Here is a 121896-nt window from a genome sequence, read left to right on the forward strand (position 1 = left end):
AACAATGCGAAACTTGCATCTCCTTGAAGAAACAATAACACTCGAGTGTGTGTTCGTGTGCCTTAGCTAGGCAGGTGTAAATTGGACCCATGAGCTCTCCGATTCAGTTTCCTCAGTTTGGTTAAGACTGTTGCACCCCCCCCCTGAATTCCCATCCGTCCCTTCATCCCTCCTCTTAATTAGATGCAAATGAGGTCTCAAGTGGCTTCCCAAGGGAGGGAACCTGAGAAAAGTGATGGGCCTGAGGAAACATTCATGTGAGCGTCGCTTGGGGAAGAAAGAAGAGGTGAGGCCGGCTTGTTGACCTTCCAAATGTTCTAGTGACAGCCTGGAAGAAAAGGTTTCATCCTGCTGACAGAAGGTGCAAAGTGAATGTGAGGATTTGAAAATCATGTTCAGGCGCAAAGTGGCTCATTTAACTGAGCGAGATTATATGACTTGACTTATGACTTGCTTAACCCATGTGATATGACTTGACTTACAGCCAGAAAGCCACAGCTAGTATTGTAAGTGGAAATGCCTAAGCTAGTCAACACTCTGAGAATGGTAAGTAGCCCTCGCGTTTGTCACATCACAAGTGCTAAAAACTACAGTTATGACAATCACGTCAAAAGCAAAATGCAATAGGCATAGGGCAACATGGCAACCGGGAGTACGTACTGTAGCTAGCTAGCCTTTTGCTAACCATAGATAGGAACTCGCCCTCACATTATTAGAACTTTGAGCTTTCAACCTGCAGCTGCTACAACAATCACTCAAAAGCAAAACGTAATTGGCCTTTACAAACACGGTAACCAGGAGCAAGCAGTGTGGCTAGCCTAATATTAGCATCGCTGGTTAAGCTTGCCAAAGTCTCAAGAGAGTAATTCACCTTCATGTTATTGGTATAATGTTAGCATTCAGAGTAAGCAGCTAGAAAAAAATAACAGCTTATACAATCAAGGTTCCAGCCAGGAACCAATTGCTAGCCTTGTTAACTGAACTGGCTAAGCTAGCGGGATCTATTTTTTAAATAGGTGAGTCCTTCAGAGATTAGCTGGGGAAACTGGGAAAAATGAAATTCAATTCGTAAATAGTATACTGTGTATGTGCGGGTTTCACTGTATACAATATATTCACTGTATACAACCTATTTCTGTGCTGTGATTGGCCAGTCTGTGTTTCAGGAGGTGGTAGAGTGGTTGTAAATTCAATCCTCAGCCCTTGTGACCATGTCAAAGTGTCGTTGAGCAAGACAGTGAACCCCCAGTTACTCCTGCTGCTTCGTCATCAGGAGATGAATGAGTAGGCAGTGTTAAAGTACTTTGAGTAACTCGAAGGTAGAAGAGCACTTTACGAGTGAAAGCCCATTTACCATTTAAAATGTCAATTCCAAGCTGTCTAGGCGAATATTTTCAATTTTGATTGACTCTCCCCCTCTGCAGGCAGCCGAGCTGGTCTCCCGTGGTTTTCAATATTCCACGGCAAGTTATCCAGGGGTTATTTTCACCACCAATGACTTTTATTCCCACTTCCCTCCCATTCTTAACCTGTGTCTTGTAGTTGTAACCACTACTGGGACTCTTTTTTTTCAATTTTTTTTTACATTTGTATTTTCCAAGTGCATACATATGGTTTGAACTAGCGATAAAAAAAAGAATAAAAATAGCGGTAGTTGTTGTTGTAGTAGTAGAAGAAGTAGCCTTCAAAAATTATTTTCCACAGGGGGGGTAAATGAGAGTTCCCTTCTCAAATGTACTACTGTATTACAATATTAGATTCGGAGTGCACACAACGTAACGATGTGAACTTCATTTCCACTTATAAGATGCCCAATTATTGGCTGTCTCTAATGGTAATCCTGACTGATTATCTGTGGTGTACAATGAGATACATTTTACATAATTTGCTGTAACGCAGTAAAGTGGTATTCATAATCGGTCCTAAATGGAGATTTTCTCTCTGCTATTAAAAGTTAACAAATTCGAGCATTGCATATCAGATGTCTTTAACGATTATCCTGACAAAAATAATCGTACATGTTAAACCTGTTGTCTCAACGGCCTTTGGTGGGGTACACGCATACCAACGTCAAAACAAATTCGAGCATTGCAACCAAAAGCCCACTAATCAGAAATCTCGAAGAGATTATCTTTCATGATTATCCTGTGGTGTGTTAAGATTTTTCTTAAAGATCCGCCGGGGAAATGGTAAGGACCAATCATGTGTTAAACGATTGCACAACTTTGTGTGACATCAACAAAAATATCCCCTTTGGCACCATCGTGCTTCTAACAGGTCAGACTTGGTACTACGATGGACATCTGGTTTTGGTCTTGAAATCCGAAGTTTTGCTCTAACGAAAGTCCCTGCTTCATAGAAAGTTGTACACAATCAAATGAGCCTTACGTAATCTGTTATTAAATCAATTAATCCCAGTTAAGATGTTCGAAATCTTTATGTGAATACGCAGCTCATGACTCACTGCGTTGAAAATGTCAACCAAAGTGTCTGGCGGATCAAGTTATTAAAATATGCATGAAATTAGAAACAAGTGTCGCTGGAAGCACATCGGGTGACAATGATCCAACGTCTCGCTGTTTTCCATTCACCATCGCAAATAAACAACTGCCGGGGGACCGAAACCACAACACATCTTGTATGTTTAAGCAGGATTTTGTGCCAGGACGTTAGCAAATGTGACAAACGTTGTCATCCGACGCTGTTTGCAGACGCGGTGGAATGAGAGGAGACCGCTTTGTTTCTTTCTTCCCACTGACTCAAGTTCATAACATCTAGTGGATGATACAGTTCAGTGAAAAGACCACTAAAATGCTTATCTAGTGGTTTGGGAGTAGGGAATGAGTGAATTATTCCAAATGCGGTAACTGCGATATTAGCCTTTTTTTTTTTTTTTTTTTCACATTAACACATTGCAGTATAAGACAAAAAAAAAGCCATATCCGTCCGGTCCCACATTAAATCGTGGAAAAAGATAAAGTTACTCAAGTAAAGAAAAGAAGAAAGAGGTTACTCAAGTAAAAAAATATATATCTTGCAAAAACGGTTTAACGCTTTACGTTCTATTTCATCACAGTTATACTGTACTGTATGTTCTTATGCAGCAAATATCTGCGGCTGCATACGGTGGCATTTTACATGAATTGGGTCTTCTATTGCAGTGTTTTTCTGTCTTTGAGTCAAGGCGCATTTCTTTCATTAAAAAAAATCCTGCGGCACACCACCAGCTGAAATAGTGAAAAAAAGCTTATTTTAACAATATCAGTGTTATATTTTTTATACAAACATTTTTTAACATCGAAGTATTCCGTTATATTATCTTATAACGTCTTGAATATGAATTAAATTAACACAAAAAAAATGTATTTTAATGTTTCATATTGATACCTACTCGGCCTGTTTGGATAAACATGAGTCACTAATTCGCTTGTCTCTAAACAAAGATCATTAGCTACCTGCTGCTGCTACCTGCTGGTATGTAAGAGTACTACAATGTAGTAAAGACATGATTACGCTGCCTGGCGCCGGGCCGCACAGGCACACAAATTACTGACAATTTGCCGCGGCACAGAGTTTGAAAAACACTGTTCTATTGGCACCACAAAATGTAAGTGAATTAGCACCCCTTGTGCCTTTTGTGAATCATTGTTAAAGTGTGATGTTATCGATGTCAAAGAAGGGTGGGGGCGCCGGAAAGTCAGTATCAAGTGGTGGAGGTGGGGGGTAAGGTTGGCCTCGCACAGGGCGCCATATAAAAAGGTAGGACTGCCACTAAATACAACACTATTGAGTGCTATTTTTCCTTTTCAAATACATCCTCCAAAAAATGTTGAGTGCTTTTGGGGGGCCTTGAACAGATTAATGACACTTTCATTCATTTCAGTGGTGAAAGATGATCCGAGTTACAAATTGTATTCATTGTTGAATAAGATGGCATCGAAGATCACCTTTTGTCGAAATAAATTTCCTCAACATTTTCTTGGCACCACGATGACAAAAATCTGCAAATAGGCAAATTTGTGAATGCTGAAAAGCGAAAATGCAGAGTTTCACTTCATAGGGGATAAACAAGATTCTCCAAACATTCAATCAGAACTACACCTCACCATATGGGGCGCAAATTAGTGGATAAGGATTTATTCCAAACAGCCTTGGACAACCACAAGTGTTAATGCATCATTTCAGAATATTCCTCCTCAAGGGGGTAGAACCCTCAAATTCCCCCTTCCATCACAGCCTGCTCTAATTATTTATTTTCAGAGTGTAAATGTCTTCGGGGAATTGCTGTGTAAAAGCCAACAGGTCTCGGAAGGTCACCACACAAAAAAAGACGAGGGCCCCCAGGCAGGCGGGGTTGCGAGTATTTTGTTACTGGCCACTTTATTAGGTACACCTGCATAATGTCATGGAATGAAGGTGTTTTACAAAAATCCTTCAAGGCTTATATTGCATTTATGAAAAACAATATATAAATGCCCTATTTGGTGACCACAACAGCACCAAAAAGGCATTTTGTTTTGTAAATGTGTGCATCATGATAAAAATGTATGTCTTTTAGGGGTCCTTATTACGACCCCCCAACATTTACTCAGTAGCACCCCCTGGAAAGTTAGAAGAAATCAGCCCCGGCCTGCATCTATCTCAACAGGGTGCACAAAAAAAGCCTCAAGGACCCACGCTCAAAATAGAAAAGGAAGTCAGCCATTTGGGCAAACGTCAAAACTCGATTTTTGACAATTCCTACAATGGAATTTATTCCATTGAGCCCCAATCGGAAGCAGACAGAGGAGCGATGCCAAATTGTGAAGCTTTTCTTGCCACATCACAGATTCACAAAAACCTCAATTGTGATGTTATTGATGGCTGTGCAAAAAAAAACACAGCACTTGATCTTTGTATTTTTTTTCTCAGCTCTTGTAATGCATGCCATTGGCTGTTCCTAGTAGAGTGTCCAGTGTTTGCTCAAGCATCACAGCATGCAAATCATATCAGTGCCCCACGTGAAACCTTTGCACTGATTGTGTTTGTTGTCTCTGGCTCGGCTGTGTTGTGGATCGCCCGCGGGGGCTTTTTTTTTGGGGGGTGGGAGCTCCACCATTAGCATGCATAATCACTTCCATATAGCTTTACAGCATAGGTGTGTGTGTGTGTGTGTTTGGTATGTGTGTGCATGTGAGTGTGGCATCATTGCACTGTGGTCAACAGGTTGGGAAGGCTTCCAACTTTTAACTCGTAAACCCAAATGTACTAAAATACAACCATGCAGGACAAGTATTTTAATACTTTTACCAACACAAACTATCAAAAGTTGTGTGCCTGAATGATAATGGCTAGAATAACTTAAGCAGGTTATTCTGATGATTGTGTAATGTTGTATGTTGCATTCAATTCAACTTCTTAATGGCAAATCTGTATTGCTAAGCTCCAGAAGTCTAAAAATTCTTCTGAGAAAATAGTCTGTTTCATTCACTTTCAAATGTCTAAACGATTGCCAAGAAAACTCCTCATCTCCTACGTTGCATTCTTTATTGTAGAAGAAGTTGGACAAAGTTTGATTTAACATTGAAGGGGCAAATCTTATTTTTAAGCAAAAAAACAAACAAACAAACAAACACAACTAGAACGTATTCATAAAAGCCAAGTCAGCACAGTTTCATTTACTCTGAATAATATTAATAGATACTTTGAGAACTTTTTTTCACTTAGTTTTGACAAGAAAATGTCTTATCTTCCAAATGTTAGCTTTAGGGGAACTGGAAAAAGTTGCATTTAGCTTAACTTGGCAAAGCTTTACTTTAGGCAAAAAAAGACAATAAAACATTTTTTTTTTAAATCTGGAAAATTAATATCAGGCCAGATTACTTAACTCTAAATTACGATTTTAAATCAATTAAAAAAATCTTTGATAAATGTTCAATATTTGGCGGTGGTGGGGAGGGGGCGGTGGTTCGAGCTGGTGAGGTGTCATTAACTCCAAATTTTGATAAAAGTTAGTTTGAGAACTATTGCACTCATGCCTATCTATTGCCCATCAGTCCATTTAAAACAATTTTGTGACAAGCATTACTATTATTATTTTCTATTTTAAACAAATCATATATTGAGGAAATTCTGCGAGAAGTTTATCACTTATAGTTTAGCCAAGAAAATCCAAGTATTAGGGTCTTTATTCTATAAGTAAAGTTTTTTGGGGGGGGGGGGCGTTTGCATGTTACTCAACTTTTAAGTGGCAAATCTTTTCAGCCCCCCAAAATCGCGTGCTGACTCAAATGTTGACTACAAGACTTCCTTGAGTTGCACAGCATTATAAAGTACATAACTGAACGTAATCTGCGCAAATACAAGGACGCGATATTTTTGGTGCACACTTACAAGCGCTCAGCCCCACGCGGGATCCCCTTCGGTACCGTCTTGAGCCCCAGACCTTGACAGTCCACATGGGATCCGGAGCAGCTGCACTTGTGCGGGCATGCCTGCACGCTGGACACGACGCACAGAACCAGGACCGGGGCCAAGGTGAGAGCCCAAAGCCAGTTCGGTCCGGCCCCCCGAGGCATGATATCCACTCAGACTGAATTAAAACAAGTCCGCGGCGGCTGTGATTGAAAGTTGAATCTCCAAGGGTTTGAAAAAAAAAGAGAAAAAGTTCCACCTAAAAAGATCGTAACGTGTGGAACAAACACTCCTTTTTGCACAGAGGAAGTTAAATCACATTAAAAATGAGCAAAAGGCAACAAAAACGTGCAGTAAAGAAGTTCACATTCATCCCTCAAGTCGATGCGTAAAGTCTCCAAAAGTGGTTCCCCCCCATTCAATCCGGTAAATCAGCACATCCAAAACTTTTCCTTCGGGGGAGGTGAAATGTTAAGTTGGGGAGGGGGGGAAATAACCAGTAGCATCCCATCCACGGCCGGGCGATAAAAGAAATGATGTCGTAAAAATAAGTTAAAAAAAAAAAAAAAAGAATGAGAAAGGAAAGAAGAAGTCACCGGGAGTGAAGTTGAGAGGTAAGTGGCGCAGCGCAGACTGGTGCGCACTACGGCTTTGGAGCGAGAAGACCCCCCCCCCCGTTCATTCCTCCCCAAAAAAATCATCTCCTCCCTCCTTCTCTCTTTCCTTCTCTCACTTTCTCTCTCTCGAATCAAACTTTTACTATGCCTCAAGCTACTCTAGGGGCATTTTGTGCCATTCACTTTTTGTTTTTCAAGCCATTTTGCCCACAGGTCAAAATTTAATTCGCCTAAAATGGCAAAGACAAAAAGTGATAGTTGTATTGAAACACAATGCACATGACAATTTGTATCCCAAAACGTCCTTTCCGTTTTTATTTAGATTTCTCCACTAGATGGTGCTCATTTACCCCCATTCAAAGCATGCAGCCAAATTTCAATTATGCCTTGCTATTGAAATGATAAGATGCTGGATAAAGCTGCATTTTAATATAGGCTAATGAAAAAAATGCTTTGCTAACATTCTAACTTGGAGTTCTTTTCGATTTGTAATACAGTGGAACTTTGGTTTACCCAAGATGTTTAAGAAAGTCTGACAAAAATTAAAATGAATGAAAACCAAGGCAAACATTCCCATAGCAAATAATGTAAATCCTGCTAATCTGTTCCAGACACCCAAAAGTATTAACAAAAATAAATACATTTGATAGAGATATAATTCCAGGAAATGAATGGCTAAGTCTCGCAGGCAGGTGTATGAGTTTGGTCCGCACCATTTTCACAACAACAAAACCAAAGTGTCGGTGAGAAACTGTGGAAAATTGAATCTTATGAAACCAACGTTCCACTGTATTTGGTTTGTCCACCATGGAGCACTATCATGCAGCAACATCTTACATTTTTCAAAACTATTTCTTGCCCCTGAAATGATATATGCTATTATGTTGGTTATTGCCGTATCATAATCTAATGATGAATAAACTCAAGAAAAACCTTCACATTCAAAGCATGCAGCCAAGTGTCCCATTATTTTCTGCACGGGTGCCTTGCAGCCAGGCACGGCTCCAGAATTTTTTTTTCTCACCTAGAGCTAAATAAAGGGTGCCTTGACCGATACATAAGGGGGTTGAGAAAATAATATGTACATACATTTTTGAATATCAGATAAAATGCCGCAGGGGCCTGCGGCTACATAGATGCCTGGCAACTGGTGTATTTTAAGCTAATATGATTCTTTTATGGTTCGAATCCAGCCCCGTCCTTCCTGTGTGTAGTTTGCATGTTCTCCTCGTGCTTGCGAGGGTTTTCTCCGGGTACTCCGGTTTCCTCCCACATTCCAAAAAACATGCATGGTAGGTTGACTGGACACTCTAAATTGCCCCTAGGTGTGATTGTGAGTGTGCATGTTTGTTTGTCTCTGTGTGCCCAGCGATTGGCTAGCAACTAATTCAGGGTGTCCCCCGCCTACTGCCCGAAGACAGCTGGGATAGGCTCCAGCAGGCCTGCGACCCTTGTGAGAATAAGAGGTATAGATAATGGATGGATGGATTGTTTTATGCTAAGCTTTCAAGTGAGGCTAGTACTTTCTTTTGAATTTTAAGTTTGTCCACCAGCTAGCGCTCATTCCCCCCTCAGTTCAAAGCATGCAGCAAAATTCCACAACACGGTGTTTGGATGTTGAACGATGTTATGTTTTACATGTCCAATTCCTTAAGTCTTTCCTCTTAGTGCCCCCACACACTGAACCGTGAACCGATTCAATAAGAATCACACGTATTATTGTTCAGTCCAAGGTGAAGTAGCTGTAAGAGTGTTGACTTTGCTTCAAGTGCATTTTTGTCGGTTTGTTTTTACAATATGCGACAAGCCTGAAGGGTAAACATTACAGAGATGCTCCAAAGTATACAACAACATAATTGCTACAACCTACTTGAAAACTTAACATATTTGGTCTTTGGATGAATTTTTGTTACTAAAAAACAAGTTTGGCATACAGACTGAAGGAAGACACTGTAAAACTGACATGTTCAGGACCAGCACGGAACAACATCACTGACAAACATTTTCCAATACACAACTTGGCTTTATTGATTTTTTTAAAGTATTTTAAATGATTATTCAACCTCGGTGCAGGTTGGTCCTCTCTGTTGTATATGTATGAACAAAACGTCTCATAATATTGGCTTTGGGCAGGTGAAACCTTTTATAGGACTTTGTAACAGACATGCTAATTATTGCACATTCAAATACTTGCATTTTACATAAAAAATATATACAACACTGTAATATAATCTTCCATTTTGATTTAAGCATAACTTTTTCAATTTCATCATAACCTTTCTTGATTGGCTAAGACTTTGGTTTTATAATGAAGCATAGTGTCTTTCTATAAATATGTTTTTTTTCTCTATTTAAAAGAATAAATAAAATTAAACATGGCCAATGACTCCAGAAAATCTATCCAATGTGTGAGACTATTGGTGCACACAGATTGCATTTATTACGGTTAAATGTGTAATTAGATGCTAGATGCCAAAATGGGAAAAATATGTCTTCAGTGTTGTATGACAAGTTGAAGGCTACTGAAACTTTAACAAGATGTCTTCTTGACAAATATAAGTGCTTAAAGTGTTAGCTTTCAATATGAAACAAGGTTCTAGTGTTAAACTATCATTATTTTCTATTAAATGTTCCCTAAAAACCAGCTCAGCAGCCACACACTCTATCAAAAGACTTGACGGTGACAAGTCTTCCACAGTCAGCTTGCTAAAAGTCTGCTGCCCCCTATTGGTCAATCCTCCTCATGCACGCTCCAAGCTGTTGAGCTTCAAATTCAAATCACTGTGATCATTTAAGTTGAGTTTATTTTATTTAATTTTTTTGGGGGGGGTGGGGGGGGATGTAAACCTGAGTTGTCTAATGAAGGCACATAAATACTGCAAAGCCCGCAAGCAACAAAGTAAGGCATTGGGTGCATCACGGCGGGAGCGAGGCTAATTAAAACATTAGTTTCTTTGTCGCGTGGACTACTGATGAAACCTGTGGCAGGCCCATTACGCAGCTGGTTAAATTGCTTCAATAATAGATTACACAACAAATAATTAATTTGGAACAACTTTCAATAAAGCAGTGAGTTTTGCGCATTGTTACTTGAGGGAGAGTCTAAAGCAGGATACACACATAGTGATGAAAATGTTTGTTTGTATGTAAGAGAGCACACATCCCCCCAGAAAACGGGCACATGCATGCTTACTGTTTTTACAGTGTGTGGTATACTTGATATGACCAACAAAGCACACAACACATAACTAGGCCCCGGCCGACATGGATTTTTTTTAGGTCGATTTGGCAGAATAAAATCCCTTCAACCAATTAATCATCTTTTTGGTTGTTGTTTTTTTTGGGCGGGGGTTGTTTTTTTTGCTCCTTAACACTTACAATAGGACATAAATTACAGAATGTATCAGTGTTTTTACAATACTTTGTCCTATATTTGTTTAACTTTACAACAGAGAGAAAAATCGGCAAATATTGGCCAATTTTTGGGCCGATTTCTTGGGGGGAAATGTTATGAATGTCATCTTTGTATTACGTTGTAATGTGTGAAATAAATAAATAAATTAATTAATTAATTAATTAAAAAACAGCCAATTTTAGACGATTTCAAAAGCGCTAATCTTGACTGATTAAATCGGTTGGGTCCTACAATATGTAACTCTATCCGTCTTAGTACCAAGACTGACCTGTGAAAATCAAAGTGCAACTGGATTAAACAGATCATAAAGATTAATCTGTTTTTTGCAATATTTTTCTGAGTTTGCGGGGAGGGGAGATAGCTCTTAACACACCCCATATCACAGGATAATCACTAATGATGATCTTTCCCCCAAATGCAACAATCGGGCCTTTGATCACAAAGGAGGAAAAGTGCTAAAAGTGTTCCTGATTATTGGTATGTGCAAACACATCATTTGCAGCCATGCAAAAAACAAAATTTCAAACCGCTACATTTCATGACGATTGTGATAAAAACAACCTATCCACATGAGTTCTCCTGTCCTGAGCCTTTCCCAGTTAACTTCGGGCAAAAGGCGGACAACACCGGGAACTGAAATCAGTCAGGCAAATGTCGCACCATACCATCAGTGGTTAAAACTAAAATAAAGAACACATTTACAAACGTGTACATGTGTACAAAAAGTAAAATCACTCACCCTTTGAAGAAATGTAACAGGGAAGAGAAACTTATTTGCGGAGTAGTACAATTACTTTGCAGTCACTGTGTTCCCCCTATGGTGACATCACAAAAGAAAAGTCAAAGATAAAGCTTGCTGATGAGATAGGCTGATGTCATGCACTATGATTGTTTCAACGCCAAATTTGTACCCAAACATGTGGTTGAATTTCAAATTTGACGACTTTCAGAGTATGTTCCAGTTTACAGTATTCTTGAACCGTGTCAGTCAAAACCAAGCGTTATTATTATTGTTATCAAAGGCTGCTTTCTTAATAGAAATCATACACTGAGCCTTTTACCCACAAAACCTGCCACTATTTTCTTATCCGCATGTCATCCCTCCACGGTTTTATTAAAATTTACCCTCTCGCGCAACAGCCACTTTTATTATTTCAGGCACATGTGAAAATTTAGTCGGAGCTCAACAGCAGCGGGACAGCAGAAGAGGTTCACTTGTATTCCCTCAACATCCGACCCGAGCTCTGGCATGATGGGAAATTAAAACCGGTCGGAGAAGACAGGCTCTGCCCCCGAGGTTGGCCCCGAGATAATCCCCCCAACCGAACCCCCCCACCCCCCCACCCCCTTGAGGCGCAGCCTGTCAAAGACTGCGAACCTCACAATTTAGCACCTGTAGCGAGGGCTGCTAATGTGCAGAATGACATGTTGATATCTGCAGGTTTGTCAAACAGATGATTTTTTTCACCCCACATAGTGGAAAAAAAAAACTCTATGCCTTGGTAATTTCAGTTATAGACCCTCTAAGGTGAGTTCAGACATTTGTTTCTAAATACATTTTACATATTTGAAGTTAATTGCTGAATACATGCAACAGATAAGTACGACTAACTTTTGGGGTTGTAGCATTCGACTTTTTTCCCTTTTTCATTTTTCATTTCAATTTTTTCATTTCAGCTTTCCTGATTTTTGGGGCGTGGCCAAAGCTTTCTTTTTGCTTCTTTTTTTTTTTTAAATGTCTAAATAGACAGCCAGTGTACTAACCAGGGCTTTCGCGCTGGTGTGGCCACTTCAGAATGCCTTTTTGTCAGCCATGAGTGTGCACCTCACAGAAAAAGGCGGAAGTGCGAAGGCGGGGATTTACTTTTTAAAGCCAACATATGGACATGGCTCTTATAGAGTGCCTCACGGTCGGCCCGTAGGTGGTCATGCAGGTCATGGTGAAAAGGCAGAAGAAAAAAAAAACGATCTCAGGTTTGACAGCCAGCGTGTGGCCAGGGACTTTGGGCAGGCATGGCCACATTAGAATGCCTTGTTGTTGGCTGTGAGTTTATGTAGAAGAGCTGTTAAGAGTAAGGTTGCTTTAGAGTGCCTCGTTGTCGCAGCATCTCCATAGGCTATAAGTGGATATGTATTTTCTTGGCTCAAACATATAATTATATTATATGTAGGCATTAGAACAACGCTAGACTAAGTACCATTCCATTTTTCCAGGGCATAGTTGTGGCATTTGATTGACAGTTAAGCAACATGTGGTTTCAACGCATTCAGCAGACACACTTACAGCATTTGAGAGCAGAAAGAGCGATATGAGTTTCCCGAATTCACATGCTTCACTTTTGGTGTGTGAAATTTAGAAGACATTTACTTTCACTTTACAGCAGGGGGCGGAGCCAGAACGTGGCTAATGGGTGGGCCTGGAAAAATCAGGGTGGGCTTGAATATTTCTCTCACTGAGCACTGTCCTGACACATTGCATATTCAAATAAAACCACAAACCGAATAATATGAAGTTCGGATATTCCTTAGACAACCGCAATTATGCCATTTTTAATATTCAATAAAATAAAAATAACACAACGAAACACTAATTCAATAATAATTTACTAACCATATAAAAGTTTTTTGTTTTTTTTTCATGAATCCCACTGGGTGGGCAGTCTGTCAAGGCATAACTAATCGATTCACACTCAATGCACACTGTGCGCACCCAGGCCCACCCATGGCTCCGCCCCTCCTTAACAGGGACAAACACTTAACTGTGGACAGACCGCCACGAGTGTATTTCAAGTGGCCTGTAAATGAGTTTGTGTGACAAAGAAAAATATCGATTTTTTTTTTTTTCCATGTTAACGTGTCGACAAAATGTAGGTATTCTGTGTTCAGGCATCACGTTATTTGAATAAATCTCAAAAGATATTTAGATCCAGGCAGAGGTGACAACAACAAACACCAAAATCAAAGCAACACTGCCTCTGGTAGTCTAAAACATGGCACCTCTGCAAAGGAAGTTCTACAGCATTAGTCAGCGCTATTACAAACAAACACATCAAGCTCATTCCCGGCAAACTAGCTGGAAGGGATGTAGCAGTGAGGAATTGTGTGGCTGATTGGTCTTAACATGACGTGAAAGTCAATTTACTTACCGGGCCTCCAAGGTGGTCTTGTGCAATCAAAGAGCCCTTGAAATTAGCCTCGCTAATGTTGTTAACTCCACTCGCTCCGCTCTTTGCTTTCGTTTAGCTGATTTACTTTGCAATTACTCCAATTAAGCCTGAGTGCTTCTTCTGTAAACAAAATGTGTTTTTCTTAGCCGGAGAAGGGGTGATGATTTGCATGCAGCACATTGGGAAGTCAACTCTGTCAAACTCAGAAAGCAGATTTGAAATGTTGAGAGAAGAACTGATTGGCTCTGGAAAGGAGGAGAGGCTAAAAGAGTCCAATCAGTCACAAGACCAAGGAAACCAACAAGACCAAGGAAACAATTCAAAGTCTGTGGTGAATATATAAAACAAAAAATACAAAAAGACATTAAAAAAGTAAAACAATACATAAAGAGAAATATATAAATATACATTAGGACTGTCATATATATATATATATATATATATATATATATATATATATATATATATATATATAGTTTTATATTTAGATTTAAATCACTAGATTAATGTATTTAAAATAAATACAAGATTTTAAAAGATACGTAAATTTGGTTCATATTCGTTTTAAATCACAATAATTACAAATTACTATCTTAAATTAGTTGAAATTAGTCAAAGAAAAAATACACACAATATTGCACATTTATTCTAATAAAACTCCAACTTTTACCCATAATATTGATTTTTTTTTTCATGGATTATTGTGGTGTCATTCTTTTTTTTCATATTGCAACATTATTCTTACTAAAAATACAGCACCTTTCTTTTCTTTTAATATTGCAATTTCATCCTTCATTGTATTCCTTTTAAGACTACTAAATACTACCACTACTACTAATAATAATAATAGTAATAATAATGAAATGATTTTAAATAGTTAAGTAAACTTAACTTAATATTTTGAAATAATGAAGAATCTCTAGAGCTCTATCTTAAAATTCATGCAAAATATATTTTTAAGAAAATAGCTAGATTAAATTAGTTATTGTTAGTTTAAAAACATAACCAAGAAATGCTCATGTGTGTGAGTAAAAAATATACAAATATTTTTAAAAATACTAGATGAAATTAAATATCTTACTTTATAACATTTGGCCTAAATAAAACCCTCCATTTGTGTGTATTAAATAATAAAAATTAAAAATAAATAAAATAAAATAAAGCATACAAATGTTAATATATTGAGCCGGGGGTGCTATGAATGCCCAGTCACCCCCGCCTTCTGCACCCTCCTGCAATCAGAAGATTAAACACCTCAGTTAGATAAATTTGTCAATGTACGTTTCAAGTCCTGCATACTTTTAAATGAAAAAAAAAAAGATTAGCTAAAATTTACGAAGAAATGTTACTTACTGTATATTTCCATTCACAAAGTCAAAGGTCATGCGAAATGAATGTGGTCTTGAAAAGCAAACAAGAAATGAATAGATAAAAACCAATGGTAACCGCCAGAAAAACAAGTGGACATGAACCATTCCTTCTTTATTCTGACACTAACCGCACCGCGCTGTTTTGCGCGCATGAAAACCGCTCGCTTGAACACACATGTGATTAACTTTTGAGGCTTTGTAAAATATTCACTCAAGACTTTTTTGATCCACGATCCCCCTCATGTGCACGTTGGCCCGCCAAAACCAAAAACATGTCGAGTTCTTGACCAAATGACACAAGCAATCATTTGTGACCCTGGGCTCTGCCATTTCTTTCTTCTTCTTACAAACTTGATTAGCATGATTAAAACATTAAATGAAAATACAATAAAAATACAATAAAATAATACCACAAGGATTTTGGATGGGGGAGCATTGCCTCAGACCTTGAGTTTTGGGTCAAAATACACAAAGGATCAAGAATTATAGCACACTTAAAAATCCACTCATTATTCATGGAGGAATTGGTCTGTTTTTTTGTTTTTTTTGGTGGGGCGATTCTGTCACATGCAAATGATCCAGAACTCACTCCGACGACCTGTACCAAATACAGAAGTACCTCGATTTATAACTGACCTGATTTACAGGTTTCTTGAGATACAAGCCATCACTCGGATGATTTTTTTTCATCTTGAGCCGAGAGCAAAACTTTGAGTTGCAAGCGCTAAATGGTGGCAGCGAGATGTTTATTATAAACGTAAATTGAACGTCTATTGAACCAAACCACATAACTTTGCCCGCTAGCTTAATGCTAACACGCAAAACGCCAAAGACGACCAACAAAAATATTGATAAGAGCACATCAAGCTTAAAGGGAAAGTCCCAAAAGATTCTGTGAATGCAGAAAAGGACAGCTTTTATTTCATATTTAATTTAAAATAATTTGTATGTCAAGTGCAATTCGGAAAATACTTTTTTTTTAATATAAGTAATTATGGTAGGTCACAAGGTTGTCTTTATTTAATTTTTAATGAAAACAAAGTTTCGTCTTAAATTTCACTGTTTAAAAAGATGGTTGTCATTTTTATGTTAAGCAGGGTTGCTGGTATCTACTGAATGTACTATTAATATAGCTAGTAATCTAACTTGGTTACTTTTAAAATCAAGTAATCAGTAAAGACACTAAGTTACTTTTTAAAGCAAGTAATGTGTAAAGTAAGTAAATTACTTTTCAAGGTAAGTGTGGCAACACCGCCACAAAAATGGCAAAAAAAATTGCTGATTTTTCTCTTCGTTGCAATGTCCTTTATTATTGTAAAATGTTCTTTATTGTTGTAAGTGCTAAGTGCCCGCCGCAAAAAAAAGCTATTTCATTCATTATACATTGTTTTAATTAATTGGTCGATTAATCAGTTATCAGAATTTTATTCTGCCAAATATCGGAGTTGGCATCGGCCTAAAAATTTCCATGTCGGTGGGCCCTAATTTAAAGGACAATTATTACAATTTGATGTTTTCTATTCTACCTTGCCGTGGAAAATCGAAATAGTGGGAACATGTGGAATTCTCAATTCCTTAAATCCAACGGCATCTTGATAATGTGCTACACTTCTGTGTGTGCGTTTCTGCATTTGTGTGTATCGACGGCGAGGTTCTTCCACTGCGTCCTTGTGTGTATCCATAAGGGAGACAGCTTTTTGGCACTAAAGTATAGCATTAGCATTAATTCGAAGTGGGCCATTACAACATGTCACTTTGCGCACGCACACACACACACATACACACGCATACACACACGCACACACATAATTATGCGTTAAGTGAATGTCCACTTGTGAGGCTTTTCTTCCAAATGGTCCAAATGGAGTCCCGTCCAGGACGTCAGTCCAATGTAAGCTCACGGCGGAGGACACACGTCTCAAGAAGGGTGGCGTTTCCATGGCGATGACATTCGGCCGGAGGGGTGCGGTGTATTTGCTGGGTTTGGCTTCAAAAGTCTGGAAGAGCAACGGATCTGTAATGGTCGCATTACTAAATGGGCCATTTTAGACTTTTGTTAGTCATAACAACACGCCAAAGTTGTCCTAAAAGTCTCGAAAATGTAAGTGTCCTTGAAGGGTCCACATCTTGGAGCTCTTTTGGATGTGTCAACCAGGACTAAAACGAAATAGTAACACCCGTTCATGTAGTTTTAATCAGAGCTGGGCATTTTACTAAAACTTTGCGGTCCGTTTATCGCCTTACGTCTACACCGTTGCACCATCTGTTTATCCGCCATTTTGTCCGGATGGAAAAAATAGTACTTGTCTTTGGGCCGGTCCACGTATGATTTTAAACGGGCTTCCGTTAGCGTTTCCAACTACAAACTGCAACCAACTACCGCTAATATTTTGATCCGACTATCCGTTTTAAAGCGGAAGTCAACGCAAACATATTTTTTTCAAGAATATGTTCTATGCAAGCCCACTAATGGAAACAAAGCATTCTGATGAATATTGCGTTTTTGGAATAAGTGTTAATCCACTCGTTTTTAGCCATCTCTGGGGGCGGCCATTTTGTCTTCTGTCGACTGAAAATGACATCACAACTTCTCACAACGACCAATCACAGCTCAGATTCAGAAAAGAGGTCAGCCGTGATTGGTCGTTGTGAGCAGTTGTGATGTCATTTTCAGTCGACAGAAGACAAAATGGCCGCCCCCGGAGATGGCTAAAAACGAGTGCATTTTGCTTCTTAACTTATATTCCACAAACGCAAAAATGAATCAGAATGCCGCGTTTCAACTAGTGGGCCTGCTGGGAACATATTCTTGAAAAAAATATGTTTGGGTTGACTTTAAGATTGCTTCTTTTTTATTATGTTATTGCAATTCTATCTCATAAAGAAATTAAAATTACTTATATTATATTGTTCAAAGAACTGATCATATTGTAGCATGTTGTACATTTCACAACATTCTGACCTGTCAACTTTGCAGAAGGACGCATGCACACGCACGCACACGCACACACACATGCTCACTTTAATGTCTAGAGGGCCAGTTAAATAATTCCAAATGCATCCGCGCTGCCTCTGTTTTATTAAAAGGATATTATTTTTCCCTTGGCCGCTTCCCCGTGTGCTGTTTGATTAATAGTCTCATTTACAAGAATATTATCCACTCGCCAAGTCGACATGCTGATTTTGCCCGCATCTACGAACGCGCTCGGCTAATAACATTACGCTTCCAGGCTATTTTTTTAAGTATTTCATCATCGAATACTGTATGAGTAAAAAAATGATGATTCTTTGAAAAGTTTCCGTATATACAAATTTTGATTATTTATTTACAGCAAATAATTTAACTTTGTTCGTGGGCATAGTTGATGATTTTTGCTTGTAAAACCGCTTGTGTTACTCTTGAACAATTTGTCGCCTCACTTCTTATGTGATAGCTGCTAGCTGACATATAGTGACAAGCAGAACAATTCAAACATGTTTCACTGAATGGAAGATGCTGCAAGATGCCTCCAAGGCCTCTGAATAGGAAAGTAGTAATTGGTGCGACGGAAGTATGTTGAAGTGATATATATCAACTGAGAAACTAAGATCTTTGAATTTTGCCGAGGATGCTAAGTTTAGTTGGGGTTGTTAGTGGAAGTTACAGAGAATTTTTACACATTTGCTTGCTATACAATTTTTTTAATTTTTTTTTTACAAATCAAATTATTTGAAAACCATCTTTTTTTTTAAGTGTTAAGTGAAATGATATTGACGTGCTTTGGAATCACAGTTTGCGGATTAAACTATACAGAGAATAGCGAGGGTGTATTATTGTGTGATGGAGAGACTAACAAATGAAATCCAGCAACAGCTTTCCTTCACAGTTGAAGGCCTGCAAGCACTTGAACGTCCCATGAAATATTTGTGTTATTTGTGCGTGTGTGTGTGTCCACGTTGACTAATGTCCGACAAGCCGTGTGTTTGTGTGATGTAATGCTCGGGAATTAGTGCTTATTAAACTCTAACCTCTCTGTGATTCAACTTGTGATTGAGCAACAGCACATCTGCACCGGCCCCCTCGACGTGTGCCGGTTAATAACATCAATACGTTTAATGCAACCCGTTATTGTTGTAACATGGATAACGAAAATAACGCAGAAATGTGAGAGAGGAACAGCCACTGTGTGACTTTTACAGCTCGTTGAGTGGTAGGTGTCCAAGAAAAATATTTCTGCTCACATTGGCAAGGTTCGCTTTCATGCGACAAGACACACACGAGCATACAGAACACGGTTTTGTACAAGGGCAATTATAATGTACTTATACAGAGAGACAGAAAATAAACAAGCGTTTGTGGCCTACAGTGACGGGAAAGACAAGCTAATATGCTGACTTGTTGAATACTAATGATGTGTGTCGTGTCTGCATGTGGAGTTGAATATGATCATGCTATAAAAGAAGCATTGATGGTGAGGCCGCCACCACTACAGCACAATATACCAAGAAAGCAACGTTTTTTTTCTTTATTCTTTATTTATTTTGAGTCAGGGTTTTTGATATTTCTACTTTTACATGTACACTATATAGCATGTATTTTATTTTCCGTGTCATTTCGAATGACACACAGGCACTCCATTTCTTTTCCAACGAGAATGGTCTAATCACCGTTTTGCCCGGCCACCTGTTTATAGGCAGAATTCGGAAACAATCATCACAACAACATACCGTAGAGAAAGGACAAGGACAGCCGGCAGGAACTAAGGCAAGACCCACACTTAAGGGGGTTGCTCCCCCCCCCAAAAAACAACAACATTGTAGAGTCCTATTAGACACATTAGCTAAACAAATAAAAATAAATCATGAGAAAAGAAAGATTTCTGCACTTTGATGAGGCACTGACCCTCTTGGCCCCAACATGGGCGTTTTTCCAAACCTACTATTAAGGATTAAGAAACAAACACTGTCTTAGAATGCATTCATCATCATTTTAATACATTTGGCCCAATTAACCTCCCCGCAGTTCAACCGAGAGACGCCTCATTTGTTTGAATGGGAGTTGAGCGCAGGTCACTTCAAGATAACGCTAATTACGGAGCTGTACATTATTACACAAGTGGAAAAAGGTTTCAGAATGTTAAAATTGCTTACAGTGCGAGCGTATGTTTGCGATTGCGTGAGTGGGTGTGTGTTAAGTGCAGGGGTTAACCTCCTCTCTTACCTCCCTAACAAGGGAAGGTTAAAGTTCACAGTACAAATGGAGAGAGGAGAGAAAAGGCGGATGAAGGCATAGCCGGTAAAAGGAGACCAATAAAAAAAGACTATAAATAATCAGCTGATGGATGAACTTTGTGTAAAACACATTCTTAACAACTAGACTTTATTCAAAAATATTGTAGGAATTCTCTTAAGAGCAAAGTTCTCAATGCCTCAAGTGGCAGAGGCAGAAATTCCCAAGTATCCTGTTTTGTATCACACACACACACAAGACATGGAATGCAAGATTTGGACACAAATAGTGGGATTTGATGGGAAATGTTCCCTTTGCAAAAACCTCCGCTGATGTCAGGAAGAACTAAACAGACATGAAGTCAAGCGCAGACATTATGGGGAGGAGGTTGTTGATTTTTTAAATGTTTAGACTACACGGGAGGGGAAATTATCAGGAAAGTCATAAAGGAAGGAAAAGTAGGAAAGGACATATTAACTAAACCATGTAACTTTGCCTTAACAACATCTGCTAGCTTAATGCTAACACGCAAGTTTTGAGTTGCAAGCCTAGTCACGGACTAAGTCAAACTCATAAGTCAAGGCGCCACTGTATTTGGAGTTTGTCAAGTGTCCGTTGTATGCACCAGATGCACAGATCTGCTTCACTAATCAGAAAATGTAAACTCAGCCGCTTGGTGACGAAGCGCCACCTGCACGAGTGAAAAATATAATCGATGCTTTTACTCTTTGTATGCGTGCTCATACTTTTTCCTTTCTACTGTCATTTTTCATTTTGATGTCGCCGACGTGTTAAGACACCTGTGAACTATTTTAATTAGCTGTGGTTGATTGGCGACCAGTCTGTGCTGTACACCACCTCCCTAAATCAGATGGGATTAGCTCCAGCTCACCCAAAGTACGCACTTTAGAAATATAGAGATGGACTGAACTGTTTTAAATTGTGAGAAAGTCTAAAATGGTGTCTTTATCTTGATCTATTTATCTGTAAATTAGTCTCTTTTAACCTCTCAATCTTTCAAATCCCACACTTCTCCATTCATCTTTGGCGTTCCCCAAAGTTCTATCCTGGGGCCCCTCTTTAGCGTCCATCTACTTCCGGCCGGTTGTATTTCTCACAAATTCCACACCAGCGTTCACTGTTAGGAAGGATTTGAGAAGCACAAATTTAAGTTAAAGCTGGACTGCAGCGACTTTTGATTTTCATGACTTGAGACATGTCAGATGTCAAATTTGAACCACTTTGTCACAGCAAAAACAAGTCAAGTCTCAAGTAGTCAAAAACTCCTCGAGCAATTTCGGTCCGACCGAATAGTTTTGAAAGCTAAATAATTGCATGTGTCGTTTAAACGACTTCCATCCGGCTACTGCGTTTCTAGCACATGACTTGCAATTGGTTAGAAAGGATTTGACACTGTTGAATACGATACCGCTCTCTGTGTGTAATTGGCAGTCAGTCTGTGAAGAAAAACTACAACATCTGCCGGTGGAGACACTTCAAGCTCCGTGACTGAAGTGTGTGTGGGGGGGCAGGGGGGACTTTAGAATCAAACCACATGAGTTGTTATCATATTCTGTTTTAAATAAGATGCACACAGATTGCATTAAACTTGAAATCTGTTGCATCAAGATTAGTATTGAAGGCTATTGAGTGGCTTTGTTATCCCACAACGTTGAAGCTTTGAAGAAAATCAGTTTCACAATTGCTCTAGCTCTGACCCCATTAAAAAACAATAGGCCCATTGAATTAAAGTAGAAATATTTTCAATTTTTTTTTTTTTTTGCTTGGTCATGGACATTCTGGTCCTTTGTTATTCTGTGCACTTTTGCTGACTAAAACTTTGTGAAGGGCGGCACGGTGGTCGACTGCTTAGCACGTCCGCCTCACAGTTCAGAGGTCGTGGGTTCGATCCCGGCCCCGGCCTCCCTGTGTGGAGTTTGCATGTTCTCCCCGTGCCTGCGTGGGTTTTCTCCGGGTATTCCGGTTTCCTCCCACATACCAAAAACATGCATGGTACAATAATTGGACACTCTAAATTGCCCTTAGGTGTGATTGTGAGTGCGGATGTTTGTTTGTCTCTGTGTGCCCTGCGATTGGCCGCCAACCAATTTTTGGTGTCCCCCGCCTACTGCCCGAAGACTGCTGGGATAGGCTCCAGCTCTCCCCGCGACCCCTGTGAGGATAAGCGGTATGGATAATGGATGGATGGAAAACTTTGTGAATACCTGACACTCGACTTGACACACTCGACTTGACACACTCGAGGCGGGAACACCGCCTACGGACGTGGCGAGCTTCTCGGGATCAGACTAGGAGATGAACGGGATTGAACACAATTTCAGGAAAAGACCCCGGGGTAGGATCGGAATCTTGGAGGAGGAAAGAGGGATCGGTGTGATCAGATAAAGCCAAGTCAAAGTACAAACTGTGAGCACGGTGAGCCTGAATAAGGAAGAGGGGATTTTAGGTGTCGGCAGGGAAGGGGTGAAGAGAATGAGGAGGAAGCAGTTGAGGGAAACTACCGCACACTGTCAAGACTTGAGGTTTAAAGGTGTCTTGGGAACATGTTGACAATGTTGGGTGAAGGGGTACAAAGGTGCTCAAAAGTAAAAAAGTTCCAACCCAAGTCATTACCTTTAAATGGGAGCATTCTTATTCTTCTTTCAAATCTTATACATGTTGATAATCATCATCGTGGTGTTGAAATATCACTATAAAGAAAAAACCTTTATTCAAGTGCACGATGCACCCTAACCCATCCGACGATTAATAGGCGCACGGCATCTATTAGCGTGGGGGCCATGTTAGAAAAATAAAGAAATTAAAAATAGACTTGACGTGCAGTGGGTTTTTTTTAATCAAGTGGAGGCCGTGACATACCCGATGATCTATTAGATTGGAGGGCACTATTTGAAGAAATGCATTGGGCCTATACATTGTGTCTTCATGCATCAAGGTAATCTGTTTCAGGTGAGGCATTTTCTGACTCACATTTTAGGTGCTGTGTTTCTTTAAGTAGAGAACTTTTTTTTTTTTTTTTTTTTAAATATGGAGCTTATGTATCCATATTGTCGAAGGTGCAGTGGTTCTTTATTCAAGTGAAGATGCACCCGATGATTTATGGTGCTCGGCGTCTATTAAAGCAGGGGCACTATTTCTTCCTAATACTTCCAGTATATCACCCAAACACGTATTTACAAAGCATGAAAATGTGGAAAATAAATCTAAATTAGCTCGGTATTTAGCTATAAACATTAAGACATCCATAAGTCATGTCAAGACACCCTAAAGTGCTTTAGCGTGTCAAAAGTGCCCTTGTTTAGGGAAAAAGCAGTGCGGCGGGGAAAAAGATGAGGATTAATATTATATGGAACCCTCCACTGCGTTCCCGGAATTAAAATTGTCCCCCCCACGCACACGCACACATAAGTGGTCTTATTAGGCAACTACATCTGTGTAACAGGAGAGTTTGTCCTTGGCAGAGCCAAAAGGAGATGACTGATAGCGTCGCACATCAATGCGAGTCCATGAGTCAGCGCCTTCCAAAAGCTTTCCTCTTTCGGCTTGTTGCTCTGCTGGATTTTTAGAGTGAAAAGTGGCAGATGGTAAGGGAAAAGCTCCAAATTGTTGCTAAATTATAAGCATTTCAATAGAGTAGCTGAAAGGTGTTTTTGTAAGTGGGCTGTGTGTTTTGATACTTGGACCTTCAGTGCGGACCCACCCGACCTCTTAATACAGTGAACCCTTCCAAATTTGCAGTTTGGCATTCGGGATTTGTTGGGGGGAACAGACAGTGCCCGCCATTTTCATTGTTTTGTGCTCTGGCCAAAGCCATGTCTAATATAAAAATATTTCTTTGGCACCATCTGGAAGCATCTTGGGGCTCATGAATTCTGTTAAAGGGGGGGGGAGAAGCTTGATACCCTTATCAAATTGAAAAGTAGTGCTTTGCTGCAATCTAAAGTCAATTACAAAGCTTTTTGGGTGGGTACAACAACTCGCAGCGGGGTTACTGCATGCATTCTCTGTACTACCACAATCATGCCACTTCAAAAATACAACAGAACTGCATGCAACTGTGCCAGGTATATCATCTGGAGCAGTTCAGAATGCCGCCGCTTGCCTCTTCACTGGAACACATAAGGGGGAACACATTCTTATTCCTTGGCGTTCAACACAGCACAATACTTGAGCCCTTCTTGTAGTGAATTACTTGTTTTTAGTGATTTAAAGTTTTTTAGAGTTTTATTGTTTGAATATTGTTGTATTCGATTCTCATGTTTTATGTTTGATTTTTTTGTATACAGAAAACTGCTGACGTCATCAATGCGAGGACAAATTTGAAATCTGATTGTGAAAATAAGTCTCATCAATCATTGGTAATATAATTTCAGTTACATGGGCCAGCATTGCTGATTCTGTAGGTCCTGGCAGATTAGACTGAAAAAGCAACACATCAAAGCTTGAAATTTGATTGGACAAAAAAAAAAAGACTAACAGCCACACATGTACAAGTAGCAGTGCAGCTAAGCAAAACATTATGAAATTAATAAATTAAACTTTTGGGAATAACTGCTTGCAATTTCTTGGAACACACAGAATTCAAATTGTAAATGCAGGTCAGCGCTTCTGATAGTGCTTCACTACCGCTGCTTATTACTTTTCACTGAATTTCTGCTTTTTAAGAAAACAAAAACTGCACCACTGGGGCAAAATGAGTGCAGCGCTGGAGGCTATTCGTTTAGCACACCAAACAAGCACAAACACAATGTAAACTCAATTCACGGCTGTAAAGTTACGCCATTCTCCAAGGCAACGAGTTTGCAGTGCTCAAGATTTTGAAACGACTCTTCTGTTGCGAGGTCACATGTACATTTCAAACTCCATATTTAAATCAAATTATCCAAACATGTTCGCAGAGGCGAAGGGGGCAAAAAAAGAGAAGTTTACAAAGGCCTTGTCGGCTTTTCCTCTCCCAGGATATTAATGAGGAAATGACGCACAAAAAGAAAAGAGGGAATGAGCGATGGAGTTTTCAGGGGGACGAGGGCCGGTGATTAATCCCGCAAAGAGTCGACTCCGCCGGGAATTCCATCAAAAGGAGGGGGGGGGGGGGTTAAGAGGGTTTTAATTGCCGATCCCCTCTAGTTCCACGTTTCCCAAATCGCTTACCTACTTTCATGCTCCCGCCTTCCTGGTTGTTGTTGTTGGTGGTGATGGTGGTGGGGGGCTCCGATGGAATCCAGCAGGCCTCACGTATACACACACACACACACACACACACACCAAAAATTACTTTCAGATGTGGAGTGAAGAGCAATGCTATAGGTGTCTATGCATGGTCTTAAAATTACCCTTAAATCTTATATGCATTGTACTTATTCCTGCCTTTTCACATATGGTATCTGTGGTGTTTAAGGGTAAGGTGTTTTTTCAGGTGGAGAATTGTTAGAATCATAATAAATAATATTTGTTTGTTCTCGCAATGACTTCTAATGCAGTACGTGGTTGATTCAGTCATAGTAATGGCAATTACCCCCTCTGTTATTTTATCCTGAAAGGGGGAAAAAGAGGTGTCTATTTGAGGCGAGGCATTTATTGATTCAAGTAGACCAGCTAATTCATAACGGACAGCTTCTATTAGAGGGATGGCCACAATGGTTGAAGAAATACGGCATGGATCATTGTCTATTTTAAGTGGGGTGTATATTTTTCAAGTGGGCGACACACCCAACGATTAATCATGACATGGCATCTATTAGAGCACAGACCACTGCTGGAGGAAATATGTTGTGCCTCACAATTGAGTATCCTACTTGCAGATTTTCTTTGTTCAAAAGCGGCTGACAATTAATTGGGGCATGGCGTCCATTATAGCGAAGAGTATTATTTGAGGAAATACAGTATTTGTGTAGGCATCAAAATCTGTTTTAGGTGCATTGTTTTTTTATTCAAGTGACAATGCAGCCAATGTTTTATCGTCTGCTAGACGGAAAAAAAGATTTCAATCAAATGCGAACATGGATTTAAAAGTGCCATCATACATCAACAAAACCTGCTTGCCTGTGAAAAAAAAATGACATAAAAAACAAAATAGGAGACTGCCTACAGTCAGACAATTGATGACGATTAATGGCAACTATACATTTTTATAATATTGGAGCACATCTTGCACAATATAAATAGAAACAAGTGACAATGATTAAGGAAATATGGTACTGTACATGCATGCATATCAAGATCTAAAAAGATGTTGTATGTAAAAGGTGTTCATTTATTCAAGTAGACAATGTACTCAAATAATTTGGGAATTGCATATATCAGTGTGGAGGCTAATATTTTAGTAAATATGTTGTCTATTTTACGTGCAGTGTTTATTTATTCAAGTGGATCAGGCACACGGTAGGCATTTATTTTTCCATGTAGACAATGCATTGATGCATCTTTTGATTAATTGGGTCACAACTTGATAGGCACTATTTGAGGATCTAGCATATGTGTATTCATCAAGAGTGTCTATTTTGTTGTGATGCATCTATTTATTCAAGTGGTCAATGCACCCAAAGATTAATTGAGGCACGGGGTAGGACTTTTATTTGAGGAAATACGGTATGCATGTTTGCCTAAAAGATCCCCACCTGTGTCCACTTAGCATTTAATCCAGGATCTCTCTGGACCAAAGCTCCGCCCGCCCCCCACTCGATGTGTTGATAACCTGACACAAGTCCTCAGGCCCGTTTACGGCACTCCGATTGGGCTTTTTATGGCTTCAACTGCCAGGGGAGAGTTATCTCGCCATGTCAGCTGGACATGTTTTATCCCTACGATGGAGCGAATGTCAAAAAGCAGCCAAGGGACCAATCAGGAGGTCGTCAAACTAAGCCCCCAACTAATAAAAGTGAAGTATAGTTTCAATTCAGCCAGCAGTTAACTTGATAAACTTGAAGCTCCACTGTAGGTTAGATCTGTTTAAGGAGATTGTCTAGTGTACAGTATAATTAGTGATAAGGTATTTTACATTGCTCCAGAGCTTGCTCTCAACAAGTAATCGGATTGGTAAACTACCAACTTAGATATCAGGTCTCCATTTGAGACATTAAGCCCTTTGTAACACAACGATTATGTGTAACAGCGAGACAAAAAATGGTGTCCAACCACAACATAATTCACAAACATGACATATGGGTGAAAAATTTAGCCCACAAAAATGCCACATTGAGACATCATTTCAGAGCATTCGGTATAAACAGAAAAACTATGAAAACATTTGTGAAAAGTGCTATCGAAGATGGATGGTTGGATGGATAGATGGATGGATAAACCATATACATTAGACTGGGTATGCCACAAGGCTCAATCCTCAAACCATTGTTTTTACAGACTAGAATTCAAGTACCAAGCCTGTTTCTTAAAGTCAGCTGGAATAGGATCCATCTTACAAGCAACATAGAAAATGGATGCATACATTTTCTCACACTTTTAGAGAAAAATCCTAGTTTTTTCATCGGCAGAGTCATGAGTATTTCTCAAAAAATCATATCATTTCATTGAACAAATATTAGAATTGGGTTGTAAATGTAGGCCAGTGCTTCTGTTAGTGTTTAGGCCAGCAGAGATGGCCTTGCTCAACCACTCCAGAAGCCGGCAATAACTTGTGACATCACTATCATCCAATAAATCTGTTTTTCAACAAGATAAACCTGAAGAAACATCAAGGTATACATCTAGACGGGCTATCAATAACCACGTGTCCTGTCTTCTTAGGTCAAAGGTGACATCGTGTTGCTTTCTTTTCAGATCAAACAAAAGGGGCAGGGGGTCTTCCATAGGGAGATAAGATGCGGGTGTTTGATTTCGCATTCTGGATGGATGACTTTCGCAAACCTACTTCAGACGACACAAGCAAGCGCACGGCGGAGGCGTACCCCCCACATACAGCGTCATATGGCCTTTGTTAGGACCATGTGATGTCTATAAAAAGCTGTGCGAGAGGCTGCTGTTGAAGAAGAAAAAAATTGTTGGAGTCAAAAAGGTATGGTACATCGTTCTCACATGATAAAGTACTGCAAACACTCACAGTCACTCGTCAACATTCTGCTTGATTTTTGTATTTCTTGGAGCGTCATAGCCGTAGGTTGTTATCTGAGCCTTTTGGGAGGGCGATATCATCTGCTATGGAACGTTGAAGATCGCATTCCAAACATAGATCAGAGGAGAAAGTGTTATGAGTGTAACATATTGCTTGATGTTAAGATAGGCCTTCCAGATAATGTTGTGGGATGGGTGCGGACTGACCGGGCTGAGCTTTTTTTTTCCTGATCGGCAGAAATGTGGAAATATGCTCCTGAGAGAATTTAGTAGGATAAAGCACAAAAGCCAGTACTTTACTGTATACAATTCTATTTTTCAGTACCATGTGCAAACTCTGCAAAAATGTAGTTCTGATGTTGAAGACTCTTTTGGCCTACGGTATAGATTTGGTCTCTACCGACCAATGGCGATAATGCTAGTTGATGACGTCATTAGTCTCTGGCTCTGTGCAAAAATGTATTCAAGCACTTATGGCCACAGAGGTGAAAGCATTGTCTTTTTGATTTAAGCTAATTAAGAATTTGTAACCCATTCTCACTACTTCCTTAGTTGCTTCGAAACTGCAGAGGGAATGCTAGGTGCTAAGCAAACTCTCTCAGGGTCCGCAAACGCGACAAGCTGTGGCGGGCTGAACACTGTCCTTTCATTGAGTGGAGCAAGTCCAATTCACTAATCGCTCTATGGTGAGCATCGTTATCACAAAAGAGAACAAGAAATAAGTTACAGAAGATGGTGAAGCCATGCTAACTTCTAAGATAACATGAAATGACAATTATTGCGTGTAAATCTGTGAGCATTTACCATCCATTGTCCCTCATATACTGTACATACAGGAAATTAGAAGAAAACACACAATATAGTGGACACAAATGACTCATTTTACAAACAAATGAGATTACACATAAAATTTTAACAGTCTAATTACATGGAAGCACAGTTGTACTTTTTCTTTTACGGTGTTGATAAAAATGTTACGCAATTTTTCGGCTAGCTCGATGGGTTAGTTTCACCATGGTGAAGTAAAACAGTACTGTGAGCGAAATAGCTAAGTTGTTGCACACTGATTGTAGCGAACACACAGTGTAATTATTTCACAATGAAGTGTGTTTTCACATATTCTTTATTCTATACATATTTCTAAATGTCATCGACACATCACCAACCACAAATGTACCCCACCTGTCATCGCCTCAACAACTTCACCGAACAACCACATATGTCACTCATCAGAAGCTAACACTGTTAGCTAACGCAAACCTGTGGGTTCCAAAAAAAAATCAATGCAGCTACGCTCACCTTTTAGTTTTGACACGATTGTGGTGTTTTTGCATGGTTGTGCCTCTGTGTGATAGTGTTTCAGACAGTAAAGTCACTTAAAAGTAGTTGTTATGCAAATTAACCTCAATATTGCACAGCTGTGGGACGAAAATGCCATATGCACTTTCACATTTTCAGAAATAAGGAGATAAAGATTTAATTGGTTGATTAATTTTACACTTGATGGGTGGGCAGGACCTCCAAATTCAACTACTTGTATACAAGACGTTAAAAAAATCTTAGTTGTCTTGGCTTACCTTAATTAATAAAAGTTTTCACAAGGTTGGTTCATCGTATCCACAGTCAACTGTTACCAGACTATGAAAAATGCATCACATCTCGCATTTGGTATGCTTCTCATTAGAGTGAAGTCATAATCAAGGCAACACCCGCTGGGCTTACCCAGAAGCCCCACATTTCACACGGGCTGCATTAGCGGCCTCTCTAATTGGCCTGGCTCCCTCGTGAGAGCTAAACGCTGCTGTGCTGTGATTGGTGGAGCAACACTATTAGCTAATCAGATGAGTTTTATAAGTGTAATGTTGCCAACTAAGTGTGTACACGTACCACACTTTCACTTGCCTTTGAGCGGCTCTCGGAAAGCAACGTTCAAAAGAGGTTGGAGCGCCTAGATTAGATTTACAAAGTGTGAGGGGCCAGCAGGGGACTTCAAGGAACATGTAGAAGCTTGAGAAAAAAAAAATCACCTTTTTTTGTGCTCCCCTAAATAGAAATTGGTGACAATGAAGTATGTTGTAATGATACATCTTAACCGAGACAAGCTTTGTTTGTTGGAATGAGCTAAATTTAGTCTTGACAGTTAAATTGAAGTTATGGAAATTCTTCACTGTACGTGCATATACGCACACATGGCGCCTGGTATTCCATAACATAGCGTGTTGTAAGATGGGGAATCATAAGCAGACTTCCAAAAAATTAAGTGTTTCTCTGTTTCTGTTTCACAAGTGCTTTAATAGACTTGTTGATGTCGCCTTGTTGGCATGTGACAGGTAAAATAAAGTTCTTGTTAGCACACAATCATTGCCTGTGAATTTATTAGACATCACGTTTTGGCACCGAAAACAGAGTTTCAAATCGCGCCGGTGCCCTCGTTCCTCATCACCAGTTCTGTGGTCGCGCAAGTATGAAGCTTTCAAGTCTAGCGGATAGCTAAAAGCTAACAAGCTAACCACTACCCTCAGCCATCACCAGCTTATTTTTGTAATCGTTAATACGATAAAGACTGTGTTGCCTTGTTGGCTGGACATTTTGTTGCTCCACAAAGCGCTATAGCTAGTCGGCTAGTCGAAATTCTCTGTAAATTGGCTGACTGGGCGATGCCAAAAACTCATGAATTAGCATTTATTCCACTTCATTAAACGGTGTGGTAAAGTCGGCTCAATGACTAGTCAACTACATGTTTTAACCACTCCCACTCTGTGAAAACTCGCTTTTAATAGGTTGTGGTTTTTCATGTTGGACTATATTACACCATATTTCAACCCAAATTTTAAGTCAAATTACAAGTTGTTCCACCACCAAAACGGTTCAAGGAACCTACATTTCACAACAAAAGTCAAAAAAAGACTCTTAGGTGCTCTCAAGAGAATAATTTACTTTCTTCTTGTTGTCGCTCCTGGATTCACAACACTTACAAGTTCAATTACTTTGACTCGACTCTACTCTACTCTACTCTGCATGCGTGTGTGTGTCCATATGTGCCTTGTGTGCACTTTTACAGTTTGTTGCAACAATCTGGGGCACCATTATGTTCTTTGGTAGTCGGCAGCGAGTGCAGGAATGGTTTGAGTTAGAGGGGGAGAAACGGCGTGAACCGAGAACTACAAGAGAACAAAAACTTTGCGTTAGTGTCTGTGACAGCAGAGGCCACAGTGCTCTTGTATAGGCCTCATTTCCACCCCCTTTCCCTCCCCCACCTATCCCGCTTACAAACTGCAGTTAATGCAATGTTTACAACATTTATTTTAACTACTTGACCTATGCTGTGCTATTCCAGAAGAAGCCCAGAAACCATTAATGACTCCAGTGAGAACTGTAGTTAGTATGTGCTGTAGCACATGTGCACAAAAACAGTGTGATAATAAAAACAATTATTTATTGGCCCCTTAACAATAAAGATATGAATTACAGACAGAATATTTGACTGTTTTACATTACTTTGTGATTTAGTATTGTTTCACTTTAAAACTGAGTTTTTTTATTTTTTTATTTTTTGGGAGGGGGTTTGAATATCATTAATTTTGTCTTATTTTTTACTGTGTTTTTGCATTTAAAATCAAAAATTAAAAACAGGCTAATATTTTTGTCCGGTATGTGCATCCATTCTTCATTCTGCCTTTTAACCTTAACATCCTGATGAACCAAACACCGTCTACAAATCATCAACACAATTCCGTTTACAAGAGCGAAAACACATTTCAACTCTCTCTATCAAATTTTATTGGCTTCACAGAAATGATGGTGGTTAAATGAGGCAAAAGCATAAAACTTAAAGACGCTTGGTAGGACTGTGATTTTTTTACTATTATTATTAAGGAATTTTATGCCAAAGCCACAGAAAATCTTGTTGTTTGTGTCCGGACATGCAGCATGAACAGCAACAATTCAATTTGAGTTTGTTTTTTATTTATCATACTTAGACTCTGGTATGTTGAGAGGGTGGGCGGAAGAGAAGGGGGGAGGGAGCAAATAATAGAAAGATGGAAAAACAGAGGCCGATTTAATGGTGAAAATCAAGATAAATGAGGAGAAACAGAAGGAGGAGGATGTGTCGTATTCTGGATAAAATTGTGAATCGACTCTTCCTGGGAGGGTTTCACAGTGCATACAAATGAATGTGGACGCACTTGTGACCACCTGGTTCCTCTAAATGCATTTCAATGTTGTGACCTCATAACTGGTTCCAGCCTTTTGCTTTTGTGTCGAATCGGTGTCATTGTTTATCACAGCTGGGTTGTATCACACACTTGAATGTATGTTACCTTCCAGGTCAAGAGGAGTGAACTCGGTTTGTTTTCGCCAGCCTATTCGTCTCTCTGGAAGTCCAACGTGTGGAATATTCGCCGGAAGGTAAAAATGAGGACTAGCCGGCTGGTGTAACACAGCAGTGGGGGCATGAAGAATGTGTGGAAGGACGCAAAAATGGTTCCTTCCCAACCCAAACCAAAACATTCCAGCTATGAAGGAGCAACTGTCTTGTGGGACCAAAATATTCCACAAAAGCACATTTTTTCATATATTTTCTGTACCGCCTTGCATATTTCAACAGAAACTGACTGATTTGTGAGTGTCTCCAATGGAGAATATTGACTTGCAATTGATGTTTTTTTGCCATAACTGTAAAAATAGCTTCAATTTAACTCTGTGGCATGTCAGTTTATCCATCCGTTTTCCATTTGTCCTCAGTATTGTTCAACTTTTTATAACAATAAATTATCAGTGGCTAGTGTTGGTCATGTCGTTTTATGTCTCTGAAATTATAACATGTATGGCATTTTAGAGCGTAAAGAAACCAATTGTTTGTCCTTTTCAATATGAAGTGTGAAGTCTGGATACTATATGAACCTAAATACACAACTACAAAATCAGATAAGTTTAAATTACTTTTATTTTGAAGAAATTGATAAGAAGCAAATACTGGCAGGAAGTGGGACCCAAGTGGAGGCTGGAGCTCCGAAGAGGACAGTACGAATGAGCTTGGTATGATGATGTCCAAAAGAGGTTTTCTCAAGATAAGAATTGGAAGAAGCTTAAAAGGTAAAAAAAAAAAAAAATACAAGATCCGAGTCAAATTTCCAAGCCGGGTCCAAAGCCAGCAAGTAGGTATCAAACAGGTCAGTCAGCAGACAGAGGCAGTAGTTGGGAAAACAGGAAGGGTCAAAGATCAGGCAGGTCCAAAAACCGGCTCAGGTTCTAAAACAAAGGCTGGTAAGTACTGCAAATGCAAGTGACAATCTGGCACTGAGGTAAAGGGCAGAGCTGGTACAACGCAGCAGGGAACAGGTGAGAACTTCTGAGGTATGTCAAGCTGAGGCACAAGAAATGGATCACAGGAATTGGGCCTTCAAAATAAAATGGTGAGCAGAAAATGAGCAGAACATGACAAAAAGTCAGATAATGGGAGTCCCTTAAAAAATATATACATCTAAATCGTCTAAATTGATCATCATACATTAAATTACACAGTTGGAAAATTAGAAAAAAAAACATGAAAATGCCCAGAATGCATATTCCAAAATTGAGGGTTGTAAATGAAAAATGTGATTGTACAAACAACATCCATGATAGTTTTGACGACATCCAAGTAAATAAAAACATTGGTCTGAAGATTGAGCCTTGTGGCACTCCCATTGTACTGTGTACGGTAGATCCATCCATCTATATTCTATCGCGCTTGTCATGGATGAAGTGGCGCCCGTAGCTGCTGGCTTTGGGCAAGAGACTGGGTGCACCCTGGACTGGTGGCCAGCCAATTGCAGAGCATATACTGTACAGTATATATTAAAAAAAAAAAAAAAAACATTCCCACTTTCTTGCACACCGGAGGGCAATTTAGAGTTTTCAATGAACCAAACATGCATGTCTTTGGAATGTGGGAGATTTGGTATTTTGAGAACATTTAAACTGCGCACACATTTGAACCCAGGACATCAAACAGTGAGGTCAACATGCTAACCACTAGGTCACTGGGCTGCCTGGTTTACACACTGTAAGTAAAACCAGTATTCAATATAATGTATAGTGTTTCTGTATGACTGACATGAGTGTAACTGAATGCATCAAACGTTTTTATACCACAATGTCCATCACACTCCGTCCTCAGTGTTGTATCTTGCCACATGTAATAGACAAGCAAAAAATGTTGGCAGAGTTTTTAAGGAGCTTCATCAACATTTCCAGCTGTCTGCCGTCTCGTCTTCCTTGGATTTTGCTGTCCTTCATCATACAAGTCTTCGAAAAACAACTATTGTTCAAATACAGGAGGGAAGGACTTGGCTGTCTCAGATGACGGTGCTTTAAATGTTTGAAGGAAACATCTTGACCGCATAATGACACCAAACAACACAGTCTTCCAGTGTGTGTGTGTTTTTAACTATAAATTGACTTTAAATATATCTGACATGTATTTAGAATTGGGGGACAAGGTCTTCCTTTAATGTGACGTTGCATTGATCTAGCTCTCTTTAAGTGGGTGTCCCGCCTCTCTCTTGGCAAGCAATAACACATTATTGGAAACACTGTTTTGCACAAAGCTATTTGTTTGTGTTTCTACGCGCCGTCCCGCTCCTTATGTGATTTATTTGACTGCATTGCAGGGCTCGGCTCCAGTTTCAGGCAGTTGAGCCAACATAAACCTTGTCACAACTCTGAATTCCTGCCTAGGCTACAGCTTCCAGGCAAAGCTACAGTGGATCAGCGCCGGATAAATACATGAGATAAGCTCTGCCAGTGCCCTACATAGCACACGAATTGGGCAAAGAGCGTCCAAACCATGACTTGGGTATGCAACTTGAAACGAGGCCCAGTGCCAGTCAGAGTTGGCGTTTGATAATAGTATGACAGTCAAAGTCTATTATTTCCACTGTCAGTTTTGATAAATATGATACATGAAAAACTAATTGCTGAGCTGGTGGGGTGTATTGATTGAGGTGTGAATGCAACAGGGTCTTCTGAGTGGGAATTAATGGCACCTAGTGGAAAACTCAAATGTGACACAATCTGAACTTTTTCATCATGATTTGTTTGTGATAAGTCATTTATGTTAAAGTTAAAGTTAGGGTCACTTCCAATCATCCAAGTTACAATGCATATTTGCCATCTATAGCCAAATGGGAGTGAATTTAATAAACATGATCTTGGATCTGTTCGGATTGCAAGCTTTAATGGCTAAACGTGTACTCTACTATTTCTGGGCGACTATGTACTGCAGTGGATTAAAAAGGAAAAGTGAGAAAATGATTCCGCCCCCCATTCCCAAAGAATGTTTATAATTATCTATATTAAAAGTTTAAACTGCACCCAAACGACAAACGAATGATTTAAAAAAAAAAAAAAAAAACTTAAATGTTTAAGATTCATCTTATGTTGTTACCCTTAAAAATAAAAGGCTTACAGATAATTTGATTTAGAATGAGGAGAAAACTCTCCAGAACTTCCATTTACAACCCAGGATAATCCTAGCTCCTCCCTAACATACACAACTATTATCTCAGTTGAGTTGCATAACATCAACATACAACATAGGCCATCTTGTAGCATCATCGAGTGTTACAGAAAGAGATAGAGAGGAAAAAAAAGCAAATTGAGTGAATAAGTCCAAAGAAAAAAATACACACGTTGGTAAATTCCAGACTCAAATATATTATTGCAAATGCTCTATATTCCTGTTAATTCACAAATAAATAATGAAGGTTTTCTTTAGATATACTATTGAATCAATCTGAAGGTGTGTAGTTTCATTCATCAATTTCTTTAGCGCTTCTCCTCATTTTCTGGAGGCTTTCTCAGATGAATTTGGGCAAGAGGTGGGGTACACCCTGAACTGATCGCCAGCCAATCACAGGGCACAATGAGACAAACATACATTCACTCTCACGTTCACAGATATGAACCAAGGAAATGACAATTTACATTTTTTTTTCCCGGAAAAAAGGAGGCTTCTATTGATGCAAGACACTTTGCCATTTTGAAGTGGATGACACGCTTAGATTAAAATGGCATCTATAACACCCACTATTTGAGGAAATAACATATTTCCTCTAGCTCGCTGCATCTTAAGAGCCTGTTTAGCTCTTTTTGTATCACCGCTCAATTCAAATACTTATACAATATACCACATTTTCTGGGGTATTAGCCGCACCGTTATATGAGCTGCACCCACTCTATTTTTAGAACATTTTGGAAAAAAACCTTAAATAATCTGCACCTTTATATTAGTCGCACCTATTTATGTTGAAAACTTTTATATTTACTGCATTTACAGAACGATTATGAACTGTAAATGTACATGTGTGTACCTGAGCAGATTCTTTCCTAACAGTGCCTTTTAACACTGCAGCAACGTTGCTGATTAAAACAGAAGAGAATCAAGAGAAAATAAACAGTACTAAACTTCATTTCACTGCCGACTTCCGCTCCAGTTTGTCAGCTAGTGTCCACCAGACTCCACCATCTACTTGTTCTACTACATTCTACATATGCACCTGTCTTGTTTTATGTTAATAAAGTCAGCCAATCTAACACACGACATGCTAAATCAACAATAGCATTTCACATCGAAACAACAGAACAGACGTAACATCAGCCAATCACATTCATGTGCACTTCAGGGACCTCTAGGAAAATCAAATCAAAGCATTACAGCACCTAATGCAATAACCTAGTCTATGGCGCCCTCGCCTGTTGACCTCCTCCACCTGCAGTCACATCCAGTTAATGGGAAATGTATTGTATTGAATTGTACTGTCATTCCGGTTAGAGCGCCCTGAGCGGTGGAAGAAAAATCCACAGAATAGCCACGCCGGACTATAAACCGCATGGCTCAAAATCTAGGGAAAAAGTCGCGGTTTATAGTCCGGAAAATACAGTATCTGCTTTGCAGAGATGGGGGACTTGAATCGTACGACTCGACGCGAGTGAGACTCGACTTTATTAGGAACATTTTTAGGACTTGCGACTTGCTTGCCAAAAACGTGGGAACGACCTGACTTGATTTGGGACTTGGTATCCAAGCAAATCGACTTGACTTAGACTTGTCAAGTCATGTAGTTCAAGACGTCTTGTTTATAGTTTGAAATCTGCATTTTAACACGGTTTGCCTTTTTCGGAAGGAAAGCAAGAAAGAAAGAAAAAAATGTTTTTTGTTCCATTCACGCCAACCTGGCAACCCAGTCAGCGTCATTTGCTGATGTGAAGTGGCGATATAAACACCAACAGCATGGGAGCAACTCAGACGATCATTAATTTCAATTAATGACTTATCTTGTTGATGATGTAATAGGATGGCAAAACGCATGGTTTGCACCTCACGGAATAAAGACACAACAATGTATAACTTCATTCGCCATTACAAAACACACAGACAGGTGACGGTAAGATAACGTGACGTCACAGTTTAGCTAGGGATACACACATTGGCTTGGGACAATTAAAAAATATTTGATTGTGAAAGTTTAAGTAAAGTCAAGTAATGTAAGTAGGGTTTGTGGTTTGGTTTGTGAAAACTGGCCAAACCGTTCGTTTCAACTGCTGCGTTTTGGTTTTCATAGTCATGTAAAAACTTTAGCGAGAATGTACTTTTTGTAGTATTTGTTTATTTAAGGATCCCCATTAGTCTCTACCAGTGCAGAGACTATTCTTCCTGGGGTCAATTCACAATTAATAAAAAAACTTTAAGTACATTTACAAATCACAGACAGTTAGGCACAAGTCAAGTTACAGTATGTCCAATTCCACAACTGTCAAGATACAAGTAGAAGCGTGAAACAAAAACTAAACATGTGAACTATGAAATGCTATTATCCTTCTATGATATGTTGTGACTGAACAAGATTTTATGAATCGACTTACGACTTGCTTAAACCAAGTAATGACTTGACTTATTTGAGACTTGAAGGTTACGACTTGAAACGTACATGTGACTTGCACGTGTGTGACTTTCTGCCACCTCGTCCGCTTTGTGAGTTTCAATTATGATGGTTTGTGATTTGTGTTCAGTTATTTTCTTCATTAGGCCATCATAGAGCCATTAGTGGAAGCAATGAAGTGTGCGAGGGAAGAAAACACCACGCGAATGATGGGATCTGATTTTGACAAAATTATGTTAGATGAGCCTGCCAAAGTGAGCGTGGGCGGCAGTTTAGCTTGCCACTGGCATAGAGAGTTCAATTGATTTTCAGATTTGTGCATGCTAATACACCATGTTATGTACAGTGTGACAGTTTCTCACTCAGTAAATCGTAACTAAATGCTGCAGGGTCTCTATTTTGTTCCCACAGACATCTGATCAATTTTTTTTAATGGCGCAATTGGGTCAGGACTCAGCACGGAAGAAAACCACTTTTTTTTTTTTTTTTAATTGTATTTTGGGTTTCTGTGGACTTCTAGGGGGATTTTTACAGAAAAAAAAGGGTACAATTCCCCAGTAAGTAGTTACATCTCCACCCTCTGGAAGTGGGAGCATTTATGCCAGACTGAATTTGAGAGGCGGCTCAAATGTTTGGCAGATGCCAAGAAGTTGAACGCAATGTCGCTCTGCATCAAAGCTCTCGTGTTTGCATCGTGCCGAACAGCAGACACAATGAAGCAGTCAGGGCGGAAGAAGATGCCAGCTGGACTGAGGAGTCACTTGCTTAACCATGCAAATTTGATCCAAAGCACTAATACTGATAAGCCTTCTTGGCTTACTGTGGTCATCGCATGCCGCGATCCCCTTGTGTAACTTAATCAATTTGTAACCAGTGCCCACTCTTGGCCTCAGTCCCTTTTAATTTGAAATTTCCACAAACTATGTCCATGTAATCCTCATCTTAAACCCATGTATAGCGCACCCCGAGAAACTTTCTGAATTTGTTCCCCGCCAAGATTAACCGCGTCCTTTTACTCGTTCAGCTAAGCTGTGGTGTAAAGTGACCTGGGTTACTTACACTGAGCAATTTTCGGATGCCGGCTTGCAGCGCGCGTAATCAAGGTTGTGGTCGCATTGTCATCAATCTAAAAGTGACGGCACCAGATGCGGCGTGGGTCCGGGGACGAGTTCGCGTCATCGGTGGATGTTGAACATTTCCCACAAGTCTGTTCTTAAAAATAAAGTCAGGCATATTCATTCATCATTGGTGATACATCAGTAAGTGGGATGTGTCAACTTGATCATACCCAGTGAAATACACGTTCGGCGGCTCCCATTTCTGGCCTATATTAAAAACTGTGATATGTCAAGAATCTTGCGGGTGGAGATGGAATGCCCACATTTTTCTATGCCTTGTGGGACTGATCTATACTTAATGTAAAGTATATATCTGGGATGGCATGAAATCTCCACAGCCCAAAAGTTTATGAAGGATTGTAGGGGCAGAACAGGACCACTGGAGCCTCAGGACTCCCCATGGCAAACTGTGACGATAGTTTTTTTTAACCGGTAATCTAAAGTAGACAACTCCATCCAAACCGTTGCCGTAGAAAAGGACCCTGTTTAGTGAATTCAGAGATTGGTTTCTCAATACATTATAAATATTTCAAGATAATCGCTGCAAACGTGAAAAAAACTGTGAATAATAGTACTGGTAGAGATATTTTTCCTGATTTGATGGGTGTGGCTAAAACAATGCTGATAAGTAGCTACCTTTTCCGCTATATAAGAACTTGAACATCTGCGTTCGCAACAGAGGTTATCTGGCACAGTTGTGACCAAGTAAACTAGCTAGCTGGTTGCTAATCAATCTCAGGGCACAGCCAGAACGGGACAACAATTCATAATCGCATTCTCACTGTCATTAAGTTGGAACGCATGCTGCCAGCACGAAAGTTACGCGAGTGAACCACGGCAGCGTCAGAGACTCAAAATAGAGATCTATTCACTACCATTTTTACATTCCCTGCAAGTGTTAAATCAAGATGGCAGCAGACACGCCTAGTGTTCAATTAGTGACATACCAGTTGGGATTGTCAGTTTGGAATGCAAGCCAGGGGGAGAAACTCTGATGAAGATGCTACAAGCTAAGCTAAGCCGCAAAAACACTTTTACTAAACAATATTGTACTGCTGAGACTGTGGTGAATGCATTTTTTCAACCAAGCAGAACAGTTGGATTCAGTGTACTGTTGTTTCCATCGTCAATAGGACCTAAAATATCGGAACAGAACCACGCCACTTTTCAGAAACCCCTTTAGTAGGCTACCGGTTGCCGTGGTACTAGTGCGGTTCAATTGTCAAGGCCCCGCCACACAATGATGGGGTTGAAATCCACTGAGCTGTTGCACAGTGTGCGGGATTTAGCAACTAGCGTTCATGATTAGCCAAACCTGGTTTTGCTATGAAAAGCATGGAGAGTCTGTAACCGAAAAGCATTGGTACAGTCAGTAAATAAGGTCCTCTCCAAATGTCCACACTTACTTATTGTCACCCATTTTCTGCTTCTTTCTTGACAATTTGGCCATGTTTTTGTGGTTCAATAAAAATCACAAATTATAATAATGCAGTACAGTATACTGCATGTGAAGCCTTATAATGTAATATAAGGTCATGTTTTTTCCATTGCAGATGTTCGGTACTCAGTTACTTGGTGTGTGGGTGTCGCCAACTGTATATCTATATATATATTTATCTGTGACGGTCCACTTTATTCACATGTGGTCGCATCACTCAGGTTGTGATGGGACTAGGGTGTCTGTGACGAATGTATTGTTTGTGTTGCTTCGGTTAGATCTAAATCATACCGTATTAAACCGCTTTCTAGAATCGTGTCTTAATAACGTTCAAGCAAGCCATTGATTCTGGGACAAGACTTGACCTTAGCATTCTCACATCACTTTCACATGAGACTGGATCATTTTAAGGTTGAGGTTTTTGTATAAGGGTGCTTTTGAGTCCATGATGGCCCACTTAAATCCAGACATTTGGGATTCGGCCAAGGAATACTTTCGTGACTCACCATTGAGTGACCAGACTGGAGACCAGACTGGGTTAACAGGGTTGAAAATGTGCATTTGGGTGGGTTCCTCTTGATATAAAACAGGGATGAACCCAATTATTTAAATAGCGAATGACAAATAGTCAGCCCAGATATAAAAATAGACAAGAAAATGTCCCAAGTAAGACACTTTCCACTGCACTTTGGTTTATCTATGCATTGTTCACTCATTCTTGAATACATGGCAAAATAAAATGGAACTCAAGTACAAATGTAAAACTTTATTTTCTCGATTACATACTTCCTAAAATTTATTATTTTTTGCCATTGCCTGAATCCAACTTCTGGTTCCAAACTTGAAGCAACAAGTGAGGCACAAATCGACCCGTAACAGTGCGGTTTGGTCATGTTGGGATAGCCTTTCCCAGAAAAAATATCATTGGTCCAGACGAGTCGGGTCCAAAGTAAGTGTTCCACGGTTTGGAAACAGGCCGCCTTCCAGCTTCTCTTTCCCCCCCGTTTGCTGTCACTCTCTCCAACGTGAGGCGAAGCCAGCGTTCGCCCATTAAGCCGAGCTGTCAAATTAGCAGCGACTGAGTGATTTTTCGCTGAGGTAAACATGTACGTCTTAATATCGTAACAATGCTAAGAGAAGTGAGAGCATTACTCATTCTTTCCCCGAGCCAGACGTCCATTGCGAGGATGGGGATTTTTCATCGGCACGCATCCAGGTACAAACCACATGGGTAGCGTTTACTGCGTCAGAACAATGCTTTTCGAGTCGGCCACACATACTGAGCCGTAGCGATGCTACGGTACTTGTAGCGTTTGGGTTTTTCAAAATTGAGACCATGTTTCCCCATAAAGCGGTTGCTTCCTGTGGCATGCGAATGTGTTTTTGAAAAATAATGACAGATCGCAAGAGCCAGCAGCGGGCCCCCGACAACAGCAGAAAGCCACACCAAGAGATTTTCATTTGGAGCCATGGCAGCGGTGGTGAGAGCATTTTCATGATCTACATCGGACACTTTTTGGGCGAGGGAGAGACTTCGCTGCGCCTCGATCCAGCTTCAATTGAGCTCAAAGGGAAAGTTAATAACGTTTGTAAAAGCTGACACGTTTCCCCAAGTGATAAACACTAAAAGATTTACACGATCTGACGTACAGTGCACAGGTGTCAAAATCAAGGCATGTGGGCCAGAGCCAATCCTCCGTGTCATTTAATGTGGCCTTTGAAAGATTTTTTTTACTTGACTTCCATTCAAAATTAGTCATAAAAAAATTATTTAAAAAAAATAAAAATAGGGCCGGATAAACTCAACTTCCAGGGGCCATTAAACTGCTTCCCCACTGTTTTATTTTTAGCATAATTTACACTGTTGCTGTTTGTGTCTCCTTCCTTCCTTCATTTCTGAAAAAGACGACAAAACTATATTGTACTTTTCTAAAAAGAAACAATTTAAGCTGTTGATGTCAGTTTCTGTTTTCGTCAGTAAAACTTTTCCTGTTTGTACAAAACGCAAGCCATTTGTTTTCTATTTCTCATTCGATTACTGTACCCGGTGTGACCCAAAGCATTAATTTAAAATCAAGTTATGGAACTGTGATTTTTTTTGTTTGTTTGTTTGTTTGTTTGCCATACCGTTACACCCACTATACATTTATGTGCTTTCACCATAACCTTCCCTCTGAGGGGAACCATAGCTAAGATGCAGCCCTCGATGAAAACAAGCTTGAATGGAACCTTGACATTAGGAATACTCAAAAGCTTGTAATATTCAATTCAAAAACCACCACAATGAGAAGTGGCAAAGATTATGTCAACGATTTGGTGTTTTATATTTCTGTTCATCATTCACAACCCCTTTATCTTGGAAATTATCCAGAAGGACTGGGCAAAAACAATATTTATCTTGTAAAAATATTGCAGGCTGTGAATAAAACGGCTATCACAAAACATCGGCGCCAGAGAAACTGCCCCCACAGTAGACATTTTTATCAACATTGTAAAATAAATCTGCATGGTCTGGAGTAAATGACTTACTCCATATGTTGACAAAAAGATTTAGCTGAACATTTTGGGAAGAAACGGCACACGTATTTAGCCAACAAGACAAGCTATTTATAAATATTTCATGTGTAGTTTTTAGTGTTGCATTAAGGCATTAGCTTTATCTTACTATGGATCATCCTTGGACCTTGTTTTTGTTCGTTTCGTGAGTGTTTGGTGTGTGTCTGTCTCACTCTGTATTTCATATAATATACATATATACTTAATATACATTTTTTTTAAATAATCACCAAAAAAAAAAATCATGTGAGGCGTGAGAGGAATTTTACATAAAGAGTAAAACCAGTTCACTAGTCACAGTTATAACCATCCATCCATTATCTGTACCGCTTCTCCTCACAAGGGTCGCGGGGCATGCTGGAGCCTATCCCAGCTGTCTTCGGGCAGTAGGCGGGGGACACCCTGAACCGGTTGCCAGCCAATCGCAGGGCACACAGAGACAAACATCCGCACTCACAATCACACCTAGGGGCAATTTAGAGTATCCAATCAACTTACCATGCATGTTTTTGGAATGTGGGAGGAAACCGGAGTGCCCGGAGAAAACCCACGCAAGCACGGGGAGAACATGCAAACTCCACACAGGGAGGCCGGAGCCGGGATCGAACCCACGACCTCTGAACTGTGAGGCGGACGTGCTAACCAGTCGACCACCGTGCCGCCACAGTTATAACCGAATAATGAAATTATATACAAAAGAATAAAACTTGACAACCATGGTGGGCATATAAACGTAAATGGACGGGGCAGCTTTTGGAGTAAATAAAAAAATATGTCAGTTTACTAGTAATTCCATTGGGGTTTTTTTGTTGTTTTTTAAACAAAATTCTCATGGGGCTCAACTCTTATATGTAATCTCATTTTTTTTTTTTTTTTTTTTCAGTCTGCTTCAGTGAGGTCATGTTGGAGTAAATCATAGGAATGCGAACGGTAATTTCCAATACACTGCATGCATGTGCACACCTCCTCATGTTTCCCGGCATTACCTGAGAGCATGCCTGCAGCCTGATTAAAGGACACCCGATACGACGACATCAGTGGTTGCCATAGCGGCTAACTGGTGCAAATTAACCAGAGTGTGGTGGTCATTTCCCCCGTTAAGTGCTCGGGGAGGTAACGGGGGCTAACATTACACCAATCACACGGAATGCTCGTCAAGTGTTCAGATTCCCAGGAGAGATGCTGCAGGGGAAGAATGGCTTTGTTTCCGCTTTTCTTCCCTTTCATAACTTATTCTTTGTATCTTTCTGCTTGTGTAAGCGTTTCTAATTGAGCTTCATCTTTGTGCAGCCAGCGTATGGCATCCGTTTATTCACTTCCATTCCCTTCCTAATTCCTCATCCCACTCCTCTCTTATTCCATTTCGTGATTTGGGTACCAGGAAGCACTGGGGGGGGGCAAGTGATTAAACACGTCCGCCTCACAGTTCTGAGATTCTGGGTTCCAAACTTGTCCATGGTCAGCTGTGACAAACAAATTTGTCTGTGAAAAGGGTCGTGGAAAATTGATGCATGGACATACAATATACAGTACAATGGGTATGCCACAAGGCTCTATCCTGAGACCACTGTTTTCTGTTCACGTACTACAATTCAGTCAATACTAGGTCACCATGAGGAACCCTTTGGAGGACAAGTGCTATCAAAAATTAAAGCATGGATTTGAGTAACCTGCTCAATCAGGTAATCAAAATATTCTAAAAAGTATGAGACAGTACAGTTCTGTATTCAAATAATAAAGACATTAACACATACTATAAGACAATCCAAAGTGAGCAGTGTTACTGTATGTCCACTATATACACCGCAAACACGGATCTGCACACTAACAGACAAGTGCAATATGTCAGCTTGATGAAAATACCTGTAATAAACTAAAAGAAAAAAAGAAAAAAATATTTATTTTTTAGTCATTTCTTATCAGCCGAAAAAATAGGTAGTTACTGAAATTACCTCAGTTCATAGACGCCACCTATACAAACGGGAATCTGAACTCTGCACCTAACCAAAACAGCAGCACCTTCCACGGCACATAAGCAGCCTCTCAGATTAATTAAAGTGTGGAGGAGCAAAGAGTGATCACTCCACAATGCTGTGTTGTGTTTACATTGAGAATATGCACAAATTGTTCCTGCCACAATTTTCTCCATAAAAGTCCTTTTTATTTCATTTTAGACCACACTTGAGATATTTTTCAATTTACCATTAATATTGTTTAGGATATATCAACATGCCCCGTCTATCTGAAGGTGTTCCTAATGTTGTGTCTGGGGAGTGCAAATGGATAAAGGGAGTAAAAGCAGGTATTTTTGGGAGGGAAAGCTGTTGGAGACATACTGTAAGTGGAGGGATGGCAGTAAAGGCTGCACCAAAAGACTTTCCCCCCCTCAAGAAAAAAATATTTAAGACTTTGTGGTCTAAAAACAAGCTGAAAAATGACATGGTTGTCAAAACATTTGTGGAGGAAAATGTTTTTAAGAGTGATGGCACTTCCACCCGCCTCTCCCAGGGAAAGATTTAATGTTCACTGATGTCTGGATGACTAATGGCCTTCCCATTGAAGCTGAAATTATTTTCCAAACTGCTTTTTCCCTTTTTTGTTGTTCCTTTATGTGTTTGGATTGCGATCAGCATAGTCTGTTAATGCAGAAAATGAAACAAACGCAGATGCAGGTACAGAGGACTCACTTGAAAGAGATTGGGATAAATTGAGTCAGCCCAAAAAATTATGAAATCTAACAAAACCTTGAACTCGACAGAAACGATCGCAGGGTGACCAAAGGGCTGGCCTAAAACCTAAAACCCCCGAACACCCGCCCCTCCCCAACACACACACACTCACACACAATAGTTAAAGTGACCTTGGATTCCCATTAAATTAACAACAGGTATTCCATCCCCAGGCTGTCAACGTGAAAAAAAGGTCATGGAGGCAACTGAGTCAGCACACAGATCAGGCGGGAATACAACAGGATGCCAACTCAAAATCAGGTGATTCTGTATGATCAACACTTGATCCCCCACCCCCGACCCACACTTGCCAATTAGTGTGTGGATCTATGTATATGGTGCATGCACAACTCAATCACACCACAAACCCAACTATTTGTTTACAGGAAATTCAAAAGTTAGCCATGAGAGGATTATTGGGGTTTATAATTTATAAATGGGTTTGTAATTGCCTTTAGATGCCACAAGATGGCGGCAAAAGGACTGCGTTTATCTTAACAAAGCTCTAACCTCAAGGAAAACTGTTTTTATGGCATCAGGATGCTTTTAATGACCTGAGCACAAAAACAGAAAATCTCTCCAGGTTAAAAAAATATATATATATCGGCAAATATGCAAATTTTCCAAATCTCATATATACTGGGGTTCACTCAAATATTTGATAAGAATGCCTTTATTGATCCCACAGTGGGGAAATTTTCAAGTGGGGAAATTTTCATGCCAGCTGTACATACATGTGTGGACCGAGTTGTGAGTATTTCATCATTGGTAGTGTTTGATTGAGTGTGTGTGTATGTGTGTGTATGGGTGGGTGGGGGGGTCCTCTCAGGTTACCCAGTTCTGGACTCTTTCATTAAACACTTCAAAATAACAGCTCTGTTATTTAGCACATTTCTCATTGGCCCCTGGTTCTGAGGTAATGCGGAGTAAAAAGACATTTTACAAGCACTTAACATTAATGTTACAGTCATGATCTCACCGCGTTTGACACAATAAGCTTACATGTCGCCCCTTTTCCCTCACTCCTCGTGCGCTACTCACAGTATATGGGTGTTTTTTTTGTTTTTTTTAATGGTAGCCCGAAGCAGCACAACCCCGTGGTAGATGATGCACTGCCAGTCTGCACTGTTGATTGCCTTAAACGTTTATACAATGGCCTTGGCGCGGCGCCATGTGCGCAACGGGGTCTAGAAGAATTTCAGCACATTGTATAGGACATAGTTGGAAATAATTCACACACACGTGAAAGTGTTTGAATGGGAGGTGAGGTCATGCACAAGCCCCACGTGGAGAGGGCCGTTAACTGCGATGCCCTTTACTACTGCAGCGGGTCCCTGAGCTACTATGCGTTGCGGGGTTCTGTTTTTTTTTTTTTTATATGACATACAGCTCTTTGTTTTTATATGTCAATTATGGAGCGTTTAGCTGCAGCATGTTAGAAAATTCTGCCTTAGGTAAGTCATGAAATGGTCTTGTTCGCTATTAACCGGATTTTTGACACCTTCAGTCAGTATAGGCATGTCTTTATGGATTATGTGAGCCTCTCTTACAAGACCCTAAATTATTCATATCAAGATAAATCATTTCAAAACGTTTTCCACCATAAATGTAACCTATAACCTCTACAACTCAACTGAAAAATAAAATCAAGAGGGGTGGTAGAAATAAATGTGTAGTGTGGATACCCGCTCATAACTGGGGATTTGGCTGTGTTCAGAAATGACCAACCGCATTCAAACTAATACGAAATGGCAGTCAACACATATGATTTGCCTTTGATTAACCCCAAATAAAATTCAGATGTTCTTGTAGGCTTTTCCTGATGTTTTCTTTTTTCAGCAGAACTGAACCTTGACTAAAGCCCCATGTCCAGATGAAGAAAAACAGTCCCAAAGTACGATGCTGTCTGCACCATGCTTCACGGTAGTTCTTTTGGAGATGGGTATTGTGGTGTTTAACATACCCTTTTGGAATCACGGCCAAGAAGTTTAAAAGTTTAACCTTGGTGTTATTGGACGATAAAAAAAAAAAAAAAAAACTTCCAAACAAAAAGTAGTAGAAGTAGCAGCAATACTGTGGCTTGAAATTGTTTCAAGTCACTGCTTAGATTGACCAGCAGAGGTCACTAAATGACTAATCGATCAAGGGTTTTTCATTTCAATGGAAATTACTGTATATGAAACTTCTTGATGACAAATTAAACACGTTACAAATAAATGTTTAAAAGCCATGTTAAAAAAACACATGTGCTGTGTATAAAAAGGAGTATAAATTGCATCTAGCTGTATTGGATTATTTATGGTATTTCCCCTCCATGATTTTGCATCATTATTTATTAGTATTACTTCAAAATTAAAAATAACACTGATTAATTTTCTGTGATTTTAGTAGCATACGTTGTCTTTGTGCTTGCCTTACAAAAAGTCCAGTTGTAATGAGAGTCATTGTGCGCAAGATGGCAGGATTGCAACATGGATCAAACATAATCGGACACAGTTGTCAAAAAGTAAACGAAATTGATGTCATAATCTGACGTTACTCCACACATAAATATGTTTTCTTACTTCATACAGATCCTTGATATTGTAAAGCTAACATGAAGCCATTGCCACAGCGTCGGTTATTATTAAAGTTTTTAATATCGCGCTTTCGCACTAGTAAACTGACTTTTACACGCTCGACAACCACACTCCCAGATACATATTTCGACCAATAGTACGCATCTGACTGCTTTGGCTAAATTTAAGTCAATAAAAGTGTTTGATTGTATATGCTTTACTTACAGTACTTTTAACAGGTGCCATCTTGGACATTAGCGTTGCGTTCACTTACCTCTTCCGAATCGTACTTCTGAAAGTATAGGCGTTACAGTAGTACCGATTTGTCAAAACCCCCAACAATATTAATCTGTATTACTTTAACTCACTTTTAACAGGTGAGGGTGATATCTTGGAAATAAACGTCCAGTCGGATTTGCACGTTTTAATTGCGTTCGAGTTGCTTGTTACCCAAAATAAGGTTTTAATTCCAATTGCCATGGAACGCACCGAAAGGACCAGCAGTAGACGCTGAAGGCTCGTCAACATCCTGCCTCCGGGACCTTCACTCAGCTCGGGCGCTGACCCAGCTCAAACGCGGGTCGCATCTTACCGTCTACGGCCTCTCCTCCAGTCGGACGTACTGTAGACGCAGCTTGGCGCCGGGTGACACTCATGTGATCTTTTTTTTTGACCCACCACTGTGACTGTGAGGACTGGAGGGCCGCCGGAGCGATGTCGGCGCCGGTGAACGGCTACTTCGGCTACGGTCAGAGCCCAACGCCGAACGGCGGAGCTGCTCCCCCGCGACCGAATGGTAAAGCAGGCCGAAAGATGCGATTAGCCGGCTCCCTTGGCTTTAGCATGCTAATGCTAATGGGATAGTTAAATACTCGACACTACCAACCTTCATGCAATCGTAAACTTACCTTAGAAATAAAAAAGAAATCGACCACAAAGAGTTGCATTCGTGATATGTTGTGATTTAAGATAAAATAAGATTTCGATCTGCACCAAGATGCTAACAAATTAAAGGAGGATGCTAACGTTAGCCTAGCGTTGATGGGGGACCAAGCTGGCAACTTTGCATCACATTAAGATGATTTATTTCACAAGTTGAAAATAATTCGTCCCAGTTGGGCACTGATATGATCACCATTGTATAGATAAGCGTTTAATGTCAGTGCCGTCATCGTTGCATTAGCGGTACACCGACCTGTTAAACCAACAGCTGCTGATGAAGCTTGTTGGCAGCTAAAGTCAACACAGATAATTAGCCACTGCTTTGATTTCTTATAGAAGTAATTATCAAAGCAGTTATGGTTTTGTATTGACCAAAGAAAACAAGAAATGAAAGGTTTTCATGGGGAGCAGGTGCAGGTGTTACAACCTTTATGCGTTCAAGATACCCTACATCAAGTTTTCCAAACATTTTTTGAGTTAAGGCACATATTTTATATGAAACAAATTTTAAGGCACACACTCACACCAAACAAATGTGTCATAAAATTACTCAGTGTGATACAGGGCCTGGGCAGTTGGAAATGAGCCACTTCCACTTAAATGATCCAACATTTATTTACTACTAATAATGCATATGTGTTCATATGACTTATAGTAATTCTGGTGGATTCCCTCTGGGCCCGGCTGCAATATTGTCTGCAATATTCGCTGTTTAGGCCGGCACTCTTGCCCTCACATTATATCCCTTCGGCCAACGGCTCCGTTTTGAAATCAGAAAATATAGTGCGTCTACAACACTTGAATCTGGCTGTCACTTGTCGTTCCAAAATATTGATGACGCTTAACGCAGGCCATTACATTATATATAGCACTGACTGCCAACCTTAGTTACTAATGGCGTCACCAATCACAATAGTTTTATAGCAACAGTATCAATGATTCAAGTGTAAAATGTGTTATCCCATGTTATGTATAGTTGCCTTTGGTCACTTTTTGCCCATTTTAACTATTTATGGTCTCATACGTGTTCAAATAGTCACTGATCGTGATCATGCAAGCACATTTAATTGTAAGTTTGATTTTTCATCAAATGCAATATAAATATTGTTGCAGTGAATGGTGAGCTGTTTTAGATTGATACACTAATAAGTGTAAAATTGTATATCTTCGTTAAAATGTTGTGAACTAAAGTGGGCCAGTCAGAGCCCTGAATCTCCAGGGCTTTAACCAGTTAATTAACCAGTGCATCTAGCTGTTGCCGTTTGTACAGCACAGTAAGTTGTAAATTAATGTGTGGATATCAAATTTGTGTTAAATTAACAGGAGCAGATTCATGTTGATTAAGCAAATGTGTGAGTAAACTGAGACAAGACCATAGTTGTTTCAGTATACAGTATATACTTTTTAAGAAATTGATGGTCTGCTGTGAGATATTTGTAATAAATAAAGGTTGGGAAACACTGCCCTGCTATCATTTGGTCTGTCTTTTAATGTGATTCCTACAAATAATGAAAACAAAAGCTCTGACGTTTTATCCCACCACATTTCATGTTGACAGAATTCTTCTTTTTACTTCCAGGTCCAGGTCAGACCTACACCGCCACATACCCCGCCATGGGTTACTATGGTGCCCCACCTCAGCAACAGAACTACCCCACCATCCCGTCACACTGCACTGGTGTGTCCGGCAAAGCCCCCGTCACGGACAGTGCCCACCATGTAAACAACTACTACCCCAATCAAAATCACGTAGCGCCCCCATGCTCGGCGCCCCCTCCCCAGCGACACGCTGCTGCCACACACTCCTCGGCGCCGCCGCCAAGTGGCCACTACGCCCACTTCCAGCAGCAGCATCAGCAGCAGCAGCAGCAGCATCTGCCCTATGCCACTCCAGGAGCTTATTATGGACAGACGTCACACCATATGCCCCCAGCTCAGTGTCAGCAGCAGCAGCCCACTTTGTTACCGGCGCCACCAAATGGTCCTGGAGCCCCTGTCTACCCAATTGTTTCCTACCCGTCTGCGCCGGGTACGAGCCAGTATGGCACTCTTGTCTCTAGCCAGGCTGCCACTGCGCCAGGAGTGATGCAGTACAGCAACCCCCAGCCGGGTTCTACTGCTACAACCGCTGCAGCGCATCCTGGGTCTAATGTGTCTCCTCCCACTCAGACACCAGCTGTCAATGGTCAAAGAAGCACAGGTATGAGCTTGGCTTCTTTTTAACGTTTGATTCTGCTTTGTAAAGTGACTCTTTTTAGAGTAGTTCAGTTAATCTCATTACAGGAAAGGCAAACTCAAATGTGGCTTGTATGTCCTTGTATGATCACATTTAAAAAGCACTTTGCCTTGCCAAAGTGTCAGCATTTTTTTGACCGAAGTGAGAGATTTCATACATTTACACCTATGGACAATGACTACGTTCTAGCTTGTAAAAGCAGTGGTCTCGGGATGGAGCCTTGTGGCACACTCATTGTACTGTATATGGCTATCCATCCATTTATTTTCTTTAGTGCTTTTCACAGATAAACTGGGAGTTTATCCAGCTTAAATGTGTTTAATCACATCCAGCAGCTTTGTTCTCTTGAGAATATGAGCATGTTAACATGCGAAAGTTGCAATGTTTCTCAGTTCAACATAATGCAACATCAATTTTTGGGGGGCAGCCCATTGAATGCATTTCTTCCCCTTCCTTCTAAACGTTCAACAAAGAACTTTCAACTAAAAAGGGCTTAAAATGCAACACTTCCGATTCATTTTCTCTTCTCCGTTTTCCCATTGCAGTCGCGAACACAGCTCACCAACACCATGAGCGTCTGGCTTCTCTAAACTATAACTCCTACGGCGGTGGTGGTGGCACGAACGGAGAGCGACCACCCTCAGGAACTCCCACAATGTCAGTGCAATCCTCACCAGCCCACCATCAAGGTAAATACATTATTGTCTCTCTATTGCTCGTTTTCAAATGTGCTGGTATGAGTGTTCACAAGGGTCTACTTTATTGCAGCTTGTGAGGTGTTTTACTGTAAGCCCCCCACTATTCACTAGGAATAGGAGCCAGAGCTGGAGCCCTGCCACGATTAGCGAAAATCTCATTGCAACACCAAGAAAAGGTTTACAACTGGTTGTAGATGCGGCAAAGCATTACTTTGAATTGAAACTCCTCAAGTTACTGCAATTTTTAACTTCCTGCAACAACCCAGACTCAACTCAGAAGCTCCCTGATATAAAGGTGCTTGACACCAAATACTATATCCCGATTATCCAGGGCTTTGGCAGCTACTTGTGGCATCTTACAAGCGTTACACAATGAGCACCAAACTGCAAAATAGTTGAATTTTTCAACAAATAGTTGAGGGGAAGTCCCTCCAGGATTTCACGGGCATTTTTTACGATGAAATTTCATCCCACGGGGTATAATTGAATGAGCTGTGTAACTAAGGAGGTAGCCGAGTTAAATATTTACATAAAGGCAAACGTTCCTGATCATGTCTGCTCGTTTTCTACCCGCTCCTCCCATTTCCAACAGGCACGCATTATGGATATGTTGCTAATAGCGGCGCTAGCTCGGCCTCGGGTCCAACTGCAGCCCCCTCGTCATCCAGCTCGGAGGATGATGAGGATGACGACGATGAGGAGGAAGAGGATGAGGAAGCAGGTGTGCTTTCCATTATAGCATTTTAACATTCATCATTCTGTCACTTTCCAGCCCACTGACCTCCATTGTTCACGTTCCTCAACCATCCAGGTGTCTTAAGCGTACCAACCAAAGCAGATAATCCACTAGTTTGTAAATCCGATTTAGTCGGCACTAATTGGATCCGTTGAGCTTCTCTTGCATGCCACTAGGGTTTGTCGTGGGACAAAATCATCTTCTCTTTCAAGCATTCATTCTTCTTTTTTATGTTAGATTTCAAAGGACACACATCTGTAACCCAAGACATTGAACTAACCAAGCATTTATTGTCTGTTATCCTGGTTTTGATAGGATAAGAAGCGCCAACATCCTTTCACACATTGTATTTCCATTTCCTCCCTTAATTTCATCTGTCTCACTGTGATGCTTTTTTAGGTGGTGACACGTCTTCATCCACCACCGGGAGTGCATCACCGGTGCCCAACAGCTATGATTCCCTGGAAGGAGGCAATTATCCAGGTATGGGGTCACAAACATGCTCTTTATTACCTCTAATAAAGTAGTGTGCAAATGTTTTGGACCACCAATTAGCTGGCAGTTGGCAGTTTTGCTCATAGAAATCACCTCGATGTTCATTCATTATTCAGTGGTACTTGGACACAAACTATGGCCCGCAGGCAAATAATAGTCCTCTCCATTTTTTTTTTTTTATTCAGGCCCGATAAGAATTTTACATTATCAGGATTCCTGTAATATTTGTTGTAAATGGTTAATGGATGGATAATTTATTAATTGTAAATAATACAATACAAATATTAGTACTATAAACAAATTTTACATGTAAATGTAGTAATTGGCATTGATTCAATAATTGAATCAATGAAATGAGAATGAAATGTAATTCCCTTATTAACTCATTCACTGCCATTGAAGAATGGACTTGTCTTTTCACAGTCCAGCCATTCAATCCCAGGAATTTATTTATATTTTTTCATATTTTTTCAAACGTTAGGGTAAAAGTGGGTCTGAAAATTACTGGCAGTGAATGAGTTAAAATGAAGTGCTTACATTTGCATGTAACATTTAGGAACTATAGTTACCAGTGTAGAACTGATATGTATATATTTTTTTCATTATACTATTTTGCATGCATGCGTTAGAACTTTTTTAAATTTTTTATTATTGTTTTTCTTTTATACTTTATTTACAATTGATGGAGCCCATCTTTCATTGTAAAAATAATGTGACTTTGGAGCACAAACGTTTGCCCACTCCAGCTATTTTTAGTTTTGATGACTTTTTCTTCCCGCTTGTTGGTTGGACTATATATTTATTTCATTAGATAATATAAATGTCATTTCTTTAGGTACATTAAATATCGCAATAATATCTATCGCCATAGCCAACATCCATATCGCGTGTTTTTCCAACATCGTGCAGCCCTACCGTACATACATCCTCTCAGTCCGTATCAAAAATGTTTACGGGACTCATTGATGGCAAAACTAACTCTGATGCAGATTCTATGACGCCTTCGACCAATCAAGCGCCGCCCTACAGCAGCTATGGTTACCCCACCATGCAGCCGGCTTACCAGCATGGACCAATCTCACTCACAGACTCGCCGGCTTCTCAGGACCTGCTTGGACCGACGGGCTACCAGCAGTACTCCCAGGTGCGCCCCCCAACTTTACTCAAATGGATTGTTACACCTGTATGTCGGTTATACGACAGAATAATTGCCATACTCACTTCCCGGTTTGCATTAAGCCTTTCCCCAGCCTCTCCCAGCTGTCTGCGGCCCTGGGGGGCCTGAGCGGGGTGCCGGAGCTGGAAGTGGAGGCTCTCAGGCCTCTCAACCTGCTGCAGGAAAGGAATTTGCTCCCGCCAAGAGCTCTGGAGGCACCTGAACCCAACCTGAGTTCGGAGCTGAAGAAGGTCAACTGCAGCCCACAGTATGTAAAGAGTTTGTAAAGAGAAAGTCTGTAGATGAAAAAAAAAAAATGATGCAAATAAACTTCCTGTTTCTCTCCCATTTAAGGACATTCCGGTGTACCTTGACCAGCATCCCTCAAACACAGGCTCTGCTCAACAAGGCCAGACTGCCACTCGGCCTCCTCCTTCACCCCTTCAGAGATCTGCAGGTGGGATCTGAGCTCTAAAGTAGGAAGGCTACATAAAAAAATAAAAAAAACATACTGTGGAACAGCCATTGTCCAGTGCCTCAAATGTTGCCAAATTTAGATATCACCAGCAGCAAATCTTGAGAGGTTAAGATCAATGAATATCTATAGGAGTAACTCAAGCATGATTGGTTTTTTAGTTGGCTTTTTGTATGATATTATATAGATGTTGTAATAGCCGAAATGCATTTCAGTAAAAAAAAAAAAAAAAAAATCCAGTTTCAAATAAGAACTCCACTACATTACTTCGTATACGCCTTATACTTTAACAAATTAATTCACTTAAAATTATTTTCGATGAAGAAAATAATAAGAACTTTTAAGTCAACCAGCGTCATAGGTTCTATTGTAAAAGACTCGCCTTAATTGAAGCTTATGAAATCTATTCTTTCAAAGAACTGTGACATTCTGCAAAAACAAAGCTCAACATGGAAGTCGAAGGTTTGGCTTCATTGACAAGATTGAGTGGCAGCCGCATAGAAAGCAGGACGATGTGAGGGAAGCGAGTTTATTTTTAGAGGTGCTACTTGATAAGAGGGTCACTGATAGAAGGAGACAAGGACATTTGTCCTCCAGCATGAATTTCTGTGGACTCCAAATATACATTTTAGGGTGCTTTTAGAGGAGACGGGTCTTTTTATTTCTTTTTTTTTTACAATTTAATAGTGAGAATGGTTAGTATGAAACTTAGCCATGTCGCTATGTAGCAGTGGGGCAGAAGCTCCAGAGACTCAGCTGTGCCATTAAAAAGTCAATTTATCGTAATGTGTCCCCTTTAAACATAATCTAATGTTTCGGCAAATAACAGGTGTTGTTAGGCAAGTGGATCACATCAGTTAGTTGTTTTAATAAATATCTCTTGGCAGCAATTGCCAGTCATCACGTCCAACACCATCGTCCGCTGTCGCTACTGCCGCACCTACATCAACCCTTTTGTTACCTTCCTGGACCAGCGCCGGTGGAAGTGTAACCTCTGCTATCGGGTCAATGACGGTACGAAAATGTTAACGCAACTTTTGCTTCATGTAGCTCTGTTGCTTTTAACCTCACATTAATTTCTGTCCTTCCCCCCCCCCCCCCCCCCCCCCCCGTTTCTTTTTCCAGTTCCGGATGAGTTCATGTACAACCCAGTAACGAGGTCGTACGGCGAACCCCACAAGAGACCAGAAGTCCAAAACGCCACTGTAGAATTTATTGCGTCCTCAGACTACATGGTGAGGACCGCTTCCTTGCTTTTGACCTCTGGCTTGCTTTGAGTGCGTCAGTCCACTAGATGGCTGTCTCGTTTCACTTCATACCATCCAATGACATGCAAAACAAGAGCTGCTAATGCTCAGTTTTGATACCCTGTCAGCAAGGTATTATTTAATGCAAAATTAAATAAAATCTAAAAGAAAATAGCGAGGGCTGCCAGTATTTATAAAAGATAGTGTGTCTATACAATATATGTATTTTACTGTGTTTTAATGAATTTGTTTAATGAGCTTTACATTTTGACTTGCACCTGTATTTGTGAGGAAAATATTAAGATAGTTATAAAATGTGTATAAAATAAACATCCTCTCTCATAAACACATTACATCTGATAAATATCTAGTTCTCTGAGTAATGAGAATGTTTTGTTTTTTTCAACCGCTCTTGTATTCAATTACTTAAGAGATTGTACCTAACGTCGTGGTTCTATACTAACTTCACGCCAAATCTAATAATAAACTTGTGTCGACAGCTGCGGCCCCCTCAGCCAGCAGTCTACCTGTTCGCGCTGGATGTCTCACACAGTGCAGTGGAAAGCGGGTACCTGAAATATTTTTGCGAGTCGCTCCTGGAGAACCTGGATAAGTGAGTGTCCGGATTATCCAGATAAAGCTGTTCACTTTTCTGCCTAAAAAAAGGATGGTAGGGGTTAAAAAAACAGGTGTGGTGTTCCTCAGGTTGCCTGGAGATTCGCGTACCAAGGTGGGATTCCTCACATTCGACAGCAGCGTCCACTTCTACAACCTTCAGGAGGGACTGTCCCAGCCGCAGATGCTGGTGGTGACCGATATTGACGGTACTCAGACTTTGACTTCTAGTAATCATCATTTCCTTTGCTTTGTGACATAAGAACTGTTTTGTTTTTTCACAATTTCGGCACAATGTGAATTTAAGAAAAAAATACTGTTGATTATGTAAAAAAAAAAATAAAAGAAAGCATTATTTTGAACCTTGTAGTACAATCTCACCCTCCCACATTATCCCCAACTAGCTAACACTAATTGTAGCCTTCAGGAAATGTCATTGCAGCTCTGCTTACCATTTAACTTGGGCATCGTGTTTCAGGCAATGTATTGCAAGCGTGGCTTGTAAAAGACTCATCTTTTTTTGAAAAGACTAATCTCTTCCTTCCCTGTTGACTTCCAATTCACAGGTGGAAAAAGTTGGTGCGAAGGTGGAATTATGTAAATGAGCTGTCGTGTGACATCACATTTTGGCATCATTTTTCGCAAATAGGCAGCTCACAAATAATTTGTTTGTTTAGTTTCACACTTGACAAGTGGGCAGGCAGTCCAGAGACCAAACTATTTGAATACAAGCAATTAAAGTCTAAATTTCCCTTAGCATGTCCCCTTTAAGAAAGTATTCCCAAAAGTGTAATTGTATTTAATTTTTTTTTTTTTTTTTTTAAACTGCAGATATATTCATACCATCTCATGACAGTCTAATGGTGAACTGGAAGGAGAGTAAAGAGGTAGACTCTCACTTACTAAAATCTTACATAACTTTCATGTAAATGTGTGTATGCCTTTCTGAGAGTGAATTCCTCTCCTTCGTGCAGCTAATCAAGGACCTGCTGACCTCCCTTCCCGGCACGTTCAGCCAGACCAGGGAGACGCACAGCGCGCTAGGCCCTGCCCTACAAGCCGCTTTCAAGCTCATGTCGCCCACCGGCGGGCGTGTCAGCGTGTTCCAGACGCTGCTGCCCACGCTGGGCGCCGGCTCGCTGCAGTCCAGGGAGGACCCCAGCCAGCGCGCCAGTGCCAAGGTTAGAGCACGGAAGCATGAGAAGGACGCTTCCTCTGGACTTTCCAGGTGCCCTGACCACTGGTTAAGCTTTTTTTCCACACGTTTGCAGGGAGTGCAGCATCTTGGCCCCGCCACTGACTTCTACAAAAAATTTGCTTTGGATTGCTCAGGACAACAAATTGGGGTTGATCTTTTTCTACTCAGCTCCCAATACGCTGACCTCGCCTCACTGGGTTAGGAGTCTCAGCTTTCCTCAATGGCCTGCAGCGTGACAAAGAAATGTTTTCATTGTTGTTTTCATTCCCTTTTGCTTTATAGCGTGCATTTCCAAGTACTCTGCCGGCAGCATCTTCTACTACCCCTCCTTTCATCACATCCACAACCCAGCCCAGTTAGAGAAGTTCCAGAAGGATCTTGAGCGCTACCTCAGCAGGAAGATGGGCTTCGAGGCAGTCATGAGAATACGATGCACTAAAGGTTGCCCTCCCCAAAATATATTGTCTGCTGTCCCGCTTGAAATAGCTGACGATTGTTTTTTTCCCCGCGCAGGTTTATCCATCCACACGTTCCACGGCAACTTTTTTGTGCGCTCTACCGACCTGCTGTCCCTCGCTAACGTCAACCCGGACTCGGCATTCGCTGTCCAAATGTCGATCGACGACTCGCTGGTTGACTCTTCTCTGGCATGTTTCCAGGCGGCTCTCCTCTACACGTCCAGCAAAGGTAAAAGCGCCTTTAACTCAAATTCACTGCCAGCCATTTTCAAAGCAGTGTTCACCATATTACCAGCCGAGTATTTCGGCTCAACGTTCAAGACCCGCAGAATACTATGACAGTATAGTAAATGACACCGAACCTATCAAACGAAAGTGTGGGCTCTCTTTTTTCACCAGGAAAAAAAAAAGCCCCCATGTTTTGTAGTAAACAGCAGTAGAACCTGGGGTGATTTCACCAAAAACAAGAAAAAAAAGTGCTTTTTGTTTACAAAAAAGTTTGACTTTTTGACATTTCTCCCCATCATAATTGTCATGACACGCCATGATTCTGCGTAGCCAATTTAAAACATGCGGAAAGACTCCACGCTTAAATGCATTAAGGTGTTTCCTAGTCTCTGTTGTGGACATACAAAGGTCGTTCTTGCATAAAGTCAGGTGGAATAGGCTACAGCTCACCACCAACTCTAATGAAGTTAAGCACTATAGAAAATGGATTGATTGAGTCAAGTCAAATTTATTTATATAGTCCTGAATCACAAGAAAGCCTCAAAGGGCTTCACATGCCCACAGTTGACAAATATTAATGATATCCCCTGATATTAATACAATACAAAATAATTGATATAGCGCATTTCATAACAGCTGGAGCTGTAATAAAGCACTTTATAAACAATAAATAGTAATAAAAAATAATTAAGCCCCAACTAAAAATATCTTGGGGAAAAATGAGAAGCCTTGAGAAGGAACCGCAGATGGGGGATTCCCCATACAATGACTGATGGATGTCAAATGGCTGCATTGTAGCCCCTAACTGTACATCCATGTATTATTGCAGGGAAGAGGCGTATCCGAGTCCACACTCTTTGTCTGCCTGTAGTCAACCAGCTTAGTGAGGTGTACGCCGGCGCCGACGTCCAGGCCGTTACTTGCCTGCTGGCAAACATGGGTGAGTCACCGATATTTGCCTTTTGGACTTCCGCGTTTAACTTTTTGTGGGCTAAATGTTTGGTGTTAATCTTTCATTTGTGTGTTTTTTTTTAAAAGCAATCGACCGCTCCGTATCATCCAGCCTGTCGGATGCTCGGGACGCCCTGATGAACGCAGCGGTGGACTTTGTGAGCGCCTACAAGAACAATGTGTCCAACCTGCAGCAGTCTGGTCTCGTGGTGCCCGCTGCCATGCGCCTTTTCCCGCTTTACATCCTCTCTCTGCTCAAACAGGTGTGGCTACCTTTTTATGCAAATGCCATCAGAGCGCTCCTCCGCTATATCGCGTCTCACCTGTCGCGGCCCCACTTTGATCCACGCCGGCGGGTGTGTTTCGCTTCTCAGAAAGCGTTTCGTACGGGAACGAGCACACGCCTGGACGAGCGCGTCTTCGCCATGTGCGAGTTCAAGACGCAGCCGCTGCAGCAGCTCATGCGGATGGTTCACCCCGACCTGTACCGCCTGGATAACATGTCAGACCAGGTGAAGAAGCCAACAAAGGGAAAAAAAAAAAAATCTTTAGCAAGTTGATTGCAATGGCTGTATTGAACCTGCAGGGGGCGCTCCACCTCAACGACACCCTGGTCCCTCAGCCTCCTCTCCTCCACCTGTCTGCCGAGAGGCTGAGCCGAGATGGCGCTTTCCTCATGGACTGCGGCAGCGTACGTATTCATCTTCCTACTCATCTGTAATGCATTCACAGATTTCTACTGTCATTGTTCATTTCAGCTCTCGTTTTGCTTTGAATAGCATCCCTCTGCTGAGGCAACTTTTGGAAGTAAACAACACCATCATTTGAATGTGTTCACTACTTTTGTTACTTTAACCAAAACAACGAAAGGATTACACCAAAACAACGAAAGGATTACAAAGTATGACAGTAAACTTGACTTAAACTCGACCTTTAATGAAACAATACAAGAACAAATTGTTAATTTCCTGATTTCCGTTGAACTATTGTACATATTCGTGGAATCAATCATCAATTTGGTTTAGGTATGCATTTTAATTCTATTTAAACTAAACACACAAGAAACTATATGAATAATGTTAAGAATCACTCGTGTCCCTATCATGATTGAAATCTGTTTCATCCAACGTTGTCAACAGTAAGTTAAAAGCCAACATGGTGCAAGTGGATTAAATGGAAATTGACTTTTTAATTTTTGTTGGTCCTGAAAAGTGGGCAAAGGAAAACTGATTATAGTGGATGCATTTTCTAAATGCATTTTCTAAATGCCCTATATTGCAAAAAGAGTACTTGTGGAGCAATTGTTTAAAATGTTACTCCCATCCCTGGTGATGCCATTTTCATCTTTTTATAAAGTGATTGTTTTTTTTCTCGCATCTGTGCAGGTGTTTTACCTTTGGGTTGGCAAATGCTGCAACGAGATGTTCATCCGAGACGTTCTGGACTACCCCAACTATGCTTCGATCCCCCCCAATATGGTCAGTGAGGAGACCTCTGAACACACTATATTGAAATTGAGGCCTGTTGTATTGGTGTCAGGAAATGAGCTCTCCATGCACGAGTGATGCCATACTAATAGTGAACAAGCTTTGCCGTAAATAGCGAAAGGGGAATAGCTGTGGGGTCAGTGTACATGAGTTTCACTGGAAGGTGCTCTGTGTTTGTGTGAGTGAACAAAACTAAAAGAGCAAGTCCAGCAAATCAGACCTGCTGTTGCTGCTTTTTCACCTCTAGAATGTTCCGGCCGACTGGGCGGACAGCAGCCGTCAGCGTGTTTATCTCCCTTTTTCACAAGGCGGGCTGATGCCTCCCAGAACCACCTACATGCCAAACATTCCAAACTGCCTTTTTTTTTTCCCCCTGCGCCGCATTGTGCGGCTGAATCCTATTTGTGGCCGTGAAAAGTGTTTTTCTTGTTGTTGATTTTTGTTACTGTTTGTGGTGATGCTGTTTCTGGCAGAGTTGCATTCCTGAGCTGCAGACGCTGCTGTCGGAGAGGGTGCGAGCGTTCCTCGACTGGCTGCAGGACAACAGAGCGTTCAGTTCCGTCGTGCACGTCATCAAGTAAGCGCTAAAACATGGTGTCGCGCTTGAAGCAGGTATTCTCCACCTTTTCTCCAACTGTGTCGCTGTTCTGCATAAACACGATGTGGGAGCCACATTAGAATGATGCGGCGGGCCAGATACTTTTGTCCCTACCTCCGTTGTGTCAGGCTTATGCGACATAAAAATTTTATGTAGAATTCCTTGCTGAACAAAAAAGAGGTCTGTAAAACAGACTGCATGTGTTGTCGTCATCGTTTTATCACAATTGCAGTGATTACTTGAAAGGAAGTTGTTCTCCATGACGGGGGCGACTGCTTCCTAAGGGATTCTATTGTTTGTGCCGCCTCCTCCTCCTCCTTCCTGAGCACCATCGGTGTCTTGCTCAGCAGTGTTGGAGTCCAACTGATAAACAAATACCATGCAAATTTACACTCTCTTGAACAAGTTCCATTATTTTCTTTAAATCTAAAGGTACAACATGTATCAACTAGTATGAATACGCTATACAAGTGAAAGCCCATTTGCCAAAGCCTTAATGAAATCACATTGTATTAGATTTGACAGAAATGTATTAGTTAATCAAAAGTTTTTCCCATTTGTGTTAAAACAGCAGACTAAATTGTTTAGTAGAGATGAAGATGATTTAGGTCACTTTTACAGTTCTTAAAAAAAAAAACTGTGTCCAGTTGAACCTCAGTTTTCATGATTGACCTGTTCCAGAAAGTCTAGCAATAGAATAGAATAGCAATAGAAAGTCAAGCAATATTTCCCTCAGTTCCAATCAGTCAAAAACACATTTTGTAAAGAAATAGTTTACATTCAGAAATAAATGACTAATCGACTCCAGAAAAAAAAAAACAGATTTCCGCCGAAATCACAGTTCAGAAACACCTCTTATTAAAGTAATAAATGATATAAGATTGAACACTGACGCAGGGAAGGTGTCGGTGCTTGAAAGTTTTTAATCCAATCGAATGGCCATGACATGTGGGATCCCTCAAGGGTCAGACCTTGGACCCATTTTTTTTCGGTCTGTATGTTACTTTTGGGTTAAATGCTTCACAATGCCAATGTTGGCTATCATGGCTAGGCAGATGACACACAGCTTTATTTATCATTGTCCCCAAATGACACCAGTTCAGTTAACTTGTGTCACTGTCCACAGCAAATTAACAAATGGACAAACCACATTTTCTTTAGCTAAATCAAAGCAAAATGGAGGTGTTTGTTTTTGGCAATAAGGTAACGATGATTGTTGTTGGTAAACAATTGGGAGTCACTGACTCCCAAGTCTGAAATCTTGGGCTGCTGATTGACCTGACTTTCAGCAGTCATATCAAATAAATCACTAAACAGCCTTAGCTGGAAAAATATAATGCAGGCTGAAAGGTTGCATGATCCAAGCAGACCAGGAGAAGCATACCCATGCTTTTATCTCCAGTAGACTTCAATATTTGAACGGTCTTCTGACTGGACTCCCTCAAATGAGCATCAGCTGAAGTAACAATCTGCTTGTGGTCTACAAATCACTGAATGAGTTGGGTCCTGAATACATTAAGGAAATGCGAATTGAATATAACCCCAAACATAACTTACCTTTCAATGAAGACCCTTGATAGCGTATGAACGATGGCGAGGAGGAGAGGCTGTTGGTTGGATGTTTTATCCACCATTTTCAGACTTTGCTCCAAGTTCTTCTTGAATTCTATGGTATTTCTTGACTTCTGTAGGAAAGGGCCAGCTGCCACGTGGTGACGTTTTGAAATGTCATACTGAGTAAATAAATACAAAAGCTTTCAAAATGATTCCAATGAACACGCCAGGCGTGGCTCACTCAAGAAGAAAACACTCAGTTGTGCATGCTCACGGGATGCTTTGTGTGGGGCTATATTCCAGAAATAAGGCAAGGCAACTTAATTTATATGGAGCAATTCAGACACAAGCTTACACAATGTGCTTCACATAATTTCAAGTAAAGCATTTAAAAGCATTTACAAACAAAAGAGGTAAAGACATTTAAAAGTAGAGAAATAAAAAGTAGCTTATGAACATGCAGTGCTATGGCCAAATTTTGGAGAAAAAAAATGTTAATGTTAGAAAAGCAGATTTGACCACCTTCACCTGTATGAAAATGGAGCAAATGTATGACAATGGGACAAAATTTAGGCAATGAAAATCACCAAAATCTGAATAGTACAAAACGTATTTCGTGATGGGATGTCTTAGATTTTAAGTGGCCTTGAAAGAGGTCTTAACAAGCTTTTAGTCGGACAAAACACGTACATAGACTGCACATGTTTATGTCTTAATGTAAAACTATTATAGAAACATAAATGGTTAAAATATTTTTCAATCAATCAATTGATGATTGATTGAAAATATTTTTCTTCTGTCAACATTATTCTGTTTAAATCGTTTAATTTTAACCTTGGCAATACATGGATTCAAATTAATGTGAAATTGCTTGGAAAGGACCGAAGGCATTTCACACACGCAAACACTTAAAACCCATCCAAATGAAAAGATTAACCACCTCTGTGAACCAAATTCCAGATGCCACTTCTATTCTCAGTATCTATTAAACCTTTTGTTTCTCAATTTTTAGGGACGATGCCTCGGCGAAAGCGACCTTCTTCCAGCACCTGGTGGAAGATCGCTCCGAGTCGGCGTCCTCCTACTGTGAGTTCCTGCAGTACATCCAGCAGCAGGTATCCTAGTCACAGGCACAGGATCGTGTGATTGGACCACGCAGGGGAAGGGGCCAGGGTGGTTGCAAGACACTAAACCATGAAGGAACCTCTACCGCTGCCTTGTAGCTTCTCCTGGAAATGGGACTAGAAGGGAAAATGGAGCCAAGAAGATGCCACTTTTGTCGTAGCACTGTAGTGTTGTCCTTTTTGTTTTCCATTTTAGAAGATTTTACTGAGTCTGTACTCAACTGAAAACACTGAAGATTGAGAAGATTTCACTGGGTTGCACTCTGGAAGATTATTTTCCTGTCAGAAGGAACTGATAGTGATGGGACGTTGGATACCCCTCACTGACCAATCATTGGAGAAAAAAAAAACAAAAGAACATCCCTGTCAACAAGTTGGTTTTTTTTCATCCCTGCGCGAAGTATATTGTCCTCTTTGTAACTACTGAAAAGAATCTTTTACGAGCGATAATTTATGAAGCATCTTATTAAATAAAAATGACAAACCCAACGCTGACGGACTTTTAATGACGGTCATTTTCGTCGACGAAAAGCTGCCATTACATCATGAACCATCGCCGTTTGCGTCATCTGCCACATCCGCCATGACCTCATCACTTCGGCAGCCATTTTCATACAATGTTTGACTTCATGACAAACAGCTCTGTTTGTGTAGTTGAAACCTCTTAACTCATTCACCACCAGACATTTTCAGACCCTCTTTTACCAAACCAGACATGCTAACAATAACTACAATGGAGGTGAATGAGGCTCTCCTGTATTTATGACTTTTATCCAAAACGAGACTCAGGGCAGCAAGACCAGCCTCTGCAGCCGAGTGGGGACTGGCAAATCACACTAACATCCTGAGCTCAGAAACTAGCAACAGGGTAATCAGACCCTAGCATGTGTTTTAAATTTGGTCACACTAGCCAATACATTGTCATTAAAAAAATATATTTTTTACTGATAGTTAATTCTCTTGTTTTTATTTCACATTTTTCATTTTAAAATGTTTTGTTAATTATACTTACTGTCATGGCTCAAGGGGAAGTTCTTTATCATTGTAACTAGTTTAATTAAGTTGAAAATATGAATATAGTTACAATTAGTAAAGAAATTATATTAGATTTTATGTAATTAAATTGAGAAAATATATTGATCACTTAAAGTTTTAACACCATTAAAATATGCTTCAAAAGTCCAACTAAATGTCATCACAGCAAATAGGTGAGATGGTACCAATGATTCAGGAAACAGGAAAAAAAAAAGGTGTGGCTATTAATTCATCAGATCTCAAAAACACATTTTTTCCCTTGCAGTGAATGCTATGTTAGCATGACTAACTAGTAGCATAATGATCAGGAAACCACATGTTGAGTGTGCTTGGATTTCTCTCCAGTAATACAAAAACAACGTCATTGTGGAATGTTATCAAGCTAATAGCGTACAAACACACAAATATGCTCCATTTGCTAACAAGTTTGGCTCCACCATGGCCTAACAGATGCTGTACTCAATGGAAAAATGTAGTTTTGGCTACAAATGTATATCATCTCATGCTTCTAACAACTTCCAACCATTTGGAAATGGTAAAAAAAAAAAAGATGGAAAACTGGAGAAGATGTGCAAATCCATTTAGGAATGTGTCATAAAATTTTGTGAATCTCAAACCTGGCCTCTACTTTACATGCTTTTAACCCCAAAATCGGATTTGTTCAGCTTCTCTCAGATTGTCTCATTGTTTCCAGCCTGCTGTGCTGTCAGCTATATTTAGCATCACCACTTACTGGTCCAACCCTCCACACGCCTCAAATCATCACACACACCCCAAAACCCCTCTGCTGCCCCATCGTCTCGTTCCTACAAAACCCTCTTTGACAAGTTCGAAATTACAGTCTTCATACATGGTACCTTTTTTTTTTTTCAAACTTGCTTTGAAAGTAATGGGAACTGACTGAGTAGAACCTGGTAACATAGTTTCCTGATGTGGTGGAAAATGCAAAAACTTGTGGTTAGGATTAAGAAACTGTAAGGAACAATCAGGTTTTTATATTTGCTACCCAAACAGGTGTGAAGTGAACTGACGTCAAAGCAACACAGTCGGAAAATTTTAACAGACATCTGTTCAGCCTGAAAAAAAACATGGTCCTGTTAATTTTTAATAGTCATACCTAAAATGATTGGCGACTACTTAAGCATCGTGCTAATACACCTACTTACAATGTCATGCCAACTCACCTCTAAATTGTAATGCTAGCACTGATGCTAACACAGCACAAGCCGTGTCCAGGTTTGTCCAGCAATATTATAGCGATACTTTTACTAAAGACATACCCAAAATAATGTAAGACTGTTTCAGCACTGCGCTAACAAACCCAATGGTAATTGTAATGGCAAAAATTCAGTTTTACCATTAGCGTCAATGTTGGCAGTCAAAGGTAGCTCTGACTCGTCCATAGTAGCACATCTTATCCATGATTTTAAATTTGATTCAATTACTCACACGGACTCAAAGCTCCTTTTTTGTCTTCTTGTATTGAAGGTTTTGTAATCCAACAAAGTGAGCAATATCATTCATTACAGCAGGAGGATAACATGTACTTAGACTATGATCACAGTCAAAAACTGTTTGCTTCCGTGACTACCAGCACACTGTATATTAAACACTGTCTGCTATGCTACTACTACTGCAACTGCATCAAATCTTTATGACAGAAATTGAGAGACTACTTTATGATGACAGAATTCAGATAATACTTCAAAGCTTTGGCTCTCGCAGTAATGTTAGCATTGATGCTAGCAAAATACTAACATGAGGTGTTTTGAACTGTTAATAGTTAATTGAACTGCTAGCATCCAGTTGTTTGCAATTCAATATAAATCGAGGACACTTATGCTAACATAACACAAAGTCTCCAGGGTAGTCCAACAATACGAGAGTGGTACCATTTACTACACACCCAAAATAATTTGATTTGAACATTTGCGAACACACCTGAGAAAAACGGAGTTATTTTACCACAATATTTTCAATCATCCTCAAATAGCTTTGACGGGTTACTTCGTGGCAGTCGACGTAGAAAAACAAATGAAAAATGTGCTTGAAGCAGAATGGTGTCAAGTTTAGCGCTCGCCAGTTGTTGCCTTAAGATTTAGCATGCGTAACAGTGCCTGTTGCTTCTACAAATTCTAAATCGGGACCAGCAGGAACTGATGTGCTAATCCCGTGTATTGTTCATCAGATTTGCACTCAAGACCGTCAGTCGCTGTTGTGTTCATGTGAAATCCACAAGAAATCAGAGGACGTTTGTGTTGAAATCCGGCAGTCAGGCAAGGGATGGTTTCATCAGAGACTTGTGTAAACGTTCCATTTAAAGATATGAGCTACTCACATCATCCTGTTGTTCTTTCTCTAAGGAATCCGGGCAGTATCTGTACTTCTACTTAAATGTGAATTATTTCGCCGCCTCCATCATAAGCTTTTTTTTTTGGTCTTCAATGCAAACAAGCAGCTCTCTAAATAGAGAAGAAACATTTTTTTTCCATAAAGATAAGCAGCTGTGGGCCTTGTTTTTATCCCTGAGGACCACCATTTGGCTTTTCTAAATGCGCCACAGTGTTTTTGTCTTGAGATTTCACCACAACATCATTGTCCCCCGTCCCGGTTTCATAATTACGCCCGTGTTTTCGTCACTCCTTACTTATCACTGCTGTTTGTTCAGCTTCCCCTGACCCCGCCCTGCCCCATCTCCCCCCCCCCCCCCCTCCCTCTTTGACTTGTCAAGGAGGAACCTTGGCTGGGGTTCATTTGGCTGAGCCTTCCTCCCAAAATCGACCACACGCGGGAACCACTTCACAGGGAGCAAATGCGAACGTGGCGCCGCTGGTCGAGACCTCAGAACCCCCAGCGGAGGTTTTCATTGCCGCTTTTCTCCTCTCATCTGCTTGGGCCTCCACCACGGAGCGTTCACCCCAACTAAATCACCAGTCGTCTCCTCAATTCAAAAGCGTGTCCAACTAAAAACAGGCTGTTGTGTGTTACTACAGAACAAGCTGGTTGACTTCCAAGTTGTTCTTATTTTAATATAAAATGGCCCAAAGGCAGTAATGTTTAGAGGAATTTGTTCTCTTTAAGCACTTTTAAACGTATTAAAACACTTTTTATACACACTAAATATACTTAATCACAAAAAAAAGAATGGAAAATGCAGTAGGCTACGTATAGCGTCTGTACATTTATGTACTTTAAGAGGTGGGCCTGGTAGAGTTGCATATGACATCATTGGCACACCCTGTAAATTGACTTGTAAAACGGTTGTCGGGGCCAATCATGATTTTTAGATGATCGGTATACACTGAAAGAGGTGGGATTTATTTATTTATTTATTTAAATTAAAGGAAAAAAAAATATTTGCTTACTTGATTCAAACCACTGCTGAACTATAGCAATATAAAAAGTTATATCGGGAAACCTTCAATTAAATTTAAAAAACATTTTAAGACAATTTGGATGCGCTCTTTTTTTTCTTTGTAAATGCATTGCCGAGGTATCGGATCAAGACTCAGTATTGGTAAGTACTCAAAAGAAGTGATTGAGACATCTCTAAAAATAAATATTCACATTTCCTTTCATTCCATGACTAATATGTAGCAACTCAAAAACGGACATTTCTGCCTTTTTTTTTTTTTTTTTTTTTTGCAACGGCCGTTTTGCCCACAAAACGAGTCACTCATTATCCGTATTTGTCTCCTCTGGCACACTAAGTTGATTGGGGGTAGACAGTAAGCACTGATACTCCCCTTGGTTTTTTGTTCAGATTTTAAAACATGTAGATTTGTGTGGTAAAGCCCGACTCTTTTCACACATTAGCCAATCAGTGGTTGGCAAAAGAATAACTGCTCAAGCACAGTTCAGTTGTATTTAATTAATGCACAGTACATTTGCATTTAGTTTTGAGGAACTGTTTTGCTTTAAAATGTTTGTTTAGCTACATGTTCTTATTGAAATTGTGCGCAATACATGTTAAATGAATCCATATTTAAATTCACTTTTTTCTATACTGCATTTTGTTCTGCTAAGTTTTTTTAAGGCGGTACATGGTGGAAAAGGTTTGAGAAGCACTGCTTAAGATGCTCACTAAGCTGAAGTATTACAATATTTGCTAACATGACTTGAGGCATATTTTTTTCCAGGAAATTTTAGTTCAATTTCAAATGGGATGACTTGGGGCTTTCAATTTTACAGCTTGTTTCCCCAAAAATAAGTGGAGGGAATGTCGTGGCACATGGGGGGTGATGAGATCAGTCCGATGGAGTAAAACAAAACAAACAAAAAAAAACATTAAAAATGAGTTCCAGCACTCCCACTGGAAGTCCTCTGAGAAAATGTAGTCATACATTTTCCAGCCACTCAGAACAAGCGTTGAAGCTTGGCTTACACAAGTTACCTTGCGAGGGGGCCTTCCCCCTCCACCCTTTTTTTTGTTTTGTTTTTTGATGTGGAACATTTTTAATCCGCCCAAGTTTTGGAGGGTCTGGTCTTTGTACAGTGACTTTGTGAAAGCTTCCTCTGTTATGTTTTGGAATCTGGACTATATGCTCAGGAAGCCTTTGCTTCCTTCTCGGGCTGGTCCATACATCTTTAGAGCTTCCTCAGAGGACAAGTGAACATCCTGTGGCCCAAGAACAAAAATATTCTTTGAAAAATTTGCAAACAGGAAGTCCAAAATCTTCACTTCACTACTGCTGAAATGCTTTGCCTTAAAGTAGATATATGGTGCATAAAATAAATTAATAAATAAATAAAAAGTTGTAAAACAGTTCCCACGTATGATAATACGTATGTGAAATGTTTTCACCAAATTATAAAAATAAGGAGAAAAAAATATTACAATAAACTTTCCACCGCATTTCTTGTCTTGCTGAAATTAGCCTGTTTCGATATGGGACAAACCCTGACTAGAGATTTGTGGTAGCAAGTCAGAGTACAGGGACTAAAGTGAGCGCCCATAAGGACAAACTAATTTTCACTCGTGGAGGCAGCACTTCATACACGACATCCTTATTTTATATAACCTTTGTTTAACCAGGAAAAAAAACTGATTAAAAATCTCACAAGAGTGTCCTGGTCGATTTAATTGAGACACGACAACACTGGCCAGCAAATCTTTACTAAATTGTTTAAACACAAATGCAAGTAAACTTTTCTAGATTTTTTTTTTTTTTGCGCTGGTTCTTAATCTGCCATTGTTTTTGCCCTAGCACATCATGTTTTCATAATAATAATAATATAATATGTAATAAGTATTTTTTATGAATTAAGGGTTAAGTTCAACAACAGGTGGAATTTATTTCTGAAATGTCATCGCTATAAATTACAACACAATACACATGGTAAAATCTGTATTGTGCAAGCTTTTAGAAGTCAAACTTAAAAACAAAAACATCTCAGACCTGACAAAAAATATAAAGATTTTTTTTTTTTTAAATCCGCATCAAAAATATTTAGGGACGCATTAAAATTAGCTGTTAACCCGTGGTATTTAAGATTTCCAAAGTCACGGCACCCTTGTATTGTATATCCAAATCCATTCAAGTTTGTTGCTACTTCTGAGCACACATAAGATTCATCTCTGGAATCTGCTTCTTCACTCCCAGATGTTTTTCTTGCGCGAGTGGGAGGGTGGGCGACCTGGAACCGAGAAAAGGGAGGACCAGGATTTGGGCGTCATGCAATGTCCATATGCTATACACTCCTTCGTGGAACATAATGAGTCACCGGGGTGAGGACCAAAGTGGGGGTCGGAGGGGGGCGGGGGGGGGGGGGGCGGGGGGGGGCGGGGGGGGGCCCGGCGGCTTCCCCCACTTCCCACGGCAACCACAGACAGTCGCGCTCACATCAGATACATACTTTATGAGAGTAAATCTTCAATGAGCACATCCACTGTTTGTCTTGGATCGAGTAGTCGTTTCCTTCTGCTCGACAGCTGGCTGTTTAACATCAGCGTGCGCTAGCGTGACAAATGCATTGCGAATAGCCTTCATCTACTGGCTTCTGTTTGCCAGGTCAACTGGTATGCAAATTAGCAGTGTGTGGTTTGCGTGTTCTCAAGCATGACCAAAAAAAGTAGCGGTGGGAAAATAGTAAGTGCGCCACTGTAATTAATCATATTTTGAATACAAATATTTAACTCAATTAAGTTTGCTTTTCAAATACATTTTGCTGGACTAGATATGTGAACTTGAACAATGGAATTGAATCAAAAATTCAAAAGCTTTCAAAGCCTGTAGTGTACCGACCTACTTCTACTATATAAATAAACAGACAAACAAACAAAAAACTCTCGCAGGAGCGTAATAAAGCGCTTACATCATGTCGCTTGCAATCGCTGTGAGGAAATTGACACTTGTCCCGCCTGTAATTATGTGTGAAAACAAGCCATGCCTGAGATGATGTCTTGCTGCAGCGACGCACGGCGGGAGCATTGTGACTCAGTCTGTTGCCATGACAACCGCCTCACGAGTTGTTTTATTTTCCTCATGGAAAACAAACCATAATCCGGAGGATGCAATTCCTCTACAAATTGCGAATGTTGTGGTGCTGACGCTAAACTGAAATGCTACGGAACTGAATTGTGGAAATTTAGAATGTGCCAGTTGAAGTTGGAATGTGTTGAATTGGTGGAGAGATACGGATTGAGGATGATAATATGTCTCCATTTGGGAATTTTATTGTGAAAAATGAAATATTGTTACAAACAGTTCCATCTGTGTCCTGAATTTCCAAATACCAACACGAAACAATTCCATCAATAATTATTCATAATGTTGGTGGCTTAAGTATTACTCTTCAATTCAGGAAATATTCAAACTGAATTTGAGAGTGTTTCTAAACGTTTGACTGGTACTATATGCCCTGACTGAACTGAACAGTTAAAAGAGCGAAGTGCAACGTTTGATTTACATGGTAAAGCATTGCCAATTCCACCGCTAAAATGTGTGAGTGAATCACAGCAGATAAGAGGAACATAGTGGGGTCAATACACGCATCGTTTCTTATCTGCTATCGCGCTAACGAGCCAGGATGCCGCAGCTGTAAAAAAAACACAAAAAAACAAACAAATACTTTGTCCTAATGGGGTGAGGGCCTCAAATGTCATTCTTGGTCTTATGTTATAATGTGTTAATGTGTAACCAAAAAAAAGGGCACAAAAAGATTCATCGAATTGAATATTTTATTATTGTAAATGGCATATTGCTTGACTTGTATTCAATTTTTTTTTTTTTTTTTAACATTACAACATTAGCATTATAATATTTGGTTTGTGATGACGTTTAATAACATTTGTTGATCCATATTATACTACTTATACTAATTTATAAAAAGATTTATGATCACCATAAAAATAATCAGATGCCAGGTTTTCAAACTTTGAACTTTGTTGGAGTGCCATGGTAATCGAAAATAATCAATTGCAGTTGCAGTGTAACAATTAATAAGATATTGAATGTTATTTATTGGCATTAACAGTACATAGTTGTTTTTTTCCGCAGTAGAAAATGAATTGGGATGTTGCTTTTCCCACATTCCTGAAGGGAATTGAAAAAATAACAAAAAAACAAAAAAACACCAGCAAATCTCCTGGGGTGGTGGTTGTTGTTCCCAAATGAAGTGAGTGTACATTGCAGGAAGTGAAAGGTCACGACCTGTGTTATTTTTACTCAAGCAGGCCCATCATGTGCACTCTCTGTTGTGGACTCTCGCACGGGTTCTTATCGTCACGTTTGGCTTGTTCCACTTTTGGGTTCGTCAGCAACACCGACTGGTCGCCGTCTGTCTTTTGTGTGTGTGTGTGTGTGTGTGTGTGTGTGTGTGTGTGCTCGGCGCAAAGGCTCAAATTAACAATTGGACTGGTTTATGATTTTGATATTAGAGCTCAAAACAATAATTGGACTGGTTTAAGATTTTGATATTATTCTATACTGATACATTAATAAATTTTTCTGAACTCAAAGTAGAAAATATACCATGGAACAAATGTATTCTGTTTAATCACTTTTAGTGTAATTTTATTGCATTTTCCACTTTTTTTGCTTTAATTTTTATATTTTTAGATATTTTCCTTCAATGCAATTTATTTGAATTGCTTTTATTCAGGTATTCACTTTTTGTATCATTCTCACCTATATTTTAATTATTTTAATCAATATTTTACTTGATTTTTCCTTTTTATTTCAGTATTTTTATTTAGTAATTTTTTTTAGTATTTTATTCTACATTGGATTTCACCCATTTGATCTAGTTTTAGTCATGTATTCACTTTTATCATCCATCCATCCATTATCTGTACCGCTTCTCCTCACAAGGGTCGCGGGGCGTGCTGGAGCCTATCCCAGCTGTCTTCGGGCAGGAGGCGGGGGACACCCTGAATTGGTTGCCAGCCAATCGCAGGGCACACAGAGACAAACATCCGCACTCACAATCACACCTAGGGGCAATTTAGAGTATCCAATCAACTTACCATGCATGTTTTTGGAATGTGGGAGGAAACCGGAGTACCCGGAGAAAACCCACGCAGGCACGGGGAGAACATGCAAACTCCACACAGGGAGGCCGGAGCCGGGATCGAACCCACGACCTCTGAACTGTGAGGCGGACGTGCTAACCAGTCGACCACCGTGCCGCCTCACTTTTATCATTTTCATTTTATTTTCCCTTTTATTTTTCTTCATTTATTTACGTGGATATATTTTTGTTAATTTTATCCCATTCATTTGTTTCCACTTGATTTGAATTATTTTCAGATTTTATTTAATGTTTCACCTGAGTTTCATTCATTAAAATTTTTTCAAAAATCACTAAAATAAGTAAAAACAACTACATATAAATATTTTTTTCATTATTTTTACATTTTAATTATTTTATGTATTCGCTTTTACTTTTAATATATTTCAGTGTATTTCACCATAATATTTTAGCATAATTTTCACATTATTAGTCAACTACTAATACAATTTATGTTCTAGAGCTGTAATTGGAAAATTGCATCGCTTCATTAATACTGTCTCAGTTGTGTAACTTTATTTCGATATTAGCTCAGTGGCTAAAGGATAATGCTAAAGACAACCACCCTGCATGTTACTCATTTTATGACAATTTAACATCACAAATGTTATCTAACATAAATTTACTGTTGAAGCGAAGCGCTTCATTTACTAAAAGCGTGAAGAGCAGATCGCCTTTCTTATCACCTCAGTAACACTTTCCAACCGTTTTCCTCAGTATTGTACAATGTTTGACTGTCATAACTGACAGCTTATCAGCACCTATATCCTGTGTCGCCATGGTGACCAATAGTATATGTATGATTGACTAGCACGTGTGCCACAATAAAATCATTTTGTGAGTGAAATCAGGAAGTTATGCATTTAGTTTTATAGTCAAACCCGAGTGACCAGATGTCCTCTTTTAAGGCCCTTTAAAAATCCTTATGTTCAGTCTGCATGTATTATTTCTCTAAATCATGATATTATTTCTTTTGTCGCTAAATGGCAAATCTCGATTGTCATAGGTCAAGCCATAGGTCAAGTCGTTACGAAGTAATTTGTCATTGGTTGGTCTACATGCAGAGCCCTTAAATGGCATACCTGTCAATTTATACGTTTTCCCCGTATTTTATATGTTTGTTTTTTTTATCATTTCAAATTGTGTACGCCGTATAACAATTTTTGTACGAAAAAAAAAAGTAAACATTTTTTTTAAAAATCGTTTTTTTCGTCTTGCCCATTTCGGCTCTAATCCGGATCGTCTCGGACACTGCGGTAGCAGACGACAACGTTATTTGGTAAATAAAATAAACTTGTTTATACAAATTATCTTTGTTCTTATTCTACATATAGTCTGTCTTGCTGTGAGTAAATAGATCCCGCATTGTGTTTGTAAGGTTTATTATCGCTTAATAAGGGGAATTGCAATCATTAATAAGAGGGGCAATTGGCTGAGGTTGAGAGGTAGGAAATGGTCACTTACATTACTTATTCTTCCTTGGTTAGTCTAAATGACAGTCCGTACATGTAGCACCGTTGACTGGTTGAATTCAATTCAAACGAGTTGATTGCAGTCACTTTAAAAATACTGTATAACTCTGAATCATTGCGCGTTTTTCATTTCCAGTCAAATGATTTCACTTGTGACATCACTGCATTGCAACCACAGGCTGTCCAAAGAAATTACATCACGAGCCGGGCTAATGGAGTTCGTGACGTCAGAGCTCCGCCTCCACCGGAGGAGCGCTGCGACCTCCGGGACTCTGGCTCGGCGGACGCCTGCGGGGTGCCCTCACACGCCGACGGCGAGTCGTCCGAGAACACGCAGCGAGCCCGCGCTCCGTACAGTCCGCAGCTTCCCGCCTTCCTCCAGTCCAGGCTGAACCGACGACATGGAGTGCATGAAGCTGTCCGACTACCAAGCCAAAGTTTTGGAGGAGAATTTTAAAACGTGCAAGTATCCCGACTCGACGACGCTCACGCTGGTTGCCGCCGAGTGCGGACTCACGGAGGAGGAGACGCAGGTGAGTCCTGCCCCGATCACTCGGATGCATGCATGTTCAATCATACATTACAATTCCACTATGTCGATTACTACATTTATAAAATATTTTGTTTTATGACAATCGTGTAATATTCACATTGTCAATATATTTCACAAGTGACTGGCAAATATCCCTGTCTAATCTTGACTAGCACTTGAATTTGAGTTATTAAAATTTGTTGATAAAGACGTTTGTTTTTTTAATCATAAGTTAATTTTACTGTATTTTACGTTTGATTTTATGAATTGTAGACCATATAATTGATAATGTTAGAAAGCATGGCAGCTTTAAAGCACATTTCATACACAAGGCAACGCAATGTTCTTCATACAAGCAACGACAACACCTAAAAACACTTACAGTTTACAATAGATATGATAATACATGTTTTTCTATACAACTATTATATTGTTTTATGTGAAATGTATTTTTATGTCATCATAAGATTAGATTACCCCACTATTTCACCATGACTAACATTGAATTTGATCTTAAAAATATGATACATTGGTACTTTATATAATTCTACACACTTGAATTAAATAATGAAAATAGAAAATATCCCTTTAACCATAAGCATTTATTCCATTTTGCAATTATGCATCCTATGCAGTATTTGTTTCAGATATCCAAATAAGAGGTGGCCACTCCCCTTCCTCTATTTATAAAAGTACACTGCATGATGAAATATTTTGGTTTATAGTGTGGCACTACAAACCTACACGCTATATATGAGATACAGTGTAGTGAAGTATGTACTGTATGTGCAGTATCAGGACATATTGAGCAACCATTTGGCTCCTGTGAGCGCTCTTGTGGTCAGTTTTGGAATTGAGTTTGGGTTCAAAAAGTTGCACTGGAATGAAATAATTCTAGTCAGCAAGTATGAAACAGAAAACCAACGAGGAGTATTGATAACATAGACAGCAGATTTGTTTGGATTTCAAAGCTATTTTCACACAGGAAAAAAAAAACAGTCAGAATCACAAAGCCTATAGGTGGGGTGAAACAACACACAAAAATGTTTTAAATAACATTTAACACCTCAGGAGGTGTAAACCCTCTTAACAGTGTCCTTCCTGCAAATGTACCAGAGTGTTGCGGGCACATCCACACTCGCCATCATCATTTTCCTCCCATGTAAATAATCAAGTTTACATATAAGCAAAGTTGTGCTGGATGGTCAATATCTGCTTTTTCACTTTCACGTTGTTTCTAAAAACACTTTCTACCTTCTGCAAAGTGTTCGTCTTTGCCAACAAACCAGTTAGTCCAGGTTTGACAGTATTTACCAGCATGAATCTGCAGCGTAAACAAACCTGATCAAACAGACCGACACTTCACACTATTAGCAGAAATTGTCATGACATGGGCATGAACTGAAAATCATCCAAGCTGCAAAACTCAAATGAGTTGAGGAATAAATGGTTTCAATTTATTTGGGGAGAATTTCCAAAGTACATCGGAACATGAATTCTGCTCTGTTCCGGCACATTTTTGTGGAGAATGACTTCTTAACGTCTTGTAGGTTATCCACCTCTCTCCACCAGCCATTACATTTCTGCATTTGAAAAGTAATATTAAAGGCCAACACATCAGCAGCACCTTTTGGACAATGCTAGCATGAACAGTCGATGTAGCAATTGCAGCTAGAAGTAGCTGGTCAAATTTAAGGTACCGTATTTTTCGGACCATTAGGCATTATTGGGTATTATTAGGCGCAATATCAATGAACGGGGCTATTTTAAAACATTTTCATACATACATAAGGCGCATCTGGTCTATCAATATCTTGGAGCACTGTGTCATTATTTTTGGCTAACGCTATCTTGGTTGACAATTCAACAGCTGTAAACAAGTCAACGCACTCAACATTATCCAACCTTTTTTGCTGGGTCCCGGCTGCTATTGGAATGTGGCTGTGTCATTCACCTCTTCGTGTTTGTTGAATTCACATTTTTCGTGTTTTTCATGTTTTTGCTAAACATTCTAATGTGACTTGGGCAACTACGCCTATTATAGGCCAGCGATATACAAAGCTTTCATGTCAAGTGTTGCCTTCAGGGACAAGTTTAAAACATGTTTCCACACACAACTGAGTGATGTCTAGCTACCTAGCTTATTCTCCCTTTGTGTGTGACTGCATGTTTTTGTCAACGTGCGTGACCTACTATTGTAAAAAGGCGCACATGGTGTGCGCACGCACACATCAGGTGTTTACAAGTGCCGCTACTCATTGTGTGCGAGAGGGCTCGGTGCGGTCTGGGCGGGGTGCAAGGTTCACATGTGGCACCTGATCAAAAGACTTGACTTCATTTCCTCTCGTTTTTTTTTGGATTTGTCAAAGCCCTTGGGGGAAGGTTCAACTCCACAAACACACACACAGTAACATATACACAGTAACACATAGCCTATACACAGTAAGAAACAAGGCTGTGCGCCACTCCCCGTTTCACATAAACAGCGTTTACAATGTGCCGCGGCCTATGTGCACCGCATGTTTGAGCCCCTTTTTGTTTGGAGTGGATGCTGTAAAAGCAGTCAACTTTGTCTCGGTTATGAAACAGCGAGAGGCTTGGAAACATAAAAAAAAATGACAAAAAAACTACCAGAGGAAAAAGATACTCTGAATAACTTTTGCTGAATTTGAATTTAATAATAATTTACTTCTACTTGTGGTATTTATATACGTACGTATAGACAATGGGTACGGAAAGTATTCAGACCCCTTGAAATTTTTCACTTTGTGTCATTGCAGACATTTGCCAAAATCAAAAAATCATTTTGTTTCTCATTAATGTACTCAGCACCCCATCTTGACAGACGTGTGTCATATGTAAGAAATGTAGAAACGCAAATTTATAAAAAAAAAAAAGAAAACTAAAATATCATATGGTCATAAGTATTCAAACCCTGTGTTCAGTATTGAGTAGAAGGACTCTTTTGCGCTAGTACAGCCATGAGTCTTCTTGGACATGATGCAACAAGTTTTTCACACCTGGATTTGGGGATCCCCTGCCATTTTTCCTTGCAGATCCTCTCCAGTTCTGTCAGGTCGGATGGTGAACGTTGGTGGACAGCCATTTTCAGGTCTCTCCAGAGATGCTTAATCGGGTCTAGGTCAGGGTTTTCTCCAGACATACCGCTTGGAATTAACGCCAAAAAGTTTACATTTTGGTCTCATCAGACCAGAGAATCTTATTTCTCATAGTCTGGGATAGTCCTTCATGTGTTTTTTTTGGCAACGTCTATGCGGTCTTTCATGTGTCTGAGGAGAGGCTTCCGTCGGACCACTCTGCCATAAAGCCCCCGACTTGTGGAGGGCTCCAGTGATGACAGTTGACTTTGGGGAACTTTCTCCCATCTCCTACTGCATCTCTGGAGCTCAGCCACAGTGATCTTTGGGTTCTTCTTTACCTCTCTCACCAAGGCACTTCTCCCACGATTGCTCAGTTTGGCTGGGCGGCCAATGAAAATATGAAGGTCGCTGCAAAGGGTCTGAATACTTATGACCATATTCAGTTTTTCTTTTTTCATAAATTTGCAAAAATGTCTACATTTCTGTTTTTTTTCTGTCAAGATGGGGTGCTGACTTTGGCAAATGGCTGTAATGACACAGAAAGTGAAAAATTTCAAAGGGTCTGAATATTTTCCGTACCCACTGTAGATGCTACTTTAGTCTTGGAACAAAACTCAAAACCCATTTAGCCATCAGCCAACTGGCTCAGAAGCTACGAAGAATGAGACCAACTGACTTGGCACTTTGTCCTTACATAAGCAATTAAGTTCAGTGAACAAAAAGGACTTAGGACCCACAGATGCAGTCCTTACTATGTGGTGCATGTTTACAAAAGCCGCTGTTTTGTTTAAAACCCTTTTTGAAGGAATCACAAGTGCACCTGTTCTCAGGACTATTCATGCTGGGTCTGTTACATCATCACTTCTCCTCTTTCAGGTTCTGCTGAGGCTTTTGTGGCCAAAAGGGGGAAAAAAAACAATTGTTTTAACACCTCCTTCCTTCTCCTGTGTTCCCTCCAGAAATGGTTCGAGCTGCGCATGTCTCAGTGGCGCCAGGCTGAGGGTCTCCCAGCTGAACTGGGCTCTGTGTTGGATTGAGACCCACCCCCAACCCATCATTCCAGCCCCCCCACCCCCAACTCCTTAATGGACCTTTCTCCTGGAACTTCCTCTTCCTCCTGCATTTTTATTTTATGTATGCAGCCGTTTGAACTTAGGGAATGTGAAAATGATTGTGTGCTGTTGACTATATAACCAATGCGTTTACAAGAAAAGACAGAATATTGTTAATAAATTAAATGTTAAAATGGCAAGCCTGGCCTTTGTGTCGTGTTTTGGTAGCTTTCCAACAGCAATGGGAATAAACAATGTACAAATACTTTGTTACTGCACTTTTCAGGTATTTGTACTTTATAGGCTCATTAATTTTTTTCAAGTTGTGGTAGGTACTTAAGAAGAAATAGCGGGCAACGGTGCTGTCGATTTTTCAGATATCGATACTTTAATTTATTTTCCTGACCACTTTTTACTTTTACTCCCTACATTTGAAAACAGATATCTGTGCTTTCTACTTCTGATTCTGTCAAAATAAGTGTGTTGCTTTTTTCCTGTAACTTAAATACAAATACTTTGTTAAGGTCCTTAAAAATGTTTACTTTTGTACTGTATATTTCAGAGTCTGAACTTTTTTACTTTTACTTAGGTAAAGAAGATGAATCAGTACTTTATCATCAACTTTCTTTTACACAAGCATTTGTACTTCTACTTAAGTACAGAGTTGTGAGTACTTTTTCCACCTCTGGCTTTTTAACAGTTCCTCTGACGTATTAATTGTCGCTTGGCGGGCCCTCAGTCTAGGGCCCACAAGACGGACAGAAATGTTTTACCATTCCATTGTCCGCCTGTCTGTACAAAGGATGTGAGCTCATAGTCGTGCGCTAGCTTTGGCCCACTCTCTCTCAGCGTACTGTTGATAAACAAAATGTACAACAATGAGCCCTCTTGAGCGTCTTTGGCAGCTGCTCTGCTGTTCTGAAGCCACTGGTAGGTTTTTAAAAACAATAATTCAGCCATCAATGAGACAAGGTGTATGGCAATTCAAATACTGAACAATGAACAAGTATGCACTTTACACCAGAGGTCATTAAAAATGCCTAAAGGGGGCAATAATGTCCGTAATTTTATCAGTCATATCCAGATCTCTAATTTGTACAAGGGATTGACATTGTACTGTACATATGTACTCATAAATATGGTATGATACTATGACACCGATACCACCTGACGTATGTACGTGAAAAAGAACTGTCCCTTCAAAACAGAGCAATTTCAATCAGAATTTTACAAGCTACAGAGGCACCTGGGAACTGTTTGAAAAATTGCATGCTTTATGTTGGAGTTTCTTAAGTGAGTGCAAAGGAAGGAGGGTGAGATGGAGGTTGAGGTTTCCTGCTGAGAGTGCATGCAGTGAGAAAGTGCCTGTACAACCTGCTTGGCTGAAACCACCCAACATGTACTTCTGGTATGCTGCTCATCAAGTGTGTGTTAAATTGCAGCATTGTGCTTATGTCACAAACATGCACCGAGTTGATTTCAAAATGAAGAAAACACGAGATCATAGCTACACAATAGAGAAACACACACAATGCCACATGAGTGTGTCACACCCTCAAAGTTAGCATATTTGGAATTGTTTTTTTTTTTTTTTTTTTCAAAACAGGATAAAAGCCCAATTTAAAACTGGTCAGTCTTGTCCTTCATTGTGTAAAGACTATCAAAGCATACAATTACTTTTTTTATTTTATTTTTTACTTGGAATGACACAGCGTAGAGTCTAAATGGTTTCAACATTGTGTCGTAGTAGTTGGTACAAAGTGTGTCGCAATTGTGAAAGAGATGACGCAAAATGGTGAATGCCATGTAAAAAAGCCACTGACGGTCAACTCGAGTCATGTGGGTGAGTTAACAGTGCATTTCTTAGTTGAGACTGTGGTTGATAATATTTTTAATTAAATAGCTTGAAATAAAATTATAATATTCTTGTATATAATTTTACTAAATGTGTGTGTTTTTTTTTAATGAAATAAAAATAATAAATAAATCTGGTAATGTATTACAGTAATTGTTCTTGAACATTTCAATTTGTGTCCTACAGGCTACAAGACTCAAACTACTGTAAGATAATTGTCAGTAAAGTATGTTATTGTTGAAAATATATTCAAAGAAGTTTCCCCACCTAAACAAATGAAACTTATATGGGAGCATTTTTTAAATGATACATTTTTGCCCATGTGACTAATTCCACCAAATAAGTAAAGCAAAATGACTTCTCACGAAATGCCCAGAGTGAGCATGTTGTGATGTTTCGCAGCACCAAATGCAAACAGAATGCAAATGGTGCCTTGTTTTTGTTTGTTGCTAAGCAGAGCGAATGGTGCTGTCAGGAATTTGTCACTTGGATGCTGTTTTTTTTTTTTTTTTTTTGTATCCTTGACTTCTACGGACTCTCTATCTTGTTTTTTAGGAGGACGCACTTTCTTGTTTACACGCACAAACAAAACCCAACTTGACCTAATTTGTTTACAGTCATATACAACATATACCAAAGCCTTATCACATCGGTATCAAAAAAGTACGATGAAGTGACATCTTGAATATTCTAAGATCTATGTGTTGGGGAGGAGCCAGATTTTGCCTGGGTAGTAAGCAGAGGTTACAATTAATCTTCAGAAATGTCTGCTGCAGCTGCTTTGGCTCATAATTTCACCAAACTAGGACTATACAAAACATCAAACTCAGTGGCGTCCGTTACAACGGCTCAGAAGAACATCACTAACCGTCCATTACCGCCAGTTCGACCGGCAGGCAAATGGCGACGTTCCACTGTGAGTGGATTATTTCCGTGCGTGATTGAAAGCCACATTGTCTTATCGTAGCGTAGCCGTCAACCATCATGCTAATAAATGACATTACGTCGTGTTTAATTACAGTGAGGAAGGATCGGTCCCAGGAGCCGTGCTGCCTGTGTGGGCTCCTGATCCAATTACCACGGCGAGCTAGTGTGCTTTTAATGTGACAGGCTGACAGGGGGGGAGCAAGCGATGGCCAAAATAAAAGCGCAGAAATGGAGTTCACGCCCAGTTGTTTGTGTAAAACTGTTAAATAATCTAAAAAAATATTAAGGAACATGTTTGTCCCCCGAAGGTGACTAGAAACGCCCCTGGGGCAGTAGTCTCTAAACAGAAAAATTGAAGAAAAAAAAAGGATTACATTTATCCTATTGGCCTTAAAAAAGAAAGGAGAAAAAAATGTTTAATTTTTGTCTTTAAATAGTTAAGATAGTCAGGAGGGTTATCGATAGGTATCTTTCTGTAGTTGCATACTGCATGTCACCTACCTTTTTTTTTTTTTTTGTTTGTTTTGTCTTCTGCTCATCTAATGGGGCCACTGGCACTAGTCCACCAACCTCCTGCTGCAGGCTGCACTTACTAACCTTCACTATGTCAATTTGGCACATTCAAAGCTTTGTCTGTGCACTTCTAAGTCAATTTAGCCTCTCCCCTTCATGTACGAGTCATATCCAGCAAAGACACAAACGCTAAAGGCACTGAACATTTACAGTATTGTTATGAAGTACAGTCAGCAGCAGAGAGGACCAGGAGTCCATTTATTATATAAAATTTAAGATTATTTGATCAGCAGCTTTAAGTAGAGTACACGCCTAGTGATTAATTGCGGCACAGCGTATTAGAGTGGAGGTCACTTGGTAAGAATATATATATATATATTGAACCTGTTTGATCCTTGCAATAAATCATAAGACAATGTAAATATTGCCGAACAAATATTTAAAGTTAAGCGCATGACACATCAAGTTCTCACTTTACCTCGTTTTTCCAAACACAAACGCGCAAGTGGAAGAAGTTGGGAAGGAGCCATGCTTATCTGCCTTTGTTGCCATGGCGACGCAAGCGCATAGCATCCACAGACGTGAAACTTGAGTCATGCTCTTCATGGCTCACCTGACTTAATTCTACAGAAGGACGTCAAATAAATAATAAAATACAATCAAAACCAGAAAATTAATTACACAACGGTCTTTAATTTTAAATGGTAAAAAAAAAAAAAAAAAGAAAAGAAGAAAATCTGTTTCAACAAATGTCATTTGACACACTTGTTTGTTTTTTGGGATATAAGAAAAGAGATGAAACAGTTGAGCTTTGTTTTCATCCCCAAAAAAACATACCAAAGTACTACAAAAGTAATATTAGAGTCACACAGAAAAGATAATAAGTTACAAGACGAAATTAAAGACATGCTTTTGGCTGGCAACCAATTCAGGGTGTACTCCGCCTACTAACCGAAGACAGCTGGAATAGGCTCCAACACACTCGCGAGGATAAGCGGTTTGGATAATGGATGGACGAAAATAAAGATGTAATTTTTTTTGACATGCTGAATAATCTAAAAAATATAATTTTTTTTTTTTTTAAATATTACCTTTTTTTTTTTAAAGATGACTTATATATGCCACATTTTTTTTGTCCTGTAACTCTATAACATTGAACTGGAATAATTACGTTATTCTCGGAAATAAAATCTACAATTTTCTGTCTTGAAAATCTAAGTTGAAAGTTCAAGTTGAAAATGAAAAGGCTACATAGACTTTAAGAAATTTTAAGTAAAGAATATTGACATTTATTTGTGTAACTTAATGTCAATAATTTATCAAGTAGCAATTCACACACAGTATTGTCTCCCTCATTTAAGAACAGAAAAAAAACATTCAATAGTTTGTGTGACCATTTCCTGAAAATCTTTCATTGAATTTTGGCGACGCCTAGTGGTTGAAAGGTGTCATGCTGCAAGTTGAAATGGAACGTGAGGAGTATCAGAGCCACACTCATTAGGTAAAAAAATTGTAATACATGAGTACAAAAGTAACAACGTTTACAGAATGATATTATGAGGGGAAAGTCATGCAACTTGCAAAAATGTCCTAATGATACAAGAATAAAGTCAGACTAATACTTTTTCCTCAACTCTTGACTTTTTCCCCATGCTATGTTATGACTTTATCCTTGTAACATTAAGAATGTTACTTTACACACAATGTTCCCCCACCCCCAAAAATGGACTTGCAACATTACAACTTTAATTGGTTAAAATAACCTTTTCCTCGCATTACAACTGCGTATTTTAAGGAAAAACTCCTAATCGTCACGTTACCTGTATAAATGGGTTACAAAAAATACTTATATTTTAGTGAGAAAAATGTAACCACAAAAGTCACAATATTAAATAAAAGCTGTAATTTTACCCATAAAAGTGTGGTCCAAAAATTAATTGAAAACATCTTTGGTTAAGTTTCAACTTTGTTTCAGTCGCGCTGGTTTAGCGGACACCAGTGAACAAGGTGCAATGAGAACAAGAGAACAATAACGATCACCGGCGGTCGTAAAGGCGTGGAAAAAGAAGATCTGGAGTTGCTAACATTTACTTGCCGCTGGCCATCTGAATGATGAGGTCTCGGGCGTCCCGCACGCCTGAGCCAACTTCCGCTTCGCCCTTCTTGACGCACGTGCCGATGAGGAACATCTTGCGCTCTCCCAACTCGGAAAGCTCCAGAGCGTCATGCAAATCGGTTATGCTGCATGCGCCCGGAAGGTCCTGCAAGACAGCACTTGTTACTTTGCCTTTTACAGGAAAAACGTCATTTTTTTTAACTTATTATGATTCTCCATTATTTACTGAAAAACTTGCATATTCATTGTTTTTGTTCTCATCTATAAGATGCCAACAAGATGGCGACCAAGGCCTGTCTAAATAGGAATTTGCCAAGGAAGTACAGCGCTTATCTTGACTTTCTGGTTTACAGTGAACCACCCCTATTATCCGGGATTGCATTCCAGAATCTTTGTTGTACGTTTCAATATGTCAAAAAAAATCTGCAGATTTTTGCTGATCTTAAAAGAGCCAATATCACCGATTAAATTGGCCAGCCATTTAAAGGCCTAGATAGACCAATCCGACAACAGTGACAGACGCTTACCCCCTGTGGCGTCGGGCCTGCTGTCGGCACGTCAAGATGGAAAAATACACCGCAACGACAGACAGTGACACTAACCATTAAAGTACCTTCTGCGCACGCAAGAGATGTAATACCCTTCCATACCATGCGGCAGTACTCATTAGTTGTCATTGTTAGAAAAATCCAACCGGAAAGCTATTGGCCGGGGGCGGACTATAAAAACGTAAACAATACATTCAGCTATATTCTTCACTCACGATGAACTCCCACGCAAAGTAAACCCTCACGTTCTTGACACGGTATTGTGAAATACTTAAATTGTCAACCCTCGCTCTTGTACTTGTAAGAAGATTAAGTCAGCGTAGGCGTGCTTACTGTTTATCCGCATTTGTCACTTCCCCTTAGTGCTCCGAGCGCTGATTTGCTAGCTAACAGCCCATCAGTGACCAAATGTCACGACTCGCGACGCAGATTCAACATGCGTAAACGCCCACCAGACGCTTCCTGACGGGTTCCGACACTACGACGGTGGTGTGGTCACTACACTAATCAGACGGCGCATTCAGACGCCACGACGCTTCAGGACCTCCGACGTCGGTTTGGTCTATCCAGGCCTTAATTGGTCGGTTTATAATCATGTTCAAAGATGTACATTAAAAAAAAGGAACCTACAGCTGTAGCTTTCTGTACACGTAAAAAGCAGGATTAAAGTGGATTTCACATTAGATAATTTTCAGCGAAAAACAAGGCTGATCTTGAAATACTTCCTGTTTTCGTTCTTTGAGATAGTGTCAAACAATAATGTGACACCCTCTTGTGGTCGGCAGTGGAATAACACTTAAATATTTCTAATTCCAGTGAGAGCGCACTAGTGGGTTTGACTGTTTGCTTAATAAACAAAAATGAAAGTACCGTACTTAGACTGTGTGACTTTCCTTATCCACATACAAGGGCATTACTGTATCTTAATTGCTCAATTTTTTGTGTTATATCTGAAGCTCGCTCGTAATGCAAATGTTTGCTTGGAACACAAAGAAAAAAAGACAAAAAATGCTCTGGAAAAATCCATCAGCCGGGGCACTCGTACATCAAGTTACCACTGTATGAATATGCAACCTCTGATAACCAAAAATGTATCTAATCTGCAGAGTCTATTACATTTAGATCCATTAGTTCCATTTTGGATAGACTTTCTTCAAGTTTCTTACTGGCTAAAATCACGGCACCTTTTCCTATTGTTTAATCTGGGCTGAGGGACAAGAAGCTTTTTGTCGCTCTTGAGTGTTTCTGTCATCCTCACCTGCTTGTTGGCCAGGACCATTAGAGGCAAGCAGGGGTCATCGTTGAGCAGCTCGTGCAGCTGCGCCTTGGCTACGCCAAAGAGCTGCGGCGCTGACGAGTCCACCACAAATACCAGCAGCAGAGCCTTGGACATGTACCTTGGCCAGTAAGGCCTCAGCTCCGCCTTGCCGCCGACTGATGACATACACAAGGCGAAGCAGTTGAGTGACAAGCTAGTTACAATTTCTGGCTGTCGTCTCCTTAACCTTAAGCATTTAAGAACTATTCAAAAAGAACATCAGACACATGACTGCTTCATAAATGGACTTACTCTCAAGGAATTCAATGTGCATATCTTCTCTGTTAATGGAGACTGCGTTGAAGCCCTGCGTCGGCTCGATGTCCACATCCAGGCTTCCGATGGCTAAACAGTACAGCAGACTGGATTTACCGGCTCCATCTAAACCCAGAACCAGCACCTGGGTCCCCCCTGGCTTCACCGACGATGACTGCTAGACACAAAAGCACAATGCAGATTAAAAGTGAAGGTTGACACTGACATATGGACAACTTTCTGGGTGTTCAATACTCAAGACTCAAGAGAAATTGCTGGATGTTCAAGAGCTAACATAAGAATTTCATATTTGATTGAAGGCTGTATCAAGTATTTACATGTTATCAACGGGTGTTTCATACCACTTTTTACAGAACAATACTAGTACGAGTATTCACTCAGAGTACGCACCAATATTGAGTACCAATAGATTCCATTAGTACTTTTGATCTACAGTATATTTAATTTAACACAAAATCAAAATATTTTGAACAGACCTTTCTTTGTGAAGCTGATGATTCACTAACGTGTCAGAGCAGCAATATAGTGCCAACAACTGCCGAGAAGGACTTAATGTCCTACTTTTTTTTTTCCTGCCTGAAGTATCAGTTGTTGGTATCGGCAGCCTCCATGAAACTCGAATCCTACTGGTACTCGCCTAACCCTAATTAACACCACTGACATGTTTAATTTTTTTAACAACTTGCATTCGCAGTTACCATTATGCAGTGCCTCGAGTTAAAGTTGATTAAATGGAATGCTTCTATGCTCGCCAATCAACCGATGGAGGCCGCCTCAAATGAGACTTTTTTTTTCCTTCTCAACTGTGGCCAGAATGCTTGGAAAGTGTCATAAGCAACTTTGATGGTAGATTTAATTCTAAATAAATTTGAACTGCATAACTAACTACATCATGTTAAAGTCGTGTGTGACCCTCCGGTGCTTTGAAACATCACCAGAGTGTGTATGAAAGTGTTACCGCCAGAGGTGACGCATACCTCGGATACTTTCTGTGCTCTCCCGGCGGAGCAAACAGTCTCAGCGCAGGTAACGACGACGGTTTCCTCGGCGTCTTGAGCACTCTCCTCCACCTCCTCTTTCTTCGGCTTTTGTCCGGCGGGCCTTCGCCTCTCCCGGCCGCTCTCGCCCTTGTCTCCCGGGCGACTTTCACCGGACTCCTTGGAGAAGAAAGCGTAGTTCCAGACGACATAGGCCAGTCCCCCAGCCAGAGCCACAGAGACACCGATGACGCCAGCTTCCCTCAAGCCTAACATGGCGCTCACTCAAACGAAAATGGATAAATTGTTTAAATAAACATTTCTGTTTAACTTAAAATGAACCTTCTCGACTCGCTCTCTTTTTCATCAACAAGTGGATTACTAGACCGGAAGCGCGGGAGGAACTTCTTCACCTTACTTCCGGCCTTTAGTCTTCTGTTGATGTAGTTCTTCAGTCTGGCCGACAGAGGACAGAAAAGACAAAATACCGGCGCTGCATTGAAAATATTTAAAGAAATTCGTAATGTTAAAAAGACAAATGCCTGGATTTTCTGCGGTTCTAACTAATTGCAGATTATACTAGACAGACTAATTGCTGGAATTCTTTCAGCCTAGGTGCGGCCGAGTCGGTGAAAGACTCTCCATTGAATTTTGGGTCGTTGTCATTTGATTTGTGAGGATTATTTTGATTTCAAATTGTTTTGAAATGCCGTTTGACTACTATAACAATCTGCCCGCGGAGGCAAATGTGCGATTTTTATCATACTCGAGAACGAGCCTAAGAAGTGCTCACCACAAAGCACTGCGGTCTTACTGTTCAAAACCCGAGACACAGACTTGTCACAGAGATTCTGTCAGATAACTAGGATCCAGGATGTCTAATTTCCTTTTTAATTGCTTGTTTGTTTTTTCTCGGTTACAACGGCCCTCCAAAACAAATCGTAATGCGTAACTACAATGTGGCCTACAACTAAAATTAATTTGACACCCAGGGTCTATTATCAATTCGTAATTTTCCTAGTTACTGCACTGCTTCCATTATTGTACCAATCACTTTTCAGCTCCTGTGTGTTGCCATGGCAATTGAATCTGCCCAGGGCCTTCAAATGAGCAGATGTGGCCAATGAAAGTTAATCTACACTTGCGATTGGACTGTTTCGTTAGCCAGATTTTACATTTGCCTTAGAAACTACTTCTGCATTTTACATGTCAAAGCTTTCTTTTCGGGACAATAAGGTTGGGGTGGGTAGGTCAGAGCAAAATCTCTTCTTGCCAACATCGAGCAAAACACATCTGTAATGATCTGCACAAATTAATAATGATAATCAGAATCTGATGAGTATACTGCATTTCTATTTTTATTACTGATTTTGAACTACTCCCAATGTATGAGGCATAGGCGCATACTGTTGCATTTCAGTATGATATTGGCGGTTTCTATAACTGCAACAACAGAATTAAGAGGTGGATTAGGATGTGTAAATCAATACATTGCAGGCAGAACACTCAAAAACACAATTGTATTTCGTAACCCCCCCCCCCAAAAAAAAAAAAAAAACAAATAAGTGCACATAACCCTTCTATTGATTGTTGCGCCCCTGCCGGGTCTTCCACCTAAATGGCACCCTCTCTTGCTCCGGGGCGCTCAGGAGCCACGTCTGCAATGCGGATTTCTCCGTGTTTTTCCCAAGAGTCTTCCATGTGCGGGCCCTCAGCGACAGGGACTTGTCCGTCTTGTCGGAATCCTCACGCTCAGGCGCCGAGCTGGATGAATCTACCGCCGCAGCCGTCGCCACCTCCTGGTGGTTCCCCTCAGACTTGGAGCCCCACTGGCTTTGCCCATAGCCCCTCTTCTTGATGGAGGCCAGCAAGGTGGCCCGACTGCGGCAGGCCGCCTGCTCAGTGGGCTCGGCCTCATCATCATGTGTGTCTTTTGTTTGGTTGAAATTCTTCTGCTGCCATGTGAGGAACTCACTCAAAGTTTCTTTAAGGCGCGAAGTGAAGTCTGCATGGGTCACGGTGGCCTGGAGGCGGACCTATGGCCAAGAACAAATAAAATTAGAACACTGTGCCATTTTAAAGCTCATTGGTTAACCATATTTCTGCAAACAGTGGCCAAACTGTTAAAAAAAAAAAAAAAAAACGATGCTTGTGTGGCAAACGCTTTCTGAAACGTCCATTAACTACCCAGGCTAAACTTAGCTCCTCCCTGACATGCAAAGATGTTTAGTCTCTCAGTCAACATGTGTCACTTCAACAGCTTTCCTTGACACCACACACACACACACACACACACACACACACACACACACACACACACACTACAACTCTCAGGGCTTTGGCGCCATCATGTGGCATCAGAAAAATAATGCAAATGGGATAAATGATACTAAGTTTTGTTTGTTGTTTTTCTTTTTTAATTTTCTCCTACCGAGGTTAATAGTTTTTGGATTTTTCATTATAGTTTATATTTCGTTTTGACTTTTGTTTTTATTATGTTGATTTTAATTAGTTTTAAGAGCAGGATTGATCGTTTTTATTTTTTAAATATATTTTTGTTTAGTGTTACTTTTTTATATATGGAGTACAATATATTTTTTTAAAAAGCCCAAGTATTGTGTGAAAAAGTAAATTACAATCCTCACACAACTAACCTCACTACTGCAGCTACTGATGTGCAGTAATACAAAAATAAATACATGCAAAAGGCCTGAAAGGTGTATGATACTAATTGACAAAAAGGAAAACGAAGAAAATGTTTTGGTAGTTAGAATGTAAGATGTAGTTTCAGTTAGTTTTTGTGTTGTTTTAAAGCATTTTAATTTTATTTCGTTGACTAAAATGTTTTGTTTTAGGTTTAGTGATTTTAATTTTGCTTGACCTTTGCCTACTTCTTTTGAACATGGAAACTGTGCCCAATGTAATTTATTGATACAATTTTTCTTCATCTTTTTGTGTGTGTATATGTTCGAATAAAACAATAACATAAATTATTTCAAACCCTGGCCTGAGAATTTAAATTTCCGCATCTCTGTGTTGCACTGTACTTCTCGGCCACGGTAGTGGCAGCAGCTGTACGGACCTCCACCAGCTGGTTCTTGATCTTGTGGTATTGGTCCTGGACGTTGGCGACCTCCTCCAGGTAGTCATCGGTGAGCAGCTCCGGCACTGCAGTGGCCCTGGCCAGCATCCCGGCGCACACCTTGTGCTCTTTGGCCTTCTTGGGCCGCTGGAACACGAGCAAATGCGGCATGGCGGTGTAGTCCATCGCCTTAGCGGAGACCAGCTTCCGGTAGACGTAAACCACATCCAGGTGTCTGCTGGCGATGGAGTCCCGCAATAACTTCTGCACGTCGTCCCAGTCCCGGAGAGACAGGCGTATCCGCACCGGAGGGGCAGCGAGCTGCGTGTTGTAGAAGGCGTACATCAAGTATAGACCGCCGACCCGCACCTGGTAGCAGTAAGGCGGCAGGAAGTACTTAACGGCCGTGGCCATGGCCACCCGGCAAAAGCCCCTCATCTCGCTCATGCTGGGGATGCCCAGGAAGACGTCCGCAAAGCGGGCGTCCCTCCACAGGGCCATAAAGCGCTCCAGGCGGACCGAGTCGATGTGCTGGAAGCGGCCGAGGAGAGCTTCAACGTCCTCGGTCAGAGGCTCGTAGAGGGTGTCAGCGTATTTGGGAGGCATGCGAGGCATCCTGAACCAAATTGTGTGCAGGTGAGCGTGTCCAAGCGAGGCGTTATGGTGACTTTTAAGCAATTTCAGCAATGGGCGTGGCCCAATTACGACAACATCAACCGATTTTTGACCGATTAAAATGTGGATGAAGTTCTCGGGCCAACCGTGAAAATAAAAAAGAGGGTACTAATAGACTAAAGATATATATATTTTTTTTGGGGGGGGGGTTGAGCGGGGGGATGTGTGTGGGGGTTTGGGGGGTGTGTGTATTATTTTTTTTTAAGAAAAAAATTTTGTATACTTGGAAAATTTAGATTAAGATGAATGTAATATGGGCGTAAGGTGGTACAATTTCCAAGAAAAAGTTTATATTTTTAAAAAAAGTAATATTACATGAATAAAGTTGTATATTTTTTCTAGATTTTTTGGGGGGTTTCAAGATTAAAATTAGTATTTCGGTGGGAAAGAAAATGCCTAATTTCAAGATTAAAGTCATCACAAGAACAAAGCTGTAGAGATAAAAATAGTGTATTTTGATATGATATTCAAGTAACACGGCAAAAATAGTTGTATGAAGAAAGTTATATCCATTCAACAGTAAAAATATTTCAAGATTAGTTGCTGTACTAGGTTTTTCTAGAAAAAAAAAATATCACAGCTATCTGAGGAAAGTCCTTTATTTACCCGATATTTTTTTATATTTTAGAGAAAAAATGTTTAAATATCAATATTAGAATGAATGTGTGTATTTTTGAGAATTATACATTTTTAAGAGATTGTAAATTTTTGGGAGCAGCAGTACCCCCCATTGCAAAGTCAGCAAAGGCTCAATTACCGGATGTCTCTACTGATTATCTTGTGTGACATAACCTGTGGTGTAGGGGTGTGTTGACAAGTCCCCCCCCTTAATCTGATCGGAAAACAACCACGGTTGACAATCGGAAATGTGTAACCTGTTCAATGTATATTATGGCAAATCCTTGTGTGTCAGATCAACACTGTTGGGCATAGCCACAAAATAATTGTGACATGAAAAGTAACTTGTTAAGATGTGTAAGACATACTGAAAATTGAGCAGAATTTCAGCATTTTCCCTCCATTGAAATCAAAGTTAGCAAAGGCCTGATTTTTGGATGTCCATAAAAATTGTTCTTATTATTCTGAATGCTCTAATTGCTTAAATTCAGCCCAATTGTGGGTTAAGTATGTGTCCCAATTGATCGGTAATTGAAGGCAGTGGCATGGTTTGAAAACGAAGTATCGAAAAAAACCCACAAGCCTAGTGCTATTCATTTTGTACTTTTTAATTCAAATGTGTTGCATTTTTTTTTTTTTAACACAACAATTAGTCTTGCGACGTCAGAAGGTCACAAGACCAAAATAAAAGGAACGCTCATGGAGACGTACATTTTTTGCACCGCCTTTGAGAGTCCATTTTGTGCCGTGTCCTGTACGGTAAAAATAAGACAAAAAAGTGGAGGGACGTTGGAGGTTCTGTCTGTAAATTAAAAGGAAAAAGAAGGACCCACAAATGTGTGTGTCGGGGGGGATGTTAATTGAGTGATCCTTTCTTCCCAGGCTACCAGCCTCCTTTGCCACCCTTTTTCTTCTTCTGTGGGGCCTTTTTGCGCGTGGCTCCGGACGATGCGGGTTTCTGCTGTCGCGGAGGGACCACGTTGGTTGGGGCCGAGCCGGACGCCGAACCCGGCCGAGGGGACGTCGGTGGGCTGCTGGCGGTCTTGCTGGCATCCCTGGCATAGTGGGAGGAAGACAACCAAAGTATGCTCAATCATTCACTGCAGTCAGTACCATAAATATTGGGACATGGACACCACTCATTTTTCAGCCACCTCAGTAGTTAAAATTAATCCAACAAGAGGTGTTTTAACTGCTCTTTCCCTTTTAATTTTCGTGTTACATCCAAATCATGTGAACGGTGTAGAAATAGTATAGCAATGTATATACCTCCCACTTTTTAAGGGACAAAAAGCCATCTACGTGCCAATCTATTTATATGTGGATTGGTGCGTACGACTGCAGTAACATTTAGTCCAGCCAGCCAAGCTTCAGAGCAGAGATTTTGCTCTGATTTGTTTTTTTTTTTTGTTTTTTTTTGGGGTGTAATTGAATTATTCGATTCTTTCAGGTACTCACAGGTCTGATGAGGCTCCCACCGTGGACCCCTGCGTGCCTTTCCCGATCTGCTCCTTCTTCTTCCCCTTCTTCTTGCCTCGGTAGTAGGAACGTTCCCTCATGGGCAGCCATCTCTCTGGGTCAGGGGTGGCTTTGGGGTCACAGTTCTTTGGTAGTTTACCTGGAGGGAGGAAGAGAAGAATATGGTCACTTAGGACCTCCAACCAGACCAAAACGATTGATTAATCAAAAATCAAAACCTACCCTTCTTTTTCTTCTTCTTCTTTTTGATATCCCCTTGTCTGGAAAAAGACACCAACCAGACCCATAAATGATGTATTCAATTTTCTTTTTATGTTGCCAATTCAAAACAAGTTGTCTCAAGACTCTTTACATATGGAGCAGGTCAGGAATCTATATTTTATTTAATCACTGATTTGCATTTTTATTCTGTGACACCTATCTTCAAGCTATTCACAAAAATCTCATTTAAAAGATCAAAGGATTGCACAAGGTGGCGTCAAAGCTCTAACTAATAGTCAAGTACTACCAGTAACTGGTTTCAAAACCTTTGTACATCAGGGTGGAGGTAAGAAAAATTAGTGACATGACTGTAAGACAAAAAAATGCACTAATTCCAACAGTACTGCGATGAAGCAAATCAGCAAGAAAAAAATAAAATGAAGCCAATTTAAAGGATGAGAAGAAATAGTTACCCTTCTTCTTTGGGAAGGTTTTCTCCCGCGACTTTGGCTGCCTTTTTCCTGACGTACGTGGCTCCGTGCGAGTTCTCCAGCTCGTCCACGTCCACCTTGAAGGACATGGTGTCCGCCGAAGGGAGGTGTTTGCTCAGGCTGGAGGGGAACGCTTAGGAAAATGGAACTTGTTACTCAAACGCTAACTTCTAAGACATGCTCACTAAACTGAAAGAGAAGAAGTGATTTGCTTTCAAAGGATACGATTTGGCTTTGTCCGTGTCCACTAGAGAGTAGGCCGAGATGAGCTGCGCCAGTGTGTGAATATCCTTTGGGTTTTGTCTGTTTGAATAAATCATATTTTATTAACATATGTAACCAAGATTTTAAAAAAACAACAAAAAAAACACCAATAATAAATATTTTTAACACTGTTTTCCAGTAGTTGTGGATAACATTGGACGTAACATTGTCATATTAAAATAATTAACATATTTATGGCCCAGTTAAGTGTTCTAAACTCAACTCATTCACTGCCAAAGACATATTTATGTCTTTTCACAGTAAAAACATTCAATCACAGGAACTATTTTTTTCAAATTTGTTTCAAATGTTAGGGTAAACGAGGGTCTGAAAATGTCTGGCAGTGAATATAAGTTTAAATCAAATGATGATCTATGTTTTGCTGCCAGAGATTCCTGCCATGTACTGTAAATGTAATGTATTGTAGTGGGGGCACAACAATCACTAGGCACATTTGAGTGTTACATTTTGAAGTAATTTTAAGTAGTCACGATCCAATACAGATGTTGAGCTCACGGGCCTCCTCTTAGTAAAACATGTGTGATAGAGGAACAGTCAACTCACTTCCACAGCTGCTCTAGATCACTAATAGCTTCCTTTTTCCGCCCGTACTTCAGTTTGAAATTGGCAGCTTCTCGCACCAGAGCCAAGTGGGCCGTGGATCCCGGCTGTGGTGTAAGAACAGGAGGACAGGGTGACGGGTAAACTTAAAATATTATAAACAACAAAGCTACACTGCTTTTCTGCAGCTGAGGAATTAAAACGGGTGACAAGAAACAAACCTGTTCGGACTGGTAGTACTGAATTGCTTGTCTAAAAACGTCAATCGCGCCATCAATGTCTTCTTCGTGCGAGTACATGGACACCAGAGCGGACACCTGAGGCGTCGAAAGCACTGTTTAGCTTAGGTGGACAACAAGCGCTATCAAGTCTTTTAATGGTAGAATGCACAAGTGATGCTGCACCCTTACCATGCCTGCTTTATGCTTGAACTCTTCAATGGACCTCAGGACATCGCAGGCTTTTGTGACGTGACCTGAGGACAAAAAAAATCAATTAATTAATCAAAAAGGACCATTTGTATACTGAGGACAAACTGACATGAAAATAACGACTCATACTTTGAACTAAATAGAGTTGTGCCATGGTCAGTTTGATGCCCGACGCGCTCTCCGGATGCTGATCTGAAAATTGCTGAAGGTAAGAGAAAGAAAGGGGAAAAAAAACCCAAAGGTGAGCCCAAATAGGTGTCATGGGAGGCCAGTTCGCCCATGAGCCGAGAGCTGTCCTACCTGGAGCAACTCGACCGCTTTGCTGTGCTGTTTCTCCCTGCACAGTTGAGCCACCTGAATGAGGACGGGTCGCGGGTGACCCGGGTTCTGAGATTGAAGACCGGAGGACAACTTTCTGCACTGGTCGGCCTGTTCAATGGCAACAACGTATCAAACAATGAATGTATAATGTCAACAAAACACATAAGATGTCTAATTGGGGGTTCTCTGAACTCACCTGGTTAGTGTACATGGCCAGCAAAGCTTTGTTGAATTCGATGGCCCGTAGCTGCTTTTTGGCCAGCTTGTATTCAACCCCTTCTGCGTTTGTCAGCTTCACCTTCTTCTTGGAGTCAAACACGTTTTGGTCCTGCGGAAGAACACTTTCGTTAGAGGGAACTTGGGGACGGCCTACTTGGAATCGTTGCCTTTATTACTATTCCAATGATGAATGGTAAGAAAAATTAGCAAGCCCTTCTGTGGCTGCTTGCAACTTTAATTATTCTGTCCATTTCTGTGTCCTTCATAAATCAAACAACCCGGGATTAGCATGGCCCACCTTGTTTATTGTAATGATGTTGTTGGCAGTCACAGCCAGCAGGCCCACATCTGAAGGTCTAAAACAAGCAAAAAAAAAAAAAAAAAAACAATCAAAGCGTTTCATGGACAAAAACGAATAAAATGAAACACAAGCTTACACCTGTGCTTGTAATTCAAAGCAAATTCATCTTACTTGAGCTTGATGACCTGATTGTAGAGCTGGAGCGCCTCGTCTGTCCGACCTTGCAACTGCATCACGTACGCCATCTGAGAATGGATGACTGCCAGCTCCGACTCGATGTCCTCCTCGGTTATGTCCTGCAGGAGACGACACCATTATGAAGAAGAAGGGCGGGGAAAAAAAGTGAAGCAGATGAACAACAATATGAATGTGGCAATGTTTGACGAACAATAGCTTCATAAACCCTTCACTATAAGAAAACATCATTAATTTAGACTACCTTTATTCAAAGATAGACAGGTATGTTATTGTTGGCAGGCATCCTTCTGCCGTGAGAAACATAAGTCATTCTGACTATATTGTATAGCAGATATACAAACAAACTTACCGAATCGTCAGCCAATGACAGTCGGCAGAGCTCTGAAACACAAGAAAATTAAAACTTCAGCATACTGTATGTACTATTTGTGAGATTTTTTTGGGGTGGTGTGGCACGGGATTTTTCCTTATATGTGCCATGGCCCAAAAAAACAGTTGGGAAAAAAAAAAAAAAGATTTTAATCTAAAAAGGTGGACTGAGAATGGGACCAAGTCTGACCTTCAGCTTGTTGGAGCTTATTAAACGCTGCAGTCAGCTGACCCTGGCCAATCAGCATGCAGGAGGCATTGTAGCACAGCTCGTACGTCGAATCAGGAAGGCCTAAATCTTCCTGCAAGGTAAAGGGGGGGGGGGAAAATACACAAAGGGTCTGGTTTACTAAGATTCCAAATACAACCACGTGAGTGTCTTTGTTCATCCAAGCGACACTTACCAACGGCGCCTTCTCCCACTGGCTCATGGCAGCCATGACAGCCGCGAGGTTGGTCTTGCGCTCCTCTTCATACTCGTCCTGGGAGTTCCTGATCAGATCGGTGTAGACTGACTTGCACTCGTCGTAACGCTCCAGTCTGTACAACTGCACCAAGACAAAGGTGGAAATAAAACAACTTATTTTCTAAGCATTTGTTTCCTGTTTCCTTTTTTTCTAAGAACATAAAAATATTTCCTGTTCATAAAGGTTTTAAGGTAGTCCCATTTTGAGCCACCTTTAGTTTTGTGGACTAAAAAAAATGTCATCCAGGTTTTCTTTAAATTCCATTATACAATCACACATTAGACATTCATAAATAGAATATTTGGCATCCTAAAATATGTTTTATCTGAATCACATCAAGTATTGTTCACCTTAATTCAAATGACCTTCCATACCTATACCAACTAAATCCAGATGAATTTTTCTTTTTGTTTTTTCTTTTTTTTTAAATAGCAAATCGTCAGGCCTCACCACTTGACCGTACAGCTCCTTCAACTTGTCCGTCTGCTCAGGAGCACTTTCGATGGTTTTCAGAGAGCTCTCCACTCTGTTCAAACGGTACTCGCAATATGCCTTCTCGAATACGAGCTCGCTGGAGGAGGAAGAGATGTACAAAAAGGGAAGTTTGAAACCAAAATTGTGTCTACACCGCATGTAAGTGACACAATTGTAATCAGGCCTCTTCCAAATGGATAAAGTGAGTGGATAAACATTTCATAGTTATCGGATATAAGGGCTTCACGGTACATTGAAAGAATATCAATGTAACAATATTGTCCCATGCAATATGCATATCGCAAAGACATGCAATGCATTTCTTATGGAATTGTATTGTTTTATCTGAATTTGACCAGACACAAACTTAAATGTGCATCGACAACCAGTCTAGGGTAATTAAAATTAGCTAATAATTAATTGAGCTTGCTTATTTTGCTGCATGACAAAAAACAATTCTTTCATTTGGTAGTAAAATTGCTATTTCTTTAAGTACATTTTAAATAATTCAATGATATCGTTATCACTATAATCAACAACCATATCGCATGTTTTCCCAATGTCATGCAGCCCTATCGTATATCTGCTCATGAGAATGTGGCGTAAACGCAAAGATGTGACAGTCTTCCAATGTGATCATGACTTACCCGCCAAGGACCTTGTTGTGTGTGTTCATGACATTTAAAGCCTCCTTGAAGGTGCCATTCTGGAGAAGGCACACGATTTTACAGTGAAGGGCTGTCACATCCTCTCTGTTTTCTTGCAAAACTGTGACAAAAGCAGGAGAAATAATCATACACCTTACAAGCGCGTAACACAATTAAACCTAATTATCACAAAGGCATGCGACATGGTCATTTCCGATTAGATTAGAGTGGGATTGTTACATGTCAACAAATAAACTGTAAAGTGAGTCCCCTGTCCTGAAATGGACACGTCACAAACCACGAAAGGGGTGGTGCAACATAACACTACAATGTCGCATAATACACATGCAAATTATATTACACCTATACTATAAAATATGTAAAAAGGCACACCAAAAAAATGAAGACGAACGAAAAGTGACATCAAGCTAATTTAGGGCCCGTAGCCTAGCCACATGCTAACAGCTGCAGAAGGAGTTAACCGTAGCTTAGCCACGGAGCACATCTGACAGGAGCTACAAGTTAGCACACTTTCAGCCCAAAAATCGTCAACATGCCCAGCTTCGCTCGCGGCAAGTCCACCTACTTTTTGTAAGAGCTTTCAATGCCCTCGTGTAGTCTCCATTCTGTCCGCAGCGGTTCACTTCGGTCCACAGCGACGCCGTGGACAGCCCACCGCTCGCCATCTTTGATGAGTGGACTTCTGGATGACAGTCGGAAGTAGAAACGTGTACATCCGGATGAACATCAAACCAGTTGAAACGTTATATCAACCATGAGCTGTTCTCATATTTAATTAGATTGTAATTGTTTTTTTGTTTTTTTTTTCATAATCTCCAACAAATTGCTGCAGTGTTTTTTTTATTATGAAAGTCCGAAGGGGGTCCTCTGTTTACGACGGTGTTCCATCCCGACGGTGTCTACGTAACACGAAAGTACGTAAATTGTATGTTTCTGGATTTTGTTGGTCTTTCAATAATCATGGTTGTATTTTACAGTGTAATTTTGTTGTGACCTTTTTAAACGACAGCTTTGCCATGTTCACGTACACATGTCAAGAGCGGGCACGAACGAGCCAATCAAAGCCACAACGTGTCCCTACTCAGTTGCAGACGTTAACAACATACTTTCCAAGCCCTCGACAAGGCTGTTATTACATATCTTATCAAGTAAAAAACAAAACAAAACACCTACCATGATTTTCTTAGAGCCATCGAAGAATTTATTTTATTCCGACATTCGTGCTAGTCTTTGAAAGCATCTCGGTCGACACCGAAATGCTCCAGGTTCCGACGCAGTCCGCAGCGGATGCGAGGGGGAGTTGTTGTCATCTGGCCCGGCTGTAGTGTGACGATCCTTTGTCCAGGGGAGATGGCGGGGATTAAAGGTGCGGCAAATGACGTTTTTATCCATGACATAACTACAAATGGGGAAAAAAATGACATCCGCTGCGTTAGCTTGACGCAAGCCTTACGCACGCGTTTGGCGTTTTCCAAGCTAGCTCATGGAAAACTATAGCCACCAGGCCGACAATAGTCATTAGCATTAGCATAAAATAAAACACCGTCGTGTCTGCTAATGCTGTCTTTTTCCAAGTATTGAGTCGGCTTGTGTGTTGTAACTGTTAAAAATATGACTTTATGTGACGTTGTCGCCTTTTCGGGGGCTTTACAATCCTATTCGCTAATAGGCTAAGGCTAACCAAAGCGTAAGTTGGGCGATTACGTGCCAATTAAGTGACGCCAATGTGTGTTATTAAAATAAATTTAAAAAAATAAACAGCAGCGTTTTATATGTTTAAACCCATCGTTATAGTTTGGTGTGTTATTGCCAAACCAGCTGATTAGTCACATGATATGTAGCTTGGGGCTCTGCTTATTGTTGGGTAGGGGTGATTTGGGCGGGGGTCTCAATAGTCATAACAGAATTAGACAAGTCAAATGTCAGTTTATTTTTATTTTTTTTAATGTTCCATCGTTTTAGATCCAATTATTTTTTGTGAGCTATACATATAAAACATACAACATAAAACAGCAGGTGAAACTGTCACAACAGATAAGTTAAAGGTGAAGTCAACTCAATAATGTTGTTTACAATAAAATGTTCTAAGAGTCTCCATTAGTCTAAACCTGGTATGAAATACAATTTACTTACTTGTAGGTGTCCCTAATGAATTGTTCTTGCTGTCTTCTAGCTCTCATATCGCTGTCATTTGGCGGGGCCATTGGCCTCATGTTCCTCATGCTGGGATGTGCCCTCCCTGTGTATGAGTAAGGAAGCTGTGTCAAAGTTTTTTATTTTATTTTATTTTATACTACATTACTGTTGAAATCCACTCAAATATTGAAATACTTTGACATGTTTGAAGGTTAAAAAAAAAAAAAAATCCCTGGTAATTTACTATATTTATAAAGGAGTAATTCAGTTCCAAATTCAATAGCGGGTTTGGGAATGTAATTAGTAACTATAACTAATTATTTTTTTCGAAGTAATTTGCCCAGCACTGCTGCTAACGTACAGTGAGGAATATATCAATACACTGCTGAACTGTTGGCAACAGAAGTGAGTACACCCAAACCCAAGTGAAAATGTCCAAATTAAGCCCTATTAACCAGTTTTGACTTACTTTGAGGTGACAGTAAATTTACACTATTATACAAGCTATACACTGACTACTTTTTATCGTATATGAGGCACTCCTTGAGCCATGATTTCCGTGTTTCTTGGGCCGTAACAACACATCAGCTGTTGCAATGCACCTCTATCTTTCTCTGCGTGCAGCAAATACTGGCCGCTGTTCCTCCTCTTCTTCTACATTCTCTCGCCCCTCCCATACTGCATCTCGCGGCGGGTCATGGAGGACACCGACTCAGCCAGCAACGCCTGCAAAGAGCTGGCCATATTCCTCACGACGGGCATCGTCATCTCAGCTTTTGGGCTGCCCATTGTCTTTGCGCGAGCTGAAGTCGTAAGTCACCGGAGTTGTACAAATGTTTGAGGTACCGAAAGAGGCGTTTTTAGCATTAAGGGGGAATCTCCACTTATGTTTGCCTGCAGATCGCTTGGGGGGCGTGTGCGCTCGTCTCGACGGGCAATATCGTCATCTTTGCAACCATCCTGGGCTTCTTCCTTGTCTTTGGATCCAACGATGATTTCAGCTGGCAGCAGTGGTAAACCAGCAGAGCGAGGGGGTCTGAACCATTTTTATTATTGTTAATATTATTATTATTATCATCATTATTATTTTTATTATTATTAGCATCATTATTGATGGTCTTATTATTTGGTCCTTGTTGTTATTACTATTTATACTAGAGTCTCTCTGAAGCCGTGCAATAGTTTTTGTTTTATCCTGGCCTGCTTCACATTGAACTGACAAAGTGGGTTTATTTTTTTCCCCTCTCATTTTTGGGAATTTTTGTCTGATATCTTCCATTATTCCTGTTGTGATATTTGAGTGTTTGGAGCCAAACTGCCATCCACAACAGCTTGCGATGCTGTAAAAACTATGAAAATAACATTACCTGAATGTCTCAGAAGACCTCCTTGACAATGTCAATTCATTTTTGTGTTATTCCATGTGCATTTAGTCCAGTCCACTAGGTGGCACGCAGTAATTTTCCTCTTTGCTGGTTTGCCAACTGCTAACACACATTCAACAGTCTACATAATGCAAAGAAGCAGGGGTGGGAATCACGGAATAGCTTGCAAAATGATGTTACTGCAATGTTTTGCTATTCAAAAACTGACACAATAGTCAATATACAGCATTGATTTTATCAGCTTTTTGCCCCAAATGTTGAACTCATTATTCATTGATTTGTGTGGTGTTATTGGAAGCCTCTGGAGACTCTGAGAGAAGATGTTCACCAATCGACGTCCAGCCTGCAGATGAATGGCATGTGCGCAAAGCAATCACAGGCAAAATTAACCGTTTCACACTAGATGGGTGTGCAGGCATTCTAGAGACATAACTGACTGTACATATACCATAACAAATCATTAGAAGTCAATTTGCATACTATGGCCTCTTTAAGATACTATTACCTGATGCTAGTTTATCAATACTGTACCGATGCTGAAAGATCAAATTCCCATATACAGTATCAAGGTATTGATTTTTTTTTTTTTTTTTGTTCACATCTCTGCTCTGTAGTCTTTTAATCGACGATGTGGTGCCATATCACTAGAGGTTGTTTTTGTGTTGCGTTGTGCTCATGATGAAAACACACAATAAACAAACATTCATGATCAATAACCTTACTGATATCCATCTAATCCTATGATGCATTTTTTAATGTTATCCTGACATCACTTCAGTGAAGTCATTGATTGTACTAAGAAACACTGGAATGAAGGCAGCTCTGTGAAAAAGTACTGACATAATTGATATGTTTTGTTCCGTAATACTAACGCTTTTAAGTCAGTCAAAACGCGCTGAACACATCCCCATTGATGATGTAAAAAAAAAAAAAAAAAAAAAAATCCTGTTAAATTTGTCTGACACGGTTTGACTGAGTGTGTTGCGTAGCCGTAGCTTGGGCCTTTCTCTCTGTTTCTGTTAATAGCAGTTTGGCAGTCATGTCGTATTCATTTTATTTTGTTTGACAGAACAGCTCATGTTCGATGCTATACTTCTATGGCAGTAGGCAGCATGGCGAGTTTTTGTTTTTAAATAAATGCAATTTTGGGACATTCTCTCTGACCCGTTCAATCATTTAAATTGACATTAGTGTTGTCTTCAGGGTTAAAAATGATTTAGCTCGGCCTGCAGTCATGCACATATCCTATGTATGTTATTTAAAAATAGAATTTGGGTGGGGGGGTGTTTGGGAGGAAAATAAAATGTAAAATATATTGAGTAATAAAAGGATATATAATTATATATTTTTTCACAAGTCCCCCCACACACCACTTAGTCTGTGTCTGAAATTTAAAAATATATGCAACTACAATATTTTGGTTTACCCTAAAATAGGCCAGCATAGCTTGTTGTGGGATGACATATTCAACTTGAAAAGGAGTAGTATCACAATACCAGAGTGAACACGATAACTTTTTCAACATGGCTTTTGTCTCCTTCTGCTGGCAAAATATATTAACGCACCATCAACTCTTGACTAATCTCTTCAGTCTCAGCACGGTAGTTACTGGAAGCATTTTTTTTCACAATTTAAAACAAAATCTACTTCTCTAACTTGAGTAGAAGCTAATGTTCCCTCACTTAAGTGTTATGTTTGATTTAACCTCACACTCAAGATTTGTTACTACCTGCCAGCTGTAGTTCCCTCAGGCGGGGATTTTAATTTGATGCTTTTAATGGAAAGGTGCTGACACACTGTAAACCCCGCATGCTCGACACAACATGCCCCAGCCTTTTATGCATTTGCAGAACACCTTAGTCATTAGTCACTTCTCACATAAGTTTATTATTTAAAAAAAATAAAATAAAGCAGTGGGCCTAAACATGTTCAGCCGCCTCGCCTCTTGTGTTTTGTCAGCAGTTCACTCAGATTACCACCATGTGCCCTCAGTAGGCATGCTCAATTGCTGCATTAAGATTCCTAAAAGAGAGTTCTGTTAGGTGTTGACCTCACGGGGTTTTTACAACTCTAGAATCATGGCAAGTTGGCGACAGAGTTAAACGGAAAAGACAGGCCATGAGGAGGATTTTTCAAGCGCAGAGGGATGAAGACTACGGTCAGATCCAGTATCTGACAGCCAAGTGCACACGTTTGGCTCGAGACAAAGGTAAGAGGATGCTTTATGTGCCTTTAAATGTTACACGAGGTTATAAGTGGGCCATCATGTGAGTGTGAATATGGGAACACAATTTGAATGTTTAAATCTATAGTCCAGAAATACATTCATGCTGTGAAAGTGATTCTGTGATTGAGCGTCTCTTCATGCGGTTGCAGCTGTGTCAGACAGGGAGGTCTTGTTGTCCAGGGAAAAGGAGAAGAAGCTGCAGAATGACTTCCGAGCTGTGGCCGCTCAACTTTTCCACCTGGAGACGAGCAACATGGAGCTCAGGAGGACACAGGACCAACTTATTGGCACCATCCACCAGCAGCAGGTGCATACTGCTTTAGTAAAATAAGCTAAATAATTATAATTCATGTAAACACATTTTGTACACCTTCATAGGTACCCACCCCCAGGGTAGGGATAATTTTGCTGTAATTTTCATGTGTTATTCACTGAAAAATTAAGGACAAGGTGCAATATTAGTCGTTAATATTTTAAAGTAAATCTGTGGTATGTTTTAAGAAGTTTAGAAGGGCGCTGGGCAATTCAGCTGTAGCTGTTGGCTTTGAAAACAGGCTGGTTCGACACTAAAATGAATAGTTAAAATAAAATAACACTATTAAAAATAAATGTTTCCCCACGAGGAAAAAAAACATGTTATTTGCGGAGCAGAAAGATATACGACGAAACTAGTATGGGACCTTGGATACAGCCTTGGGGTACTCTGCAAGATACGTACAGTTGTTTCTGGGTAATTGGTCACTGGCCTAGAAAAAAAACACTGCATGCACCACTAGATAAAACACAGTATCTATAAATACAAAATAGGTTAGTCAGGAAAGATCCTTGGTTACTCCACTAGAATCGTACAGAATGAAATTATACACTCTAAAATAAATCTTGATTTTGTATTTTTATTTGAAATATCTGAGATTGCTTTTGTTTTTTGTTTTTTTACTTGAAATGGTTTTAGGATCTTTTAGATCATCTTATTTACTTGTGTATACTATAGAGAGCGTAGCTAGTACTCCCACTCTGTATTATGCCATCTCATCAGCGCCTCATTGTTGGGTTGTAGTATGTGGTCAACCTAGCAAAGTATTGTACAAGGCCATCTGAATATAAACTGCTGCGATCAGGGTGCAGATATTCTACATTATGCCCATGTGCAGGACAAAAAGATGAAAGAATGTATTCATTCCAGTTTCCATTGCCCTTTTGGACAATGTGGCATAACACTCTGTATATTGTGTTAGTGTGTGTGTGGATTGTTGATGTTCTCTTATGTTGACTGCTGGCTGTGTCACGAACTGTCCTCAATAAAACAAGAATAAAATATTTTCTAAGTTCACCTTGACCTTGTTGAAGTATGCACAGCAGGCAGTGCTGGGATTACATTAGCCTCACATTTTTGTAAGGCAAGGGTTAGAAAGTTCACCTTCACTTTGAAGTAATATAATGCACAGAACAAAGTGCTGGAATTACATTAACCTCACATTTTTGTAAGGGAAGGTTAGAAAATGTACAGTTTTCTTCACATTTCTAATATGTTGTTACCTCTTTGATCTCATAACGTGAATTACCATGACTATATTAATCATATATTGCAAATTTACCCATTGTGGGTCGACTAAAGGTTATCAAATAGAAAAAAAGCACCGTATAACGCAATTGCTGTAATTAAACTGTGTTTTGTTTTTTTGCATATTGCATATTTTTGTAACATGAATACTATATGAATGAATAATTCCCTTGATTTTGAGCTATTTTATGAAACCCGTTTCAATTTTGGCACTTTACCCCAACTAAGCAAGTGTTCTTATAAAAATTTCAGTTTGACAGGAATTTTGGCCGGCACAATCGACTCACTCATGCGACAGGTTTAGGCTTGCCCTGAAGTCGTTGACCTCGAGGCGTGTTCTCAACAAAATCTTTTTCAAGCGTTACGTCTAGGTATCGAGTCTCTAATGTGTATCTACTCTATCTGTTTATCCATCCGTAATCAATCTACCCATCTACTTGTCTATCGATCCATTAACTGTTATCTAATGTAATGTCTGTAGGAGTTGGTGGAGTTGCTACAGCAGCGTGTGATCATCCTGGCAGGGGAAAGTGAGCGTGATGGCGAGCTGCTGCGTCAAGTGTGCTCGGAGCTGCTGTGCCTCCAGAGCTCCGATGTGCAGCTGGAGGGCCTAGTGGAGCAGTTGCACTCCGAGGCCCACTGCGGTGATGCACTGAACGAGGGCCTCCAGGCAGAGTTACAAATGTAAACTATTACTGCGGCTGTAGTTTCTGCACTGCATCATACTGCGATCTGTTTCGAACATTTTGCCCTTCTAAAGTGGTAATATTAGTATTAGGAACAGTTCAAATAAGAGAATGTGAATATGTTTTGATATGTTCCTCATGTCACGTCGCCAACAGTCAGACGGCAGAGTTGGAGCAGCTTCGTGACGCCAACAAGATGCTGGCGGAGGAGCTGATGGATTCGCGCTTTGCACATGAGGAACAGGTTAGCAATAATAACTGCCGGGATGATAAATTCAAAAAATGACTTTCACTTAGAAGTATCACTTCCTTGTTTGTGGAAGAAACAGTTTTTTTGTTTTTTACATTATCAACATCCAGACAGTATTTCAGATTAATTGAATGTTATCTTCATTGAACAAATGTGTTTTTCATTAGAGAATTGGGAGAATTCAAAGTGACCCCAAACTTTTGAACAGTAGTGTATCTTTTGCTCAATATTTAACACTAATATTACTTTTCTCAATGTATTTTGATAAGATTATGCAGGCGTGCCCGATATATTTGTGGTTTGGAATACCTAAACATTTGAATTATCTTATTAATATAAAGGCAGAACTTTGGGTGTCAAGTTGGGTAGGCACGTCTATAATGTGAATATAACTACACATCTATAATGCATTCAATCTGATATATGAGATATATCATACATTTAATCCAATATATTATGGGCCTACATTTCAAAAATGTGCATTATTTTCTTTGTGAAGCCATGATTGAATTATTTATTTCCTTCATTTCCATCATATAAATATAACTATATCAATGCAAACTATAAAATGTCACGTACTCAATACAACACATTGATTTGTCCTAAACGAATAATATTTTTTAGTATCATGCAGAGACAATACAACTATTCGGCATTTCCTCTATTGTCCAGCAGGTGTCAGGTTTGCTCAACACTATTGCCCTTGTCATCATACACAAGCCTGCAATGGAGGTTTAAAGTGCAAGTGTTAGCCATTTGTCTTTGTCAAGCGTGAAGCCAAGTTCATCCAGGAATGATGAAACGCTACATTAGCAATCGGGGAAATCTTGAAACATTCCTACCCGTCAAGATTTTCTTCGTCTTCTTCTTTTAAATTTACATTTGACTTGGACAACTCCAAACCAGTCAATCAAACCACAAACCATCCAAAATCCACAATGACCTTTCATTGCATGTGCACAAGCCAAGTCGCGTGCATAAAAAAAAAAAGCCTAATGAGAACATGAAACTGTCTTAAAGTGCTGCTTTAGTTGTTGTTGACTACTTCCTGGTTATTGCAGATATTAATAATAATGACTGATTATGTTTCTGAGGTGAGAGCTCTGCGATGGGAGAATGACAGCTGTGCGAGGAAGCTCCAGGAAACACTGGAGCAGTTTGAGTGGCTGTGTCAGCAACAGCGCTACTGGATGGCGTGCGTCAAAAGGTGGGATGCAGCCTGAACACACCGAGGTCAAATGTTCACAGTTTAGACACGTTTCCGTGTGGAAAGTGAAGGTTTTTTGCTTTGCTGTTTTTGCTGTTGTTCAAGTATAACTTTAGATTTTGATGAACCGTAAGTAGGTTTGGCGTCAAATTTAGACTGTAGCTTCATGGGTAAAAGGCCAATTTTAGTAACATAAATTAGGAATTGCAGTGTTAAAATGACCAAACACTGCATCCTCCAATTTGGTATTTTACATCATATTGCTACCATCAACCTAAAGCCATGTTTACTCACTAATTTGATATGCTAACAAATAAGTGATGAGCTGACTAAGTGTTATTGGTGGAAATGAATCTGTAAGCATGTTAACTTCATGCCTGACTGCTTCCTTCTGCACCGAGGAATTCCATTTCCGACAAAACAGGCTTACTCAAATGTATCTAACTAAGTACTTTCACTCTTTAGTGTCCAAAAAACACTTTAGATCTTGGGGTGACATAATGCTGTAAGGCTCCCGTAGAGTGAGGGAAGTAATGATGTTTGACAGTTAACCTTTCAAGAGGGGTAATATTTGATTTCAAGCTATTTTCAAATGGGTTAATATAATATGTATATAATGTAAATACATAACAGACAATGTGGGGGATGAACCAATGGTATCTATTTGTGAAATAATAGCATATTTAGACATACAACATTTCCTCATACCAGTGACAATATGTATGCTGTGTTGTGAAAGTGCTTTTAAAGCAGGGAGTTGTTAAAATGGCTCCTATGAGGGGCACAGCTTATATATTAGCAAATCTCCTGATCTAAGTCATGCATGCATGACTGTGAGAAGAATAGGTGTTGATGTTAAAGCAATATGATTTTGTGCGTACATTCCAGCATGTAGTTGTTGTTTCTTTGTTTTACCAGCCATTACTTGCCAGTTGCCAGGGTTGTCCAATATCCTGGAACATACTTTGTTTTGACGGAGAAAAAGGCTAGTTTTTTTAAAGAATGGACGAAACTGTAACAATAATAATAAAAATAATATTGATGAGAATAATATGCATAAAATGAACATTTGTCTGAATGTGATTCAGTATTATTATTTTTTTTTCAGCTTTAAAGACCGTTTCTGTGAGGAGAGAGAAGGTCTGCTTCAGCAAGTCCGCACACTGGAAAGTAAGGCGAAGCAGTGGAAGAGGTCGCATGATAACGTGTACCAACAGACCCAACACTGCCCCCGACAGGACCACGACTGCTGTAACGGGTTAGCAGTAAAGCGCAATTGACTCTTAATTGTAGTGGTCTAGTGTAATCATTCAAACATGACGACAGACAACAATCACATCTCGTTGAGTTATCCAAGTGGTACAAATATATTGTCTAATCTCCTCAGATGCGGTACATCCTCATGGGACACTGGTGAAGAGGCAAAGATCACGTATGAGGAACGCCATGAGCAGGTATCTGAGACTTTTTTAAGAACAAGTTACTGTGTGCAAAGATAGAATGGATGAACACTGAATGTTTTTCGCTGGTACTTCGGCTTCCTCCCACAATATAAAAACATGCATCTTTTGTTCATTGAACACTCAAAATTGTCCATAAGTGTGAATTTGAGTGGGAATATTTCTTCGTCTATATGTGCCCTGCAATTGGCCGGCAAGCACTCCAGAATGTACCCCAGCTCTTCACAAGACATTGATTTTTTTCTGTAAACTTGGATTGCTCAGAAATAAAATAATTTTATGAGTCCGCCTAAAATGGGAAAATGGTTGAATCTGGGGGAAAATACCATAAAAATGTCAAATATCTGTACTTTTCTTCAAAATGAAATGCTGACATTACAGAATGCATTGTTTGATACTGTAATGGCAGAGAGATTAAATACTGTTTTTAACATCAGTCAATGAGGCATTTTTTGCCACAAAGCTGTCCAAGGTATGATTTCCAACAACGTAAATAAAATAGTAATGTGCCGGTAGGCAAAATCAGTTCCTGTTACTAATCTTTTACATATCCAATACTCTAATCATTATCAAAGCCAGCCTATTATTTATATAACTATAGTATATATTATTTTTATATATTATGGAAATTAATTGAACCTTTTCTGTTTGTTGTTGTTCTTATTAGTTTTGAGCAAGTCTGCAGTTTAAGTGTTAAATGAAATGAGCAGGAAAAGGTATCCAAAGTGTAGGAAATTTGAGAAGTTCACTAGGGGTAAGTATTATAAAGTGGTTAATGTCTTCTTTTACTTGTATGACGTTAATGGGTTTAGGTTAGGTTTCATGATGACAACAAATTATTTCACTTAACTTTTTATTACTTCCAATGGAAAATGAAATTAAAACAACATTGACGTCAACCAATGTCACAAATGATAGTAGGCTCAGTTCAAGTCGTTGGGAAGACTTTTAATGATCATAAAAGGACTTGTACTTCCTAAATCCAGCCAAGCCTGTCGTTAACGCATGAATAAACAAAGCATATAAAAACATGATTGAAGAGAGATGTTCAAGTATTATAGTAGCTTATTTATTCTTGGAAAACTAAGACGGAAGATGAGTACCAAATTTAAAAAATCAAACTGAGCTGCGTTTACCCGAATGAGTGATGATGGTCTTTTGGAAGACTTTTAACAATCATAAAACGACTTTTACTTGGAAAAATCCAGCAAGCCTGTCATCTAGATTTTTACATTTTTCTTTCTTTCCAAAAATCATATAAAAACATGGTGGAATACCCAAAGAGAGAAATGTTCAAGTATTTAGCCGGTCTATTCTTGGACAATTAACACCGAGGATCAGAAAAAAGAAAAAAACTGAGCTCCACTTACTCCAATGGAAGATGATTGTCTTTTGGAAGACTTTTACGATCATAAAATGACTTTCACTTGGAAAATCCAAACACGCCTGTCGTTTGGACTGGGAAAAAAACATTTAAAAACATGGTGGAAGACCCAATGAGAGAAATGTTCCAGAGTATTAAAAGAACAAGTCTTCAAAGACAACAGACCGGTGGAGAATGTCTGGGTTTTGGTTGCGGGAATGAAATAGAAGACTTAAAAAACAGAGCTAATATTCCAAGGCGGAGTGTTTCCTAACCTAAAAGTGCTCTTTGATACTTTGCGGGTACTGGAATCTCTTCACAGCTTTTATGCTAATTAATATTTAGCATATGACTGGCAGTGGTGGGAAGTAGCAAAGTACTGTACTGTATTGTTTTACTTTTACTCCAATTTAAAAAAAAGTCTCTACTTTCTGCCCCTTTGCAAAAATAAGCATGTTACTTTTTCAACCTCCGCATGACGACACAACGTATAAAAAAAGACATAAAAAGTGGCAATACACCGAAATAACTTTTTTCTGGGTACAAGTACTTGTTTGTGTACTCACTGATACAGAGTAAAAATACTTGATAATCCAATAACATCTTACAATTTTGATGATTTTCAAACGAAGAAATTATTGTATTTTAAGCGGTTATCTTTTGTTAGTATCGGAGCATTTTTCTCAAGTATGAGCACAGATGTACAGTATTGGTATCAGTGTATCCTTAGTAAACACAGAGGTAAAGCGGTTGAGATCTTGATTGACAAAGATTTTGTGGACTAATAAGGCAAAAAAGTAACATATTTCCCATCCATTACCATTTTTAAATAACTTGGTTGATGTCAGCTTTAAGAATGATTTGTGCCAAATGCGTTGTCAGATGCCAGCCTAAAAACCATAGTTTCTGTGAAAAAACTCATACTGTAGGTAAGGTGCATTTTTTTCAGGTGTTAACTAATTTTTTTTTTGTCAGTTCATAACGTTATGACAGCTATGGCAGCACATTTTTAGCTAGCGCTAGGTTCATCTGTTATGCTGGTGTCAGTTATTGTATTTGATTGACAGTCAAAATAAATTTTCATTTTTTATTGCTCAATAAAATTGTTGGTGTTACGCTGTGGCAACCTTGGTGGGACAAGCCGAAAGTCAAAAAACAGTACATTTCAGCATTTCAGAGTCTGTAGTGTCTGAAGGGGGTAAAAATAATGTACTGTTTTGTATAGTTGGCATCTACAGCGACACAGGTGGTTGGAGGCCGTCTATCTTACGCTTTTGGCAGCCGGCTCTGATGTACCGTAAATCGTTCAAAACACAAAGCCGAAGAGGCGGCAGCTCCCCCCCACCAACCCCCACGCTTATCTACGTCTTGCTGGACATCATGTTCATGGTTTTACAAGGTTCTGACCTTGAGAGGGAAAGCGGTTTGACGATACGGAGGGAAAAAGTCCATCTGTTGCTCTATAGAAAGCTGGCGGCATTGCCAGAACACTCAAGACCTGTTTTTATTTTGTCTGACGGCTGCGTATGTTCATGAAGAAACAACTCTCTGAAGTCCAAACTGTCTACAGCAGGCAGGAGACGCCCGCATGACGCAACGAGGCGCTATTGTATGATTTCATCCTAATGCCCGTGGTGGGAAGTAACTCTGGCATGAATCGAGCACCTCAGATTCTATAACACCCCGGGTAACAATACCTACAAAATAGACAGTCAACGCACTAATTGTTTTCAGCATTACGGGGAGGTTGGCAAAAGTACTTTTGCACTCTCCAAAGCAGCCAGTGAATCTAGTTCCAGATTCAACTTCCATAGCTCTCCAGATAGACTCTCCCTAGCTTTGCACATCCACTTGCCCTAGCAGTTCGGTGTCTTCAGATCCTGTTTCAAGAAACTTACCATGGAGTGTGTAAATTGTACTACGTGTTGTCTCAGTGTGATGCCGATAAAGCTTCTTAAACTGGCACTGATCAACAATCCGGGACGGAAAAAAACAGGAAAACCTCTGCCGGTAGCAGTGCTTACAGCTTACAAAGACTGCAAAGCCGAAGCTGTCAAATGCTGATGGCCTCACATCTGTCCAAATGATACCTAAAATGAAATATGTAGGGGGGGAAAATGAAGTGTATATTGACTTCCATCCTCTTTATATTCCTGAAGTTGAGAAAAGTAACCAGCCTGTTTTGGAGGAGAACAAAAGTCATCAGAAAAATATGCTCAAGTACAAATATCGGAAAATTAGACTTAAGCACATTAACAAAGTATTTGTACTTGGTTACTTCCTTACCACAGCCTAGAGTGGAACATTCCTTTCGGCTCACCCTACTTTTGCGATGCAATTTACTTCCATTGGTTGTAAATGCAAATAGACAGTAGTGATAAATGTGCATTTGATCACCGACATACACGTAGTCAGAAGCTAAAGACGGCCGAGCCAAACGCTAATAGAACGCATCTGTGTTATATCATCATGTCTGGAAATAAACAGTCTCTTATTATTTTAGTGAACACACGCAGCACACAACTGTAACCTGGAACGTTAGCACCGACGCTAATGCTAACACACAAGACCGCTAGAGCAGGTGATCCGAGGTCACCATCGCATCAGACTTATTATTACCAGCCAAGACAACATGATTCTTGAAAGTGTTATCTTAAGGTCAAATTACGACACCACGTTCCTTTAAAGGTCGGTACGTAAATAAAGACGAGGAGTCTAGGAGGACTTTTGATTATTTTCTTTTTTCGGGACCATCCTTCAACTACAAAGGGGCTTTTCGGAGATGTCTGGAACGCGACGACGCGCAATTCTCGGGGGTGAAGTTGAAACTTAAAACAGGGAGATATTCATCTGAGGACGGCTGTCAGTTCCCCCCGTGGATTTGTTGTGCAGCCGGAGCCCTGGAGTCCAATCGGGTCTTTTAGTTTACGCCGTGTGTGGGGCGGCTTTTGATTGAAACTCTTGAATGTGGTACAAAAGCTCCTCGGAGGCATTCACACACTGACAGCGACTGAAAAAGGAGTTTGTCATCTTTTTTGTCTGTTTTTTTTTAATTTTTTTTTTTTAAAGCTAATGTTGAAAAGTAAGCAGACGTTTGATTGACATTAACGCCGATGACTGCTTCTAGCTCGTGTCGTGAGACTTTGATTTTCGGGCACTGGAGCCACATCAGCTCCTCGTGGCGTGAATCCCAAACCATCTTTCTTTCCAAGGCAGCAGAGATGACTAATAACAAGCACAGACTGCTGATTTGCCAATAGCCTCCGTGCTCCATTCCCCCGCACCTCTTACGCTGGCTCTGCTGTGCATTTGCTCGGGATAATTATTTAGATTGAGTGCAGATGATATTTTCTTTTTTTTTTTTTTTTTTAAGATAGAGAGAAAGACAATCTTGCTGGAGGAACAGGGACCGCTGGAGGGAAACTGTTAGGTTGTTAGAAAATTCCAGCTTCTTGCAGACATGATTCCGAGACGACCAACACAATCAGTTCCAGTCGGATTTTTGACCTGCAAATGGTTTCATCACATTCAGCAGACACGCCCACAGAGTTTCAGAGTGGAGACAATGGCCGGATTTGTCTATTTTGACGCCTCATCATCAGCCTTATTGTGCTAATCCGCTCTAGGGGTCGAATTTTCAACACCGTAAAACAGTATTAGCGGTTATTGAAACCTTGACATTTTAAAATCATGGCAAACCGTCAAACCATTAATCGATCCATGTCTAGTTAGGGTTCTTCATTCACTTTTTTCAATTTCGGACCCTGTTTTCCTTTTCATTTCAAATTTGTAGTTGTTGTATTACAGAAAAGGAGGCTAAATTAGAGACGCATAAATGTGTTGGGAGTTACACAATGCTAGCACATTCTCAAACCGACATCTAGGTAATATTTATAATCGTCATCGTGAGGCTGCATGATAATGGCTCCACCGAGCCCCCGCCTCTGACATATTGATGACTGTAGGGGACGTTTCTCGTACCCCCCCCCCCCCCCTCGCCGCCCCCGACTTGAACATCTTCCAACGTCTGTCTGCAGCGTCAGGCGCTGAAATAGGGAAATTGACATTGACACAAATCCTGTCTCGCATTCAGGTGCTTACATGCCAAACAGTTGTAACCCCACTTCTGCGCGCAACCTCGACCCTACCGTGAACTCGCGAACGCGATTTATGCTCGCGCCATCATTTGGACTTTCATGAAGTTTTCACCACATTAAACTCCTTGCTGACATCACTGCTGACATTCGTAAATCTCAGTGATGTTTACTGAACAGAGTGTGTAAGTAATTACCTCTGGGTTAGGGATTCATTTTCTTGCTGTTTTATTGGTTTCTTTGGTTTTGTGTCTGTGTGACATGGTGGAATTTTTTGTTTGATAAGACTGTCATATAGTTTTTTCCAGAAGCTTGATACTACTCAAGCTAGTCATGCGATGCCAACAATGTCAGATCAAGCATCGGGGTTGATAGTTATTGATACCAATGTCGTTAAATCACTGCTTTAGTTTCAGTTACTGTTTAATAGAAGCAAATTTCAGGGTGTTGCAAAAAAAATAGACTCACCCTGAAATGAATGGAAGTGCCATTAATTCGTTCCAGCCATCTATGAAACACCAACAAAAAAAAAGTGAGGTGTCTTTTTTAGAAAAGAAAACATGCACTAACATTTATTGTACTTAAAAAGCACATTTTGATAACATAATTAAATAAATGTAAAGAATTAAACAGTATTGCAACTTAATGTCCTGCTTTCAGTGCAGTTCCTGCTGGTGTATGCACCTTGGCCAACAGGGGGCAGTATAACGCGTGCATACGGTCACATGCTCTGTAAACTGCAGTGATAACTTTTTTACAGAAGATAAAGACTGAGTAGTTCTGTCTACCAATATGTTTTGCTGCACAGTTTGTGTTCAAATATCCATTGCTTAAAGCATCAATGCTAGTTTAAACGGCACATCTGTGATGTTTTGCATCGTGTGCTAGCATTAGGCTATAGCGGACTCTCGTCAGACAAAATTTATATCCAGCCATATAGCGCTTGCATCTTACATTTTCGCGTGCAACTCAACAGCTTATGCCTCAAAACCTTGTTGGTCAGGTCACTTTTAAGTAAAGGTAGTAATGTATATTTGTACACAGTATATAAGTGAAGTAGATAGGCTAACCTCTATACTACCCTGCTGCTTAATCCTGACTGTTTTTGCGTAAACTACCACTTGCTAGGTCGCTGAAAAACATGTACAGTTGTGCTTTTTCTATAACACTAAGCTCCCACAGGATTGCACCAAATAGTATCCTAATAGTAAAGTAGTAATTGTTTTAAAGTAAATATGTTGAAGTGATAAATCTCAGCAACTTCCAATTTGGGGGGCAGCTAATTTTAGCCCGGGTTGCTAGCGGAAGTTACAGAGAGTCTTCACCACATCTACATAGTCACTTGCATTTTTTGTTTTTCCAAATCATCTGTAAGCAATTTATTTATAAGGGCAATGTTGTAAGATGAGTTGAAATGATAAAGTATTGTAAGCTATATTTACAGTTTATAATACCAATAAAGGCATTTTTACGTGTTCCCCCCCACACACACTGTTTGCGGCAAGGCTTCCTTGCAAAGAGCAAAGAGTCGCAGCTTACTATCATGGTTTTTAAACTGACTTTAGCTACTGGAAAGTGGAGAAGTTGTTACAAAGCAGAACTTTTCCTGCTATAAAGTTCCTCTAAGCCTTTTGGATACAGACATAGAACAGTGATTCCAGGTTGTAAAATGGAATCACTATTTTCCTAACCCGGTCACCCATCGGACTTTCTCCGTCTGCCTCACACTGGATATTTATCGAAATGTTGCACGTGAAGCAAAATATGTTTTGCTGGAATCCTAAATGAGGAAGCTCTTTGCTTTTATGAGAATGTAAATTTGCGAGCAGAGGCCGCGTTGGCCCGTCTTCTCAGCGCCTACTGGCACATTTCTGATGCGTGCATGTTTCTTATTCCGAGTTCCCGTCACGCGCATATTTTTTGTTTATTGTTTTTGATCATCTTCACTCACAGTTTATTATTTTGTCTTCAGGCGGGGAGGCCTATCAACAGATATCAAAAACCTCCTTGAAGATTAAAAAGTCTGCAGCCGGGACGCTTCTTTTGCACACCACAGCGTGGAATACAGTGGAAGTGACAAAGGCAAACAAAAGTGGTACAATTTGTATTTCAACCACAATTTTGTGGGGAAAAAAAGTAGCCTCAAAAGTCAAACAAAACTATTATCATATTGGGGCATCAGCGAATCGTGCGTGTTTCGTTTTGGCTTTTGTTTTGTGTCAAACAGAACCAAATGAAACTGACTGACATAATAAACTGTCATCAGACAGTAGTTTTGCTTGATTTCATTTTTATAATTCAGTGGTTAACTTCTTTCGACAAGCAAAACCAGAAAGAAAAATATATCTACAATGATGATATTGTTGTATATTTTAGGGGGGCAAAAAATACTATTATGCCAAGAATTATTTCGTACTTTTCTGGCATAGTCATAAAAAAAGTAATAAGCAACGACACAGAAAGTGAAAAATTTCAAGGGCTCTGAATACTTTCTGTACCCACTATATATACTGGTGTATTTGGTCTTTCCAGTGTGGGCCATAAACAGTGTTGAAATGTTACATAAAACATTACCTATACAATTATTATTATTATTATTGTTATTATTATTATTATTATTATTATTATTATTATATCATGGCAAAATAATTTCCTTTACATGATTTATTATAGGAAGAAATGTCTTATAACTACAACTTCTTGAACTACAGAATGTATTCCTATACATTAAAAACAATTTTCTTCATGAACAAATAACACAAATGTATGAATGTTCACACATGCTCATCACATGCGCAAGCCTCTTCACATGGGTCCCATGTTCCTGTAATCTTCCACTATACCGACCTTGTAATCATCTCCTCTAACAAGAGCAGAAAGGCACCTGAGTGTTATTGAGTCAGTAAATCCATGCTGGCTCGCAGCAGCTGGTGGACAGAGGAGGAAATAAACAAATTGTTGTGGTCCTCAAAGAGCCTCTAATGATCCTTCTCCCCTGCTGAGAATCTGTTACGACTTAACTGATGATGCCATTCGTTCAGTTATCGCTTCCCCTTCTCTCCTAGTAACTCTTAAGGTTGAGTTTAATTAAGATTTTCTGCCATGCTGGCTAAACATTGGAAGCTTTTTTACCCCACGGCACAACATTGTCCCTTAGAGCAGTGATTCCCAACAAGAGTGCCGTGCCGTGAGAGATCATCAGTAATTTCGTGGGAAATTAATCATTTGCATTTTTTTTGTCAGGAAACGAATACTTTTTAATAACAAATATATCTTTGTTTATCTACACAGCATGAATGGGCAACTTAAATGCTGGGAGGGGGCACAATTTTTCATCAGTGTTACTCGGGAGGCCACATTGGACCACATACTTCTTAACTAAATGTATGACATGCTATTTTAAATATGAACGAAATGCGTACATACGTGCAAAATCCGTGCTCTTAATTTATTTTATTTCCAATAATTTTTGGTGTGTTTCTTTTTTTTTTTTTTGCATGCTGCTAGTTGCCTCTCCCTGAGCTACAGTGTCTAAGCCAGTGACGCAGAGTGAAAGGCAGAACAAGTAAATGCTCTTCCACTACCGGTAATTGGCAGATGGTACAACAAACATGTATACGCCTGTTGCGATTCATTCAACAGAAAACGTCCTGGCTTCCTGTGAGCATATTAGCTTTGTGTTCAATTATTCAGGCCCATATTTCACATTGCAAAAGCCAATCATTATTTTAGAGTTTTTGTTTGGTGGTGTGTTGGGAGATTTTCCCCTCTTGCCATTTGCTTGTTTATCCAATTATTATCGACCTACCTACCTACCTACCTACCTACCTACCTACCTACCTACCTACCTACCTACCTACCTACCTCCCTCCCTATCAAGCTAGCTATCTTCCTTACTATCTTTTGAGCTATACTATACTAACTAACTAACTACAATACATTATACTAGCCACTGCTACCTTCCTTCCTACCTTCCTACAAGCTAGCCACAGGTGCCTTCCTACCTATCTATTGAGATATACCTACCTACCTAGCTACCGACATAACTACCATCAAGCCAAGCTAGCTTTCTTTCGACCTCCTTAGCTGCCTACCTGTCAAACCAGCTACTAGCCATCTAGTTATGTACCTACCTATCTACCTATCTATAGCTTCCCGCCTACCTACACAGCTTGTTACCTATCAAACTACCTATCTACCTACCTACTTACTTATAGCTGCCTTTCTAACTAGCTACCCACCTCCTTACCAACGTACTACTACTTATCTGGCTACCGACCTACCTATCTACTGTATAGTGTCAGATTCCCACGTAACACAGCAATAATACCTACATCTGTAGCTTCCTACTAACCCATCAAACTATCTACCTACCTACTGTATCTAGCTTGTTAATATAACAAATTACCTTTGAAGCTAGTTAACTACCTACTGCATCTACATGACTAACAATTAACTAACCAACCAACCAACCAACCAACCAACCAACCAACCAACCAACCAACCAACCAACCAACATTCTTCCTACACCAACCATCTATTTCGCAATCACTGATGGTATATCTGGATATGCCCCCGTTTTCTTCTTGACTCATTTGCATTTGCATTTGTAAATCAACCTAATGTGTCATCCATGTTATTCTGAAACATGTTATTCTGAAACATATCTGAAACTGCCGCCTCCCCCAAACCAAACATGTTGTCCAGATGGCAGCAGTCAGTCAGTGCGTTGGTCATGTGCGATCCAGATGACAGGACACATGGATGGACTGGATGGACGGACAGACATGTGGTGAACACCGAGCCAAAAACAACTTGCAGGTGATGCAAATATTTTGGCCCCAAAAACAACTTCCATGTCACAATGGTACACTTGGGATAAGCATGTCTGAACTCCAGAGGTGGAATAGCTTAGATTTTCTTTTAATGGATGCAAATTCCATCATAGCTTGGATGCCTCTGTGACATGTCAGGAAAATTTTAAGCTGTAGAAAAAAAAAAGGATATTTTACTACCTTAGCTTCTTGTATGTCTCGATGCTCTTTTTAAAATGTCAAAGTTCTTTATTTTCCATTGTGGCCAAGTAAACATACGTGGCAAACAAAGTATGTAGCACCTGTTCTTGAGATGTCAATATTACAAACAAATGGAACCATATGCATATTCTCACTTTTTAAGTCACAATAGATATTGGGGGACGTTCTTAATGGCGGCAACGACTACCAAGGCACAACACAATAAACAATTGTGTGACGATTGGAAACAAGCAGCGTTTGCACACAATAAATACACGTGACGACCCCATGACATTGGAGGTGTTATTTGTTCTGTTAATAGCAGCGTTAAAGGCCGACAAAGAATAGCTTAGTGTTTATACGCAGCCAGACAAAACACATCATGGAGATTTAATGTCAGGGTATAAGGAGACTTGTTATAATGGAAAGCAGCTGTTTTGTCTGTGTACTTGTTCACATGTGACAACTGTGACATTTGTGGATTACAAATTTGGAAATAGTGTAATTAAAAGGCGTTTATGGGCGTTTTAGTTCACCATAATGCCGAAAAAAAATCTTGAGACCCGTTAAGTAGTGGTTCTTAGGACACTTAACTAGAGGACTTTCACTTTCTTCAGAAGCTTAATGGCCTGCTTGAGTTGAATGAGGCAAAAACTCAAGTGTTAATTGCTGCTCGAC

The 121896-nt window shown here is 40.0% G+C and overlaps 8 protein-coding genes across 14 annotated transcripts in view; 4 read left to right on the forward strand and 4 right to left on the reverse strand.

Annotated features, from left to right (window-relative positions):
- Positions 1-6960, reverse strand: part of slit3 (slit homolog 3 (Drosophila)) — a 247995-nt gene extending 241035 nt beyond the window's left edge. Inside the window, exon 1 of the mRNA XM_086016387.1 lies at positions 6373-6960. Coding sequence (XP_085872513.1) covers positions 6373-6557 — 185 coding nt within the window. The 5' untranslated portion in view covers positions 6558-6960. The remainder of the gene's footprint in view (positions 1-6372) is intronic.
- A 41645-nt stretch (positions 6961-48605) lies between these two features.
- On the forward strand, positions 48606-65271 carry sec24b (SEC24 homolog B, COPII coat complex component). The gene is made up of 24 exons (XM_086054107.1): positions 48606-49380; positions 51106-51726; positions 52308-52451; positions 53053-53181; positions 53596-53679; positions 54681-54835; positions 54931-55115; positions 55202-55304; positions 56210-56336; positions 56448-56557; positions 57070-57182; positions 57275-57393; positions 58016-58071; positions 58159-58365; positions 58456-58579; positions 58665-58823; positions 58896-59069; positions 59898-60008; positions 60107-60282; positions 60394-60531; positions 60606-60710; positions 61405-61497; positions 61980-62083; positions 64671-65271. Exons 1-24 carry the CDS (start codon positions 49299-49301, stop codon positions 64780-64782), a joined length of 3531 nt encoding a protein of 1176 aa, XP_085910233.1. The 5' UTR covers positions 48606-49298; the 3' UTR covers positions 64783-65271.
- On the reverse strand, positions 61401-89431 carry arl9 (ADP-ribosylation factor-like 9). 7 transcript variants are annotated; one of them, XM_086054160.1, is made up of 7 exons: positions 89016-89431; positions 88015-88195; positions 87703-87878; positions 83769-86041; positions 63662-65105; positions 62344-62467; positions 61401-62153 (listed from the first exon to the last, which is right to left on the reverse strand). In XM_086054160.1, the coding sequence occupies exons 1-4, from the start codon at positions 89289-89291 to the stop codon at positions 85868-85870; spliced, it is 807 nt and encodes a 268-aa protein (XP_085910286.1). In that variant the 5' UTR covers positions 89292-89431; the 3' UTR covers positions 61401-62153; positions 62344-62467; positions 63662-65105; positions 83769-85867. The 7 variants fall into 7 exon arrangements, with proteins under 7 accessions (XP_085910286.1, XP_085910253.1, XP_085910269.1 ...); XM_086054127.1 differs by having other exon boundaries at positions 61401-64899; positions 65005-65105; XM_086054143.1 differs by having other exon boundaries at positions 61401-62467.
- hopx (HOP homeobox) lies at positions 76075-80685 on the forward strand. The gene is made up of 2 exons (XM_086054183.1): positions 76075-76333; positions 80393-80685. Exons 1-2 carry the CDS (start codon positions 76202-76204, stop codon positions 80468-80470), a joined length of 210 nt encoding a protein of 69 aa, XP_085910309.1. The 5' UTR covers positions 76075-76201; the 3' UTR covers positions 80471-80685.
- A 1124-nt stretch (positions 89432-90555) lies between the features above and the next one.
- Positions 90556-92760, reverse strand: LOC147151397 (snRNA-activating protein complex subunit 1-like). Its single transcript, XM_086023267.1, has 2 exons — positions 92098-92760; positions 90556-91051 (listed from the first exon to the last, which is right to left on the reverse strand). Exons 1-2 carry the CDS (start codon positions 92710-92712, stop codon positions 90596-90598), a joined length of 1071 nt encoding a protein of 356 aa, XP_085879393.1. The 5' UTR covers positions 92713-92760; the 3' UTR covers positions 90556-90595.
- Positions 92761-93982: 1222 nt separating this feature from the next.
- srp72 (signal recognition particle 72) lies at positions 93983-101171 on the reverse strand. Its single transcript, XM_086019552.1, has 20 exons — positions 101008-101171; positions 100400-100516; positions 99814-99934; positions 99143-99263; positions 98630-98773; positions 98416-98527; positions 98206-98237; positions 97830-97954; positions 97656-97713; positions 97335-97466; positions 97118-97246; positions 96947-97019; positions 96797-96861; positions 96608-96703; positions 96390-96493; positions 95787-95864; positions 95544-95681; positions 95092-95129; positions 94849-95008; positions 93983-94445 (listed from the first exon to the last, which is right to left on the reverse strand). Exons 2-20 carry the CDS (start codon positions 100497-100499, stop codon positions 94274-94276), a joined length of 1998 nt encoding a protein of 665 aa, XP_085875678.1. The 5' UTR covers positions 100500-100516; positions 101008-101171; the 3' UTR covers positions 93983-94273.
- Positions 101044-104511, forward strand: LOC147151399 (leptin receptor overlapping transcript-like 1). Its single transcript, XM_086019564.1, has 4 exons — positions 101044-101200; positions 102008-102083; positions 102595-102781; positions 102871-104511. The coding sequence occupies exons 1-4, from the start codon at positions 101122-101124 to the stop codon at positions 102985-102987; spliced, it is 459 nt and encodes a 152-aa protein (XP_085875690.1). The 5' UTR covers positions 101044-101121; the 3' UTR covers positions 102988-104511.
- A 927-nt stretch (positions 104512-105438) lies between these two features.
- Positions 105439-118529, forward strand: LOC147151400 (uncharacterized). The gene is made up of 8 exons (XM_086023714.1): positions 105439-105564; positions 105732-105889; positions 107625-107827; positions 107986-108073; positions 109174-109286; positions 110395-110544; positions 110674-110740; positions 118176-118529. The coding sequence occupies exons 1-8, from the start codon at positions 105474-105476 to the stop codon at positions 118212-118214; spliced, it is 909 nt and encodes a 302-aa protein (XP_085879840.1). The 5' UTR covers positions 105439-105473; the 3' UTR covers positions 118215-118529.
- Positions 118530-121896: the final 3367 nt, after the last annotated feature.

The sequence above is a fragment of the Filicampus tigris genome, chromosome 2 (genome assembly GCF_054856515.1).
Source record: "Filicampus tigris isolate MCC_2025a chromosome 2, RoL_Ftig_1.0, whole genome shotgun sequence".
In the NCBI taxonomy this organism is placed as follows: Eukaryota; Metazoa; Chordata; class Actinopteri; order Syngnathiformes; family Syngnathidae; genus Filicampus; species Filicampus tigris.

Coding starts and splice junctions, on each gene's coding strand:
- sec24b (XM_086054107.1), top strand. CDS start 49,299: ATGTCGGCGCCGGTGAACGGCTACTTCGGCTACGGTCAGAGCCCAACG. Junction 52,452..53,052: donor CTCACCAGCCCACCATCAAG/GTAAATACATTA, acceptor CATTTCCAACAG/GCACGCATTATGGATATGTT. Junction 61,498..61,979: donor CTTCGATCCCCCCCAATATG/GTCAGTGAGGAG, acceptor TGTTTCTGGCAG/AGTTGCATTCCTGAGCTGCA.
- hopx (XM_086054183.1), top strand. CDS start 76,202: ATGGAGTGCATGAAGCTGTCCGACTACCAAGCCAAAGTTTTGGAGGAG. Junction 76,334..80,392: donor TCACGGAGGAGGAGACGCAG/GTGAGTCCTGCC, acceptor TGTTCCCTCCAG/AAATGGTTCGAGCTGCGCAT.
- arl9 (XM_086054127.1), bottom strand. CDS start 89,291: ATGTTAGGCTTGAGGGAAGCTGGCGTCATCGGTGTCTCTGTGGCTCTG. Junction 88,196..89,015: donor GAGCACAGAAAGTATCCGAG/GTATGCGTCACC, acceptor TTTTGTGTCTAG/CAGTCATCGTCGGTGAAGCC. Junction 86,042..87,702: donor TGGTCCTGGCCAACAAGCAG/GTGAGGATGACA, acceptor GCTGTCTTGCAG/GACCTTCCGGGCGCATGCAG.
- LOC147151397 (XM_086023267.1), bottom strand. CDS start 92,712: ATGCCTCGCATGCCTCCCAAATACGCTGACACCCTCTACGAGCCTCTG. Junction 91,052..92,097: donor TCAAGAACCAGCTGGTGGAG/GTCCGTACAGCT, acceptor TCTTGGCCATAG/GTCCGCCTCCAGGCCACCGT.
- srp72 (XM_086019552.1), bottom strand. CDS start 100,499: ATGGCGAGCGGTGGGCTGTCCACGGCGTCGCTGTGGACCGAAGTGAAC. Junction 96,862..96,946: donor ACAACTCTATTTAGTTCAAA/GTATGAGTCGTT, acceptor TTTTGTCCTCAG/GTCACGTCACAAAAGCCTGC. Junction 96,704..96,796: donor TCAAGCATAAAGCAGGCATG/GTAAGGGTGCAG, acceptor TCGACGCCTCAG/GTGTCCGCTCTGGTGTCCAT.
- LOC147151399 (XM_086019564.1), top strand. CDS start 101,122: ATGCGAGGGGGAGTTGTTGTCATCTGGCCCGGCTGTAGTGTGACGATC. Junction 101,201..102,007: donor GGAGATGGCGGGGATTAAAG/GTGCGGCAAATG, acceptor GCTGTCTTCTAG/CTCTCATATCGCTGTCATTT. Junction 102,782..102,870: donor TCTTTGCGCGAGCTGAAGTC/GTAAGTCACCGG, acceptor GTTTGCCTGCAG/ATCGCTTGGGGGGCGTGTGC.
- LOC147151400 (XM_086023714.1), top strand. CDS start 105,474: ATGAGGAGGATTTTTCAAGCGCAGAGGGATGAAGACTACGGTCAGATC. Junction 107,828..107,985: donor CTCCAGGCAGAGTTACAAAT/GTAAACTATTAC, acceptor CGTCGCCAACAG/TCAGACGGCAGAGTTGGAGC. Junction 109,287..110,394: donor TGGATGGCGTGCGTCAAAAG/GTGGGATGCAGC, acceptor TTTTTTTTTCAG/CTTTAAAGACCGTTTCTGTG.